We start from the raw sequence: 141,950 nt of genomic DNA, 5'->3' as shown, positions 1-141,950 counted from the left end.
GATTTTCATATTTGACCCTGGGGACAGGAGAGAGGACACAAACTAAGGGATTTTCATATTTGACCCTGGGGACAGGAGAGAGGACACAAACTAAGCCCAGGAAAGGAAACATGTCCCTCAGTGTTTTCTAAAGGCTCTAATAAAGCCTCTGTTTTTTTCTCAAAATCTATCTTTTCTAAATACTGTAAATTCAAAACACTGTTTCTTCCAGACACAACATTGTTAAAGCAGTCTAAGAGTGGTTAAGTGGAGTTATGTCTCCTTTTTGACATGCACTGCTACTAACGAGACTGATATACAGTCTACTGTATGACTTCCAAAGTTACAACAGATATTTTCTGTTTGTTTTTTGATTGTTTTGGATAACTTTCTATCCTATGTATGTCCTGTTTTCTGTCCTTTTAAGTAGATATCTAAAGTATTATCATTCAGGCACATGCACAGACTACTCCTGTGTGTTAGTGTCTCAAAGCTGGGTTTAATTATGCGAGACACAGCGGCTGCTATTGGTGGTTGTAATCATATAAAAACACCTCAGTGGGTGTTATAGGAACAGTAATGTCCTCAATCAATCACCTGTGAACACATTATATTACAAACACACAGGTTATGTTCATAAGCGAACTCAAATGTATGCACACACACACACACACACACACACACACACACACACACACACACACACACACACACACACACACACACACACACACACACGGATACACACACACACACACACATTGGTTTTACTATCAAAGTGGGGACCCAGAAAATGTACTTCCCTAACCCATAAATCAAACCCTTAACCTAACCTTAACCTTAACCCTAACCCCTAACCCTAAAACGAAACCTAACCCTAACTCTTAACCCTAACCCTAATCCTAACCCCTTACCTTAATTCTAACCCTAACCCTAATTGTAACTCTAACCCTAAACCTAACCCTTTAGCCTAAAATATAATGTTTCCTTTCGGAGACCGGCGAAATGTCCCCACTTGTCAAATGTTCCTTGTTTTACAATCCTTGTGAGGACTTTTGGAACCCAAAAGGATAGTAAATGTAGACCAATCACACACACACACAGAGTGGGACTTAATCATCACTGAAAGACATCTGTTATCTGCGACTAGGGACACAGACAGGAGCTTTTGTGTACAAATGTTGGGATAATTCTTGAAAATAAAGGAGACACATTCTAGGAGCTCAGATGCAAAAATGTAATATCCAACGTTTCGACAGCCATGCTGTCTTCATCAGGGTATATATTTCTTCCCCGAATTACGTTTCTGATGTCTTTGATAACGTTTTCAGACTATCTGAGCCATGGCAGACAGGTGGGGTTGGCTGGCCCCTGGGTAGGGTGTGTGTGGGTGTGCATGTGTGTGGGTGTGCGTGTGTGTGTGTGTATGTCCGTTGCGTGCGTGTCCGTTGGGACTGGCCCCTGTTCCCTGAAGGGTTGACTTGGGTTGGAGGGGATTGGGGGTGTTTGATCTGAACAATAAACAGAGGAGCAACTAATACTGTCTGGTATAGGGCTTACATCACTCAGGAAACCAGTCCAGTCTGTCTAATACTGTCTGGTATAGGGCTTACATCACTCAGGAAAACAGTCAGTCTGTCTAATTACTGCTGGTAAGGCGTTACATCACTCAGGAACCAGTCCAGTCTGTCTAATACTGCCTGGTATAGGCTCATCACTCAGGAAACCAGCAGTCTGTCTAATACTGCCTGGTAGAGGGCTTACATCACTCAGGAAACCAGTCCAGTCTGTCTAATACTGTCCTGGTTAGGCTGACATCACTCAAGAAACCAGTCCAGTCTGTCTAATACTGCCTGGTATAGGCTTACATCCATCAGGAAACCAGTCCAGTCTGTCTAATACTGTCTGGTATAGGCTTAGACATCAGTCAGGAAACCAGTCATGCTGTCTATACTTGTCTGGTATCAGGGTCTTTATACATATCTTCAGCTATCAGTTAGTTCTGCTAATACTGCTCTGTATAGGGCTTACATCACTCAGGAACAGTCCAGTCTGTCTAATACTGCTGTGGTATAGGGCTTACATCACTCAGGAAACCAGTCCAGTCTGTCTAATACTGTCTGGTATAGGGCTTAATCACTCAGGAAACCAGTCCAGTCTGTCTAATACTGTCTGGTATAGGGCTTACATCACTCAGGAAACCAGTCCAGTCTGTCTAATACTGTTGGTTATAGGGCTTACATCACTTCGGAACGAGTCCAGTCTGTCTAATACTGTCTGGTATAGGGCTTTACATCACTCAGAAACCAGTCCAGTCTGTCTAATACTGTCTGGTATAGGGCTTACATACTCAGGAACCAGTCCAGTCTGTCTAATACTGCTGGTATAGGGCTTACATCACTCAGGAAACCAGTCCAGTCTGTTAATACTGCTGGTATAGGGCTACATCACTCAGGAAACCAGTCCAGTCTGTCTAATACTGTCTGGTATAGGTTACATCACTCAGGAACCAGTCCAGTCTGTCTCGTAATACTGTCTCTGGTATAGGGTTACATCACTCAGGAAAACAGTCCAGTCTGTCTAATACTGCTGGTTATAGGGCTTACATCACTCAGGAACCAGTCCAGTCATGTCTAATATGATTGGTATAGGGCTTACATCACTCAGGAAACAGTCCAGTCTGTCTAATACTGCTGGTAAATAGGGCTTACATCACTCAGAAACCAGTCCAGTCTGTCTAATACTGCCTGAGTTATAGGCTTACAAGTCACTCAGGAACCAGTCCAGTTTGTCAATACTGTCTGGTATAGGGTTACATCACTCAGGAAACCAGTTCCAGTCTGTCTAATACTGCCTGGTATAGGGCTTACATCACTTCAGGAAACCAGTCCAGTCTGTCTAATACTGCTTCTGGTATAAGGGCTTACATCACTCAGGAAACCAGTCGTCTGTCTAAATACTGTGGTATAGGGCTTACATCACTCAGGAAACCAGTCCAGTCTGTCTAATACTGCCTGGTATAGGGCTTACATCACTCAGGAAACCAGTCCAGTCTGTCCAGTCTGTCTAATATAAACACAAAAGGATGTCTCTGTCTCTCAAACCAAGAATTCTAGGACAATCTGCTTTTTCCCCCCATCCCTCTTTTTCTTTCTTTTTTTGTCATTCTCTCTCCAGTCTCTGTCTTTTGCTCTTCTTTCTTTATCCCTCTCTTTCCCTCTTTCTTTTGACATCCTCCCTCTGTCTCTGTCGTTGTGCATCCAATGACTGCTGGCAGTCCAAGCGAGGGATGCCATTTGGAGAATAATGTGACCACATTCTTCAGCTTGCTCTGATACATTCGTTTCTAACAGCTAGGAGGCATCAGTCATTCCTTTCTTCCTAAGGCTACTGTCAAACTTTTTATTTGATTTCTGGGTTTTGGGAGACGACACTGAAGACAATACTCAGTCAGCCTGGCACATGACAGAGACATCAAAGATGTAAGGAGGTTACAGAAAAAGTGCAAATGTTGAACTATGGAGCTATAAGACAAAGCGTTGATGTTAAATTGTCTCCCACAGGAGTGATGAAGAGTTAGTAATGTCCTTTAACGATGATCTTTTGGCAATGATAGATAGAAGTCCTTGGATACACTTTAACAGCAAGAGCCTAGCCTGCAAGACACAAGACAACGAGTGTAACATCACATTCACACAATTATCATGGGATACGAGAATGTCATAGACGGGGTGAGGTGACAGAAACACAGGCGACAGAAACACAGCTACACCTCTCCTCTAGCTCTTCTGTCTCTGGGAAATTGACAGACGACCATGAAAAATATTTATGGCTTTTTAAAAGAAACCATGACACAATTTTATGAGAAATAAAATTCATCTTGGTTTTTTACAACATCATACATTTTTAGAGGCCTGTCTTTCTTTCTATCTCAATCCTATACACTGTTGTATAGGAAATATTTTCACTGGGTTTTATGAGAAGCCCATTTTGTCACAACCCCTCTGAAATATAAAACAGTGATTGAGAACAACAGTGTATAGGATTGAGATAGAAAGACAGGCCTCTATAAATGTATGATGTTGTAAAAAAATATATAAGATTCATTTTATTTCTCATAAAATTGTGACATAGTTTCCTTTAAAAGGCCATGAATATTTTTCAGACCCTCAATATTTATTGGAAAGGAGCATCAAGCTCATCATCTTCCACTTCCACCACCCTGTGAAGTTCATCATCATTTATTTAATCTGTAGCCTAATAAACTCTCATTCTTGCCAGAGTCGTACTGAGAGAACCACACAACATGTCACCATGTGACTACAAGTTTACTTCGATATGATGGATTTATATCAATTTTTCTTTCATCATTAATTTTACCGACACAAAAAGATCCCACCTTGTCTAGTGTATTTCGTTTTGTCGACATTTTGAACGATTACCAACAAATGTTCTGTTTCCATCATGCCTGTCATTACCTTTTTTTTATCCAACATGTATTTTACTTACATGAACAGGTTGGATGGAAACCTGGTTTGGTATAACAAACTGTTTTCATATGAGTTTCTCCTTTCTGTGAGTGAGGAAACCCAAACCAGATTGGGGGGATGGATGAAAGGTATGTCCTGGACTGAAGCTGTCACGTTCCTGACCTTATTTCCTTTGTTTTGTCTTTGTTTAGTTGGTCAGGACGTGAGCTGGGTGGGCATTCTATGTTATGTGTTTCTATGTTGGGTTCATTTTCAATTAGCCTGATATGGTTCTCAATCAGGGGCAGGTGTTTTACGTTTCCTCTGATTGAGAACCATATTAAGGTAGGCTGTTCTCACTGTTTGTTTGTGGGTGATTGTTCCTGTGTCAGTGTTTGTACCACACGGGACTGTTTCGTTTCGTTCGTTCGTTCGTGTGTTCCTTCCTGTTCGTGCGTTCAGGTGTTTTGTTCTCAAGTTCAGGTCTGTTCACGTCGTTTGTTATTTTGTAGTTTGTTCAAGTGTTTTTCGTCTTCGTTTAAATAAACGAGATTATGTCTTCACAATARGCTGCATTTTGGTCCGATCCTTGCTCCTCCTCAGAAGAGGAGGAAAACGACCGTTACAGAAGCAGATCAGGGGTGAACTCCACTCAGACACAGATGTGACCTCGATATTATCTGACACCCCTGGATTAGCAGACCTCTAGGGTGAAACTGCGTCCTATTCCCTATATAGTGCACAATTTCTGACTAGGTCAAACACGGCTCTGGTCAAAAGTAGTGCACTATATGGGGAATAGGGTGCCATTTCAAACATATCATCTGATACCCCTGGCTAAGCATCTGGGTCTGGATCAGGTCTGGCACCTTTTATAGTCAGAATGGGGGAAGAGGGATAATCTCCCATATGACAGACTGGATGCCATAGTTGCAGCGTAGGCTAACTGTAACAAGCTGTTAAAGCGTCAGAAGACCACCCCAATGAGCGGACATAACACCTTTTGCAGCTTTGATTCAGCCTACACACAACACACAACACAATGTATCTCTACCACCTTGCTTTGATAAAAAGAACACTGTCCCGACTAGCTAACTCGCATTCCAACCAAGGTGCATGAATAGCCGCGCCGTGCACAGCGCTTTGGGCACCCCCCCAAATCTCCTAAAAAAATTGGCTTTCATAATTCATAGCGTAGCCAAAATGTACAATACTGTATATAGGCTTATTTATTTTCTGCAACAACACAACTCATCACACATTGTAAGCAAGTAAGTGCCAGTGACTCCTAGTAACAATAGAAGACTAAATGATTAACATCGGGAAATGACAACATAGCGAATGATGATATAAAAAATAAAAAAAGCATCACATTGTCCTCTAGATGTTTACTGGTCTGACCTGACCTAGATCAGTCGCCCACAGACCATACATACATTTCTCTCTCTGTCACCCTCTCATTCACCTTCTCCATCTCTCTCTCTCCCCCCTCATTCTCTCTGTCTCTCTCTCCTACTGTCTCTCTCATTATTCATATTAATGATGCTGACACACACAGGCCAGGGGTCATCTATCAGACCCACAGAGAAAGAAAGAGAATGAGAGAGAAAGCTTTTCAAATGTTAATGCTCTGCTCACTACTCCCTCTCTGCTCCTATCAGGGCTCAGAGACACACAGTATGTTAATGTATTATTCAACACCTACAGAACTGAACAGAACCACACTGTCTGAGCACTGGACAAGTTCATTTCAGTCCGCAGGTATTTTCAAAAACCATACACTGGAAAATTCCCAAAGTGCTTTCTTTGTCTAAAATGGACTCAAAGTTTTGACCCTCAAGTAAGTTTTTCTTCGGGCAAAGAAAACACAGCAAATCTTCAGTGATTAGTTATTCAACTGCTACAAGCCTAAACCACTATACTGTACTGTGTTCACCTATATCCAGACCTTTCTGAACAACAAGGCCCGTCCATACCATATTTTAACCACGGGACACTGTTTATAAACGATAAGCATTATGCGTGAGTAAGAATGAGGCCCTTTTATATCACAACCTCCTTAACCCCCATCCCTTTAATATCACAGTCTTCACAACAACAACCCCTCCCTTTTATATCATAATATTCAAAACCTCTCTCATACCCCCTACATTTTAATATCACAGTATTCACAATCGATCTCTAACCCCCTCCCTTTAATAGCACAATATTCACAACCACACACCCCCTCCTTTTAATATCATAGTATTCAAAACCTCCCTCACACCCCTCCCATTAGTATTACAGTATTCCAACCTCCCTCACACCCCCTTCTTTAATATCACAGTATTCACAACCTCTCTCACACCCCCACCCTTTAATATCACAGTATTCACAACCTCTCTCACACCCCCACCCTTTAATATTACAGTATTCACAACCTCTCTCACACCACCTCCCTTTAATATCACAGTATTCACATCCTCTCTCACACCCCCAACCTTTAATAACACAGTATTCACATCCTCACCCTTTAATATCACAGTATTCACAACCTCTCTCACACCACCTCCCTTTAATATCACATTATTCACAACCTCCCGCACACCCCCAACCTTTGAACTTCTTCTCTCTCTGAGTACACATGTAAGGGGGTCCAGGCTCTAAATGGAACCAGGCTCCTTATCTCCCTTTTCTTTGACTGGGGTAACTGGTGGGGTAAGGCTGGGGGTCTATTTACCTTCACTACGCAGGCTGCTTCTAAAGAGGGGGGTCATGGTACATGTGGTACATGGTATCCTCCAGACTTACCACCCTGTGTAGGGCTGAAATCCTTCATCTCAGACCCCCCTGTGTTGGAGAGAAGTAGGGAGGTCTGGACACCCAGAGGACACCCAGCGGGGGACTAACGAGCAGATGACAGTGTGCCTCAGCGGGTGTCGTGTGGAGCGGATACACTTGGGTGAGGTACCTCTGGCCTCCACCAAGTAGTAGTAGAATCAGAGAAGATAGAAGGCATTCCTGTCTTGTCTGCTACTCAAGGCAAAGGAGAGGATATATTTCAACAAATCCTTTATCTCCTTCCTCACACCCTACAGATCCCACAGTTTTATGAATGACTCTACCAGGAGCTGAAGAAGCCGGGGCCTTGATTATACTGTATACAGCCTTATACAGCCTGTCAGTCTGTTGTGTCTGTTCTATAGGGATTAATCAGCAGACCATAGCCACACCTGGTTGAGTTAGTTTGGGTGCCTGACTGTAGACTGGACATCCCCATTGAGCCCCCAGGCCCTGTTTTCTAAACATGTAGCTGAGGTTACTCCAGAGACGGGGGACGGGTGGAGGTGGAAGGGGGAGGCGGAGGGGGAGGTTAGAATGGAGGGGGTGGATGGAGAGGTAGCGTTAGGATAGAAGAGGGTTCAAGAGAGGCTGCAGTAGCTTTAAAACCCCAGTCGGTCACATTTGAATGGAAGAGGAGGAGTGAAGATGGGTTGCAATTCAGTAGCATGACTCTCCCTGTGTCTGTCTGTGCTTTTGAGATGGAATGTTGTGGTTGGGATGATTAAGACAGAACAGGATGACTGTTCAGTCGTTTTCTCTCTGTCAACATAGCCCCTCCCCTTCTCTGACGGTCTGTCCCCCATATAACCATCACCTTTCTCTGTTCTATTCAGTTCACAATTGGGTTGTATCATACATTCTGGGACCAGAATTTGTTATTTTGGTTTCTGTTTTACATTCTGGGATGAGAGTTAGTTATTCCTCAGAAGAAGGCAAATCCTCCTGGTACCCAACAACCAGCATCGCCCTGGCCTCTCTATTTGTACTCTATCCCCCTCTAACGTTTGGGGATTTGAATAGTATGAGTCAGAGGAAGTTCAATTCACTGTGTCCGATTATTCCCCATCAGAGGAAGTGTGAGTTCTATTGTTAATGGTAATGAGTAAACAAAACTTTACTCATCCTTTTCTCAAAGGGCCAAGGAACAGACCTGAGGGAGGAGAAGAGTAGCATACCATCTTTCACACCCACGCACGGACGCATGCTAGCATACAAGCACACATGCACACGTGCACACACATAACCTACTGCTGTAGTTACTGAGTTTCCCAGACATTTTATTTTCCTGAGATATCACTGGTTCCGCTTCACTGAGCTGTGGTGGACAGAAAAGTAGTTTGAAACAGTAAAAAGCTTATTATAGTGAAAACATCCAGGAATAAACACGTGTAGGCCATCATTGTAAATAATAATTTGTTCTTAACTGACTTGCCTAGTTAAATAAAGGTTAAAACAAAAATAAAAAAAATGACCTACCAGAACAAATGAAAGCCACTCTCGTGCATCACAACGGAGAGTGATTAGAATGTTTGTGTGGAAATGGAACACAGGGGAATAAACTATCCCGTAAGAGTTCATCCCTTCAGTACACCAAACAGGGTTAATCTAACCCTCTCCTGGCTCCACTAGCAGTATCTAGAGGGTCATTTGCATCCTCGACAGTAGCCTTGAGGCCCTTTTAAAGTGGCATGTGTGTGTGTGTGTGTGTGTGTACCGTCCAGTGGTGTGTGTGTGTGTGTGGTGTGTGTGTGTGTGTGTGTGTGTGTGTGTGTGTGTGGTGTGTGTGTGTGTGTGTGTGTGTGTGTGTGTGTGTGTGTGTGTGTGTGTGTGTGTGTGTGTGTGTGTGTGTGTACCGCTCCAGTGTTTGTGTTGTGTGTACCGCTCCAGTGTGTGTGTGTGTACCGCTCCAGTGTGTGGTGTGTGTGTGTGGTGTGTGTGTGTGTGTGTGTGTACCGCTCCAGTGTGTGTGTGTGTGTGTGTGTGGTGTGGCGTGTTACGCTCCCAGTGTGTGTGTGTGTGTGTGTGTAGCCGCTCCAGTGTGTGTGTGTGCTGTGATTCTGGGTCAATTAACATTCCAGCCTAGTTTCTCAGGGGTTTAGCATGCGTGACCTGAGGCCCCAGGGCATCTTGGGATAGCCAAGGTCCGTGGTGGAGCAAGCCATCCTTCCACGCTACTGACCTTTGACCTTCAACTGAGCATGGCTCAGGAGTTAAACAGCTAAGTAAATGTTAGAGGAGGTTAGAGAAAATGGTTCTGTTGCAGGTATTTTTCTGTGTTGACTGAAGTGCGGAGGTCAAAAGCCTGGAGCATTGACATTGGAGATACACTACATGATCAAAAGTATGTGGACACCTGCTCTTCGAACATCTCATTCCAAAATCATGGGCGTTAATATGGAGTTAGTCCCCCTTTGCTGCTGCAACAGCCTCCACTCTTCTGGGAAGGCTTTCCCCTAGATGTTGGAACATTGCTACGGCAACTTGCTTCCATTGAGCCACAAGAGCATTAGTGAGGTCGGGCAATGACGTTGGGCGATTAGGCCTGGCTCGCAGTCGCCGTTCCAAATCATCCCAAAGCTGTTCGATAGGGTTGAGGTCAGGGCTCTTTGCAGGCCAGTCATGTTCTTCCGCATCAATCTCAACAAACCATTTCTGTGAGGATCTCGCTTTGTGCACAGGGGTATTGTCATGCTGAAACAGGAAAGGGCCTTCCCCAGACTGTTGCCACAAAGTTGGAAGCACATAATCGTCTAGAATGTCATTGTATGCTGTAGTGTTAAGATTTCCCTTCACTGGAACTAAGGGGCCTAGCCCAAACCATAAAAAACAGCCCCAGACCATTTTTCCTCCTCCACCAAACTTTACAGTTGGCACTATGCGTTGGGGCAGGTAGCGTTCTCCTGGCTTCCACCAAACCCAGATTCGTCCGTCATACTGCCAGATGATGAAGCGTGATTCATCACTCCAGAGAATGTGTTTCCACTGCTAGTTTCCAATGGCGGCGAACTTTACACCACTCCAGGCGATGCTTGGCGCATGGTGATCTTAGGCTTAGGCTCCATTTCATGAAGCTCCCAACAAACAATTATTGTGCTGAAGTTGCTTCCAGAAGCAGTTTGGAACTCAGTAGTGAGGGAAAGGGAAAGGGGGATACCTAGTCAGTTGTACAACTGACTGTATTCAACTGAAATGTGTTTTCCGCATTTAACCCCTCTGAATCAGAGAGGTGCGGGGGCTGCCTTAATCGGCATACACGTCATCGGCGCCAGGGGAACAGTTGGTTAACTTCCTTGCTCAGGGGCAGAACGACACATTTTTACATTGTCAGCTCAGGGATTCGATTCAACAACCTTTTGTTTACTGGCCCAACACTCCTACCCGCAAGGCTACCTGCCGCCCCAGTGCTGCAACCAAGGACAGACGATTTTTACGCGCTACACGCTTCAGCACTCAGCGGTCCAATTCTGTGAGCTTGTGTGGCCTACCACTTCGCGGCTGAACTGTTGTTGCTCCTAGACGTTTCCACTTCACAATAACAACACTTACAGTTGACCTGGGCAGCTCTAGCAGGACAGAAATTTGATGAACTGACTTGTTGAAAAGGTAGCATCCTATGACGGTGCCACATTGAAAGTTGCTGAGCACCTCATGAAGGCCATTCTACTGCCAGTGTTTGTCTACGGAGATTGCATGCTGTGTGCTGGATTTTAGACACCTGTCAGAAATGGGTGGCTGAAATAGCCAAATCCACTAATTTGAAGGGGTTTCCACATACTTTTGTATATATAGTGTGTTTTCCTTCTTCTGAGCAATATATACTGAACAAAAATATAAATGCGACATGTAAAGTGTTGGTCCCAATCTTCATGAGCTGAAATAAAAGATCCCCGAAATATTCCGTCCGCACAAAAAGCTTATTTCGCTCAAATTTTGGTCACCCAGTGACTGGCTGGCACTGTTAGTGAGCATTTCTCCTTTGGCAAGATGATCCATCCACCTGACAGGTGTGGCATATCAATAAACTGATTTAACAGCGTGATCTTTATACAGTTGCACCTTGTGCTGGGGACAGTAAAAGGCCACTCTAAACTCATTCTGATTGTCTGGGCCTGGCTCCCCAGTGGTTGGGCCTGGCTTTGAAGTGAGTGGGCCTGGCTACAAAGTGGGCCTATGCCCTCCCAGGCCCATCCATGGCTGTGCCCCTGCCTGGTCATGTGAAATCCATAGATTAGGGCCTAATGAATTTATTTCATTTGACTGATTTCCTTATATAAACTGTAACTCAGTAAAACCGTTGAAATTGTGGCATGTTGCGTTCATATTTCTGTACAGTATAAACAATCTCTTTCTTTCTCTCTCGCTTTTTTTCTCTCTCGCTCTCTCTCTTATTATATCTCTTTCTCACACACAAATACACACACAAATACTCAGGAAACCAACCACATGACCTGCCTGAGGCAAAAAGAAACGTGAATATTGAGCGGCAACCTTTAACTGACCTCAGAGATGCAGAGCTCTCTCCATCATGATTGGACTGAAGCCAAGCCAGGGTCGTCCCTACTGGGTCGAGGCCAAAGTGGGCTCATTCATGCTGGAGCAGAGCCAAAGTGATGACTCAGTCAGGAGGGCAGTGGAGGTGTTCTGAGTCCCACTAATGATGAGAGGAGAGGAGAGGAGAGGAGAGGAGAGGAGACATTGCTCTCTGAGTCAGAGCATGGGACTGAGATGCGTAAGAAGAGAAAGAGTGGGATTATGTGAGAGGGGAGGATAGGGATAGAGAAAAAGACAACAATAAGGACAGAGAAATACTTAGGGTTTTGTAGAGAACAAAACAGTAATTCAGTGCTTGGTTCAGACATGTTTTCATAAGAGTTAGCATTATGGAGTGGAATGGGGTAGACAGAGCACTGAATATACAGTATGCACTATACACAACTAATTACAATATTACTCACTATGGAGATGTATTTCATGCTACGTTAAAGATGCTCCAGGTCAGGAGATGTGTGAGTCAGATAGATCCAGTAGGAGTAGCGGAAAGGAACAGCCATGGCTTGTCTCTATCTGTGGGAGGGACTGCTTTGTGGATGGGAAAATGTCCTGGAAGATCAGTCATGAGGGAGGGCTGGAGGGAGAAGGTTGGAGGGAAGGACAGATGAGTTGTGTGTATTTTCCTGTGGTCTGATAGATGGAGAATGTCTGTGCACACAGAACAGAAGAGTCAGGGAGAGTTGAAAGTTGAAAACTGGGTCATGGTCTCTAAGGATGTTAACGTCTAGAGAGAGCCAAGGTTAGAGATAGTGATGCAGCAAGGGAGGAAAGTGAAAAAGAGATTTTTAGCTTCTCATACATTCCCCTAGAAAAAAGTCCTTAGGAAAAGGCTGAAAAATAATATAGAAACTGAATTATTGTCTATTACAGCAGTATTGAGGAATATTCTGAAAATAATGAATATGCAGTATTAGAGCGAGTAAGTTAGTTAAAACACTTAAAATGTATCAATGTAAGCAAGGGGAGTCAGTGGAAAATGGAAAATGCATTAATGAGAGAGGGGAAGGAAGGAATTGTAGATGAGGTGAGACTCGGCACATGAAGTGGGCCTGTTCAGAGGGAATGGATGATGGAGGTGCTGTAAGGATGTCATTTGGAGTTTAAAGGAGGTTATAGCTGTATGAAGGTTGAACGTCAAGGTAATAGAGAGTACAGTAGCCTAAGCCTGAGGTGTACTGTAGTTGTACACTGAACAAAGAGAGGGTTCCTCCTTCCCTCCACAGCTGTAATGGTTTGCCAGCTGGACCATTTCCAATCATCTTTAAATATTAAACAAAATCACAAAATGTCATTGAATTGGGAAACACAAAGAAACAGAAAGGAAGGAGAAACTTAAAGGGAGCAAGGCAGGGAGGGAGAGAGGGGGAGGGGGGGGGGGGGGGGGGGGGGGGCGGGAGGGAGGGAGGGAGAAAAGTGAAGGCTATAGATACAGCAGAATGACGAGATAAAGGGACATTCCCATTTCCCTCCTGAAGATTCTCCTCCTCTCCAAACTGCTCCCTCCCGGCCTGCCTCTAACCCCACTGCTTCCTGCCTGCCTCTTCTACCCCACTGCCTGACTCTCCTCCCTGCCTGCCTCTAACCCCATTGCATCCTGCTTGCCTCTCCTCCCTCCCTGCTTGCCTGCCTCTTCTCACTGCTTCCTGCCTGCCTCTCCTCCTTGCCTTCCCATGTTTCATACAGCACTATTTTCACCCTGCACATAAAGTCCTTGTTTTTCACCCAGACCCAGTCCATACGCTGTCACGGGAATCAACAGAAATAATAGTATCTGTAATAGTCTCTGTGACTGGAAGGGCAAAGTCATTTTCCACCATAATTGGAATGCTTCGTCATTTCATTCTATTTATCATGTCTGAGCTGGTGGAGGAAGAGAGTGAAGGAGGAAGAGAGAGCGAGAGAATGAGTGAGAGAAAGAGAGCGAGCAAGAGAAAGAGAGAGAGTTGAATTGAAAGTGAAAATGAATTGAAATTGAATTGAATTGAATTGAGATATTTTCTCTCTCACACACACTTCTATAGACAGACACTAGCTCAAAGTCATACACAACATAACACACAAGACACACACTAACAATCACACATACACACACAAATACACACACACACACACACACACACACACACACACACACACACACACACCCAGTGACTTGCTGGCTAGCCCTCCACCCTTCTACCCAGTGACTTTCTGACTAGTCCTCCACCCTTCCACCCAGTGACTTGCTGGCTAGCCTCCACCCTCCACCCAGTGACTTGCTGGCTAGCCCTCCAACTTCTACCCAGTGACTTGCTGGCTAGCCCTCCACCCTTCTACCCAGTGACTGGCTGGCTAGCCCTCCAACTTCTACCCAGTGACTGGCTGGCTAGCCTCCAACTTCTACCCAGTGACTGGCTGGCTAGCCCTCCAACTTCTACCCAGTGACTGGCTGGCTAGCCTCCAACTTTACCAGTGACTGGCTGGCTAGCCCTCCCCCTTCCACTCCAGTGACTTGCTGGCTAGCCCTCCACCCTTCTACCCAGTGACTTGCTGGCTAGCCTCCACCTTCCACCCAGTGACTGCTGGCTAGCCCTCCACCCTTCCACCCAGTGACTTGCTGGCTAGCCCTCCACCCTTCCACCCAGTGACTTGCTGGCTAGCCCTCCACCCTTCCACCCAGTGACTGCTGGCAGCCCTCCACCCTTCCACCCATGACTTGCTAGCTAGCCCTCCAACCTTCCACCCAGTGACTTGCTGGCTAGCCCTCCACCCTTCCACCCAGTGACTTGCTGGCTAGCCCTCCACCCTTCTACCCAGTGACTTGCGGCTAGCCCTCCAACTCTCTACCCAGTGACTTGATGGCTAGCCCTCCCCCTCCACCCAGTGACTTGCTGCTAGCCCTCCAACTTCCACCCAGTGACTTGCTGGCTAGCCTCCAACTTCCACCCAGTGACTCTGCTGCTAGCCCTCCACCCTTCTACCAGTGACTTGCTGGCTAGCCCTCCACCTTCTACCCAGTGACTGCTGGCTAGCCCTCCACCCCTTCCACCCAGTGACTTGCTGCTAGCCCCTCACCCCTTCACCCCAGTGACTTTGCTGGCTCGCCCTCCACCTTCTCACCCAGTGACTTGCTGGCTAGCCCTCCAACTTCTACCCAGTGACTTGCTGGCTAGCCCTCCACCTTCCACCCAGTGACTTGCTGGCTAGCCCTCCACCCTTCTACCCAGTGACTTGCCTAGCGCCTCCACCCTTCCACCCAGTGACTTGCTGGCTAGCCCTCCACCTTCACCAGTGACTTTTCTGACTAGTCCTCCACCCTTCCACCCAGTGACTTGCTGGCTAGCCCTCCACCCTTCCACCCAGTGACTTGCTGGCTAGCCCTCCAACTTCTACCAGTGACTGCTGGCTAGCCCTCCACCTTCCACCCAGTGACTGCTAGCTAGCCCTCCACCTTCACCCAGTGACTTGCTGGCTAGCCTCCACCCTCCACCCAGTGACTCTGGCTACCCTCCACCCTTCTACCCAGTGACTTGCTGGCTAGCCCTCCAACTTCTACCCAGTGACTTGTGGCTAGCCCTCCCCCTTCACCAGTGACTTGCTGGCTAGCCTCCACCCTTCTACCCAGTGACTTGCTGGCTAGCCCTCCACCACTTTTACCCAGTGATTGTGGCTAGCCCCCCCCTTCACAGTGACTTGCTGCTAGCGCCTCCACCCTTCTAACCAGTGACTTGGCGGCTAGCCCCTCCAACTTCCACCCAGTGACTTGCTGGCTAGCCCTCCACCCTTCCACCCAGTGACTTGCTGGCTAGCCGCTCCACCCTATCTTACCCAGTGACTGGCTGCGCTAGCCCTCCCCCTTCCACCCAGTGACTGGCTGGCTAGCCCTCACCCTTCCACCCAGTGACTGGCTGGCTAGCCCTCCACCCATTCTACCAGTGACTTGCTGGCTAGCCCTCCACCCTTCCACCCAGTGACTGGCTGGCTAGCCCTTACCCCTTCCACCCAGTGACTGGACTGCTAGCCCTCCCCCTTCCACCAGTGACGGCTGGCTAGCCCTCCACCTTCTACCCAGTGACTTGCTGGCTAGCCCTCCCCCTTCACCCACAGTGGACTGCTGGCTAGCCCTAAACCCCTCCACCCTGAATCATCCATCCCCTCCGTCCTTCCACCACCTCTACCTGAATTTAATCCCTCCATCCCTCGCCCTTTATCCTGTTAAAGGGGACTGACGCAAGCACAACTAGCAAGCACACACACACACGCACGCACGCACGCACGCCGCACGCACGCACGCACGCACGCACGCACGCACGCACGCAACGCGACGCACGCACGCACGCACGCACGCACACACACGTACAACACCACACACAACACGACACACACACACACACACACACACAAACTACACACACACACACACACACACACACACACACACACACACACGCTTGCCGGCCGATCTTTTCCAAAGGATTGACTAAATTGAGCCCCACTTCACAAACTAATTTTGCTGTTTAAATCACAAAAGGGGGAATCAGTGCAGATTAGGATGACAGGGTCTGAGGAGGGTAACAGGCCCGGCCAATTAGAATCACTGGTTGCGTTCCCAAATTTGACACCCTTTCCCTATTAGGCACTACTTTGGAAGAGCAAGGGCCCTATGGCCCTGATTAAAAGTAGTGAACTAAGTGTAGGGGAAGGTGTGTTATTTGGGATGCCGCCACTGCCTTTACAAGACACCAATAGGGCTATATCCAGCCAGCACGTGCTGCAGAGGCTGAACACTGGAATCTGTGATATATGGCCTGAATCGAAAAGTTACACCACACTACAGAACTCTTTGTTATGTAAAGCATGTTGTCACGAGGCCTGCGGGTGTTTATTTTCTTTCAAATACTTTAGCTGTGCTCAAATTAAGTTTGCCTGGCGCAATAGATCATGAGATTAACCCTAACACTAATTGCTACTAATCTTCATTGAATTTATAATCACTTGTAAGGAATTGTATTGCCCGTCCTCCTCTTATAATACAGTCTGTGGCCAAATGTTTTTTGAGAATGGACACAAATCTTAATTTCCACAAAGTTTGCTGCTTCAGTGTCTTTAGATATTTTTGTCAGAATGTTACTATGAACTGAAAGTATAATTTACGAAGCTGTTTCATAAGTGTCCAAAGCTTTTTCATGACAATTACATTAAGTGGATTGCAAAGAGTCCCAATATTTGCCAGTGTTACCCTTCTTTTTCAAGACCTCTGCAAATCCGCCCTGGCATGCTGTCAATTTAAGCATTTCTGGGCCCACATCTGACTGATGGAGCCCATTCTTTTCTATAATCAATGCTTGGAGTTTGTCAGAATTTCATTGATGCGTTTTTGTATTGTCCACATACGCTTCTTGAGGATTGACCACAGTGTCTACAATGGCGATTAAGCGTCTGGGGAGTTTTCCTGGCCATGCGACCCAAAATATCCTTGTTTGTTCCCCGAGCCACACTTAGTTATGCACTTTGTGCCTTATGGCAAGGGCTCCATATGTGACAAAAGGCATTGTTTTGTCACCAAAACTGTTCCTGGGATGGTATGGAGTGAAGTTGCTCCTCAGAGGATGTGTTGGTACCTTCTTTATTTCATGGCTGTGTTCTTAGGCAAAATTGTGAGCTAGAGCCGCACTCCCTTGGCTGAGAGCCAACCCCCCACATGAATGTGCTCAGATGGCTTTACTGTTGGCATATACACAGGACGTGATAGGTAGGTCACCGTTGTCTATCTTCCGGACAAGCTTTTTTCCGGGGGATGCCCCAAACAATCGGAAAGGGGAATTCAATCAGAAAAAATGACTTTACCCCAGTCCTCAGCAGTCCAATCCCTGTACCTATTTGCCGAATAGTAGTCTGTCCCTTGATGTTTTTCCTGGAGTAGAAGTGGACTGCTTTGCTGCGCTTGACAACCAGGCCACTCTCAAAAGGTCTTCGCCTCACTGTGATGCGTGCAGATGCCGATCACACCCTGCCTGCGTGCCATTTCCTGAGCAAAGCTCTTACTGGTGGTGCCCCATCCTGCAGCTGAATCAACTTTTAGGGAAGACGGTCCTGCGCGTTGCCTGACTTTCTATGGTCCCTGAAGCGCCAAGAATTCTTTCACAACAATTAACCGGCTCTCCTTTAAGTTCTTGATGATCCGATAAATGAGTTTATTTTAGGTCCAATCCTTACTGGCAGCAATATCCCTTGCCTGTGAAGTCCTTTTTGTGGCAAAAGCAATGATCAGGATGTGTTTTCCCTTGCAGGTACCGATGGCTGACAGAGGGAACGAACAATGGATTCCAAGCACCACCCTCCTTTTGAAGTTCCAGTCGCTGTTATTCGAACTCCAATCAACGATGAACCGAGTGATCTCCACATTGTCAACTCACAGCTGGTTAACGAGAGAATACTGAATTGATCATCAGCTGATCCTTTTGTGGCAGGGCTGAAAATGCGAGTGGAAACTGTTTCTTGGGCGATTCCAGTTCATTTTGCATGGCGAAGAGGGAACTTTGCAATTAATTGCAATTCATTGATCACTCGTCATACATTCTTGTGAGTATATGCAAATTTGCCAGTTTATACAAAGTGAGGCCAGCAGACTGTGATTTTTTTATTTGTGTCCATTCTAAAAACTTTTGGCCACTGACTATACATAACTATCATAATATAAATCTGAGTGTGGGAAGGGGGGGGGGGTACTGAGTGTGGGAAGGGGAGGTCAATGAGTGGGGGAAGGGGGGGCGCTAGTGAGAGGTGGGAACGGGGGTCAAAGAGTGGGTGTGGTTGGTGTGTGGGGGGGTTATGTGTGAATGGGGGTCGGTATGAGTGTGGCTAGGGGAGTCTATAAGTGTGTGTGTGGTGTGATGGAGGGTGTGAGCCAACATTCTAATTGTGTGGTTGTTTGGATGGTGTTCAGCACTGGTTGTGATTATGAGTGTTAGCCTGAGATGGAGGAAAAGAAGCAGGGCTCTCATCCACAGCAAGAGACATACAGACTCCGGCCCCATCCACAGCCACAGGGACATACCCAGGACATCCAGGCCCTGAGTCCACAGCAACAAGACTATCACAGGACAACCCAGGCCCCATCTCCACAGCAACAGAGACATACAGACATCCAGGGTCCAACCACGAGACATCAGACATCCAGCCCATCCCACAGAAGGAACATACAGACATCACGGCCCCATCCACAGCACAGAAGACATACAGACATCCAGGCCCCATCCACAGCACAGAGACATAACAGTACCTCCCGACGAAATAGCATCAGGGCCCCATCCACAGCACAGGGACAATACAGACCTCCAGGCCCAGGCTATTGTTGGGGTGTCTTATGTGGGTGTGTGTATGTGTGGGGTCTATGTGGGTGTCGTGTGGGTGTGTGTCGTGTGGTGTGGGTGTATGGTGGTGTGGTGTGGGTCTTGTGTAGGGTGTGTGGTGTGTGTGTGGTGTGTGTGTGTGTCGTCGTGTGGTGTGTGTGTGATGTGTGTGTGTGTGTGTGTGTGTGTGTGTGTGTGTGTGTGTGTGTGGATGTGTGTTGTGTGTGTGTGTGTGTGTGTGTGTGTGTGTGCTGTGTGTGTGTGTGTGTGGTGTGTGTGTGTGGGACGTCGCCGCCTGGTGTGTGTGTATGTAGGTGTTTGTGTCTGTGTGGGTGGTGTCTGTATGTAGGTTGGTGTCGTGTAGGGTGTGTCTGTGTGGGTGTGTGTCTGTGTGGGGTGATGTGTCTGTTTGTAGGTCTGTGTTCTATGTGGGTGTGATGTCTGTTGTGGGTCTGTGTTCTATGTGGGTCTTGTGCTATGTAAGGTCGTGGTCTGTCTGTGTTGGTCGTGTGTCTATGGTGGTGTGTGTTATGTGTAGGTGTGTGTTCTGTTGGGTCGTGTCTATGTAGGTGTGTTGGTCTAGTGTGGGTGTGTTGTCTGTGTGGTGTGTCTTATGTAGGTGTGTGCTAAGTTGGTGTGTGTTGTGTTGGGTCTGTGTCTATGATAGGTGTGTGTGTGTGGGTGTGTGTTGGTGGGTCGTGTTAGTAGTGTGTGTCTGGTGGTGGGTGTTTGTGTGGGTCTGTGTCTATGTGGGGTTCTGTGGGCCTATGTTAGGGTGTGTGTCTGTGGGTGTCTGTTCTATGTGGTGTGTGTTTGTGTAGGGTGTGTGTCGTGTGGGCTGTGTCTATGTTAGGTGTTGTGGTCTGTGTGGGTGTGTTGTGCTGTGTGGGTGTCTGGTGTCTAATGTAGGTGTGGTGGCTGTGTGGTGTGTGTCGTGTCGTGTGGTCTGTGCTAGTCCCTGTGTGCTATGTAGGAGGTGTGTTTTTGTGAGGTCTGTGTCTGTGTGGGTCGGTGTCTTATGAGGTGTGGTGTCTGTGGTGGGTCGTGTCTTATGTGGGTGTGTGTCTGTGGTAGGTTGTGTTCTGTGTGGTCTGTGGTCTATGTAGGTGATGTGTCTGTGTGGGTGGTGTCTGTGTTGGGTCTGGTGTCTATGTAGGTGTGTGTCTGTGTCCGTTGTGTGGGTGCTGTGTGTCTGTGTCTGTAGGTACCTGTGGTCGTATGTGTGTGTGTCTGTGTGGGTGTGGTGTCCTTTGTTTGGAGGTGTGTGTCTTATGGTGGGTGTCTTGTGGGTCCTGATAGTCGGTGTGGTGTGCTCTGTGTGGAGCTGTGTCTGTGTGGGTTGGAGTAGTGTGTGTCTTGTGTAGGGTGTGGTCTTTTAGGTGTGTGTCTGTGTAGGTGTGTGTCTTGTGTGGGTGTGGTGTCTGTGTGGGTGTGTGTGTCTGTGTGGGTGTGTGTCTGTCTGTCTCTGTGTGTGAGTGTGTTGTGTGCTGTGTGTGTTTGTTGTGTGTGTGTGTGTGTGTGCTGTGTGTGGTGTGTGTGTGTGTGTGGGGTGTGTTGGTTGTGTGTGTGTGTGTTGGTGTGTTGTGTGTGTGTGTGTGTAGGTGTGTAGGTGTGTGTCTGTGCCAAGTGCGGAGATCAAACATTCAAACATTATGGAAACCATGTGTGTGTGTCGTGTGTGTGCTGTGTGTGTGTTGTGGTGTGTGTGATGTGTGTGTGTGTGCGTGCGTGCAGTGCGTGCGTGCGTGCTTGCGTGCCGTGCGTGCGTTGCGTGCCGTGCGGCGTGTGTGTGTGTAGGTGTCTTTGTCTGTGTGGGTGTGTGTCTATGTAGGTGTGTGTCTATGTAGTGTGTTGGTCTGTGTGTGGGTGTGTGTCTGTGTGGGGTGTGTGTCTGTGTAGGTCTGTGGTCTATGTGGGTGTGTGGTCTGTGTGGGTCTGTGTCATATGGGTGGGTCGTGCCTATGTAGGTGTTGTGTCTGTGGTGGGTCTGTGTCTATGTGGGATGTGTGTTTGTGCTTAGGTGTCGTGTCTGTGTGGGTCTGTGTGTCTATGTAGGTGTGTGTCTGTGTGGGTGTGTGTCTGTGTTTGGTCTGTGTCTATGTAGGTGTGTGTCTGTGTGGGTGTGTGTGCTGTGTGGGTCTGTGTCTATGTAGGTGTATGTCTGTGTGGGTGTGTCTGTGTGGGTCTGTGTCTATGTAGGTGTGTGTCTGTGTGGCGTGTGTGGTCTGTGGGTCGGTGTCTATGGTTAGGTGTGTGTCTGTGTGGGTGTGTGTCTGTTGTGGGTGTGTGTCTTTGTGGGTCTGTGTCTATATGTGTGTGTGTCTGTGTGGGTCTGTGTCTGTGTGGGTCTGTGCCTATGTAGGGTTGCTGTGTCTGTGTGGTGTTGTGTCTTTGTAGGTGTGTTCTGTGTAGTGTTGTCTGTCGTGGGTGTGTGTCTGTGTGGGTGTGTGTCTGCTGTGGGTGTTGTGTCTGTGTGGGTGTGTGTCTGTCTGTCTGTCTGTTGTCGTGTGGTGTGTGTTGTGTGTGTTGTGTGTGTGTGGTGTGTGGTGGTGTGTGTGTGTGGTGTTGTTGTGGTGTGTGTGTGTGTTGTGTGTGTGTGTGTGTGGGTGTGTGTGTGTGTGTGTGTGTGTGATGTGTGTGTGTAGGTGTTGGTTAGGTGTGTGTCTGTGCCAAGGTGCGGAGATTCAAACATATCAAAACATATGGAAACCATGTGTGTGTGTGTGTGTGTGTGCGTGCTGTGTGCGTGTGGTGCGTGCGTGCGTGCCGTGCGAGCTATGCGTGTGGCGCCGTGGTGCATGTGGGTTTGTGTGTGTGGGGTGTGCGTGCAGTGCGGGCGTGGCCAGTGGCAGTGCGGTGCCGTGCGTGCCGCTGCTGTGCTGTGCGTGTGGGTGTGTGTGTGTGTGTGCGTGCGTGTGTGGCAGAGATACAGTTTAGAGAGTGAAGCTGCATGCCACCGGTCGGAGGTCAGTCCTAGTCGGAGGAGCGTGTCTCTCTGAGGCACAGTTAACAAGCTGCCTGTGGGGCAGAAGATAAAAACAGTCCAACTCCTTGCCAGCTGTTGGACGTCCTGCTTAACTCTGCTAATTACAAACTCACTGGGCTTCCTCTCTGTCCAGACTCCCCCTGCACACACACACACTGACACACACTCACACATGCATATGAACGGGCAGACACGTGAACACACACACAGGCACGCGCACACACATAAACACCCCACACACACCCTGTCCCATCCTGCCTGTCCCGTCCGACCCCCACCTCCGCTCCATCTGCTAGCGAGCTCTTTAATTAGGAGCAGCTCTTTAGTTGATGAAAGAGAGTGAAGGCTTGAAAACTTCAAACCAACGTCTGACTCCAAACCACGGCACGTCTGCGCTGTGCTGTACTCAACCCCACATACAACTGCCAATGAAATGGGCCTCCTCCCTCCTTCATTAACATTAGATAACAGTGGCTATGCTAGCTACCTCGTCATGTCAGACGTCATTCATTAATGGGGCGTCTGAGGTAAACCGAGTGTGCCTCCATAAATAAAGGCTTTACCTGAAGCTATGTTGTTCTTTGTTTGCTGGACTTGTTTTCTCTCTGTGGTTGTTTTGGTTTGTAGATTAAGGTCTTTGCTTGGGACTGTTGTTTGGACTAGCTAGCAGGCTGGCAGGAGCACTGATCTTGTCACTGACAGGTACCTTCATTGGGGGTTTGGTAGGGTGGTGTGTGTGTATATACAGTATATGTGTGTATGTGTGTGTGTGTGGGGGGGGGGGTCAGTTCTTTGCTGTGGAGGTAGAATAGTGGCCTTGTGGAATATTGATCGTTTTGATCCGTTGACAACATTCCCCATCATTTGATGTCTGCTGTTGTCTTGTCTGAGACAACACTCCAACTATTTCCCTCCTCACTCTTCATTCAGATGGATTGTCTGACTTTCATTCAGATGGAATATCTGATTTTCATTCAGATGGAGTGTCTGATTTTCATTCAGATGGAATATCTGATTTTCATTCAGATGGAGTGTCTTTGACCTTTCCATTCAGATGTTATCTGATTTCTTCATCTAGATGAATTATCTAGATCGTTCATTCAGATGACATTAATCTGATCTTCATTCAGATGATGATCTGAATTTTCCATTCAAAAATCAATGGCCTGACCTGAAAGCCCTTTCCTTCTGTGCCAAAGAAGCACCACTATTTCCCTTGAGTACTGCAATTACTTTTAATCAAGGGCCCAATAGGCCCTATGGGACTACTGGTTCAAAATAGACACTATGTCAGTGAGTAGTTGGCCAGTTTGGTTATGTGCCACGACTAGGCCTGCCGGTCAACGGAGTAGCAGAGTGTGCGGCTCATCTCACTCACACTGGGGCTAATACCTCCTTCTGTTGTTAGTTCGTTTGTTCGCGCCCTGGCGGTTTTTGCTCCGCTGAATCTGATTTACAGCCTGTTCTTTGTGATATTACGTTTCTACTAGCGTGCGTTCAGGGTTTCCCATCTTCACCATTATTCTCTCCGGAGGTCATTTACTACCTGCTTCTGGTTCCTCTGTTGTGTCGGTGTTTTGTCTAGTTTTTCTTGTTTTTTGTTGTGATGCAGAGATTTTTTATCTGCGGGTTCCAACTTGCTCTCTGCTCCTTTCGTCTAAAGTTCTGTTTTTTAGTTTTTCCCGCATTTCTTGACCTTTTCTCTCCTCGCCATGACCCTAATGCCTGCTTGCTGTTGATAGACGGTTCCGGCGTTCGACCCAAGTTAGTAAATGACGTGGTCTTCCTGCCGGCTCGCACGCTTTCAGCTGTTCCTTGGAAAATATTTGCCCCGTGGGTTGTGTTTGGTTCTATTGTGTAGTGTAATTGGTTCTTTCTTACGAGGTTTTTTCTGTTTGTATCGCTGTTGTTCTCTCTCGCAGGTAATTGCTTAGTGGTGGTTTTTCAGTTATGAGCAGTGGAGGTAACTACTGAGAGTAACGATTCAACGTTCAACTTGGTTCATCATTCGTTTTTCTTTTACCTTCGGAAATATTGTCACTATTATTCTCCTGAAACGTGATTCCAACCGTTGTGTTTGGCTTGCCAGCCCAATATCATTTGGTGGATCGCTATCCCCGGGAGCTCGTGTGCGCTCCATGTGCGACGCCGAAAACGGGGCAACGAGGCGCGGTCTCGTGTGTCAGGCTTCGAGACGGGCACATCGCGCTCTGACTAGAACTCCTCACAATCAAATGTCGACCGCATTATTACCAAGGGAATTCCCTTCAATCATAATCACAGCCGTATATATTCCCCCCCAAGCAGACACATCGATCGGCCCTGAACAAACTTTATCTTCTGCTTTAGTACTCTTTGTAATGGAAACACACACCCTTTGAGGCTGCCATTCCATCGTAGCTGGCGGATTTTAACAAGGCTAAATCTCAAAACAAAACTCCCTAAGCATATTTGATTGGTGCTACAGGGCTGGGAAAAACCCTAGATCGATGTTTATACTGTGTACTAATTGTCTCGTTCGACGCATATAAGGCCCTCGCCGCCCCCCCCTTTCCGGAAAAGCTGACCACGACTCCATTTTGTTGATTCCAAGCCTACAAACAGAACCAAAACAACAAGCTGCCCGCGCTCAGGTCTTTCAACGCTGGTCCGACCAATCTGAATCCACGCTTCAAAGACTGCTTCGATCACGCGGATTGGAATATGTTCCGCATCGCGTCCAACAACCAATCTGACGAATATGCCTGATTCGGTGAGCGAGTTCTATTTAGGAAAGTGCATTGACGATGTCGTACCACAGCAACGATAAAAATTCCCAACCAGAAACCGTGGATTGACGGCAGCATTCGCTGTGAAACGTGAAAGCGCGAACCACTGGTTTTAACCAGGCAAGGTGACGGAAGCATGACCGAATACAAACAGTGTAGCTATTTCTTCCGCAAGGAATCAAACAGGCTAAGTCCAGTACAGAGACAAAATCGAGTCGCAATTCAACAGCTCAGACACAAGAGGTATGTGGCAGGGTCTATCAGTCAACATCAGGATTACAAAAGAAAACCAGCCCCGGTTGCGGACCAGGATGTCTTGCTCCCAGACAGGCTAAACAACTTTTTTGCCCGCTTTGAGGACAATACAGTGCCACTGACACGCGCCCCTACCAAACCTGCGGGCTCTCCTCACTGCAGCCGAGGTGAGTAAAACATTTAAACGTGTTAACCCTCGCAAGGCTGCAGGCCCATGACGCATTCCCAGCGCGCGTCCTCAGAGCATGCGCGCAACCAGCACTGGCTGGTGTGTTTACGGACATATTCAATCAATCCTTACCCCAGTCGCTCGTTCCCACATCTGCTTCAGAGAGGGCCACCATTCGTTCTTGTCCCAAGAAAAGCTAAGGTAACTGAGCTAAATACGACACCGCCCGTAGCATCACTTCCGTCATCATGAAGTGCTTTGAGAGACTAGTCCAAGGACCATATCACCCTCACCTCTACGCCGTGACACCCTAGACCCATGCTCCAATTTGCTTACCGACCCAATAGGTCCACAGACGACGCAATCGCAACCACACTGCACACTGCCCTAACCCATCTGTGACAAGAGGAATACCCATGTGAGATGCGTGTTCATCATCGTACAGCTCAGCATTTAACACCATAGTACTCCAAACTCGTCATCAAGCTCGAGACCTCCGTGGTCTCGACCCCGCCTGTGTCACAGCACTGGGTCCTGGACTTCCTCGACGGGCGCCCCCTACAACCAGCGCTGTGGCTGGAAGGGTAGGTAACAACATTCCACCCGCTGATCCTCACTCATCTGGGCCCACAGGGTGCGCTTGAGCCCTCTCCTGACTCCCTGTTCACCCACGACTGCGTGGCCATGCACGCCTCAACTCAATCATCAAGTTTGCGATGACACTACAGTGGTAGGTCTGATTACCAACAACGACGAGACGGCCTACAGGGAGGAGGTGAGGGCCCTCGGAGTGTGGTGTCAGGAAAATAACCTCACACTCAACGTCAACAAAAAAGGAGATGATTGTGGACTTCAGGAAAACAGAGAGGGAGCACCCCCTATCCACATCGATGGGTCAGTAGTGGAGAAGGTGGAAAGTTTAAGTTCCTCGGTGTACACATCACGGACAAACCTGATTTTGGTCACCCCACAAGACAGCGTTGTGAAGAAGGGCGCAGCAGCGCCTCTTCAACCTCAGGAGGCTGAAGAAATTCGGCTTGTCACCAAAAGCACTCACAAACTTTCTACAGATGCACAATCGAGAGCATCCTGTCGGGCTGTATCACCGCCTGGTACGGCAACTGCTCCGCCACAACCGTAAGGTCTCCAGAGGGTAGTGAGGTCTGCAAGACGCATCACCAGGGGCAAACTACCGCCCTCCAGGAACACCTACACCACCCGATGTCACAGGAAGGCCATAAAGATCATCAAGGACAACAACACCCCAAGCCACTGCCTGTTCACCCGCTATCATCCAGAAGGCGAGGTCAGTACAGGTGCATCAAAGCAGGGACCAGAGAGACTGAAAAACAGCTTCTATCTCAAGGCCATCAGACTGTTAAACAGCCACCACTAACATTTAGCGGCCGCTGCCAACATACTGACTCAACTCCAGCCACTTTAAAAAATGGATTGATGGAAATTATGTAAAATAGTACCACTAGCCACTTTAACAATGCCACTTAATATAATGTTTACATACCCTACATTACCCATCTCATATGTATATGTACTTGTACTCTATATCATCTACTGCATTTGCCATCTTTATGTAATACATGTACCATAGCCACTTTAAACTATGCCCTTTATGTTTAACAACCCCTACAGTACTCTATCTCATATGTATATGTACCGTACTCTATATCCATCATACTGCATCTGCCATGCCGTTCTGTACCACCACTCATTCATATATCTTTATGTACATATTCTTTATCCCTTTACACTTGTGTGTGTGTGTAAGGTAGTAGTTGTGGAATTGTTAGGTTAGATTACTTGTTGGTTATTACTGCATTGTCGGAACTAGAAGCACAAGCATTTCGCTACCACTCGCGCATTAACATCTGCTAACCATGTGTAATGTGACTAATAAATTTGATTTGATTTGTGATTTGATTTGTTCTGTACCTTGTCCACTACCCTGGGATTACTGACTCTTCTGCTGCCCTTGACCTGTTGTATTGCTGCCTCTGTTCTGGTAAAAACGTTTGTTACTTCGACACTGTCTGCATCTTGGGTCTCTCCCTGAAACGTGATACTCCTGTGCTGGTTCCTTCATTCTAATTTCTATATTCACCTCCTCTGTGCTGGTTCCTCATTCTAATCTAATCACTCCTCTGTGCTGGTCCTCATTCTAATCTAATCACCTCCTCTGTGCTGGTTCCCATTCTAATCAACACTTCCGCTGTGCGGCTTCCTCATTCTAATCTAATCACCTCCTCTGTGCTGGATCCTCATTCTAATCACCTCCTCTGTGCTGGTTCCTCATTCTAATCAACTCCGCTTTGCTGGTTCCTCATTCTAATCAACTCCGCTGTGCTGGTTCCTCATTCTAATCAACTCCGCTGTGCTGGATCCTCATTCTAATCTAATCACCTCCTCTGTGTTGGATCCTCATTCTGATCTAATCACCTCTGTGTGTTTGAAAAGGGCAGCTGACAGGGAATCACTGGAGTCTGACAACATTGGAGACAGGCTCACTGAATGCGTCCCAAATCCCAACCTATTCCCTATATAGTGTACTACTTTTGACCAAGGCCCTTGACCAGGGCCCCTAAGGCTCTGGTTAAAAGTAGTGCACTAATAGGGAATAGGGTGCAATATGGGACACAAGCACTGTTCAACTGCCAGGCAACGGACTCATTACCAAATACCTAGCTGTAATTAGAAAGCTGATGATTGCGCACCTCGATAATGTTTAGCGTTTAACAGACTTCACCAAAACTATGCTACTTTGGAGTGAAAATAATACATAACCAACCGAGCTAATTCAACAACCCCTCCTCTCTCTCACCCTCTCCTTATCACATGTGCCATTTATCACAAACTCAACCTTAACCACACCCAAGCAAAAAACCTTAGAACAGTAGAAATTGCAGGGCGAACCAACGCATTTCCTTTGAGCTAGAGCCTGATTAAAAGACCAAACAGGACTATTTCAAAGTGAGAGAGAGAGGGGTGTAAACAATGTTATGAGGCTGCCAGCTACACCTTGCGCCCGCCTGCCTGCAGGGACTCAGACCTGTACCACACTGTTATTACACTATATCCCAAATGGCACCCTATTCCCTATAGGCCCTGGTCAAAAGTAAATCAAATGTTATTTGTCACATGCGCCGACCTTAATGTGAAATGCTTACTTTTTTACCCCTCATTTTTTATTTTATTTTATTTAACCTTCATTTAACTAGGCAAGTCAGTTCAGAAAAAAATCTTATTTACAATGACGGCCTACACCGGCCAAACCTGGACGACGTTGGGCCAATTGTGCGCTGCCCTATGGGACTCCCAATCATGGATGGTTGTAATACAGCCTGGATTACAAGCCCTTAACCAATAATGCAGTTCAAGAAATAGAGTTAAGAAAATATTTACTAAATAAACTAAAGTAAAAAATGAAATAAAAAGTTACACAATAAAATTACAATAAAGAGGCTATATACGGGGTACAGGTTAGTCAAGGTAATTTGTACATGTAGGTAGGGGTAAAGTGACTATGCATAGATAATTAACAGGGAGTAGCAGCAGTGTAAAAACAAAGGGGGGGGTCAATGTAAATAGTCCAGGTGGCCATTTGATTCATTGTTCAGCAGTCTTACGGCTTGGGGGTAGAAGCTGTTAAGGAGCCTTTTGGTTCTAGACTTGGCGCTCTCTGCTAGAAAAGTCTATGGCTTGGGTGACTGGAGTCTTTGACAATTTTTTGGTCCTTCCTCTGACACCGCCTAGTATATAGGTCCTGTATGGCAGGAAGCTTGGCTCCAGTGATGTACAGGGCCATCCGCATTACCCTCTGTAGCGCCTTACGATCAGATGCTGAGCAGTTGCCATACCAGGCGGTGATGCAACCGGTCAGGATGCTCTCTATTTTGCAGCTGTAGAACCTTTTGAGGATCTGAGGGCCCATGCCAAATCTTTTCAGTCTCCTGAGGGGGAAAAGGTATTGTTGTGCCCTCTTCACGACTGTCTTGGTGTGTTTGGACCATGATAGTTTATTGGTGATGTGGACACCAAAGAACTTGAAACTCTCGATCCACTCCACTTCAGCCCCGTTGATGTTAATGGGTGCCTATTCGGCACTCCTTTTCCTGTAGTCCACGATCAGCTCCTTTGTCTTGCTCACATTGAGGGAGAGGTTGTTGTCCTGGCACTACACTGTTAAGTCTCTGACCTCCTCCCTATAGGCTGTCTCGTCGTCCGTGATCAGGCCTACCACTGTTGTGTCGTCAGCAAACTTAATGATGGTGTTGGAGTTGTGTTTGGCCACGCAGTCGTGGGTGAACTGGGAGTACAGGAGGGGACTAAGCACACACCCCTGAGGGGCCCCAGTGTTAAGGGGGCGGCCCATCAGGGGGCGGCCCATCAGGAAGTACAGGATCCAGTTGCAGAGGGAGGTGTTTAGTCCCAGGGTCCTTAGCTTAGTGATGAGGAGGGTGTTGAATGCTGAGCTCTAGTCAATGAACAGTACTCTCACCTTTTGTCCAGGTGGGAAAGGGCAGCGTAGAGTGCGATTGAGATTGCGCCATCTGTGGATCTGTTGGGGCGGTATGCAAATTGGAGTGGGTCTAGGGTTTCTGGGATGATGGTGTTGATGTGAGTCATGACCAGCCTTTCAAAGCATTTCATGGCTACCGACGTGAGTACTATGGGTCGGTAGTCATTTAGGCAGGTTACCTTCGCTTTCTTGGGCACAGGGATTATCGTGGTCTGCTTGAAACATGTAGGTATTACAGACTCAGTCAGGAATAGGTTGAAAATGTCAGTGAAGTCACTTGCCATTTGGTCCGCGAATGCTCTGAGTACATGTCTTAGTAAAGTAGTGCACTATATAGGGAATAGGGTGCCATTTGGACACAGAGTGCATCCACCTTACGGTGTTTCATCTCTATCCCTGAGATACGCCTCTGAGTGCTGAGGTAAGCTAAGTGGCACTAAAAGCAATTCTTAAAACGTTAATAATTACGCTCTAATGACCCTAAACACATTTTATCTTATATGAAAGAGTCTGATAAAAAAACGTATCGCATATTCAACGGAGCGATGCGGTGGGGTGATTGGAATTTACAAGCACGAAGTATGAGGGAAGGAAGGCTTTTAAGTCTGCTGCTGTGAGAGAAATGAGAGCGGGCGGGGGGCCCGTTACAAGGCCAGGCTGCAACACAAAGGTATGGAGCCTCAGCCCCAGTGCTTCACAGAGAGAGAGCAGCAGTCAGTTTTCTTATCAGTATGGGATAGGGAGTTTCATACCTTCCCAAGGATAAAGCTTTGTAAAACCATTAGTCTCTAGGTGTGGAGCTGGAATATTTGCTGCACGGTGAGGTAGGTAGGTGTCAAAGTTGTTGGACAAAGCAGAGCTTATTGAGCTCTCATAAAACATTTCCAGCTGCCTGCTTCTGATGACCTTGCTATGAACAGCTATTTTCATACGCTTTCAAACGATGAACAGCACAAACCTTGTCTGGAGTATTGTTAACTCCTTTCCCACTATCCAAAGATGTAATCAGAAATATCTTATTTGTGGGATTTGGCAACGTTAGAAATATATTACTGGCTTTAACTGGGATTGGGCAACGCTGGTAACTTCTACCATGCAAGACCATAGTAGCCTAGGCTAACCACAGCCATCAGATGACTATGACCTTAGGCTGCTTCCCAAGAAAAGCCTTGAGAAACTGTTGCGATCCTCTGTCTTATTAGTCGGAGAAGGCTTGACACTCTCTCCATAAGCCAACATTTACTTTAGCCCCTTTCGTTAACGCTCACATCTGCGAGATACCATTGAGCGTCACGTCCCACTCCAAATTTTTTGTCGTGTCACGTCCAATCTGCATCTGTAAACCCATTGAGAGGTTTCTGGGCTGAGACAGGACCGGGTTAAGGAGCATCCTGGTGCTTTATCCCACAGATGAGGTGTGTCAACTCTGACACTGATAAGCCAAGAGAAGCGGAGCGGAGCCGCTGACTGAGACACCATGCTCTGTTTCCCCCTGTCCTTCTCCTGACACTCACCCATACTGAGTTCTAAATGGCACCATATTAGCTACAGCACTGGTCAGAAGTAGTGGACTATATAGCGAGTATGGTGCCATTTGGGACACACAACCAGTCAACTGTCTCTTTACACAAACAACAACTCCAAGAGCTTGTTTTCCTAAATAGTTTTATGTTTAAGCTTCTTAGAACAATCTTTGTAGAGGAGAGGAGATAGAGCAGACAGGCAGAGCAGACTATCGGAGAGCAGACAGGAGAGCAGACAGGACGGAGCAGACAGGTAGAGTAGACATCTTAGAGCAGACAGGTAGAGCAGACAGGCGGAGCAGACAGTAGAGTAGACATCTAGAGCAGACAGGTAGAGCAGACGAGGCGGAGCAGACAGAGTAGAGCATACTAGAGCAGACAGGCAGAGCAGACAGTCTAGAGCAGACAGGCAGAGCAGACATCTAGAGCAGACAGGTAGAGCAGACAGCAGAGGACAGGTAGAGCAGACAGTCTAGAGCAGACAGTAGAGCAGAAACACAGAGCAGACAGGCAGAGCAGACATCTAGAGCAGACAGGTAGAGCAGACGAAGAGCAGAACAGGCAGATCAAGCAGGTAGAGCAGACAGTTAGAGCAGACAGGCAGAGCAGACAGCAGAGCAGACATCTAGAGCAGACAGGTAGAGCAGACAGAAGAGGCAGACGAGCAGATCGACAGGTAGAGCAGACAGTTAGAGCAGACAGGCAGAGCAGACAGGCAGAGACAGGCAGGTAGAGCAGACAGTTAGAGCAGACAGACAGAGCAGACAGGCAGAGCAGACATCAGAGCAGACAGGTAGAGCAGACAGGAAGAGCAGACAGGCAGAGCAGGCAGGTAGAGCAGACAGCAGAGCAGACGAGGTAGAGCAGACAGGCAGAGCAGACATCTAGAGCAGACAGGTAGAGCAGACAGGCAGAGCAGACCGTTAGAGCAGGACCGTTAGAGCAGACGGCAGAGCAGACAGGCAAGATCAGTGGTTGTTTGTGCTCCCCAGTGTTCGATTAATTCTATCGCTTAAATCCCTCTCTTTCTCTCTCCCTCTCTCGAGAGAGAGGGGGGGGGGGGACTGTAAGAGGGTAGAGAGCAGAGGAGGCTGGTAAACTATAGGAGGATGAGCTCATTGTAATGGCTGGAATGGTATTGATGGAATGGAGTCAAACATGTGGTTTCCATATGTTTGATGTGTTTTACACCGTTCCAAAGATTCCATTCCATTCATTACAATGAGCCTGTCCTGCTATATCTCCTCCACCAGCCTCCTTTGGTAGAGAGAGGAGCTAATTGAATCATTTAATTTCCCTGTTCGTTCAATCATGCTGCAGGAGACAGAAGCAGATGTGTTGGACCTGGGAAGAACCAATGAACCGTCTCCCCTCTCTGACTCCATGGAAACATTGGGACATTTCTGATTCAAACAGAACACTTATGCTCTCATTTCTTTTCTCTGTATGTCTCTTATGGTGCAGCAATCGACAATCACTCTCTTTCAGCAAGGGAAGTGCAAACGCTGTGCAATCAGATTTAAAATCTCCAACCTAAGAGTTAAAGATACTCTTTCTTTTTATTTCTGAGTATAAACACAACGAGAACAGGACCTGACCTGGGTTTAGATAGTCTCTGTGTGGTCCAGACCTACAGTAGGCCTGCTGAGCCCCTCCTCTCCTATCTTTCTCTGCTGCAGTAAGTCCAGCTATGTTAGCTAGTTAACTTCTCTACCCTTTCTTCCATCATGTGTTACTCCTGTGTGTCTAACTGCCAGGTGATCCAGATCGCAGCGAGCAGTCAGCGAGAGAGCAGAGGGGTGCGAGCAAAGAGAGCAGAGAGCCAGAGGTCAGCAGAGAGCCAGAGATCAGCTGGAGGGCAAAGAGAGCAGAGAGCCAGAGGTCAGCAGAGAGCCAGAGATCAGCAGAGAGCCAGAGATCAGCAGAGCCAGAGGTCAGCAGAGAACCAGAGGTCAGCGAGAGCCAAGTCAGAGAGCCAGAGGTCAGCAGAGAGCCAGAGATCAGCAGAGAGCCAGAGATAGCAGCAGAGTCAGCAGAGAGCCAGATCACAGAGAGCCAGAGATCAGCCAGAGAGCAGAGGTCAGCAGAGAGCCAGAGCGTCAGCAGAGAGCCAGAGGTCAGCAGAGAGCCAGCAGTAGCAGAGAGCCAGAGTCACAAAGCAGAGAGCAAGACCACGAGGTCAGCAGAGAGCCAGAGGTCAGGCAGAGGAGCCAGAGAGTCAGGCAGAGAGCCAGAGGTCAGCAGAGAGCCAGAGGTCAGCAGAGAGGCCAGAGGTCAGCTGGAGGGCAAAGAGCAGCAGAGAGCAGAGGCAGCAAGAGCCAAATCAGCAGAGAGCCAGAGGTCAGCAGAGGCCAGAGGTCAGTCAGCGAGAGCCAGAGATCAGCAGAGAGCCAGAGACAAGCTGGAGGCAAGAGCGGCAGAGATCAGCAGCAGAGCCCAGAGATCAGCAGAGAGCAAAGAGGTCAGCAGAGAGCCAGAGGTCGCAGAGAGCAGAGTAAGAGAAGCCAGAGTCCAGCAGAGGCCAGGTAGCAGAGAGCCAGAGGTCAGCAGAGGCAGAGGTCAGCAGAGAGCCAGAGATCAGCAGAGGCAGAGATCAGCAGAAGCACAGAGGTCAGCGAGAGACCAGAGGTCGCACAGAGCCAGAGTAGCGACCAGATCAGCTGGAGGGCAAAGAGAGCAGAGACTGCTGCACACTTTCATTACTCTACCGAGTGAGGCTGTGTCTAAAATGACACCCTATCCATTTAGGTCTCTACTTGACCAGAGCCCATAGGCACAAAAAAGTGCACATATATAGAGATAAGCGTGCTGTTTCGGACACAGACAGGATCCTGGGCTAAAAACCAATACATCAAGCCAATGCTTGCTGTATGAGAGGCCTGTGTTACCTCATTGAGAGGCCTGTGTTACCTCATTGAAAAGCTTATGTTACCTCATTAGAGGTCTATGTTACCTCATTAGAAAGCTTTTGTTACCTCGTTGAGAGGCTTATGTTACCTCATTGAGAGCTTATGTTACCTCATTGAGATGCTTATAGTTACCTCCATTGATGAGGCCTGTGTTACCTCATTGAGAGGCTATGTTACCTTTTTCCCCATTTTGTGAAGACAGGGGGGGGGGAGCCTTTTTTTGGTTGTTTAAAAAACCCTTTTTCATTTTTGGGGGAGGAGGGGGGCTTATGTTACCTCATTGAGAGGCTTATGTTACCTCATTGAGAGGCCTATGTTACCTCATTGAGAGGCTTATGTTACCTCATTGAGAGGCCTATTTTACCTCATTGAAAGGCCTGTGTTACCTCATTGAGATGCTTATGTTACCTCATTGAGAGGTTTATGTTACCTCAATGAGAGGCTTATGTTACCTCTTATTAATAATTCATAAACTAAACATACAGTGTGCTCTTGATCATTCCCCACCTGTCTCACAGATCTGCAAACCTGCAGCACAACTGGAAATGAAAGGTGGCCCTAAATTCAACATAAAAATGACCCCACCATGAAGATAATATTTTACTTTGTCACTTAAAACCCCTCCGGGGGTACATGTCTTTTCTGCTGTGATATTTACTTGGCCTGAAGCTCCCTGGTCTCTCTCTGTCTATCTTATTGGTGATGTAAAGGGGGAGTAAGGGCTGGCACATCTCAAAAGACCTCTCTCTCTTTTCAACTCTACTTTGACAGGAGACTGTGTGTGTGTGCGTGTGTGTGTGTGTGTGTGTGTGTGTGTGTGTGTGTGTGTGTGTGTGTGTGTGTGTGTGTGTGAGAGAGAGAGAGAGAGAGAACTGGTAAGGCTGAATCAGAGAGCTGCCAAACGTGTTGCCAGGCAACGGTGACATGCAGGAACATTGTTTTTATCGCCTGTGGGCACGTAGTACATGCTGCCAGAGCGTAGGTGGCTGCCTGGGTGGGCAATCATTCTGTCCATGTTATATTTTAAAAGCAGTCTTTCTAAATCTGAATATGTTTCATCTTTCTCTCTCTCTCACGCTCTCTCCGTCTCTCTCTCTTGCGCTCTCTCTCTCTCTCTCTGTCTCTCTCTCTATTTCTTTCTCTGTCTCTCTCTCTCTCTCTGTCGCTCTCTCTGTCCCTCCCTCCATCTGCAGCACAAAGCAGGGATTTGAACTGAACTTGGTGAGGACAGACTTCCCAGTAATCACTGGAGGTCAACTTATCATTGGTAATGTTATGTTAAGGGAAACAGGAGCCATTTCCTGCTAGACAGGATATTCAATTTCCTTTGATTAATAAGGGACTGTTAACTCACATAGGGGCACTAGAGGAGCCTCCCAGTCCCTCACACACAGACCAAAACTTCAACTCAAGTGCTAATCACTGTATCTTTGTTATACAGCATTGCCGCTGGGGGAAAATAAACACTTACTCAGTTCTCTTTGTCCCGGGTGGGACATAAGGCAGCAACAATATTCTACCACTGGAGTCTGTCTTTGGCCAAATCTTGTGCCCTGTCCCATGAGGAGGAAAGTAAAGAGGGAAGAAAATTCATTCCATCTGACAGATACACCTCAAAAAAGCCTGGGCGTCGCAAGTGAAGCTGAATAATAGCACATGTCCAACCTATGAACTTGAAGAATGTCTCTTTTAGTCGCGTTCCCCATCTTTCTGTGAAAGGGTACGTGTGTTGTGTTTGTCTGTGGTGAGGGTCGGGACTGGAGCCAGTTAAACTCGTGTTTCAGAACCTGCTGTCACCAATCACCAATCACCAATCACACCAAGCAGAGCAGAAAGGAGAGGAGCTAGACTCCACAGTGCTAGAGGAATGCAGTGTTATGTTGAGTCCCAAATGGAACCCTAACTCCATAGGGCATTGGTCAAAAGTAGTGCACTAAATAGGGTCATTTGGGATGCTGTCTTATTAAGCAGCTGGGCTGTGCTGTGCTGTGCTGTGCTCTCTGCTTTGCAGTCTCCACACTAATGGGATATTAAACTTGTTAGAGAGACAAGGAAACGTTAAACACAGTGAGTCCACAGTTGGCAAGCAGATATGTACCGTATTCTCTGCACTGTCTCATGTGGAAAGAGCGAGTGGAGGGTGTAGGAAGTGAGATATGAGGGAAGGGAGGGAGAGAGTTCTCCTTTTTCCTTCCTCAGCCCCCACAGTTTTCAGCAGATAAAGGTCACCGTTGCCTAGGTGACATGGCAGAAAAAGGGAAAGTATCTGGGCAGTCTTTTTCGCCTTATTCCTTCCCAAGCTGCAGATAGAGAAAGAGAGAGCAGAACAGAGAGAGAGCCGTAGAGAGCAGAGCAGAGAGAGAGAGAACAGAGAGAGTCGAGAGAGAGCAGAGCAGAGAGAGAGCAGAGCAGAGCAGAGAGAGAGCAGAGAGAGGAGAGAGCAGAGCAGAGAGAGAGGAGAGAGAGAGCACAGAGAGGAACAGAGTGAGAAAGAGAACAGAGAGAGAACAGAGTGAGAGAGTACAGAAAGAGAGCAGAGAGTGCAGAGAGACAGAGAGAGAGGAGAGGAGCAGAGAGAGCAGAGAGAGAGAGAGAGAGAAGCACAGAGAGAGAACAGAGTGAGAAAGAGAACAGAGAGAGAACAGAGAGTGAAGAGAGAGTACAATAAGAGAGAACAAGAAGAGAAGAGAGTACAAGAGAGAACAGAGTGAGAGAGAGTACAAAGAGAAGAACAGAGTGAGAGAGAGTACAAAGAGAGAACAGAGTGAGAGAGTACAGAAAGAGAGACAGAGACAGAACAGAGAGAACAGTCAGAGAGAACATAGTGAGAGAACATAGTGAGAGAACAGAGAGAACATAGAGAACAGACAGAGAGAACAGAGTGAGAGAACAGAGTGTGAGAACAGACAGAGAGAACAGAGTGAGAGAAGAGAACAGACAGAGAACAGAGTGAGAGAACAGAGTGAGAGAACAGAGTGAGAGAACAGACAGAGAACAGTGAGAGTACAGACAAAGAGAACAGAGAACAGAGTGAGAGAACAGACAGAGAACAGTGAGAGAACAGACAGAGAGAACAGAGAACAGAGTGAGAGAACAGAGTGAGAGCAGAACAGAGTGAGAGCAGAACAGAGCGGAGATGGAAAGCCACAGGCATACAGTAGATAGGATTATTTTAGTCTCTCCTCTAACAGAACAAAAGGCTGTGTGGAGGGATAATACAGTGGGCTTTAATACTGTGGGACAATTAAAGTGAACTACATTCCCTCTAAAGCTGCCTAAATATGTGAAACATGCAATAATGAGCTTGCTAGGCCTCCGAAACCCAGGCTATGGTGCTACTGCTGGAATGAGTGGGTTGTATTTTTCCTCATTCCTACTACTCAAGAGCTATGTCAAAATATTTGCAGGAGATTTATAGGGAAAGTTGGTCTTAGGAATGATAGATAGCCTGTATGCAAAACCGTCACGTGCCTTCATGAGTTTAGCCTGGGAAAGACATTGGATGTTGGTTTAAGCATAGTGTTAAAATACATTTCTTTAGAGGTCATTGTGTGTGTACACCAAATAGTTACACAAATAGTTGCAATATATCAAAGCTCAATTGCAAATAAAGACAGGTAAGGCAAGTGATTACAGTAAAGAGGAAAAACTCATTTATTTTGCCATGAATTTCACACTGTGAAAAAAAATCTGTCACATGTACAAAACAATGTTATAAAAAAATTGAAACATGACAGAAAAAATGAAAGCAAATGCACATTGAAAGTGTTTATAAAGAATTTTACATCATTTTGGTGAATGCCTACAGCAAGCCAGTCAGGGAGAACACACTACACGTAAGCGGACGTAAGCGAGCTGAATCCCAATAAAGGAAGAGAGAGGGGGCAAAAAGAGAAATGAGAGAGGGAAGAAAATGACACTGAACAATCACTTGTAAATTGGAGGGGCACTCACTGCTTGACCGTTGCCAGGGTAACTTATGTTCTAAAAGGAACCCTCTTATCTGATTGGTGAGGAGAAACGTGCAGTGTTCTGTGGGCGGGTTGGTTAGGGGGTCGACATCAAGGAGCAAATGAGTTCTCCATAGAATTCCTTCATCAGTTTGGCTTTGTAGGCCTGGGAGGAGGGCTGGGAGGTGGGAGGAGGGCTGGGGTGGGAGGTGGCTGGGAGGTGGGAGGTGGGCTGGGAGCTGGGCTGGGAGCGTGGAGGTGGGCTGGGAGGTGGGAGCTGGGCTGGGAGGTGGGAGGTGGGCTGGAGGTGAGAGGTGGGCTGGGAGCTGGGCTGGGAGGTGGGAGGTGGGCTGGGAGGTGGGAAGTGGGCTGGGAGCTGGGAGGTGGGCTGGGAGCTGGGCTGGGAGGTGGAGGTGGTGCTGGGAGCTGGGAGGTGGGCTGGGAGCTGGGAGGTGGGCTGGGAGAGAGGGCTGGGAGGTGGGAGGTGGGCTGGGAGCTGGGAGGTGGGCTGGGAGGTGGGAGGTGGGCTGGAGCTGGGCTGGAGGTGGGCTGGGAGGTGGGAGCTGGGCTGGGGGGGAGGTGGGCTGGAGGTGAGAGGTGGCTGGGAGCTGGGCTGGGAGGTGGGAGGAGGGCTGGGAGGTGGGAGGTGGGCTGGGAGGTGGCCTGGGAGCTGGGAGGAGGGCTGGGAGGTGAGAGGTGGGCTGGGAGCTGGGCTGGGAGGTGGGAGGAGGGGGGAGGTGGGCTGGGAGCTGGGAGGTGGGCTGGGAGGTGGGCTGGGAGCTGGGAGGTGGGCTGGGAGCTAGGAGTTGGGCTGGGAGCTAGGCTGGGAGCTGGGCTGGGAGGTGGAAGTTGGGCTGGGAGGAGGACTGGGAGGTGGGTGGCTCAAATAATCAAACAGGAATGTGGAATACAAGGGATTGAGGCCATTCACCGAATCCATCCAGAACACATCCTGCCTGGGAAAATCTATACAGCTGTTAGCTTTTATGTTGACCTTGACAATGATTTCATCATGCTAAACTGTACATGTCAATATTCTGGCCACCCAGACAGACAAACAGACAAAAACATCAAGAAATCAACTACTGATACAACATTTTGGATGCAAGTATTTAAGACATTCTTTTTGTTGGTCTTTGGAACTCTCCCCTGTCACATTCCCTCCCATACATCAGTGCCCATATGGTGAAGAGCACTGCGGTGTCTGCCTGCCCTTTAAATGTACACGATTCAGTTAACTACACATCCTCTTCCTCCTCCTCATCTTCACACGCACACTATACTAAAATGGCAATATTCTGACTTGAGATCTACATGCTTAGCTTGTATTTTTCATGCAAGTCTCCCGTTGACATTGATAAATGATGTACACAGAAGTCTGAGCTACATACGCTCATCTCAAGTCATAATATTGAATATTTGAGTGTGGGACCTCATAGCAGAGTCAACATTTAAATGTGAGATGTTACTCTACCCAGAGTCCACCTCTAAAACAGACACATTCTCTAAGCAAGGCCCACCCACAGGCCACTTGCAATCTAGGTAATCTAAGTGTCCATCCCTACACTGATTCCTAACCCCAGACCCCAGACCTCTGACCTGTTCACCTAACTGACCATATGGTTGGAACAGGTTGCACTTTGGGAGAAACTGAACAGTGCAAAAAAAAGCAGACCAAAGGATAAATAATAAAATAGAGCATCTATAACAAGGGTCATGCATGATTTACCCTTAAAAAGATCTACATTAATTTACCTGGAAATTAATGCAGGGAGAGAAACAATAAAGAAAGTAAAGTCATTTTTGTATAAATTAAGACTTATGAAACATGATACACTGGAGCAAGATAAGACAAGAATGTATTAAGTTTCAGTTTTGGTTAGGAAGGTAACAAGATGCTCTTGACCAGAGAAGTTCATCATGCCAATCTTACTTGAGTCCCCATATCCATGGTACATGCTCTGAAGAGTTCAGAATAATCTTCTAGGCAAAGTAGAAAATCTATCCATCGGTGATCCATCAAAACAATACTGCTCATTGGAATGACTTCAGAACAAACAGTAAATAGTGTGCAAGAGCAAACCCTTCAGGGCTGGATGCAATCCGTATAGGAAGCTTAACATTTTAAAGGTCCTTTCCGATTGAGCCGACATGCAGCTATTACCGTGAATGCAGTCTCCGCGAACGTGGAAACATTGCCTTTCAATTTCAATCACGCTGTAATCCTGATATTCAGCACTACAGATTGAATCGAGCCCTTAGTGTCCAACTGTGCTTGGATTAGCATTTTCTTCAGTTCTGTGTTGCATTGTCCACTTCTCTTCTTGGATTATTGTTATTTTGGATCAGGAGAGTGTAGTGACCTACTGCAAGAATGGGGTTGGGGGAGGCAGGGCTAAAGGGGGTGGTAACTTTATATCGGTAGACATGACAGGACTTGACCCTCCTTCACCCTCTCCCAAACTCCGCTCTCAGACTCAGCTGGTGCTGGCACTTCAAGTCCTCACAACACGTAGTGACAGCTAGAGCCAGGTCTCACAGCAAACTGCCAAAGAGGAACTTCCAACACCCATTAAAACGTTTTAAACCCCAAACGCCTACTAGGTGGTGGGGACAGGAAGAGGAGGGGAGGAGGTTGTCAATCTCTGTCTCTCTCCTCTTGGCGAGGGCAGAACGACTGGAACTAGAAGAGTCTAAAGTCTCAGATACACCAGGGAGAGAAAACTGTTGATGGATCAGTTGGTTATAATCAAGCTGAAGAGGAGTCCGTCTCTGGTCACTTTCCTCTCTCCCCTCATATGTATCCTATGTCCAAACAGGTCCTCCTTCATGCTATTCAATTAAAGGCCCTGTGCAGAGGATGTTTCTTCTTCTTTTTTAACATTTCATATCACAGAATTATCAGAGTGAGAAGAGCAAAGACATAGTCTGTAGTACAAGTATTTCATGATTGAATGGAAAGAAATCCAGGCTGTGTGAGTGTGTAACTGACTGATATGTTGATGGATCTTTCATGGAAGGCTGAGAAGCACAGGCGCGGTATGCCGAAAGTACACTGGGATTAGGGGGTTGTTGGATTTTACAGTACAAGCAGCAGGTTGTTGGATCGTACAGTACAAGCAGCAGGTTGTTGGATCGTACAGTACAAGCAGCAGGTTGTTGGGTTTGTTTGCATGAATAACGTCCAAACCTCTCTCTCAGAAACGATATGACATCATTGACATCATTCTGTGTACAAGGTCCTCTCAGGAGCATTGATGGTTCTTTAAACGTCTGTAAACTCACAGTAGCATTAGGGTGGATCAAGGTGTGTTTTCACACTTATACAATGGTTCAGTTTTTTTTCATGAAGAAAATTAGAAAGTCTTTTTTTTATTGCACAGACAGGAAGTTAAAGAGTGTGATTCTATCTTCACAGCTGGAATCCAGTGGATGATGCAAAACAGAGAAATCTGAGGAAAAAGGAGAGAGAAAAAAATTACCCATTAGACAAACAGTGTTTAAGAGGTCATGGAAAATATCTCTGCTTTTGCGCCTCGAAAAAAGGCTCAAAAGTAGACAATTTAACATATTTGCTAAGATTCAAAAGTTCAGGGACAGAAAAATCCCTCAGATAGGGTCTGGAGTCTATCTTCACTCCATTACTGTCCCCCCTAACTCCTTCTCTTTCTCCCCTCAGTAAAAAAAAAAAAACTAAACAGACACTGCCTTGCCTGCCGTGGCATTTGCACCTGTTTCTCTAGAGACTTGTCAGAGATATCATGCATTAGGCTAGAAGGCTAATGGACTCCTTTGTGAAATTCATCCACTTTACTGCCATTCCCCCGACACAGTTAGGGTTCTTTTTATCGCTCCCCCAAATCTAAGTCCAGATAGATATTTCAAATCTGATGGCCTTTGACTTCTGCTCTGCATCTTATTCTGACTTTTCGGTTTTAAAAGCTTTATTTTTTTCAGCATTACACCACAGATGGTTTAAAGCCTTGAGAAGGCCCCATGTGTAACGCAAGTCTAATATCCATTTTAAATACATATCCTCCTCCCCCATCTCTCTCGCCTTCTTCCCATGTGGCCCTATCTTGAGGGGGAAGCCCAATCTTACAACTGGCTGTGGTAGCTAGAGGAAACGCACATACAGGCACACACATGCAAACACGCACGCACACGGTCGCACACGGTCGCACACACACACACACACACACACACACACACACACACACACACACACACACACACACACAGAGATGAGTGCATAACGGTCGATCCGCCAACTCTGCCTCCCAGAAGAGGCCTTTCTCAATTAGGCTTCCAGAAAAGATCCAGTTCTACTGGCCTAGTGATGGGGATATCTGCCTGGAGGTCATTGCATAGCGAAGGATGAATAACAATAAGCAAGCATCTCTATCCTCTCCAACGCATGAGTGGAATGAGCTAGCTGACTGATAATCAAATCCTCATTTCAGATTTTGGAGGATTCTATACCCTGGAGTTCCCCAGTCCTTACCAACCTTGGAAGTTACAAAATGGAATGATTGGAAAATTGGATTTGATCAGTATGGCACCCTTGCGAGACTAAAGCAGATCTCTGAACAAAAGCATAAATTGGCTTGACACCAGATACCTAGTGGGGCTGTAAACAGTACAAGCCAGCAGGACGGACTAGACCTAATAGAGGGAGAGAGAGGAAGGGAAAAGGGAGGGATGAAGAGAGAGGAGGGGGAAGTGTAGAGGGGAGTGTTGAGCAACCAAAAAAGTGTGAAAACAGACTGAAGAGGAGAGATCTGTTTTTCACCCTTCTCTCCTCCCCTCCCACTATTTAGTGGCCAGTAATACAACAGTGTCACTGGAGTCACCACTCCACACTATGACTGTTTACAGAAAAATGGGCACCTACGCAAAAGAGAGGATCAGGCCTCAGTGACTGAAATCTGAAATAATTGTACACCCAAAAGCAGTATGTTGCATTGGTTTAGTCTAGAGGGTTAAAGCTTTCACTGCAGTCTCTGTTTCAGAGATGAGTCATTGAAGAAAAATTTGCACTTAAGTCAGGGAGCATTTTATCAAAGGAGAGCAAAGAATAGTGGAGCGGAGAGGCGCATCAGTATCCCAGGCCGATCAATCTATTTATCTATCCTTCCCTCTCTGCCTCTCCCCTCTATTTGGCTCATGAGCTGAGGGCACACAGCCATTTCACCAAGGTCTGCGAAATGAGAAGGTCTGCCAATTGTGTGTCTGCATGCGTGTGTGTGTGTGCGCATCTGTCCGCGTGTGTGCATGTGTGTCTGCCTTTATACGATCGTGTGTGAGTGTGAAAGAGAGAGTCGGATTATGACACCAGGGTCTCCAGTGTTCAGAATGAGCAGGGTTGCCAATCGTCTGTGCTCTACATCTGTCTGGCCTGCTTATCGTCAAGGAGACAGAGAGTGGTTACTATAAGGCTTTGCAGATACACACAGACAGACACACAGACACAGGGAACAGGGGAGAGGTGGGGGAGACTGGGGCTGCTCAGAGAAACAGTAAACACTCACTTCCTGTCCAGGCACTGTTATTTGTCAGGGCCGGAGTGTGTGTGTACTGGCTGTGTTTTGCTTGTCTGCATGGCTGTGCAGCCGCGTTCTCTCTGAAAGACAGGCACCAAAGCCTTACTCCCTGTTACCACCCTCTGCCTTCTCCTCATCTCAGTAACTCCAGACTGCCTCTCTCTCACTCACCTCCCACCCAGAGCCCCATAAACCCATCAAAATGAGGCAATTGAGAGTGGATTAGCTTCACCAGGATGTTGTAGCTTGCCGGCATGTAACTTGTCTAATTGGCATCCCCCCTCTCAACCCCCTCAGATAGATTTCCCCCACAGGGACAATAAAAGTATTTTATTCTGTTTCAATTACCCCCTGTGTGCCTCCTCCTTCACTGCCTCGTGCAGGTTGAAGTTTATTGTCATGAGTCTTGTCCTGTAGGCAGAACTGAGTGATTTCCCCTTAGGCCAGCCGCAAAGTCAAAATTGTCTCACCACAAACCTGCGGTCTCATAACTCTCATGACCTACACATACAATCCTACCACTCACTCCCCTCTCTCCACACAGTGGTCTGGTGTATTTTGTTTCGCCCTGTATCTGTGGTTTTCACTGGTATCGACAGACCCAAATCAAATAGCGGCGGCTGCTTGGTTAGTATTCAAAGCATGCAGTTCAGCCCTGGCCAAAATCGCATGGCAATCTAATTACTCTATCAATAGTCCATTTGTGCTTGATTCAATCAGGATCTTTGTAGGGTGACGGAGGAAGAACAGGATTTTTATCTACTGGCTACTGAATGAAAACAGCTGTCTTTAACCTATGAGCTGGGAATTTTACTTATATCATCCCAGTATGTGACAATGAGAGCTCAAAACACAGCCCAATAGATATGTGACAATGAGAGCTCAAAACACAGCCCAATAGATATGTGACAATGAGAGCTCAAAACAACAAGCCTAGTAGAATATGTGACAATGAGAGCTCAAACACACAGCCCAGTAGATATGTGACAATGAGAGCTCAAAACACAGCCCATAGATATGTGACAATGAGAGCTCAAAACACAGCCAGTAGATATGTGACAATGAGAGCTCAAACACAGCCCAGTAGATATGTGACAATGAGAGCTCAAAACACAGGCCACAGTAGATATGTGACAATGAGAGCTCAAAACACAGCCCAGTAGATATGTGACAATGGATTGAGAGACTTCAAAAACACAGCCCAGTAGATATGTGACAATGAGAGCTCAAAACACAGCCTAGTAGATATGTGACAATGAGAGCTCAAAACACAGCCCAGTAGATATGCGACGAAGAGTGTTTATTAGAAAAACTGACAACAAGAAACTGTCTTATGCACTCAGCTCAGCTGAGAATACTTGAAATCGCTTGGACTCTCCAGTCTGGACTGCCCAGAGTATCACTAATACATTATGCATTCCATCTCATTCCCCTACTGACAGATAGTAACAAACAGACAACAACACAGAGAGAGAGAGAGAGAGAGAGAGAGACAGATCTCCATACCTCATGAGAGGGGGGTTGGGATGGAGGTGTGGGGCTATCCCAGAATGCCATGCAGGTCAGGCTGGGAGATGTTTCCAGGTGCTGACGAAGGCAGTGGGGATGAGGGAGTAGGGTACGGTAGTGATGCTGTTCCAAGCATCCAGCGTCGGGTCATAACAGTCCAGAGTCTTACACCGCTGTGTGCCAAAGTAGCCCCCCACCACATACAGTTTGTTTCCTGACGCTACGGCCTGGCAGCTCATCCTCTTAGCCGTCACGTCTCCCACTTTAGTCCACTGGTAGGTATCGCTGCTGAACTTATAGGCCGAGCACGCCGAGAACTCTGTGTCCCCGCCCATCACAAAGATCTGATTGCCGAGGACGGCGGCGGCAGTGTAGCGCCAGGGCTGCGGGCAGGAGGCGGGAACCATCCAGCAATTCTCCTGCGGATCGTAGCACTGCACCTTGGGAAGTTTGTCGTGGGTGACGCTGGTGCCGCCGAAGGCGAAGAGTTTCAGCTTGACGCTGACCACCGCCGCGTTGCTCACGCCTTCCCTCAGCGGCGCCACCATGGTCCACTTATTGGCCGCCGGGTCGAACTGCTCCACCTGTTTCAGGGACACCGAGGGCGAGGCGGGGAGGCAGCCGGTGCCGGCCGTGTGTCCTCCAACCACGTACAAGCAGTGTTTCAGCTCGGCTGAACCGTGGCCGAAGCGGGCGATGAGCATGGGCGCTGCCTTGGACCACTCCTCATGCACGGTGTCATAGACCCACACGTCTTTGGACACACCGTTCTCCGAGCCCCTCCCACCGGTCACGTAGACCTTACAGCCGATTGCACACGCGCTGAACTCCTTCCTGGGGCTGGGGATGTCCGCCTTGGGGATGATCTCCTTGGCCTTCTGGTCCACCAAGTACAGCTTGTCACACATGAAGGTCTGTCCTCCCAGGAGGAACAGGGCGTGGCTGGTCTTCCTGGGCCGGGCGCAGGGGCTGTTCACCACCCCGTCGTTCTGGAGGATCTTCAGTTTGCAGTGGATGGCCTCGTCCACCAGCTCCTTGCTCTTTAACTGGGCGTTGATCAGCTCCTCCGTGGACACGTTCTCCATGAGGAAGATGGCAGGGAGGAGTGCCAGGCGGACGGTCTGCAGCAGTTCCGGCAGGTGGCAGTGCCTCCTCTCCAGGTCGTAGTTGACCCAGTTGAGGGTGGCCTCATAGACCAGTCTCTCGTCCTCTGTCTCCAGCTCCTCGTGGGACAGGAGCTGCACCACCATGTCTTTGGGGAGCTGCAGGAAGTCCTCTGTCTTGCAGATGGCGGGGAAGTTGCTGAGGCACATGCCCCAGGAGAGCTCAGACAGCTTGGTGCACTGGTGGGCGTCGGACAGCAGCAGCATGCCCAGGCAGTTGGACGGGTGCAGGTTCCTCTCCAGGAACTCGGCGCAGGCGTCCCGGATGTCCTGGAACTCCAGCATGTCCCCGGCCTCCAGGAGAGACTCTGCATTCTCCTCGTTGATGACCACGCGAGAGGAGTAGGCGTAGTCTAATAACAGCTCCAGGACCTCAGGGTGGATGGAGTCCCTGAAGTCAACCTCGCTGGCCTGGCTTTCCCGGAGACCTCCAGAAAACATAGCCTGACAGACAAACAAGGGGGTGGGAAACCAAGAGTTAGCGCATTAGCATTTAGTCCAGCTAGTGTTAGCATGGCAGCTAAACGTGACTTGTTTTCCAATGGCAAACACTAACAGTACCCTGCCTTGGGTGACAGTGTCTTTACCTGGAAGTAGCGGCTGCAGGCGGCCAGCACGGCACGGTGGCAGGGGAAAGAGCGGCTCCCGGCGTGGAGGAGGACATCGGTGAAGAGACGTTGCTGCCGCAGTGTGTTCAGGTGCATCAGGACGCTGTCGGCGTACGACGACTTGTGGAACAGGTAGATGTTCATGGAGCCAGTGCTGGCACGCGACTTGCGGTTCTCATGGACGCACACAGACATTTTCATTGAATCCTGGATAAGGAGAACAAAATGATGAATTGTATTTGCATTTGCATTATTATACTGTATAATAATCAAGTAATAGACATAGCCAGTGGCATGAGTGATTCTAAAAAGAAAACCCATACAAACATATGGAAACCCATACAAACACATCATAGAAAAATGCATGATAATATATTTAAAGCATTGGGATGTAGCCTACTGTTCAAAGTAATTTTTCTAACCAGAAACCCTGAATATAAATGGAAGCTAGTCCAAGCCAAGCCAAGCCCTGTAAGAGTGTATTACTCATCTCTACACAGTCCTAAGGAAGGGTAGTGATTCTCCATCACATTCTCAGGATGCATCCCAATTGGCCCCCATTCCCTATAGAGCCCTATGGGCGCTGGTCAAAGTAGTGCACTATATAGAGAATATGGTGCCATTTGGAATGCAACCTCTCAGTCTCATTTTGATTTCAGGCAGGGTGTGTGATATGATCAATATCAGCAGGGTCGCTCCCTGGGCTGGGATCAAGAAAGCAATGCCTGTCTGCCAGAGATGTTGATATGACTGGGACAGGCAGACAGATAGCTGCTGTGCTGGATGATGTCATGACACATACACACACACACAGACCCTGTCTGATCTGATGTCTAGGGCTGGCTGGAATCTGTCAAATCATTGCCAGGTGTTCAAAGTGGACCAGGGATACAGAGAGAAGAGGTGGGGGGGCTAGGCAGGGAGAAAACTTGCAAAAGTAAACAGCAAGGCATGTGTATCCTATAACTGTCCAATCCCTGCAGGAAAAATAAACCCTATCACTGGGCAAAATGCCAATTTAACCCGTCACTGTAAACAGCCGTCATCTGCGAGTGTATATTCAAATCCAATCAGTCCTAATTGTATTGTAACCAATACAATGCCGGCGGTCCCCGACTGGCTGTCATCGTCTCTGCGCGAGAGGTTAATTGTGTTGTTAAATCCAACGCTCCACGGGACTAAAATTGTGTTCCTTGCCGAATTTAACCGAATAAGGAACATTAATGACACATCAGCAGCTATGTTGGCACTATATCACACCTGATGCCCTCCGTTAATCTCGTTACACCGGGAGCAGCTGTGAAGGGCACCCAGGGAGACCATTCTGAATAGACCGGGTTTAATCAATGAGAAGACAACACAATATAAGGGTTACAATTGCAAGGGATGATTTATTTATTTTTTAATAAATATCGCCTCAGTGTTTCTAGATGAGATTGGCTTGAATATATTTATAAAAGACGTACACATGCTAAAAGTCCTCTTCATGCCCTAAAAATAACACATTTTAGGCTATATGATCTCAATCTTTGCTTTGTCTTGCTTCTCTCGTTAAAGTATACTAGAATATATGCAGTCAATTAACATGATGATGCAAAAACACAACGTTCCCTCTGAATATTGTCCTCTAAATTATTCTAATATGGTATCTCCTAGACAGATGTTTGAGGAATTCCTTTAATAAGTGGCATGCTGCAAAATCCATTACAGGATGGTGTCTTTAGGCTATGTTCTTAAATTAGGCGTTTCCCACAAAAAGACACAATAAAGGTAGATGTGATCCTCTCAAATGCCCCATCAGAGCTCCTCCATGCATGGAGCCTATATCACAACATCAACAATAATGGCAATAACAATTCTCAAATGTGAAAAATACAAATAGACTATGTGCAATTCCTACCTCTTTGGGTGAAAGTAGGAGTTCAATTTTGTCTGCTTTATCCCTCGAACATGCCACTGCTGGAAGAGTAGCCACGATGCTGGTTCAAGCAAGCCACTTGTGCTTGGGAGAATGCGCGTCTTGGGTTCCTCAAAAAGGAATAGCCTTATTTGGAAAGGATCTGGACAATATTTCTATCCCTATATAGATGTCAATGGACTCGACTCATCTAAATGTGTCGTTCAGTGATGAGATCTCCAGTTCAACATTCGTCGTTCCGTCCAGTTTGAAGGAATACAGATACGGGTTTGCGCTCGCGGACTGACTCCAGACTTGCTTCTGATCCTATAGGAGTTCTATGTCGATAGTGCATACGGTGCGCTCGGTTGAGTCGGGTCTTCCCTCGGTAAAATCAATGGGTGTGTTTATAGTGAGAAAGGGGGAGGAACGTCCTCGTGTCGAGGAAGCGGAGTGGGAGAGGTAAGCTATGCAAAGTAGCCTAGTGTGATGGGAACGGAGCAGCAGCAGCAGAGGCGGTAGGATAACAACGGAAGGGAGAAGTAATAAAACAGTAAAATAGTCAGTGAGAGAGAGTCTGCCGTCTCAAATCTAAGAGTAGTACAATTTACTCACCTGCAGAACTGTGCCCTTTATTACAAACAGACGCTCAACAGACAAAGTGTATCCTGATCCGTCAGAAGGCCTATATAGCCTACCTACACTCTGTAATGTAGATGTGAGTTCAGATTTTTTTGCACACCATACGAGGGCTACTGGATGATAAAATGCACAAAATATGATTTATATTAGGCTACATTTGATTTCCATGAAGTCAACTTCCTTAATGGGAAACGTCACCATTTTCCAACTTCATAGTCATCATCTCCAGCACCATCCCAACATCAACATGTGAAATTGGTGCATTTCTACATTTTGTACTAAAACATAGAGGAAGATAAGCGTTTCCAATGACATCATAGGTGTGCATCATGTGATTTTGATCAATTGTGAGTAGGTATTGCCTACTAATTGTCTACTAATTGGTTGATGATGTCATTGGAATCACATATTTCTCTATCATATATCTCTATTCTGGATTTTAAAAAAGAAACCGAATGGGGCTAAACACAGACAAAATCCTAGAGGAAAACCTGGTTCAGTCTGCTTCCCACCAGACACTGGGAGATTAATTCACCTTTCAGCAGGACAATAACGTAAAACACAAGGCCAAATCTACACTGGAGTTGCTTACCAAAAAGACTGACTCACAGTTAAAATCTATGGCAAGACTTAAAAATGGTTGTCTAGCAATGATCAACTACCAATTTGACAGAGCTTGAAGAATTTTGAAAATAATAATTGACAAATATTGTACAATCCAGGTGTGCAAAGCACTTCGAGACTTACCCAGAAAGACTCACAGCTGTAATTGCTGCCAAAGGTGATTCTAACATGTACTGACTCAGAGATATGAATATTTCAGGGAGACATTTCTCTATTTCATTTTCAATAAATGTGCAACATTTCAAAAAATGTTTTCACTTTGTCATTATGGGGTATTGTGTGTAGAGGGGTGAAATGTGTTTTGTTGCTTTAATCCATGATGAATTCAGGTTGTAACACAATCAAATGTGGAATAAGACGAGGGGTATGAATACTTTCTGGACGCACGGTACGTGTGTCAATATACACGTGACCAGAGGCCTGGCCATGACCCAACATAGTCTAGTGTACAAATTACGTGGAATATACATTTTGCCTGCCAGGGTCTTTACACCTAAATGTGTTCATATTTGTAAAATATAATGGACCGACAGACACGGGACAGTACGTTTAGATGGATATAGGTCATTTTGGCATGCAACATTGGCAAAATTCCAAAAGTTTTACTGCCGAAACATATTGTCACAAATAATGAATCCACTTAAAAATTGTGAAATGGTGAGATATTGTTGAGATTGATGTGATACTGAATGAAAACTTCATTAGAGTCTGAAACAACTTTGTGAAACATGACTGTTTTTGTGACAACATCGCCACTTGCTGGAGAAAATTAAAGCTTGAGAAAAGGTTGATTCTAGAACGTTCAAAGAGCAAGGAGTCATATTATCAAGTCTTCTTACTCACTCACTGAACATCGAACATTCGTTTGGTCAATGTTCAGGCAGCCGGTGTGATATGTGACCATAGGTACTGGCTAGATTACCCCTCAACCTGCTTATGTATTTTGTCCATATGCTTTTTTTAACCATGATCTATTTATGTGGCAATAAGACTTTAATCCATCCGGTGGGGATGAGAGCAAATGAACATAATCATGTTGTAATGTGTTTGTGGAGATATTCTAGACATTCATACTTGTAGTAGGTATTTACAATAAATAGCCTAGCTATCTTGAGGACATCTAACTCATAAATAATGTATTTATATTTCCTTTACATTATTTATGAGTTGAAAGTCCTCAGATAGCTAGATTGAAAGGTCATCTAGCCAGTCCCTATGGTCACATATTACACTGGCTGCTTGACCATTAACCAAACAAATGCTCGATTTTCAGTGATGTACTGTCTCATGGCTCAATATATAAATAAAGACATGTCTTATATGATTTGCTAGATTAGATTTCGTCCTATTTCCACATTGATTCAAGCCCCACCCGCTCGAGGCTAATGCAGTCTTGCCAGTTGTCAGCTGACTGGCAACACCATTGCACATCATGTTTGCGACGCTGAAGTTTGCAGCGTTGTTGCTCGCGGTTGTTGTCTGCTGGGCAACGCAAGATTATGACTATGATGACGCTGAAATAGACGAGGAGCCTACTCTGGGTGATTCTCCATATGGATCTCTTTGGCCGTTGCCTCAGAAAGTCCAAATATCCACGGTAGTATTCAAACTCAGCGGTGCTAGCTTCCATATATTCGACGCTAAAGAATCGTCTTCTGGTGCGAGCTGCAGACTTCTTCAAAATGCATATCGAAGGTAAGACGACTGAGTCATGTAAATAACAGGCATCAGCATGCTTTCATGATTTGTTTGTTTTGCGTTAGCTCCTTTTAAAGTGGCAATATGCGGTTGCTACATCAGTTGTTTTACTTTTAAATGAATGTACCCATTGACTCTTGAAGAATATAAATGAATTGCCTCATGAGTTTATGAATGAGGCGTTACATTTCTCCAGCCCCAACCCTAAACTGTTTACCCCAAAAGGTGTCGCTTATTATTGTTTAAACTGCAGATGTACCATTTGAATAACGTTTGCTTTAAATGCCTGTAGTCAATTTTAATTTAATTAGGCTTACAGATGTATCAATCTGAACGTTTTTCAAAAGTACGAGATAAATGAATGTATAAATACAAATGGCTTGCTGCTGAAGTGTATTATGGATAGACATTCTACTTACATTCCTTCTCTTCCTGGGGTTCTAGACCAACTGTCACACAAACATGACACACTGGTTTTGTTCCTCCTTCCTTCAGGTATGATGAGTACATCTTTACCAGTTCCAGAAAACAAGGGAAAAACAAGAGCAAAAAGGCATTGTCCTCTGACATGTCTGAATTACAGGTGTGGATCACATCAGCTGACTCCGAGTGTGACAGCTACCCCAGTGTGACATCTGATGAGTCATGTGAGTGCACAGGCATGGGGTTTGTCTTACATTTCCATTTTAGTCATTTAGCAGACTCTCTTATCCAGAGCCACTTACAATTTAGTGCATTTGTAACTGATGTGAAATGGCTAGTTAGTTAGAGGGGTGTGCGCTAACCGCGTTTTAATCTGTGACATCACTCACTCTGAGACCTTGAAGTAGTTGTTCCCCTTGCTCAGCAAGGGCTGCGGCTTTTGTGGAGCGATGGGTAACGATGCTTCGTGGGAGGCAGTTGTCGACGTGTGCAGTGGGTCCCTGGTTCGAGCGCAGGTAGGGGCGAGGAGATGGACGGAAGCTATACTGTTACACATTCATCTTAAGGTAGCTAGGAGAGATAATTACATATCTCAGTCATAATATGTACATTTTACCACAATAAAACCGCTGTCAGCAAAGTCAGTGCTAGTAAGAAAAGACGGGTGCTGGTGTTGTAAAACAGGGTCCGTATGCACAAAGACTTTCAGAGTGTGCTAACACAGGATCTGATTTCTAAAGCATATGGTCAGGGGGGACCTAATCCCAGATCAGCCCTCCTGAGACTCTGTGACTATGGGCACATGTTTTCAAGTTTGGGACTGGAGCAGGATATATGCAAATGGAAGAGACTTCAGTCGTATAGTGGAGGGGCCTCCCCAGAGGGATCGGGGTCTCATCGTCCCACACCAGTGCTTAGGGGAGTATTATCCTCTGGTGCGGTTTACGTCTGCCAGTATATTTTACGTCGGTAGTAGACCAATAGGGAGACCCATTGGATGAGATGGTCAGAAGGGCGGGACCTCTGACCTTCTCATCCAATGGGTTTTGAGATGGAGTCGAGAAGAGCAGACGCAAGGAATCAAGAATCAATTGAGATTATCCCACAGAGGGATTACCTAGCTTGTCTTGGAGATAATGGATTTATTCTACGGTCAGATCTTTGTTGTGAAGGCCCTTAGCTACTGTTTCATGAATGCACATCAGTAGTACACATGCAAGTTTGGTCGTGGACGAGTTTCAAGGCCACAAACTAATAGAGAAATGAACGTATTTACTTACACATCAAAGAGAAATGAACGTATTTACTTACACATCAAAGAAGAAACATTCACTTACCTAGATGGGTAACCATGACAAATGCATGTCTTTGAATCAATATGCATTATTGGATGTTAACACATTTTAAAACAAAACATAGGACTGACTGTGTTCTCTCTGCCTTTCCACAGACAAACTGTCAGTGGACTCTCCTGTTGCTGTGCTGAAAGCACCTAAGGTGTGGGGAGCTCTGAGAGGTAGGGGTCATGGCTTTTATTCTACACACTGTTTATATTCTGATGAAGAGGTTTGTTCCGTCACGACATCCTCTATTTTCATACTATAATACCCCTTTATTGTTCTGCATGCTTATAACATTTCACTTGTTTTCATAACCCATGTGCAACTTTTGTGGTTGCCTTTAGAGTTTCTTGTGTCTAGACCTTGAGAGCTACAGAAAGTACTAACTCCATAACCTGATCTTTGAGACTTATACTTTCTATAGTACTGTTGTCCTGAGAGGAAAGCTTGCAAGTAAGCATTTCATTGTACTGTTTACAACACTACACTGTATCCTGTGCATATGGCTAACTTTGATTTGAGACATATCCAGGTTTGCAGCAGTGTGTTGTAAATGGGGATGTAACAATTCACGATACCCATTGGTCACAGATTAAAATGTTTAAGATACAAGTGCATGCCTCCCGGGTGGCGCAGTGGTCTAGGGCACTGCATCGCTGCGCCACCAGAGACTCTGGGTTCGCGCCCAGGCTCTGTCGCAGCCGGCCGTGACCGGGAGGTCCGTGGGGCGACGCACAATTGGCCTAGCGTCGTCCGGGTTAGGGAGGGTTTGGCCGGTAGAGATATCCTTGTCTCATCGCGCACCAGCGACTCCTGTGGCGGGCCGGGCGCAGTGCGCGCTAACCAAGGGAGCCGGGTGCACGGTGTTTCCTCCGACACATTGGTGCGGCTGGCTTCCGTTGGAGGCGCGCTGTGTTAAGATGCAGTGCGGCTTGGTTGGGTTGTGTTTCGGAGGACGCATGGCTTTCGCCTTTCGTATCTCCCGAGCCAGTACGGGAGTTGTAGCGATGAGACAAGATAGTAATTACTAGCAATTGGATACCACGAGAAAAGGGGGTAAAAGAAAGAAAAGAAAAAAAAAGAAAAAAAGAATATACAAGTGCATTGGTCCGCGGACCCCAAACTGACCGAAATGTAGCATGCATTGGTCAGAAAATCTATTCAAACGTTCTGAATCAGCAGTTCAATTTGTTGTTGTTGCTCATATTACGTTCTTCATACCTTCCGAAAAGACCATCTATTGTGACAACTGAAGTCCTATCCTTCAGTGTCAAACTGCATGTAACTATTTTGTTGTTGCTCTACCAGTCATTTTGAATGCAGAACAACTCAAGGCGATATCAGAAGCCTAGTCAAACTGCGCACTGTGCGGCAGGTAGCCTAGCGGTTAAGAGGTTGGGCCAGTAACCGAAAGCTTACTGGTTCGATTCCCAGAGATGATTAGGTGACATCTGTTGATGTGCCCTTGAGCAAGGCACTTAACCATAATTGCTCCTGTAAGTCGCTCTGGATAAGAGCGTCTACAATAGTGTTGGTAGTTTTGCTTTAAACAATCAGACTATTTGGTCGTTTTTTGATATACAGGGTAAAGTTCATAACGAGGACAGCAATCACTTTTGCGAGGAGAACTGTGTGGCAGAAGCGAGAGAAGAGAAGATCACTCTGTTAACTTCCAAACGATCAAACCCATTTGATTTTGACATATGTGGTGGGGTGAAATCCAAAGTTGTGCTATGTATTGGCTTTGTCATAGCTAATTTCTAAACGATAAATATTGATACTAGCTCAAACATTTCATCTGCAAAAATGACAAGTGTGTGTGATTGTGGTTTCATAACCAAAGTGGGGGGACCAAAAACAGGCTACAGTGCACCCCCCTAATTTGATAGTGGTAATGAGATGGTAGATGCCTAGTCTCCCTTATGGCTCAACTCAGGAGCCTACATAGTACATGCACTATAGACATACATCATTTACACACACACACCACATATCAAACCGACTTTCACGAATCGTTTCAAACTGAACTAAAACGTATCTGTCCTATATGGTATCGGAGCCCAAACATCTAGGTACGTATCGAATCCTCTTGAAATGGTAAGGTGCACATCCCTAGTTGTAAAGCATGTCTTTGCAATCGTTGCGATTGTGACTCTGTTGATTAACCATTGTCTGTGTCTCGTTTCCTAATTGCTAGGTCTGGAGACTTTTAGCCAGTTGGTGTATAAGGATGAATATGGAGCAGTAAGTTTGCGTTAGTGCCATGTGAATAGTTTGCTACATTCAACCAGGAGGCCTCACCCATGTCTGAACACCAGTCGTATGATTGCGGAAGTAAACTAACTCACCGGTTTTTATTTGTTATTATTCTAAGTGTTTTGTATTGCATCAACACATTTGGACATTCAGTTGCCCTCAATTTAGCAAGCTATTTTCAATCCAACATTGTGGTTTTGGCCTCAGTGACTCAGTATTCATTATATGTAAATAGTTTAAATTGTACCAATATTTCAATAATACTTTCATTTTCAAATTGTTTTATTTTCACAGAAAAGCATCAATAGGACAGACATTCACGACTTCCCACGGTTTGCACATCGAGGCCTCTTATTGGACACCTCTCGTCACTTCCTGCCCATCAAAGTCATTTTAGCCAATCTGGTGAGAGGACGATACATGGATCCTGATTTCAGTTCACTTCGTTATGGTTAAATGTTTGCGTTGGCCGTATGATCAAATCATTTTCAATTTCTAATAATGGCATAACATAACGTCATACTCATAACAAACATCATGTTCTCCCCCAATCCATACACAGGAAGCCATGGCGTGGAACAAATTCAATGTGTTCCACTGGCACATAGTAGATGACCCCTCTTTCCCTTACCTGAGCCGTACCTTCCCCCAGCTGAGTCAACATGTGAGTGGATGGGCGTTGTTATTGATATCCTGGTCCCATTTCAGCTGCTATGCTTTCAGTTTTCACACACCTGAAAGGACTAGATGGGTGAAGGGGATATGGCGAAAGTGAATTGTGAAAAGAATATGGTCGGTGCTTCACAAGGCCTATTGGAGGGCTAGGTAGAGCCGTCATATTGCTAACACATCTGTAATCATAGATGTAGGGATATATAACCAGTCTAAACTTCATTGTGATCATGAAGTACAGGACGTGCATAAATGATGCATGTTTCATATAAATGTAAAATGTGTGTTGATAACTTTTTCTATCCTGTGACTGCAGGGAGCATACCACCCGTACACACATGTGTACACGCCTTCTGATGTGAAGATGATCATCGAGTTTGCTCGCCTAAGGGGCATTCGGGTTGTCCCCGAGTTTGACACCCCTGGGCACACTCAGTCATGGGGCAAAGGTGAATGTGGGGTCATTCAGATGAACATTTTCTGGCTGTATCGAGGGGTTCATTTCTAGGGGGTCAGGGTTGTCTTTTGTCCTTTAGACATGCACATTTTCATAATCTTTTTGTAAGAATTTAACTGAAATATGCAGCTACCTGAAATTGCATTGGTTTTATCTGCACCAAATAACTCCTCTTTCCTCTCGAATGCACCCTTCTCACTCATGCTTCCCTCCCCCTCATGCTCACCCCTTCCAGGGCAGAAGGACCTGCTGACCCCCTGTTACTCTGGAGCCAGCCCATCTGGTTCATTCGGACCGGTCAACCCCATGCTCAACACCACCTATGACTTTATGAGAATGTTCTTCAAGGAAGTCAGCACAGTGTTCCCTGATGCCTACGTCCATCTGGGAGGAGACGAGGTCGACTTCAGCTGCTGGTGAGACAGGGACATTTTAACATGCATTTTCCAATGGGAGTTAGTTAACATATTCAGCACCCACTTAACCACAGACTCCTCATCCACTACAAATTTATGACCACACTAATTGTCAATAGCCAACAGCCATGTGACACTGGCTTGTTTGACACTCAATGGAAATGAAATCACAGAAACCGTACTGTAGGCCGTGTCTTGGCCAACATCAAGCACATCAATAAAAACACTTCTACTTTCTGCCTCTGTGATCCACAGGAAGTCCAACCCTGACATCCAGAAGTTCATGGAGCAGCAAGGCTTTGGGACGGACTACAGCAAGCTGGAGTCTTTCTACATCCAGAGGTGTGGCTTCATTCAGACCTCTGGATGGCCTTAAAGTGAAACAAATTACGTTGATCAGTCATTCGTCCAACCTGAGAAACCGTAACTTATCCATATATTCTCAATGATTTCCTCTCCTTGATTTCCACTCTTTTCTGAAGCTTAATTATTCACATTATCATGTGGTTATTTTCTGTCACATGATAGGCTCTTGGATATCGTCACCACTACCAACAAGGGCTACATGATCTGGCAGGAGGTCTTTGACAACGGTGTTAAGGTAGCAGAACAACAGCAGTTATCAGCACTGGCAGAGTGAAAAGCAGCCACTCTAATGTCTAGAATTCAAAGGGTCCTTTTTTGAATTCAAATTCGGATATTTCTTTAATCAAAATATCTTCAGTTACCCTACTCACTTCTTGCCTGGTGTTTACATAGTAGTACATTTAGCTTCTATAGTTTCCCCCTGTTAGTATTAGCTTTTCCTTTCCAACTCTATCTGATAACCAACAGGACTTGGTTCACACACATAAGTCTATCTGTGTCTGTTTGAGCTTGCCTGGATTAATAGACCAATAGAAATGTCCCAAAACTGAAAATACCACCCATCTGGCCCTCCCGGCAGAGAGGGGATTCGAGGAAGCTTAATCAAATTCCCATCAGACTCAAGCAAACGCTCAATGTATTTGAATCGATCGGCCATTTGAAACCCAAGTCTGACGACCACATCTACAAATAATACACAGACAAACATGTTTTCTGAGTCTAACAAATCAGTGTAATACTTGCAGTTGAAGTCGGACACGGTAGTGCATGTGTGGATGGGGAACAAGGTGGAGGAGGAGCTTCAGAAGGTGACGGAGGCAGGCTTCACCACCATCCTCTCCGCCCCCTGGTACCTAGACTACATTAGCTATGGACAGGACTGGCAGAAGTACTACAGAGCCGAGCCGCTCAGCTTCAAGGGTCAGTTGGCTTCATCAGATGATGTTTTTATACTCTCAACGTGTGTAAAATATATGGAAATTGCCCTGTGTTTTGGCCTAACACGCCAAGGCTGAAAATGCCAAAATAGTGATTCAAAACTAAAAGACCTCACTCAACAGGTTTGCGCTTTAATATTGCACAGCTGTATCGAAATCTCTGCTCTCTGGAAGAAAGTTGTGTTGTAGGGAGATGGTGACTGTTGGAAGGCGGGTTTGGCTCTATGTTGTGCCATTAGCTCTTGCTGGTTTTGAGAGCAGCCTATTCAGTTAAAAAAGTGTCTATTACAAATGTTTCTCCATCCTGGTCTTGGGGTCCCGAAGGGGTATTTTGGTTTTTGCCTTACCACTAAAAACCTTATTCATATCATCAAAGCTCGTTGTTTTTCAGCTGTACAATGCTTCTCTTAAATCAGCGTTACATTCAAGACCAGTAACACTGTAACATGTTAAACATTATGAGCAAGAAGTTGACATGCAATGCATTCAGAAAGTATTCAGAACCCTTCCCTTTTTCCACATTGTATTACGTTACAGCCTTATTCTAAAATTGATTAAATAAATAAAAAATCCTCATCAATCTACATACAATACCCCATACTGACAAAGCGAAAACAGGTTTTTAGACATTTTTGTAAATGTATAAAAATATATATCTCGAAATTGGGCTCTGGTGCATCCTGTTTCCATTGATCATCCTTGATGTTTCTACCAGTTGATTGGACATGATTTGGAAAGGCACACATCTTTCTATATAAGGTCCCACCAAGCCATAAGGTCAAATTAATTGTCCGTAGATTTCTGAGATAGGATTGTGTTGAGGCACAGATCTGGGGAAGGGTGGCAAAACAATTCTGCAGCATTGAAGGTCGCGAAGAACACCGTGGCCTCCATTTTTAAATGGTAGAAGTTTGGAACCACCAATACTCTTCCTAGAGCTGGCCCCTTGGCCAAACTAAGCAATCAGGGGAGAAGAGCCTTTGTCAGGGAGGTGACCAAGAACCCAATGGCCATTCTGACAGAGCTCCATTGTTCATCTATGGAGATGGGAGAACCTTCCAGAAGGACAACCATCTCTGCAGCACTCGACCAATTAGACCATCATGGTAGAGTGGCCAGACGGAAGGCACTCCTCAGTAAAAGGCACATGACAGCCCGCTTGGAGTTTGCCGAAAGGCACCTAAAGTTTCTCATGGTCTGAGAGTCCAAGATTCTCTGCTCTGATGAAACCAAGATTGAACTCTTTAGGCCTGAATGCCAAGCGTCACATCTGGAAGAAACCTGACACCATCACTACGGTGAAGCATGGTGGTGGCAGCATCAAGCTTTGGGGATGTTTTTCAGCGGCAGGGAATTGGAGACTCAGGCTCGAGGGAAAGATGAACGAAACAAAGTACAGAGATCCTTGATGAAAACCTGGTCCAGAGCGCTCAGAACCTCTGGGTCGAAGGTTCAATTTCCAACAGGACAACGACCCTAAGCACACAGCCAAAACAACACAGGAGTGGTTACGGGACAAGTCTCTGAATGTCCTTGAGTGGCCCAGCCAGAGCCCAGACTTTAACCCGATCAAACATCTCTGGAGAGACCTGAAAATATCTGTACAGCAACGCTCCCGATCCAACCTGACAGAGCTTGAGAGGAATCTGCAGAGAAGAATGGAAAACTCCCCAAATACAGGTGTGCCAAGCTTGTAGCGTCATACCCAAGAAGTCTCGGTTGTAATCGCTGCCAAAGGTGCATCAACAAAGTACTGGGTAAAGAGTCTGAATACTTATGTTAATTAATGCAAAAATTGCTAAAAACCTGCTTTTGCTTTGCATTATGTGGTATTGTGTGTAGTTTGAGGGGGGGCTATTTGATCTATTTTAGAATAAGGCTGTAACAAAATTTGGGGGAAATCAAAGCGTCTGAATACTTTCCGAATGCACTGTAAAACCTTGCAAATGCAGGCAGCTTTGGACTTTGCTCCATCTGTATTGTGATGTCTACCCCCGAAGAGAGACGAATGCCAATGCACTGATGAAAACCACCCCACCGGAAGCATCTGACAAGAGGACCGCTCCTTCTATTGGTCACTGCTCTGTTGTTTTGCATCTTGAATGTACCCTGATGTAAGCTTATCCACGAGAGCGCTGCTGTGGCATTTTGTTTTTCTATTTCATGTTTTTCTCCAAAAAATACTACTCTACCCTAATTAGTACTAATAATTCCCCTAATTGCTAAGGCTATTTCTCAATCACATGTTGCATGTGTAGCTGTGTGTGTCTACTGTATGTAGCTGAAGGCAGACTCACTAATCCACATGTGGAAAGGCAACCAGCAGCAGTACAAGGCTGAGATGACGAGGGTCACAGCATCAGGCTACCAGACCCTGCTCTCCACACCCTGGTACCTCAACCGCATCTCCTACGGCCAAGACTGGCAGGCCACTTACAAGGCCGACCCACAGAACTTCAATGGTGTGTGTCCTATATGGCTGTGTTTACACAGGCAGATAAATTCTGATATTGTTCTCCACTAATAAAAAATAAAAAAAAAGGAATAAACAGGAAAAAACAATCAGAATTAGGCTGTGTTTACACAGGCAGCCCATCTAGATGCTTTGGACAGAGGCTTTATTTCTTGGAAAGTACTATTCCTCGGCTCTTACTTGTCTTTGCTGTGTTGGTACAATGTCCAACTTATTTGGTGCTTGTTCATTTTAAGGTTTCTTAGTTTGTCGTTTTGCACACTGGCCACAACACTCATCACAAACCCAGTGGTGTAAAGTACTTAAGTAAAAATACTTTAAAGTACTTCTTAAGTCTCTTTTTTTTGTTTGTATCTGTACTTAAATATAAATAGTATTACCAACTTTTACTCAACTACATCCCTAAAGAAGAATAATGTACATTTTACTCCATACATTTTCCCTGACACCCAAAAGTACTTGTTACATTTTGAATGCTTAGCAGGACAGAAAAAGGGTCCAATTCACGCACTTATCTAGAGAACATCCCTGGTCATCGCTACTGTCTCTGATCTGGTCGGACTCACTAAACACGTGTCGTTTGTAAATTATGTGTTAGCCAGGGGCACACTATCGGTAAATGAAAAAACAAGAAAATCGTGCTGCCTAGTTAGCTTAATATAATGAATTTGAAATTATTTATACTTCTACTTTTGATACATTTGATCAATTCCATGTACTTTTGATACTTAAGTATATTTAAAACCAAATAGTTTTAGACTTTTACTCAAGTCGTATTTTACTGGATGACTTTCACTTTTACTTGAGACATTTTCTATTAAGGTATCTTTACTTCTCAAATATGACAATTGGGTACTTTTTCCACCACTGACAATACCTCACTCAATATTAACAGTAGGGCAGCAAAGACCAATACAGTGATTGACTTGCTTTATGGTTTGTGATAAAGAAAGACGTTGCCTGGCCCTGCTGTTCTAGAGTGCTAGTGGATTCATGTGACACAGTTCTGAGGTCACCCACTTTCTGAGTCTGAATAGGGAAAACCCCCTCCGTGCCAAAAGCCATCTGCTTTTTTTCTAATGAGCCGATGGTCACACGGTTTGGATTTCTGTGCAACTAAGTGCAAACCTGTTGACTGAAGTAGCAGAAAAATGTCCCTCCAAAAACTGTGTTCACATGGTAAGATTAAATACAGAAATTGGCATACATAAATGTTTACATATATGATGTTTATGTGAATGTGATTACCCCCTGACCACTAAATTACCCTTTGAACCCAGGCACAGATGCCCAGAAAAAGCTGGTGATTGGAGGAGAGGCATGTCTGTGGGGAGAATATGTGGATGCTACCAACCTGACCCCTAGACTCTGGTACACCAGGCAACGCCACATTAATAATAATGAAACATCCTTTCTCTCATCTATCTCACACATATGTTCAGCAATGTTATAGCCTACAGATTATTACTAAGAAGTCTGTTGGTCCCATAATGTGTTTCCTATGCTCAGGCCCCGTGCCAGTGCTGTGGGGGAGCGGTTGTGGAGTGACGGGGATGTGAGGGACCTAAATGATGCCTACAGTCGTCTAGCCAAGCACCGCTGCCGCATGGTCCAGTAAGTCGTGCCCATAGAGATACATAAACTCAGCAAAAAAATAAACGTCCTCACTGTCAACTGCGTTTATGTTCAGCAAACTTAACGTGTAAATATTTGTATGAACATAACAAGATTCAACAACTGAGACATAAACTGAACAAGTTCCACAGAGATGTGACTAACAGAAATGGAATAATGTGTCCCTGAACAAAGGGGGGATCAAAAGTAAGTCAGTATCTGGTGTGGCCACCAGCTGCATTAAGTACAGCAGTGCATCTCCTCATGGACTGCACCAGATTTGCCACCTCTTGCTGTGAGATGTTACCCCACTCTTCCACCAAGGCACCTGCAAGTTCCCAGACATTTCTGGGGGGAATGGCCCTAGCCCTAGATCCATCAGGTCCCAGACGTGCTCAATGGGATTGAGATCCGGGCTCTTCGCTGGCCATGGCAAAACACTGACAGCCCTCAGTTCCAGCCTCTCTCAGCCTATTGCCGACAGTAGGAGCACTGATGGAGGAATTGTGCGTTAATGGTGTAACTCGGGCAGTTGTTGTTGCAATCCTGTACCTGTCCCGCAGGTGTGATGTTTCGGATGTACCGATCCTGTGCAGGTGTCGTTACACGTGGTTTGCCACTGCGAGGACAATCAGCTGTCCATCCAGTCTCCCTGTAGCGCCCTGTTAGACGTCTCACAGTACGGACATTGCAATTTATTGCCCTGGCCACGTCTGCAGTCCTCATGCCTCCTTGCAGCATGCCTAAGGCACGTTCACACAGATGAGCAGGGACCCTCAGCATCTTTCTTTTGGTGTTTTTCAGAGTCAGTAGAAAGGCCTCTTTAGTGTCCTAAGTTTTCATAGCTGTTACCTTAATTGCCTACCGTCTGTAAGCTGTTAGTGTCTTAACGACCATTCCACAGGTGCATGTTCATGAATTGTCTATTGAACAAGCATGGGAAACAGTGTTTTAAACTCTTTACAATGAAGATCTGTGAAGTTAATTCGTAAAAATCCAAATATATTTGAAAGACAGGGTCCTGAGAAAGGGACGTTTCTTTTTTTGCTGAGTTTACATCTCTGTATTACTGTTCTATTTAATTCCATGGTGACCCCCCAGTTGTAGTAAAAAGAATGATCAACTCTTGACGGTAGTATACAATGTGGTAACTGTCTCTTCCTGTCCTCTCTCTTGACTGGTAACTCTCTCCCCCTCCCCAGACGTGGTATCCCAGCTGAGCCTCTCTTTACAGGTTACTGTGCACATGAGTACAAAGAGGTATGAAATGTGAAGACCACTGTGATCGACTTCATTGATGCACTGATACGAGCCAAAATTCATTTTTTTAAACAATGTTTTCCAGAACAATCCTCATTCCATGTAATGTCACATTGATCTTGTTTTTAGAAAACCATTTATTTTTATATGAATGTATGATTCAAATTATTAATAATTACATTTTAGTCAATTAGCAGATGCTCTTACAGTGACTTGCAGTAGTTAGTGCATACATTTTTATTTTATTTTTTATACTGGTCCCCCGTGGGATTCAAACTCTGAAATTGCAAGCTCCATGCTCTACCAACTGAGCCACATGGGACTTAATCATAATAATAAACCTTTGCAAGGTCAGTTGTCTGTGTACAGTGCTGTGGACACCTGAAGTGTGATAGTTTTATATACTCATGAAAATGACACATTTCATCACAAGATCATCTTTCATACAATGTCTATACATTTTACTACAATATGTTCAGCAGCACTACTATATGCCCTCATACACGGACTACCATGTTCTTGATTAATCTGTTTGCACAGCAAACACCCTTACAAGAGTATTGACAGTGGCTTTCCTGGCTTACATTTACATTCAAACATCATGTATATTCCACAGAAACATACTATAACAACTGAATTGTGCTCTTGTTCGGTACAAGAGTCCATTAGTCCAATCCTAGTCTCTTGTGACATGCCCATGCCACATGCTTGAACTGGATGCTGAGATTTGTCAAACCATAACTGTTCAGTTTCGAAGTGCAACAATCTCAAATCCTCCAGCCATTTCTTGTAGTTTAGGAACAGGAGGTGACGTCATCAGGCGAGGCCAGCCATCTTGTTGAGCAGGGTGTTCTGGTGCTGGAGGTTCATGGCCTCGTAGCTGTCCAGCTGGAAGGAGAAGGTGGCGTTGTCAGAGTTCGCAGGGCGGTAGAGTAGCCCTGAAACCGAGGAGGAGGAAAGATTCGATTCATTACGACCTGGGACATATTTATTAGCGCACACTGTAGAAAAAAGTGAATATGACCCTGGTAAAAGGTGCTAAACATGGACTTAGACATCGCGTCATTGTATCTGTCCCATTCTGGCGTCTGTGAGAACATGGGCAGCGCCATGGAGACCGTCTCCATTTTGTAGTCCAAATTCTGTGAGTTGGCAAACAAACTGAAAGGGTGCACACTGCCACCTAGTTTGTTTGAACGGGTATAAGGTCAAGGTTGGCGATTTACTGCTACTTGCAGTTATGGAATGTTTACTCACGGGTATACATTATTGGCTGATCCCTCCTGGTGATCTGGATGGAATTATGTGATCCTTCCTTAACCCATAGGAAGTCCCACCCAGTTGACTACTTCAAAATAGTGAAATTCCTCAATGGCGCTGCCCATGCTATAACAGGCTTTTGGGCACTAGAATCCTATCTTTCTCTATGGTGCTAACTGATGAGTCTACTATTTGTCTCTGATACAGTTATATTATGATCTGCATTTAGAATAGTGATGAAAGGGATTTGTCATTCGTTGGCAACAAGACCCACTGGAGATGAGCAAGACAAACAGCAAAACGAATAGTACAATTCACAATGCCCTTAAGTGTCTCCAATAATGACATGATTCATTTCAGAAATTGCTATTTACTTTCATTGTGGATTGGTATAAGTAGAAGATGGTCTGTCACTATGTGAGGTTTCATTTACATTTTAGTCATTTAGCAGACGCTCTAATCCAGAGCGATTTACAGGAGAAGTTAGTGTTAAATGCCTTGCTCAAGGGCACATCTACTGATTTTTCACCTAGTCAGCTCAGGGATTCAAACCAGCGACCTTTCGGTTACTGGCCCAACACGCTTAACCACTAGGCTACCTGCCGCCCCGGCGATATTAAAGTACCTCTTCTCAGCCTGGGTGTTGTCATGGCAACTCTGGATGTCCCGGCTAGCCCCTCGTTTCTGAGCCAGGTCACCCAGCATCATCCCCCCCCCCCCCCCCCCCCCCCCCCCCCCCCCCCCCAGAGCCTACAGAGAGAGACAAACAACACTTACTACTGTAGTATTACTAATGGGGACACTGTTACTACTGTAGTATTGCAATTAGGGTCACTTTTACTACCGTAGTACTACTATCACCAACGAACCCACTACTGTATTGCTAATAATGTCTTCTTCTATGAACACTCTATTTCTGTGGACACTCACAAATCCATGACGAGACTACGGTACAGTACATAGGCAGAGATCTCATTGTGTACACAGCACTATCAAACGGTGTCCCTATGCAGTTTCTGAAGATAAGCACAAATTCATAACATTGTACAAATTGGATTCGTAACATATATGAAACCATCACTCTTCCTCTCCCCCTTCGTGTCAGACCTGTGAAGAACAATTTAAATACCAACTGTAGAATCTCTGGGTGGTTCAGCTTATAGCTTTTACACAGCTTTGTGCTGTACTCAGAAGAGGGCTGGCACCCCTCAGTCTGGTTCCTCTCTAGGTTTCTTCCTAGGTTCTGGCCTTTCTAGGAAGTGTTTCCTAGCCACCGTGCTTCTGCATTGCTTGCTGTTTGGGGTTTTAGGCTGGGTTTCTGTACAGCACTTTGTGACATCAGCTGATGTAAGAAGGGCTTTATAAATACATTTGATTGATACTCTTATTTGTAAAGTGATGTTAGCTATCAGTAGGCGTATCTTCCTACATCCACACTAGATCAGGGGTTCCCAAACATTTTGCTTAGTGATCTACCAATTGAGGTTTCGTTGAGTTGGGATGATGATGTCATTTCCATTACCTGTTCTATCAGAGCTTCCCTGGCCTCCTGTAGAAGTTCCTGGTCATCTAATTGGCTGAGGGGGTTGATTTCAAACAAATGGCCATCCTCTGCTCTGGTTGGTAATCAAGTCGACCAATCCTGTGAAGCTCTTCCCGCTGCCAATTGGAATATGTGCAACAGGTAGTTTCTCATTTATAAAACAGCTTCTGCAGCATTTACTTTGCTATAAATATGATCATACTTCACTATTTTTATTCTCTAATGTGAGTGAAATGCTCACACTGTCGAGCCTTGACCACCCGCCAACGTGGCTGGGGAAATGGACATTTTACCCGCCAGTGCCAAAATCAACCCGCATTTGGCAGGTGGTGTTAATTTTAGGCCCTGCATGATTCTTAGTCATTTAGGCCTACAGTTCTCATTGTCAGATTGAACATGTGTTTTGCAGAACTCACAACCTATGCACACTTGTGAGAAACAAAAAAAAAAATTCATTCAATTTGAGTTTTGTCAATTTGTATATCTTTTGTTCGAAACGCTCCTGTCAATGTTGAGTAAGGACCCGCACCTGATTATACTTATAGAAGTAGGAATAGTCCACATGGTCTGGCAATTTCGCCCCTGCTCAACTCTAAACTTAGCACCTACTGTTGGCCTTGAACTGGCTGTAAAATAGGCTAAACACATTCTTTAAATGCCCGGAAATCATTTTTCATGATAACAATAATCAAAAACAGTAATGTATTCATATCTCAATGATGCAACTATAAGAAATCTATCCACATTTTCCTCATTTTCCTCACACTTTCCTCATGAAAGCAACCTTCAAAATACATTCGCATCAGAATTTCACTTCCGGTTTTACATTTTAAAAAGATAAGTGTAATGAGTATTAAAACTGGCCTGATTTTTATTATTTTGTATTATTAATTTATAGGTAACTCGTCAATTTAGTACAGTTTATAGTGTGCAACGGGACAGTTCCTGAACCCTCGCACCAGGTTTCATTCCGGAATTTGTTTGAGGACACTCCAATTACGTACTTCCTCTAAAATTCTGGCTTCGGGGAAAATAAACACCAACGACCCGAGCCTTAAGTCAAAACAACGAAAGATAAACATATTTGAAACAACCAGTTCAATCAAATAAGTATTGTACCTGAACACGTAACATTCAAGACACAAAATGGTAAGATATTCACGTTTCACGTTCTATATAACATATTTGATAGGAAAACGTGTTAGCATGCAAAGTTAGTTAGCTGCCTAGCTAACATGTGGCAGACGCCTGACGACAGTGTCTCATGTGTTTTGTTGGTCGAACTGCTCTAGATATAAAACCACGGCTTGTTTCAGATACATATTTGCAAATCCGATGCACAATAGTTAATATCATTTGAAATTACTATAAAACATACTTTAGGAATACGCCCGCTGAACTGAATTGTTTTGATCTTGCCTTACCTCAAGTAACTAACGCTAATCAATCAACAATTAGCTAACCAAGTTACTTTAATGGTCATCATTCCAAACATATTTTGAGGATGCTTGAGCCAAGTAAGCCGACCTTTATATATTCAGAAATCATAAATGATTTGTGATGTTTGTTTACTTAGCACACATTCAGAAAGCCCCAACCCTTTAAAAAAGAAGTCGAACTGTAATCCTTTTTTGCCTCTTACCCCAGCCCCAGAACGAACACATTGAGTTACATCGCAAGCGCCATGGCCAGCGCCTGGACCATCAGGAGAGGAAGAGGAAGAAGGAGAGCCGTGAGGCCCATGAGCGCTCACACAAAGCCAGGAAGATGATTGGTCTGAAGGCCAAACTCTACCACAAACAGAGGCACTCTGAGAAGATCCAGATGAAGAAGACGTGAGTATATATGTCGTACACTACCATGCTGCAACACCCTCTGAAAAATCAGAATAACATATATTTTTTTATTATAATGAAAGTAGTGTACTGGGCCTTTACTAGTCCTGTATTAACAGACCAATATAGCTGTCTGTAGCGCGGGCAAACAAATGTTTCCTTTGATTTGCCATTGCCGCTGTTTGTTGACAGCTATGTACCACAACCTGTCTCACCACAGCCTCAAAATGCACGAACAGAGGAAGACCAAGCAGAAGAACGACGACAAGGCGCCTGAGGGAGCAGTACCAGCCTACTTGCTGGACAGAGAGGGACAGTCACGCGCCAAGATCCTCTCCAACATGATCAAACAGAAGAGGAAGGAGAAGGCTGTGAGTATTCGATGCCTTTCTTTTACTTGTTTGTGTTTTCGTCATGTCTCACCGAAGACAGTGTATGTCTGGACAGATTATCTTGTATAAAAGGGAACAATACCTAGCTGACTAATTGTTTCAAATGTCAACATAAAACTGTATGGGTTGGTTTCCAACAATCCCATATTAAGCCTAGTCCTTAACTTAAATGCACGTTCAATGAAATTGGACCTACGTGTGCAAAGCCCAAGCCAGTTTAGTTGAAAACAGGTTCTTAAAGGTGTCCTGAAATGGTCTCTGATCGGATATTCTGTTTCTCCCTGTAGGGTAAATGGGAGGTGCCCCTGCCCAAGGTTCGGGCCCAGGGGGAGACAGAGGTGCTCAAAGTAATCCGTACAGGCAAGAGGCAGAAGAAGGCCTGGAAGAGGATGGTGACCAAAGTGTGCTTCGTAGGTGACAACTTCACCCGCAAGCCTCCCAAATATGAACGCTTCATCAGACCCATGGTAAGAAGGATGGTGCCATTACTCACTAGCATACTGTGTGTGTGTGTATAATATATATATATTTATTGTGTGTGTATATATTAGAGGTCGACCGATTTATGATTTTTCAAACGCCGATACCGATTAATCAGCCATTTAAAAAAAGTTTTTTTAATATTTTTTTTTTATATATATATTTGTAATAATGACAATTCCAACAATACTGAATGAACAATGAACACTTTTATTTTAACTTAATATAATACATCAATAAAATCAATTTAGTCTCAAATAAATAATGAAACATGTTCAATTTGGTTTAAATAATGTAAAAACACAGTGTTGGAGAAGAAAGTAAAAGTGCAATATGTGCCATGTTAAAAAGCTAATGTTTAAGTTTCTTGCTCAGAACATGAGAACATATGAAAGCTGGTGGTTCCTTTTAACATGAGTCTTCAATATTCCCAGGTAAGAAGTTTTAGGTTGTAGTTATTATAGGACTATTTCTCTCTATACCATTTGTATTTTATATACCTTTGACTATTGGATGTTCTAATAGGTACTTTAGTATTGCCAGCCTAATCTCGGGAGCTGATAGGCTTGAAGTCATAAACAGCGCAATGCTTGAAGCACAGCGAAGAGCTGCTGGCAAATGCAGGAAAGTGCTGTTTGAATGAATGCTTACGAGCATTCTGCTGCTTACCACCGCTCAGTCAGACTGCTCTATCAAATATCAAATCATAGACTTAATTATAATATAATAACACACAGAAATACGAGCCTTAGGTCATTAATATGGTCAAATCCGGAAACTATAATTTCGAAAACAAAACGTTTATTCTTTCAGTGAAATACGGAACCGTTCGGTATTTTATCTAACGGGTGGCATCCATAAGTCTAAATATTGCTGTTACATTGCACAACCTTTAATTATGTCATAATTATGTAAAATTCTGGCAAATTAGTTCGCAACGAGCCAGGCAGCCCAAACTGTTGCACATACCCTGACTCTGCGTGCAATGAACGCAATTTCCCTAGTTAATATTGCCTGCTAACATGAATTTCTTTTAACTAAATATGCAGGTTAAAAAAAACATATACTTCGGTGTATTGACTTTAAGAAAGGCATTGATGTTTATGGTTAGGTACATTCGTGCAACGATTGTGCTTTTTCGCAAATACGCTTTTGTTAAATCATCCCCCGTTTGGCGAAGTTAACTGTCTTTGTTCGGAAGAAATGGTCTTCACACAGTTCGCAACGAGCCAGGTGGCCCAAACTGCCTCTCATACCCTGACTCTGTTGCACAGAACGCAAGAGAAGTGACACAATTTCCCTCGTTAAAAGAAATTAATGTTAGCAGGCAATATTATCTAAATATGCAGGTTTAAAAATATATACTTGTGTATTGATTTTAAGAAAGGAGTTGATGTTTATGGTTAGGTACACATTGGTGCAACAACAGTGCTTTTTTCACGAATGCGCTTGTTAAATCACCCGTTTGGCGAAGTAAGCTGTGATTCAATGATAAATTAACAGGCACCGCATCGATTATATGCAACACAGGACATGCTAGATAAACTAGTAATATCATCAACCATGTGTAGTTAACTAGTGATTATGTTAAGATTGATAGTTTTTTATAAGATAAGTTTAATGCTAGCTAGCACCTTACCGTGGCTCCTTGCTGCACTCGCATAACAGGTAGTTCGCCTGCCACGCAGTCTCCTCGTGGAGTGCAATGTAATCGGCCATAATCGGTGTCCAAAAATGCCCGATTACCGATTGTTATGAAAACTTGAAATTGGCCCTAATTAATCGGCCATTCCGATTAATCGGTCGACCTCTAGTGTATATGTATGTGTGTGTGTGTGTGTGTGTGTGTGTGTGTGTGTGTATGTAAACATATACGTGTATGTATGTGTGTGTGTGTGTAAACATGTATGTGTGTGTGTGTATATATGCGTGTGTGTGTATGTAAGCATATACGTGTGTGTGTGTGTGTATACATACAATTATAGGCAATGATACCAAATACTAATTGTGTATACATACACACACACACACACGTATGTATATATACATACATACAGTTGAAGTCAGATTTTGAGAATGAAATGTCAGAATAATAGTAGAGAGAATTATTTCTTTCATCTTTTATTTCTTTCATCACATTCCCAGTGGGTCCGAAGTTTACATGCACTCAATTAGTATTTGGTATCGTTGCCTATAATTGTTTAACTTGGGTCAAACGTTTTGGGTAGCGTTCCACAAGCTTCCCAGAATAAGTTGGGTGAATTTTGGCCCATTCCTCCTGACAGAGCTGGTGTAACTGAGTCAGGTTTGTAGGCCTTGCTCGCGCACACTTTTTCAGTTCTGCCCACACATTTTCTATAGGATTGAGGTCAGGGCTTTGTGATGGCCACTCCAATACCTTGACTTTGTTGTCTTTAAGACATTTTGCCACAACTTTGGAAGTATGCTTGGGGTCATTGTCCATTTGGAAGACCCATTTGCGACCAAGCTTTAACTTCCTGACTGATGTCTTGAGATGTTGCTTTAATATATCCACATCATTTTCCTACCTCATGATGCCATCTATTTTGTGAAGTGCACCAGTCCCTCCTGCAGTGACCAAAAAGTTATTTTGTTTGCATTTACGTGTCCCCATTACCAGTAAAACGTAATCAAAACATATTTTTTGCTGTTTCGTTGTTGTTAAGTCATTTCATTCTCAACCAGGATTTCATCATCCATGTCAAGCAGTGAAGTTTCAGCTTTGTCTGTCCGTGGCCTCTATTCCTCGGTGTGCACTGTCACTGTGTCCGTTTCCATCTTGTCCAGCTGTGTATGTAACATTTCACGTAAACCCTGTTTCTTGTCTGCATCGAAGTAACGGTCCTTGTACCTAGCATCGAGCATGGGGGCAACACAGTAAAGAGGCTCAGAGAGAGAATGCCGCCAAATCGTTTGTTCTCAGCCTTGAGTACTTTTGTAAGTTTTAACCCCTCGGTCTGTGTCGGCAGTTTTGTTGAGCAGGCGTTTCAATGCCATGACAGAGGGTATCACGTCTGCTGACGCAGTTGATTAGCTTATTTCTTGATTCAGTTGTTCGAATGGAGCAAGGAGTGTGTTCATGTTTCAAACATGTTCTCAAATGCCATTGAAATGGCAGCAGCGGTATGAGAACCAGCACATTCTTGATCATGCAATACGGCTTTCTTCAGTACGAAATCCTTATCGACCCACTGTGCTGTCAGACTCTGCATGCTCATGGGGCTGACATCGTTGGTCCAAATGTCAGTCGTGAAGCTAATACCAGTGGTGCCCATAGCAAGTAGCTCATGGATGTGTTTCAACAATACTGTAACTCCGGTAGGGCAACATCTGAAAAATAGCGCCTACTTGGTAGTGTGTACCGGTGCTCGAAGAGTCGGGGAAAGCCAACATCATCCACAACAGAGAAAGGTTGATTGTCAAGGGCAATGAATTCCATTATCTTGGCGTTTTAATGGATTTTGCCTTTTGAGTTGTCTCGCTGAAATGTTCTTACTCTTTCAAATGACTGCTCGACTTGAACTTGTTTAGTTGTTGGACGTGTGCGCTTAGTATTTTTCTGCTTTGGTTCTGTGTAGCGCTGTATTTTTCATGGCATAGGTAGATGACGTAGTGACGTTATAGGTATGCACATCAGCTTCGACATCGGTTTTGCACATCGGTGTTAAACTAGACATCGGACCGATGTTGGCGTTTTTTGCTAATATCGCTCAATTCCGATATGCTCACTTTTTATATTGTGCATCCCTAATATTTATATTGCAAGTTCGGCCAACTTTGATCTAGGTATAATTTCACAAGCTCTGAATTCAGCTAACAAGGCAAAACAGTTGAATATTTATAAACACACCCTGCTGTCCGTCTCCACCTGTTTGAACAGCATGCTAGCCTGTCCACTTTGTTCACATGTTGAAATCAAGTGGCCTACCTTATTTCTCAGAATGGGAACGAGTTGCCAATTCCATATAATTGTTTAATGCTTATTGCACATTTTATAAAACCGACTAAACGGCCTGTATAGCAATCTTTATTTGACTAAAATGCTGCAGTAATGCGTGTGAAACTGAGCATTAATTTTCCACAATGAAAATTGGTACATCTGTTTTTAGTAGTGTATGCTCTGCTCAAGATTTGAGTTGAAACATCAACAGGGTATGGTTCGAAAGGTTAATTTATCCTCCTACAGTAAAATGTCTCCATGTGTTTCGAATGTCCATATGACCGATTTCTGTTGGACCAAACCTCAAATGCAAGTTGAAACTGTTTGAGTGGTAGGGGGAGGAGCTTGGGAGAAAGAGCCGAATCAGAGCTTTCACTCTCGCCAAAATCTGTACAAATTAAGCCCAATACGTTTCTATGGGCTTATTTTTATCCTAAGCTTGTCACCTGCCTTCCCGCCTTTGGGACAACGACTCCCATTGTTAGTGCGGAGACATGAGCATCTCGTCATTATATACAGATCTCTGGTGTGAATGGAAAGGTGCACAGATGGAGCGAACGAGACAAGACCAAAAAGACATGAGAACAAGTGGATATAAACACACAAATACAAAACTAAATTATGCGATACAGGCATTTTGGAATATCACGCAAAAAGATAATTAATTTGAATGTATCCCCCAGCCCTAATGTGTATGTTCTCTAATATACAGTATTTGGCATGTTGACACTTTTCTCAGTTAGTTGCAGTGTTTGAAACTTTGACGTGTAAACACCCTCATCACTGTGTGAGCAACTACATTTTACAAATGTATCAGTCTAGATCAACTTAGTTACAACCAGTGCATTCAACTAAATGACGTAAAACAACTTAAATTGACTTGACTTAAACCTTTTTGCTCTTTGGGGACCATTGGCAAACTTCCTCCAGTGGGCTCAGTGTTGAACAGAGTTTTCCACTTCTTTCAATGATGTTCCTAGTGAAGAGGGAAAAAAAACTGAAATAAATGTCCTACCTGCCTCTGCCCTTTCCTCTCTTCAGGGTCTACGCTTCAAAAAGGCCCATGTGACCCACCCGGAGCTGAAGGCCACATTCTGTCTTCCCATCCTGGGTGTGAAGAAGAACCCCTCGTCACCCCTCTACACCACCCTGGGGGTCATCACCAAGGGAACCGTAGTAGAGGTCAACGTCAGCGAGCTGGGCCTGGTAACGCAGGGGGGAAAGGTCATCTGGGGTGAGTCAGCTCCTGTCCTCTCACATGGATATTTATCTGGATCAGTATGGGCCGGTTTCCCGGACACCAATTTAAGCCTAGCTCTAGACTAAAAAGCACTTTCCATGGAGATTCTCCATTAAACATGCTTAGTCCACGACTAAGCTTAAACTGTCTGGGAACCCGGCCCTATATATGTTATTTATTTAATCAGAGGGCTGCAGAATTTTGGGGGTTGGTGTAGTCCGGCATTGCTACAGGAGAATGTATACTTTTATTAAACGGTGCAGAAATGTCTGATTATAAGACGGGTGTGGCCAAAGTAAAAAATAGTGAGTGATGGCAATGTATTAGATTGATCTCACTCCTGACAACACTATATAAAACTGCATACAATCTCAGTGTAATTCAATTTCTGAAATGTAGGGATTAAAATGTCTCTTCTTCCTCAGGTAAATACGCCCAGGTGACAAATAACCCAGAGAACGACGGCTGCATTAATGCTGTACTGCTGGTGTAAAATGAAGAACTCTATGGGCCGTTTTCCCGGACACAGATTAAGCCTAGTACTGGACTAAAGCATTTATGGAGATTGACCTTGTTTAATAGTCTAGGACTAGGCTTAATCTGTGTCCGGGAAACCGCTCCTCTATACAGACTGTGCCTGTAAGATGCAGCCAGAGTTGGGACTGGCATGGAATAACAGACATCTGTGGTTAAACCGTGTGTTGGAGATGGAGAAAACATCAGATGGCATATTTTGCAACAAGGTGTCGTAACTAAATTCTGGACTGTGAATAAAAATGTTTGTCAAATACAGTTGTCATTTATTTTTCTGATTTTCTTGGTTGCATATTGCCTCACAACAAGATTCATATGTGACTGCGCTCTGAGAAGGGGGTGTCCTTCAAAACTGATTAAGATCAATGCTTGTGAAAAAGGATGGTGTGAGAAAGGGAGAAAGTCAGCCTATACAAGTGTCCTGCACTCCTCAGAAAGGTCTGACAGCAGGCAAGCCCGTTGATGTCCGGATACCTGAGGGTCATCCACTTTCTGTCACTGACTGGCGGAGATGTTCTCATTAAGAAAGTCCCCACAGTAGAGTAGGCGGTAGATGTTCCCTTTTTCTTTGCCGTCGGGAACTGCAGACCAATTTATCAGACCTACAAAATCACCTTTCATCATAAATTAGTACTCATTATGATTCGTAGATCGTTCATTCCGCAACTGCAATGCTGTGTAGTGGGCCAGCTTGCTGATGGTCTTGCAGCCCTTTACGGAGAAGAGCTCTGTTTTGGGGAAGTAAATCATTTCTCTGGCAGACTGGTTAGCAACTTCCTGGTTGGGCTTCAGGCCCGTGGCAGCCATCTCAACCATGCCACACATCAGAACGTGTTTGTACTCCAGAGGCAGGAAGGGGACGAAGAAGTCCACCAGGCTCATCAGACTAGTGTGCCAGAACCCACCTTTACAGAGAAGGTGAGAACGAGACAGTAATAAGATGGGTTAGGGAGAAGAAACAAGGATGGACAGAATAAAACAGGAATTTTGTATTTGAGGTCTAAAACGCCTTGTTTTCTAATTCCAGGATTATAAACAAAAGGGATGAATCTTAACAGACAGACGTGTGATTTGATCTTTCAATGCATGATTTGTTAAATACGAGAATGAGTTACAACAGTGCATCTAAAGAGTGATAGTGAACAGCTGGCGTACTCTGCTTGTTGTTGAACACGGACAAGGAGAGCGGTGTTTCCAAATCCTTCAGCTCTGTCTCGCCCTGCTCTCCAGAAGTCCAGGGCCACCTGAACTATTTTATCTCCTCCAGCGTTGCTATGGAGATGAGCAACACACAGTAAATATTAAGGGATCAGAAATAACTTTAATTTTGTATGATTAAATGTCTTATTGACAGCTGACTTTCAGCTAAGTAAAATACTAGTCACTACAGGTCACTTAGTTGTGGGAAAGATAGGATAATGGATGCCTGTACAGTTGTGGCCAAAATTTGAGAATGACACAAATATTAACTTTCACAAAGTCTGCTGCCTCAGTTTGTGTGAGGGCAATTTGCATATACTCCAGAATGTTATGAAGAGTGATCAGATGAATTGCAATTAATTGCTAAGTCCCTCTTGGCCATGCAAATGAACTGAATCCCCAAAAACATTTCCACTGCATTTCAGCCCTGCCACAAAAGGACCAGCTGACATGTCAGTGATTTTCTCGTGAACACCGGTGTGAGTGTTTACAAGGACAAGGCTGGAGATCACTCTGTCATGCTGATTGAGTTCGAATAACAGACTGGAAGCTTGGAATCATTGTTCTTCCTCGCCAACCATGGTTACCTGCAAGGAAACACATGCCGTCATCATTGCTTTGCACAAAAAGGGCTTCACAGGCAAGGATATTGCTGCCAGTAAGATTGCACCTAAATAAACAATTTATCGGATCATCAAAAACTTAAAGGAGAGCGGTTCAATTGTTGTGAAGAATGCTTCAGGGTGCCCAAGAAAGTCCAGCAAGCGCCAGGAACGTCTCCTAAAGTTGATTCAGCTGCGGGATCGGGGCACCACCAGTACAGAGCTTGATCAGGAATGGCAGCAGGCAGGTGTGAGTGCATCTGCACACACAGTGAGGTGACGGCTTTTGGAGGATGGCCTGGTGTCAAGAAGGGCAGCAAAAAAGCTACTTCTCTCCAGGAAAAGCATCAGGGACACACTGATATTCTGCAAAAGGTACAGGGATTGGACTGCTGAGGACTTGGGTAAAGTCATTTTCTCTGATGAATCCCCTTTCTGATTGTTTGGGGCATCCGGAAAAAAGCTTGTCTGGAGAAGACAAGGTGAGCGCTACCATCAGTTCTGTGTCATGTCAACAGTAAATCATCCTGAGACCATTCATGTGTGGGGTTGCTTCTCAGCCAAGGGAGTGGGCTCACTCACAATTTTGCCTAAGAACACAGCCATGAATAAAGAATGGTACCAACACATCCTCCGAGAGCAACTTCTCCCAACCATCCAGGAACAGTTTGGTGACCAACAATGCTTTTTCCAGCATGATGGAGCACCTTGCCATAAGGCAAAAGMGATAACTAAGTGGCTCGGGGAACAAAACAAGGATATTTTGGGTCCATGGCCAGGAAACTCCCCAGACCTTAATCCCATTGAGAACTTGTGGTCAATCCTCAAGAAGKGTGTGGACAAACAAAAACCCATAAATTCTGACAAACTCCAAGCATTGATTATGAAAGAATGGGCTGCCATCAGTCAGGATGTGGCCCAGAAGCTAATTGACAGCATGCCAGGGCGGATTGCAGAGGTCTTGAAAAGAAGGGTCAATACTGCAAATATTGACTCTTTGCATCAACCTCATGTAATTGTCAATAAAAGCCGTTGACACTTATGAAACGCTTGTAATTATACTTCAGTATTCCATAGTAACATCTGACAAAAATTTCTAAAGACACTGAAGCAGCAAACGTTGTGGAAATTAATATTTATGTCATTCTCAAAACTTTTGGCCACAACCGTAGATCTAGTTGAAGAAAATACTAAAGTTATTTCTTAAACACACACTGCTGGTCTGTCTCCCCTACTTGAGGAAGATGAAGATGGCTTGGCAGTAGGAGTCCCCGTCCAGTTTTTGGTAGTAGTCCAGGTAGGGCTTTATACAGTCGATCAGATCAGCGTCCATCTTGTCCATGTCATCAAAGATGAACATGGAGCGTGGGCAGTTGGTGACATTGCCTTTGATCCACTGCTGCAGCTCTGACTGGATAATGGGGATAAACACAACAGTATTAAACACAGACTAGAGCTGTGAAGAATAACTTACAGCATAGCCACAAAATACATTTACGTCCTATATCTTACTTTGTAGTTCTCAATCTCTGATGGGGGGAAGTGAACTGTAGATGCAAACTGGTGGATGAAACGGCTGGCCATGCCCTCCTTATAGATGTTTTCAGCTATCAGCTGGCTGACAAAGTTCTTCCCTGTGCCAGTCCAGCCATGTAGAGAAAGCACCAGGGTCTCTTTAGGGGTTTTATTGTTCATGATATGATATGTGTAATGGAAACGGCAGATATGAGACATTTTCTAATGCAAAGCATTTTTATTTGTCCAACGGGTGGATTTTTTTTCTGTCTAACTTTCTTATTTCGACAATGATGGTAACTGTGTTTTTCGAATAAATAATGATTGCCGAATCATTTTGAAGGTAGGACTATGCGGGGCACGTGATGTTACCGCGTAACTATAAAGTTCCACTTAATAATTGTGTCTTCACGCCTTATAAAATACTTTTTTTCAATATGACTTTCATGAATGCTTGAATTGCTTCGCCTTGCTTTTCTGTTTGGCTGGCAAGTTTCACCATCCATTTTCTTAACTAGGCAAGTCAGTTAACAAATTCGTATTTACAATGACGGTCTACCAGAAGGCAAAAGTCCTCCTGCGGGGACGGGGGCTGGGATTAAAAATAAAATACAAATATAGGACAAAACACACATGACAAAAGAGACACCATAACACTACATAAAGAGAGACCTAAGTCAGTTAAGAACAAATTCTTATTTACGATGACGGCAAAAGGCCTCCTACGGGGACGGGAGCTGGGATAAGAAATATATACAGTACACACATACATACACATATATAGGACAAAAACACACCACGACAAGAGAGACCTAAGACAACAACATAGCAAGGCAGTAACACATGACAACACAGCATGTCGCTCCTAGTGGCCCGGGGACTTTAAAACCTGTTTGGGATAGGGGGCAGCATTTTCACTTTTGGATGAATTGGTGCCCAAATTGAACGGCCTCCTACTCTGTTCCAGATGATAACATATGCATATTATTATTACTATTTGATAGAAAACTCTCTGAAGTTTCTAAAACCGTTTGAATTATGTCTGTGAGTATAACAGAACTCATTTGGCAGGCAAACTTCCAAACAGGATGTGGAAAATCTGAAAAGGGTCGATGTGAAAGTCATCGCCTATTCAAATCTCTGTAATTTATGGATCTGTTTGCACTTCATACGCCTTCCACTAGATGTCAACAGTCAGTAGAACGTGGAATGAAGCCTCTAGTGTGATGTGGGGCTGGATGGGAGCTATTTGAGTGACTGGTCTGGCAGATTTCCAGTTCCTGGCCACGCACGCTAGCCATGCGATGTCCATGTGTGCCATGAGTTATACAGACATGAAGAAATGCTCCGGTTGGGACGTTATTGGATATATATGATAACAACATCCTAAAGACTGATTCTCTACTAATTTTGACCAGTTTATTCGACTTGTAATATAACTTTTTGAAGTTTTCATCCGACGTTTGCCTTCAATGCGCCGGTGTTTGGACACGTGTACTACACATGCTAGATAAAGTTGCTAATATGACATAAGTAATGGACATTGTCGAACAAAAAAACGATTTATTGTGGAAATAGGATTCCTGGCATTGCATTCTGATGAAGATATTCAAAGGTAAGGGAATATTTATGATGTAATTTCGTATTTCTGTTGACTCCAACATGGCGGAGAAATGTTATTTATATTTGAGCGCCGTCTCAGATTATTGCATGGTGTGCTTTTTACTAAATATTTTTTTTTTAAAATCTGACACAGCGGTTGCATTAAGAACCAGTGTATCTTTAATTATATGTAAAACATGTATCTTTCATCAAAGTTTATGATGAGTATTTATGTTAGATGACGTGGCTCTCTAAAATTTCTCCGGATATTTTGGAGTCATTTCTGAACATGGCACCAATGTAAACCAAGATTTGTGGCTATAAATATGCACATTATCGAACGAAATGTAAATGTATTGTGTAACATGATGTCATATGAGTGTCATCTGATGAAGATGTTCAAAGGTTAGTGATTAATTTTATCTCTATTTCTGGGTTTTGTGAAAGCTATCTTTGCTGGGAAAAATGGCTGTGTGTTTTTTGGATTTGGTGGTGAGCTAACATAAATATATGTTGTGTTTTCGCTGTAAAACATGTAAAAAATCGGACATGTTGGCTGGATTCACAAGATGTTTATCTTTCATTTGCTGTATTGGACTTGTTAATGTGTGAAAGTTAAATATTTCTAAAACATATTTTTGAATTTTGTGCACTGCCTTTTCAGTGGAATGTTGGGGGGGGGGGGGACCCCTGGGCTAGAAAGGTTAATGCAAGGAAACTCAAATCAGTTTTACCTCATCTCTACCAGCATTTTAAATGTGCAACCAGAGGGGGAAGAAAATTCTAGACCACCTTTACTCCACACTCAGAGACGCGTACAACGCTCTTCCTCGCCCTCCATTTCGCAAATCTGACCATAATTCTATCCTCCTGATTCCCTCTTAAAGCAGGAATCGCCAGTGACTCGGTCAATAAGAAAGTGGTCATATGAAGCAGATGCTAAGCTACAGGACTGGAATATGTTCCGGGATTCTTCCGATGGCATCGAGGAGTACACCACATCAGTCACTGGCTTCATCAATAAGTGCATCGATGACGTTGTCCCCATGGTGACCGTACTTACCTCGACTAACCCGTGCCCATTCACATGGACTCTGTACCAGTACCCCCTGTATAGCCTCGCTATTGTTATTTTACTGCTGCTCTTAAATTATTTGTTACTTTTATTTCTTGTTTTTTAGGTATTTTTCTTAACTGCATTGTTGGTTAAGAGCTTGTAAGTAAGCATTTCACTGTAAGGTCTAAACCTGTTCTATTCGGCGCATGTGACATATACAATTTGATTTGTACAGCACAAAGGTAGCGACAACAATAAATCACGCAAAGCAGCCACAACTGTCAGTAAAGTGTCCATGATTGAGTCTTTAAATTAAGAGAAATCATTAGAATCACAGCAAATAGTAATTATGTATTTGTGTAATGTATTATTTCCATGCTGGCTTCCCGCTACCTAAAACATGAAACATTTAAGTGGAAGGGCATACAGGCTGTCGCCAATTTATTAATGCGCAAATTCGTATATTTTCTATGCAAACTTTCTAAATGTCGATTAAAAAAAGTTTTTTTTTAAATCACTGGACAAAGATGCACTATGCAGAAACTACTCCACTATTTTCTGGATAATAAAATTCTAATAGCGTGCCTAATTTCAGTTTGTGACAAAACAAGCATGTATAGTGTAGAGCAGGGTTTCCTTAAATCGGTCCTGGTTTTTGCCCTAGCACTGCACAGCTGATTCAAATAAAGCTTGATGATTAGTTGGTTATTTGAATCAGCTGTGTAGTGTTCGGGCAAAAACCAAAACGAGCACGCTGGGGCAGGCCCAGGCCTGAGGTTGGGAAACCTTGGCGTAAACAATCATTGTACCATCTAAACCGCTGTGAAATATTGTATTTTCTGCTGTTTGAAACTGATGTACAGAACCGAAAATTAAGAAATTGTGCACATAGTCTAAGAAGAGGTAGCTCTGTTCTAACTTTCAATGAGAATGACATATCTTTAACGTATTTCTATGAATTTGGTCGGGTCGCTCAAAAAGTTACATATTGCTGCGTTAACCTCTCTAGGGTGTGGGACGGTAGCGTCTCACCTTGTCAACAGCCAGTGAAAGTGCAGGGCGCCAAATTCAAAACAACAGAAATCCCATAATTATAATTCCTCAAGCATACAAGTATTTCACACCATTTTAAAGATACACTTCTTGTTAATCCCACACAGTGTCCGATTTCAAAAAGGCTTTACAGCGAAAGCATCACAAACGATTATGTTAGGTCCCCGCAAAATCACAGAAAAACACAGCCATTTTTCCAGCCAAAGAGAGGAGTCACAAAAAACATAAATATAGATAAAATTAATCACTAACTTTTGATGATCTTCATCAGATGACACTCATAGGACTACATGTTACACAATACATGTGTTTTGTTCGATAAAGTTCATATTTATATCCAAAAATCTTAGTTTACATTGGCGCGTTACATTCAGTAATGATTTGCTTCCAAAACATCCAGTGATTTTGCAGAGAGCCACATCAATTTACAGAAATACTCATTATAAATGTTGATGAAAATACATGTGTTATGCATGGAACTTTAGATAAACTTCTCCTTAATGCAACCGCTGTGTCAGATTTCAAAAAAGCTTTACCGAAAAAGCACACCATGCAATAATCTGAGTATAGCGCTCAGAGCCCAAACAAGCCAAAGAGATCCGCCATGTTGTGGAGTCAACATAGTTAGAAATAGCATTATAAATATTCACTTACCTTTGATGATCTTCATCAGAATGCACTCCCAGGAATCCCAGTTCCACAATAAATGTTTGATTTGTTCGATAAAGTCCATCATTTATGTCCAAATAACTCCTTTTGTTCGCACGTTTAGTACACAATCCAAACTGACGACGCGCTGGCAGTTCCAGGCGAAAGTTCAGACGAAAAGTCATATTACAGTCTGTAGAAACATTTCAAACTAAGTATAGAATCAATCTTTAGGATGTTTTTATCATAAATCTTCAATAATGTTCCAACCGGAGAATTCCTTTGTCTTCAGAAATGCAAGCTACCATGTGAATGCGCGTGGCCAACTCGTGGCACTCTGCCAGACCTCTGACTCAATCCCCTCTCATTCCCCCCTCCTTTATAGTAGAAGCATCAAACAAGGTTCTAATTACTGTTGACATTTAGTGGAAGCATTAGGAAGTGCAACATGACCCCATTTCCACTGTATCTTGGATAGGCAAAGAGTTGAAACACTACAAACCTCAGATTTCCCACTTCCTGGTTGGATTTTTTCTCAGGTTTTTGCCTGCCATATGAGTTATGTTATACTCACAGACAATATTCAAACAGTTTTAGAAACTGCAGAGTGTTTTCTATCCAAATCTACCAATTATATGCATATTCTAGCTTTTAGGACAGAGTAGCAGGCAGTTTACTCTGGGCACCTTTTTATCCAAGCTACTCAATACTGCCCCCCTGTCCCAAATAAGTTAATTAATCCTACATCAGCGGGACCCTGAGACCACACATACTGGGGTATCCCTTTTAAATCTGTCTCCTGTTCTTCTGTCAACAGGTACTCTGCTTCTTAGAAGTCCCCCCCACAATCACTAATGTGCACTGTTGGGGCACTGTTAGCTCTCCAGTTTAATTTGCGTCTGTATCTGTCTGTGGATGGGCTATGTTGTACACCCCCCTCCCCCGTGACCCAGTCTGCTAGTCGTTTCCCCTTTGTTTCCCAATATCCCATATCCTTCCACTTCTCGGAAGGCTCTTTAGCAAGGGACACATGTGGGCTCCATTTTCCTCTGAAAAACTGCTGGATAGGAGCAGGTAATTCCACTTCCACGGCCGCATGAGTGGAATCATAGTGAAACCATTTTAGACCTATTGTGCATTCAGTGGTGTTTAGAAGTGCCTTCTCATATACAGAGTCGGGTCCAGGTTGCCTGTTATACCACAGAGTACAGTGTAAGTCATCTGGGGACATTTTTGTGGGTCTTGATATTACATAATCTGTTAGTTCCATTAATGCTTTGGGTATGTCGATCAAACCTCCCCTCATTAAGTCCTGACTATACCAGTAACACGGATCCCCTTCCCCACAGATTACCATGTTATTCTTGACAACCTGGGCTTTCATACCTTTGTCTGTAGGTGTTACTGCTATATTCAAGAGTTTCATCACATCCCTCCCCAATAGATTAACAGGGCACAGCTTTGATATACTGGTATACTGAGTACTGGTACTGTCGCCTTCCCCTCAGTCATTTCATGTATGAGGCTTATGGGTGTCGAGAGTCTCAACACAATGATGGCCAGACGCGGAACGAACAAAACATTTTCCCCAGAAGATTGAATCCCTTTCGGTGCATCCTCGCTAACATATAGCTGTCCTACATGTCTATTTTATCATCACTATGGTCACTGTCATGTTTACTGTACCAGTCTTCTAAATCCTCCCTGACTATTTTGGCTGTTTTAGTTTCTACTCAGGATTCATCGTCTTCATCCTCTGAGTCAGGTTTTGGGCGCCTCTCTCTCTTTTCCTTTTTATCCCCCTTTCCCTTTGGTTTCTGTTTGCAATCGTGGTGATTATGTCCCTTCCTATCACAATGTTCACATGGGGCCTCGCAATCTCTAGCAAAATGTCCCTTTTTCTGACAATTGTAAACTTTTAGCCCCCCCTTCCTCCCCTCCCCTGACGTTCCCTTTCTGTCTGACCTAGTCCTGTCCTCTCTGTCTTTTCCTCCTGTGGCCCTGTCTTCTAGAACTGCCATTAGAAACTCATCTTTCCTGTTTTCTTTCTTCTTTCTGTCTACACATGCTGTTCATGGTGGACAGCATATCTTTTTACCTCGGCCAGGGTAGCCAATCCCCATCCTACTAAGTTCTTTTTTACCTCCTTGCTAACTTCAGTGCGCATTCCTCTCACAAAGGCTATCTTTAATTGCTGGTGATAAGGGGTGTTTTGGTCTCCCCCGAGAGGAGGTTCTGGCGTGCCGCTGTTGGCGTTAAATACATATTTTAAACGTTCTAGGTACTGACTGACTGTCTCGCTATCTCCCTGTCTGCATTCAGTTACCTTGGAGAAATCGGCATGTCGGTGATAATGTTCAGTCAGGTTAGCGCATAATTCTGTAATTTTAGCTCTGAAGGGATCCCCTAGCCCCTCTGTCCACTGAATGACATTCCCGTCCTGCCCCGTTGGCACCCAAGCCAGGCGCACAGCGAACCAATCCTTCCCTACAATAGTTCTGACTGCTCTCTCTATTTTCCCTGTGTTTATTCTGAAACTGGACGCTAGCCCGCTCAAATCTCTCTCAAATCCAGCCATTCCTGTCTTTGGGTGGGGATCCCTACTACTGCTTTCTCTATATCCCTCTTGTGTCCAGGGCCTGTAGACCCGAACTGTAGGTTCGTTATCTGACCAATTATCCGCCACCTCCCTCATGGCCTGGGAAAATAGACTGACTCTCGATATGTAAATTGGCAGAAAAGGGCGGGGTATGTAGAATGATTGGGGTTCATTGCTGTATGTTTATTTTTTAAATAACACAGCTCCAGACGGATCAGTGACCAAGGCTCTGGCAGAGAACTATGGGGGTGGATAATTCTCTGACAAATTGGTTTGACAGTATGTTTGGGAAATGGAAAATTGTCATAATCACTGTGTTGTGGGCTACCTTCACCTGTGTGACTGTGTTAGTTTTGTGCGGCTGTTGCTTTATTCCGTGCGTGAGAGGTCTCATTTCTAGGACTCTGGAGAAATCGATGACACAACAGATGGTGAGATACGGACCGATCCCAAGCTCTGACCAGTGGAATGATGAATACATGCCCCCAGACCTAGCGGATGGATCCGGCTCCTTCACATACGAGGAGCCTATGCTGGACGAGACCATTTTTAATGTTTAGGAGTTTTCCTTGTTTAGCAATTTAGACTGTTTCTTTGATGAAGATCATAACGAAAATCCTGATAAGAAGAATTATGATTCTGATGTAGGCCTAGAACAGTCAGTGTAAATGCATATATTGGTATAATTAGGTTGATTTTGGATAACCATAGATATTTCCAATAAAAATAGATGTGTGGTTTTTAATATTTAGTCAAAGTGTGGATTGTTATCTAATAAAAATAGATGTGTGTTCGTATGTATAATATTTAGTCAAAGTCTGGATTGTTATGGGAATTTTATGAATAATGACTAAAGGATTTATACATTTAACGTAGAATTATAACTAACAGAATGATATCCTGTCTGATGAAGAATGTTTGTCCATAAGAAAGAGGGACTGTTGGTAGGTAAGGAACTGTGGCAGACAACTTGTGACCACTGTGATACTGATAACAGGGAAGGAAGTCTCCCCACCCAGGGAGGGGAGAGACCTTGGCCTTGTAGTAGATTGTATAACAGGTGGCGGACAATGTATGTGAAGAAGACTTGTGAACTATGTTGCCATTGTATCTGAGAGGAGGAGGGACGTTTATGACGAAATGTGAGGTATATAGACCAATGTACCGGAAATGATAAACAGAGCGCTCGAGAATAAACGCTATTGATTAATTTGGAGACTGGTCTTTGTCTATTTTATGCAAATAAGAACCTTACAAATTCTTAGAAACGGACAGAGTGTTTGCTTTGTTATAATTGAATTGGTTAACGAACTCATAGGAATTAAATTCCTCTAACAGGATCCCTTCTACTGCTTTCTCTATATCCCTCTTGTGTCCAGGGCCTGTAGACTCGAACTGTAAGTTCGTTATCCCCCACCCCAGCTTGGGGATTGTGTAGTTCTATCAGGGGATACTGCTCTTCTCTCTCCTCACTGTCTTCTTCCCCACTATAATACTGAAACTCTCTCCTTGGTTTTAGTCTATTTCTTTCTCCTGTGTCTGATGTTCTCCTGAGTAGTCCTGATCGATTCTTGGAGAATGTGCCTGATATTTTCCCCTCAACGACCTGTCTCTATCCTTTACTGTTTGAGCCTCGGCCCATGCTCTTTCAACTCCACTTTCCTCAATGCTGCAACAATCAGCTCCTGCTCCCTCTCCCTCTCTATTTCTCTCTCTCTCTCTAGCTCTACACCACCCGCACCCTGATCATAAGCTGGGGGAGGCTCTGCCTGGGGCGGCAACTGCACCCTTCTCCGAACCACCACCATCTCATCGTCGGGATTTCCCCTCCACGCTTGGTCTACCATAGATGGATATAGTTTTTGACCCCACGGCTTACTTTTCCGGCTGGAGGAGCAGAGGGTGGTGTTTCTTGACTCTCTGTGACTTTCTTTTCCTGACTTTCTTCTCTCCTTCCTCCCTCTTTCTTGCTTCTGAAAGCCAGACCCTAGCTGTGTTTAAACCTTGTTCTCTCTGCTTATTCTCATCCTTTCCACATTCCTAATGCATTTGTGTAATCATAGACTCCAATTTCCCCACGTCCAGGCAACCTTCAAACCCATATTTCTTTCTCCATTTTAGGCCATAATCTACATTTCGTTTATCTTTTAACCCCATACATCGTTCATCACCCGTGAGTTCTCCACATCCCTTAGAACCTTTACTTCCCATTTTAACTTGGTTTTGTTATGTTATGACTATTTTAATTCAAATCAATTAATTTGGATCTATGATTAATTTACCTCGTTTCGTTTAATTCAAATCAATTTGGATCTATGATTAATTTACCTTGTTTCGTTTAATTCAAATCTCTCGCCTCTCCTTTTTGGACTTTATTTCAGTATTGTCTTTTGAATCGGATCTATGGTTAATTCACTCTTGTTAATTGACCATTTAAGTTCTCACAAACCCTATTTTATATCCTCGCCTCTCCTCAATTTAGAACTTTTATTTAGGTATGGCTTTTGATTCGGATCTATGGTTAATTTATAATGTTAATTAACCATTTAAGTTATCCTATTTGCACAAAATCTCCGTCCTATCTCACAGCACCTATTTTATATCCCTTCTTAATAACCTCTCGGCCTTTTCTCACAGACCTTAATTATTAAGCTAGTTTTATTTATGGTAGTGCACATGTACCTCAGGTCTTCGCGGACCTGTTCCCTTATCGATTTCGTTAATACCTAAGTTCCTATCCTTGATTAATTCTAGGTGTTTAAAATATCAAGTCCAAGATGTCTTAAAATATTCCCCCAAATTTGTGAATAAAGATTTACTGACCTTATCTTGTAGGCTGGGAAAAGCAATGTCGGTTGGATTCCGTCACTGTCTCTGTCGACCTTAGATATATACCGGCCTGTTATGGAACCCCAATGTCAGGGGACAGCCGTATTTTAAATTACGGGTCAACAACCCGCCGTGACACGGTTTAAGGCGTGTTTACCTTCGGACGACAGGGACAGGTATTGGAATCCGGCTCGAAGGACCAAATTGTTACGAGAATTTTGTTCTCAGTGTTTCTTAAACTGAACTTCAATTAAACTACTCAGTCTGCAACCAGAGTTTGTAAGATTCTGGTTGAATGAAACAGACAAGAGTCACAGCCTACAATAGTCAGAATGTTTATTCACGAGGAGCGCTCCAAAATAAAAAATAGCAAACAGTCTTTAATACACACAAACAAGTTCAAATCTTAAGCTACGCCTTGCTCAAACAGTCTGTGTTTTTCCACTACAACAGATACATTGTTTAATCTGCAACATGTTTCATAATTTTCTGCAAGCCTAACAGTTTCTCCCCTCCACGGGTGGAGACAGAATGTACTGTAAGGAACACAGTAGTACAATTTGTCTGTCGATAGCTCTCTCTTATCATTTGTTTCCACTTGCACCATGCTCACATACTAAAAAGGAACAAAAGGTCCTGTTTCTAATTCTGACTAAAACTACACACATCATCAGATTATAGTTTTATGATTCTAATACATTTCATACAATTATATGGTTTCAGGGTGGAATATTTTTTAGTCATTATCTTATAATTACCTTAACATAATAAATAATTTAGTCATTATTTTAACATTACCTTAAACATATAAATCATATGAATTTCTATTAAATCAAAGTCACCCAAAGAAATTATATTTGAGTAAAAGTCTGTTAATAACCTGTTATGGCTGCAGGGGCGTATTGGAAAAACTGGAAAATATGTGCCAATTTTCAACGGCCTTTAATCAATTTTTGCTCTTACAATATGCTATATTAATATTAATATTGGATAGAAACAATCTCTTTTCTAAAACCGTTCTAATTTTTTCTCTGAGTGGTAACAGAAGTCATTTGGCAGCACTTTCCTGACCAAGAAGTAGAATGTCAGAAATCTATGCTCGCTTCAAACGTTATGCCCTATACATGGTCATATATACGTAAGACCCTACGTACACTCCGTACGCCTTGCTCTGGGTTCAGAGGGTATGAGAGAAGAAATTTAGTGAATATCTTGTTCAGAGGTTGAATAAGAGCTATTTCTTTGAACGTGACCGACCACTTCCGGAAGTCTGAAGCGCGCGACTTGGGAGTGATATTGCGTATCTGTTTTGCTGCTGTCTTTGGAGAAATCTTGGTGTTATTGATAAATGTATTTGACGAACTATCATCGTAAGTGTTGTTTTTGTGCAATGATAGTTTTAATCAGATTATTTTGAATTTTTTTCGGGAGTTTTGCGTGTTCCGTTCTCTGACTTTTTTTACGTTGGACAAATTCCTGCCGTGTCTGACAACTAGTGCAGATGCCACTAATGAGAAGGAAAGTCCATCCTGACTCCAACAAACGACTCATCTGGACAAAGGACACCCTGATCAACATTCTGAGAGAAAGATCAGCCAAAGTAAGACCCAATTTATAATGTTATTTCATATATCTGTCGCTGCATGTCAACTGGTCCGCGGGCGCCCAAGTGTGTCTGGCTATTGTGGCTATGCTAACATAGCACTACATTTTGTTTTCGCTGTAAAACATTTAATAAATCGGAAATATTGTCTGAATCACAAGAATCCTGTCTTTTAATTGCTGCACAGTATGTATTTCTCAGATATGTTTTATGATGAGTAATTAGTTATTTGACGTTGGTGTCTGTAATGTTATGGCTGCTTGCGTGCAATTTCTGATTGTAGCTGAAATGTAATTATTGATTTATCCATAATATGCACATTTTTCAAAAAAAACATGCTATACAATAAAAATGTTATCAGACTGTCATCTTATGAAGTTGTTCTTGGTTAGTGGCTATATATATCTTTATTTGGTCGAATTAGTGATAGCTAGTGACGGAGTAAAAAACTGATGGAGTTAGAAAAGTGCTCTCTTTTTGCTGACGTGGTTAGCTAAATAGATTTACATAATTTTGTCTTCCCTGTAAACATTTTAAAAATCGGACATGTTGGCTTGATTCACAAGATGTCTACCTTTCATATGCTGTATTGGACTTGTAATGTGTGAAAGTTAAATATTTTAAAAATAGATTTTGAATTTCGCGCCCTGCACTTGAGCTGGATGTTGTCATAAGTGTACCTGTGTCGGGATTGCAGCCCAAACAAGTTTTAAGTGAACTATGATATTATTTGTTCATGACCCATGAAATAAGTCATTATTATGCAGTGCTTTCGGAAAGTAAGACCCCTTGACTTTCTCCACATTTTGTTAGTTACAGCCTTGTTCTAAAATTCATTCACAAAAAAAATTGCTCATCAATCTATACACAATACCCTATATGACAAAGTGAAAATAAGTTTTTAGAAATGTTTGCAAATGTATTAAAAATAAAAACAGACCCATCACATTTACATAAGTATTCAGACCCTTTGCTATGAGACTCAAAATTGAGCTCAGGTGCATCCTGTTTCCATTGATCCTCCTTGAGATGTTTCTACAACTTGATTGGAGTCCACCTGTGGTAAATTCAATTGATTGGACATGATTTGGAAAGGCACACACCTGTCTATATAAGGTCCCCCAGTTGACAGTGTATGTCAGAACAAAAACCAAGCCATGAGGTGGAAGGAATTGTCTGTAGAGCTCGGAGACAGGATTGTGTCAAGACACAGATCTGGGGAAGAGTAACAAAAAAATGTCTGCAGTAATGAAGGTTCCCAAGAACACAGTGGCCTCCATCATTCTTAAATGGAAGAAGTTTGGAAACATCAAGACTCTTCCTAGAGCTAGCCGCCCGGCCAAACTGAGCAATCGGGGGAGAATGGCCTTGGTCAGGGAGGTGACCAAGAACCCAATGGTCACTCTGACAGAGCTCCAGAGTTCCTCTGGGGAGATGGGAGAACCTTCCAGAAGGACAACCATCTGCAGCACTCCACCAATCAGGCCTTCATGGTAGAGTGGCCAAACGGAAGCTACTCCTCAGTAAAAGGCACATGACAGCCCGCAGGGAGTTTGCCAAAAGGCACCTAAAGAACTCTCCGACCATGAGAAACAAGATTCTCTGGTCTAATGAAACCAAGATTGAGCTATTTGGCCTGAATGTCAAGCGTCACGTCTGGAAGAAACCTGGCACCATCCCTACGGTGAAGCATGGTGGTGGCAGCATCATGCTGTGGGGATGTTTTTCAGCAACAGGGACTGGGAGACTAGTCAGGATCGAGGGAAAGATGAACGGAGCAAAGTACAGAGAGATCCTTGATGAAAACCTGCTCCAGGACCTCAGACTGGGGCAAAAGTTCACCTTCCAACAGGACAACGACCCTAAGCACACAGCCAAGACAACACAGGAGTGGTTACGGGGCAAGTCTCTGAATGTCCTTGAGTGGCCCAGCCAGAGTCCGGACTTGAACCCAATTGAACATCTCTGGAGAGACCTGAAAATAGCTGTGCAGCGATGCTCCACGTCCAACCTGACAGAGCTTGAGAGGATCTGCAGAGAAGAATGGGAGACACTGCCCAAATACAGGTTTGCCATTCTTGTAGCGTCATACCCAAGAAGACTCAAGGCTGTAATCACTGCCAAAGGTGCTTCAACAAAGTACTGATGTAAATGTCATATTTCAGTTTTATTTTTAATATATTTGCAAAAATGTCAAATTGTTTTGCTTTGTCATTATGGGGTATTGTGTGTAGATTGAGGGGGGGAAACAATTTAATCCATTTTAGAATAAGGCTGCAATGTAATTGTTTTTTTGAAAAAGTCAAGGGTTCTGAATATTTTCTGAATGCACTGTATGTTACACAAAACCAGGTATTAATGAATCTTGGGGACGTAAATCTATCTGTTCTATATATGCCTCTATACAAAGTATATATGCACGTGTACTGTGTGTGTGTGTGTGTGTGTGTGTGTGTGTGTACATCTATGTGACACATCTCATCAGTGCCACTGCTGTTGACCCCCTCCTGTCTCAGCCTCCAGTATCTATGCTGCAATAGTCTGTGCCGGGGGGCTATCTGGTGTAATTTCCCTGTCTTATCTGGTGTCTTGTGTGAATTTAAGTATGCTCCCTCTAATTATTTCTCCCTCCCCTCCCGGAGGACCTGAGCCCTAGGACCATGCCTCAGGACTACCTGGTCTGATGACTCCTGACCAGTTCACAGGATGCGCTACCTTGTCCTGGACCTGCTGTTTTCGCCTCTCTTTCTCTCTCTCTCTACCTCTGAATGCTCGGCTATGAAAAGCTAACTGACATTACGCCTGAGGTACTGACCTGTTGCACCCTCTACAACCACTGTAATTATTATTTGACCCTGCTGGTCATCTATGAACGTTTGAACATTTTGAAGAACAATATGGCCTTAATGGCCATGTACTTATATTCTCCACCCGGCACAGCGATAAGAGGACTGGCCACCCCTCAGATGTTCCTCTCTCAGTTGCTTCCTAGGTTCCTGCCTTCCTAGGGAGTTTTTCCTAGCCACTGTGCTTCTACATCTGCATTGCTTGCTGTTTGGGATTTTAGGCTGGGTTTCTGTATAGCACTTTGTGACATCTGCTGATATAAAAAGGGCTTTATAAATACATTTGATTGTTTGACGTTCTGACTCCCCACTTTGAGATCTTAGGGTTTATCTTCCTGTTCATGTTTTGGAGACAGTTGGAGTCACATTTCCGTTTTGTTACTTTAATATTAAAAGGTCATGTTTTTATTTTTTTGTAGCAATAATGTTGTATGATCAGAACATTCAGTAAAGAAGCTAAATTGTGACAAGTTACAAAGCAGGTCTGGTATCTCAGTTGAATGAGAGCCCTGGGACTCCCTGACTGACTGGCTGCTATGGAAGGTGACCTGGCTGTTTATTACATAATCTGGCTCTTCTGAGATCAGTGGGCTCTTTTAATCAGCTGCTGTGTGACAGGTAAACAATAGAGCCCGTAGAGATCAATCGGGTGATGTGGCCCCCTTCGGCAGCCCTGGGACTCCCTGACTTCCACCTGCCTCTCTCCTGCCGCCTCACTTTTTTAATTTTAAATTTTATTTAAATGTAACCTTTATTTAACTTAGCAAGTCAGTTAAGAACAAATTCTTATTTACTGTGACGGCCAAACCCAGACGATGCTGGGCCAATTGTGCGCCGCCCTATGGAACTCTCAATCACGGTCGGATGTGATACAGCCTGGAATCGAACCAGGGACTGTAGTGACGCCTCTTGCACTGAGATGCAGTGCCTTAGACCGCTGCACCACTCGGGAACAACTTTACACTTCCTGGTCACTGGCCTGGCTGTAAATCTGCCAACACAGGGCCTCTGCTTCATGAAGGAAGAAGCCAAACAAAGGGCCTGGTGTTTTGTCTTCCTCTCTGTGGGTATGTGTAAAGCTGTTTTTCCTAACGCAGAGGGACCAAGTGGTGGTCATTATGTTCCAGGATCAGTGCACTTCCTCGAGGGCCGCGGTGGTGGTGGGGGGGGTTAATGATGAAACACAGGCCTTCTTGCAGGCAGAGATAAGACGAAAGAGGAAGCCTGAAAGCTGAGCGGGCACATCCCAACAAGCACTCCTCTCCCCCTCCCGGACCCATCTACTCTTGGCAGCGTCTGCCTCTGTTATCAAAAGGGATCTGCACAAACACTCCAGACAGATTGGAAAAATAAACAGCCACATTTCCTTTATCTCTCTTTCATTGAGCAACAGATTTTCAGGAGGAAAATAAAGTGGAACGATTTTCAGTAACTCAGGTTCAGTGTTGAACACCACAACATGTTTACATTACATATGCCCTTTCACGATCTTCCTATATACTTTAATCCTAGTTCTTACTCTAATTTCCGCTTCCATTTCAGGTTTAGTTCATTTCAGGTTGTGTTATTGGCAATGGAGAAATCTATTTGCATCACCAAAACGTGCCAAAACAACAGCAAATGAAATAAGTTGAACAAAATAGATACAGTGCATTTAGAAAGTATTCAGACCCTTTCACTTTTTCCACATTGTTACGTTACATCCTTATTTTAAAATGAATGAAATATTTTTTTCCCTCATCAATCTATACACAATACCCCATAATGAGAAAGCGATAACAGGTTTTTAGAAATTTTTGCACATTTATTACAAGTAAAAAAGATGAATACCTTATTTATATAAGTATTCAGACCCTTTGCTATGAGACTCAAAATTGAGCTCAGGTGCATTCTGTTTCCATTGACAATCCTAATTTGTTGTTTCTACAACTTGATGTTTCTACAATTTGATTGGAGTCCACCTGGGGTAAATTAAATTGATTGGACATGATTTGGAAAGACACACACCTGTCTATATAAGGTCCCACAGTTGAAAGTGCATGTCAGCGCAAAAACCAAGCCATGAGGTCGAAGGAATTGTCTGTAGAGCTCCGAGACAGGATTGTGTCGAGGCACAGATCTGGGGAAGGCTACCAAAATATTTCTGCAGCAGTGAAGGTCCCCACGAACACAGTGGCCTCCATCATTTTTAAATGGAAGACGTTTGGAAACACCAAGACTCTTCCTAGAGCTAGCCGCCCGGGCAAACTGAGCAATCGGGGGAGAAGGGCCTTAGTCAGGGAGGTGACCAATAACTCAATGGTCACTCTGCCAGAGCTCCAGAGTTCCTCTGTATAGATGGGAGAATCTTCCAGAAGGACAACCATCTCTGCAGCACTCCACCAATCAGGCTTTTACGGTAGAGTAGCCAAATGGAAGCCACTTTTCAGTAAAAGGCTTGGAGTTTGCCAAAAGGCACCTAAAGGACTCAGACCAATGAGAAACAAGATTCTCTGGTCTGATGAAACCAAGATGGAACTCTTTGGCCTGAATGCCAAGCGTCACGTCTGGAGGAAACTTGGCACCATCCCTACGGTGAAGCATGGTGGACTGTGACTGGGAGACTAGTCAGGATCGAGGGAAAGATGAATGGAGCAAAGTGCAGAGATCCTTGATGAAAACCTGCTCCAGAGCGCTCAGGACCTCAGACTGGGGCGAAGGTTCACTTTCCAACAGGACAACGACCCTAAGCACACAGCCAAGACAACACAGGAGTAGCTTCGGGACAAGTCTCTGAATGTCCTTGAGTGGCCCAGCCAGAGCCCCGACTTGAACACGATCGAACATCTCTGGAGAGACCTGAAAATAGCTGTGCAGCAACACTCCCCATCCAACCTGACAGAGCTTGAGAGGATCTGCAGAGAAGAATGGGAGAAACTCCCCAAATACATGTGTGCCAAACTTGTAGCATCATACCCAAGAAGACTTGAGGTTGTAATCGCTGTCAAAGGTGCTTCAACAAAGTACTGCGTAAAGGGTCTGAAAATGTATGTAAATGTGATATTTCCGTTTTTTAAATTTTATAAATGTGCAAACATTTTTTTTAAACTGTTTTTGCTTTGTCAATAAGCGGTATTGTGTGAAGATTGATAGGGCAAAAAAACAATTTGATCAATTTTAGAATAAGGCTGTAACGTAACAAAATGTGGAAAAAGTATTTCCGAATGCACTGTATGTCTGGATTTGATTAGAGCTGTGATTGAAAATTCAAGCTTGATGCTACCTGACCCTGATGAGCCATACATTAAATACATTTTATGAGCCCAAGACCAAAAAAGCCCAAATGATTGTGCTGTTATCCAATACATATATGATATATGCTACTGCTGTCACGCCCTGACCATAGTTTGCTTTGTATGTTTCTATGTTTTGTTTGGTCAGGGTGTGATCTGAGTGGGCATTCTATGTTGTATGTCTAGTTTGTCTGTTTCTGTGTTTGGCCTGATATGGTTCTCAATCAGAGGCAGGTGTTAGTCGTTGTCTCTGATTGGGAACCATATTTAGGTAGCCTGTTTTGTCATTGTGGGTTGTGGGTGATTGTCTATGTGTAGTGTTTAGTGTCAGCACTATTTGTTATTTAGCTTCACGGTCGTCGTTTATTGTTTTTGTATTAGTTTCGTTAAGTGTTCTCTGTCTATTAAAATCAAGATGAACACATACCACGCTGCGTATTGGTCCTCCGATCCTTCTCAATTCTCCTCGTCAGATGAGGAGGACGAAGACAGCCGTGACAACTGCACATTACACATGACAGAAAAACATAAAAGCCCATAGATGTAGTTAGCTATATGCTCTTTTGGGTAAATAAATTCAACTAGATCCAGTAGGCTTATTTATTTGAGTGTGGACTGTATTTTTTTAATTTCACCTTTATTTAACCAGGTAGGCAAGTTGAGAACAAGGTCTCATTTACAACTGCGACCTGGCCAAGATAAAGCAAAGCAGTTCGACACATGTAACAACACAGAGTTCAAATGGAGTAAAACAAACATACAGTCAATAATACAGTATAAAAATAAGTCTATATACAATTAATTAATTATTATTAATGATTAATTAATGATTAATGTACTGTATTATATGTCTGGAATTACACACATCATTCAAACCATGATAATACAGGGAGAGAACATGCTATTCTGGTGCAGCACATGCGGACTACAAAGTTACAAGTATAGGCTAGCAAATTTGATTGTAATTTTGAAATATAACATTTGTATAATTAGTAGGCTAATGCATATATACCTTTCATAATATTTCCGCTAATGTTATTAGCCTACTTCCTCTTTCTCTCTGTATTGTTGCTTCATTCCTTCCTCGCTTTCAACAGTTAAATTAAATACGTTTCGTGGTCATTATCTTCATCATTCTAATGACATCCTTGAATACTATAGAACTAGAATTAGATGCAGAAGGCTTTCACTTCACCATCACATGTTCACTCTTCTTTCAAACTACCCGTGAGTTCTATTGGCTGCTGTATTTAACATTCCACAAACAAGAGCTTCCGTCCGTCTTCGAATAGTCTATTGGTATAAGAAATGCACAAAAAGATAATGTCCAGCAAGTTATTCTAGTCTAGCTTTTGCTGCATGGGACTCCAAGAGCTAAGGAGCCTTTTTTAAGGAGAGAGGCCAGCGGAGCACAGGTGTGTGTGTATTGCGCAAGAGACAGAGGCTGTAAGTTAGAAGCTTATTATGCATAACCCATCATTAATTAGCTAAATATAAGGCTAATACTGCATTGAATGTAATACCTAGGCTAGGACAGCTCCAGTGTATATATAGGACTATATATACATCTAGAACAGGATGATTTATTTTGGATGTAATTTGAATGGAGTTGATGCTCGTGCGTGCTCTGATTTAAAGCAACGGTATTCGAGTGATAGGCTTCTTCTTTTTTTAAACTGTGCAGCTGCAATTTAAAAAAAAATATCTTTACAATAAAAATAAGGTGACCCCCAAAAGCCAGATGGAGATGGATAAATTAGATGTGCATTCGGACTTTATAATACTGTAGCATAGGCTATGCTGCAGCAAATGTATGCCTACCTGTCACAATAAATAAAGTTACCACGATGAGGTCTACATGCGTTGTGAACTGCGTTCCATACTGAGATGGGCTGTCTGTCCCCAGGCTAAACGTTGATGATTCATCACACAGAGGATGTAGAGAAGCCAGATTTAGACATTGCATATCATTTAACAGTTCCATTTCACACCATGCTGTTCATATAAATAATTTATTAAAATTGACTCGTTTTTCACAGTTATTTATCCCAGGAAAAGGGAGTGGTTATGGGCTGTAAATCTCATTCAACCCTATTTCTCACTCATCATTGTTCACGATTCTTTCAGGACTATCTTTAATCATGGTAGCATCCACATGAATGTATACTGAACAAAAATATAAACGCAACATGCAACAATTTCAAAGATTTTACTGAGTTACAGTTCATATCAATTTAAATGAATTAATTAGGCCCTAATCTATGAATTTCACATGACTGGGCAGGGGTGCAGCCATGGGTGGGCCTTGGAGGGCACAGGCCCACCCACTTGGCAGCCAGGCACAGCCAATCAGAATAATTTTTACCCACAAAAATGCTTTATTACAGACAGAAATACTCCTTTTATTTCAGCTCATAAAACATGGGACCAAGATTTTACATGTTGCATTTGTATTTTTGTTCAGTGTAGAAGTGTTTAGAAATGTACAGAGCCAAAAGAAGAAAAAATGCTCACTGTCCCAGTAATTAAGGAGGTCACTGTATGTCTGGCAAGTGGCGAGCCTCAACTCTGGGGGGTTGAACCATAGATGGTGGATATGTACGTGCAAGCACGGTTTAACTTTTCTATTATTTGTCTTTAAGCATTTCACTGTTAGTTCACACCTGTTGTTTTACGAAGCATGTGACAAATAAAATGTGTCTGTATGTCTGTCTCTGATGTCACAGTCTAAAGTGCAAGGTTGGACAATTTATTAAATGTCATTCTTCATAGCGGAAAATAAACATAAACGTTTGTAAATAGATATTATTGACAACATTTGTTAAGAACATTGGTCATCCAAGACACAAACTAATAGGTTGAAGATGAGTGCAACATAGGCCTAAGAGGTGAAATGAAAGTTCATTTTTGACAAGGTTGCATGATTTTTGACAAGGTTGCATAAATGTCATTACAGTAAACTCAGTAATCAAGATTTAAAGGGACCAATACAGTATATCTGAATGTTTTTATCACAAATAATATGCCACTCCTATCCTGTCCTATTTAGAATGAATTGACAAGCCTACCAGAAGAGGGCATTATTGTGTTGCAGTAAATGTCTTGCTTTACCTTAATAGAAATCTACCTTCTCAATGGAATTATCCTGCCGAATAACAGGCACCTTGTAAAGCCTACAAATCCCCTTCAGCATCTTCTCCCCACGCGTTTCCATGGCGTTTCCATTGTTTTGGTTCCAGTGACATCTTTACCGCATCTATCAAAATATTTTTTGAGAATTTGAACAGTCAAAACTGAGAATGGAGAATTGTTTTTATATATTTGACCAAATACACCATTAATAGTCCATCCACATGCCCATAGAACACACATTTGTTGAATTCTGAATGATATAATAAAATATATGGTGTGTCATTTCTTTTCTTCTTGAAAGAGAGTTATTTTCTAACATGGTCTCATTAGCTGTGCTATAAGCCAGAGGATTTGGGCAACACAGCCAGGGTCAGAGATAGAGCAAGCCAGATGGTTCTGCTGGAATGAGTATACTCTACTTTCCTATACTGTGTACTTGTGAGGAATTTTAATGTTGTTGGCTGATGATCAGATGCAGTGTTGCAACACTATGCTGGTACTGTTCTAGTACAGGCCCAGGTCTGTTTTCTTAGTCAAGTGGGAAATTAGATTCTATATTAAAACAATGTGACTTCCTGGTTTAAATAACGGTTGAATAAATATATGTTATAAATCATTTTAAATCATAGATCACTCTAGAACTCTGGATAACATGTTAGTCCCCCCACACAATGCCAGATCTGGCTAATGAAATTTGGTAGAGAGAGAGAGAGAGATCAGAATGTTTAGCTTAAAATGTTGATAAACTATTATTTCTTGACATTTTAAGCGCAGCAATGTGCAAATGGCGGTAGGCCTATGAGCAAATGTACAGTTGACAGCCTCATTTATCTGTTTCAATAGTTGCCCTACTATTAGCCTACCTGACAGTACGGCTTGGGTTGGCCTGACTGTGAACGACCAATATGGGATTTATCATTTTAGGTCATTCAGAGTGTGTATGTCACGGTTTGTCATAGAGTGTTTCACACCTTTCCTTCGCCGGATGGAACGTGTAGGAATTCTTTGGCAAAATTTGAGTATATCCACTTCTCCAGGCACCAGTACACCACTGACGACAGTTGACTTCATACACTGTACATTGTTGTAAAGACATGCCAGATCATGAAGAGAGAGGGACAGACAGACAGAGATAGAGTGTCTGTACTTGAGACCCATTCAAGACCTACCTGATCCCATGATGACTGAGGACACATTAATAAAGACACGTATCATTGAACCGGACATAACATGACTATTTGGGGCAAGGGGAATCATGTTGTTTAACGTTCTGACTCCCCACTTTGAGATCTTAGGGTTTATCTTCCTGTTTATGTTTTGGAGGCAGTTGGGGTCACATTTCTGTTTTGTTACTTTAATATTAAAAGGTCATGTTCATATTTTGTTTTATTTTGTACCAATAACATTGCCCCGCTTATGACCTGTTAATCTTTGACTTAATTTCCCTTTCTGGCCCTTCAGATCAAACCTTTCTATTTTATTAATGGGGAGAGAGATAATGGTTTGGTTTATAGAAGCTACATGTTCTATCCCCTCTCCACCCTCTCTGTCTAGCCTCCCCAACCCCAACCCCACCGGGAGCTTGGCCCACTCTAGCTAGGGCTGAGGTGACACTTACAAGTTTATATTAAAGAATGTGAGTTGGAATGTAAATGTACAGACATAACAATATAAGTTTAATTGTGGAACAGAGACCAAAAAGGGAGAGTGGGGAGGAAAACAGATGAAAAACTAAATAGGTTTCCTGCAAAACTGGTAGGAAATATTGCTTTGCCTATGGCTTTATAGAGGCAAGATGGCTGATGATACTAATGATACTGGACTGATATTCCAATACATCTTACAGTATGATTAGAACATTCAGCAAAGCAGCAAAAGTGTGACAATAAGGTACAAAACAGATCTAGTATTTTAGTTGAATGAGAGGCCTGGGGCTCCCTGACTGACTGGCTGTTATGGAAGGTGACCTGGCTGTTTGTTATATAATCTGGCTGTTCTGAGATCAGTGCACTCTTTCATCAGCTTCTGTATGACAGGTGAACCACAGAGCCACAGAAATGAATCAGGATCAGTCAGGTGATGTAGACCCCCTGACTCCCACCTGCCTCTCTCCTGCCTTCCTGGCAGTCTCTCTGGTCTCTGGCCTGGCTGTAAATCTGCAAAAACAGGCCCTCTGCCTCGTGAGGGAAGAAGCCAAACAAAGGACCGCGTGTTTTCTGCTGTTTCAGGTGTTTTCTCTTCCTCCAGCCTGTCTGTGTGTGTGTCTGTATGTCTGTCTGTCTCTGTGTGTTTTTGTATTTGTATGTGTGTGTGTGTGTTCGTGTGTGTGTGTGTGTGTAAGGCTATTTTTCGTGATGCGGTGGGACAGTCAGATGTAATGAGGGCCATGGCCCCTGACGAAACACAGGCCTTCTTGCAGACAAAGATAAGGCAGGAGAGAAATTGAGGGATTTGGGATTCCTTTGATAGAGCGAGAAGCTGTGAGACACAGAAAGTCTGAAAGCTGAGAGGGCTCATCCCAGCACACGCTCCTTTCCCCGTCCCGGACCAATCTACTCTTGGCAGCGTCTGCCTCTGTTATCCAAAGGGATCTGCACAAACACTCCAGCCAGATTGGAAAAATAAACAGCCGCATTTCTTTTCTCTCTCTTTCTCTCTCAAGATCATTGAGTGACAGATTTTCAACAGAAGGAAAATAAAGTGGAACGATATTTGCCATCATCAGGGGAATGTTTATTTTGTGTTTTCAGTGTTTTTCTTTTATCCCCTTGACAGGGCAGACCAAGATGTTGTATTGCAAGTGGTGGAAAATGTACCCAATTGTCATACTTGAGTAAAAGTAAAGATTAATAGAAAATGACTCAAGTAAAAGTCACCCAGTAAAACACTACTTGAGTAAAAGTCAAAAAGTATTTGGGTTTAAATATACTTAAGTATTAAAAGTAAATGTAATTGCTAAAATATACTTGTATCAATTCCTTATATTAAAACAAAACAGATGGCAAGAATATATATATATATATTTTTTAATTTACGGATTTACAGATTCAGACATAGTTTACAAACAAAGCATTTGTGTTTTGTGATTTCACAAGATCAAAGCAAGTAAGGATGACCAGGGATGTTCTCTTGGTGAGTGCGTGAATGGGACCATTTTCTTGTCCTGCTAAGCATTCAAAATGTAACACGTACTTTTGGATGTCAGGGAAAATGTATGGAGTAAAAAGTACATTATTTTCTTTAGGAATGTATTGAAGTAAAAGTTGGCAAAAATATAAATAGTAAAGTACAGATACCCCCAAAAACGACTTAAGTAGTACTTTAAAGTATTTCTACTTAAGTACTTTACACCACTGTGTATTTCTCTTTTATAATAGCCATAATAATCATGACAAAAGGCATTTGGCAAGTTGATTTTCAGTAACTCAGATTCAGTGTTTTGACTTGGTCTGAACACCACAACATGCTTTACATTACATATGCCCTTTCACAATCTTATACTTTAATCCTAGTTCTTGCTCTCATTTCCACTTCCATTTCAGTCTTAGCTCATTTCAGGTTGTATTATTGGCATTGGAGAAATTCATTTGTGTCACCAAAGCATGTGCCAAAACAACAGAAAATAAAATAAGTTTGTAACAAAATAAATATCAACAAAGTCTGGGAGTCATTACATGAGCGTGATAGTGAATTGCCTCAGTCCAATGACAACCCCCTGGACCGCAGTAAAACCCAGTCATCTTAATCGAGCTATACTTTTCTAGTCTCCCTCTCTTCCTCTCAGTGTTTCCACCTGTCTGTACCCCTGGGACCTCATAAATCTCATTTGACTCTTCTCCCCTTCACGGTCCTCAGCTCTCCCTTTTGATAAATGTGTGTCTGTGCGTGGTTGTGTGTGTGTGCGTGTGTTAGGATAGTCATGGCAGTAGTGCCCTCTGCTCAATCAGCTCATTTTCAGATGTTTGGTAATCTGACACTACACAGTCATTACACAGGGTCAGATGTTAGTCTATATTTTTTATTTACATTTTTTTATTTAAGATTTATTTAACTAGGCAAGTCAGTTAAGAACAAATTCTTATTTACAATGACGGCCTACCCCGGCTAAACCCGGATGATGCTGGGCCAAATTGTGCTCCGCCCTATGGGACTCCCAATAACGGCCGCGTGTCATACAGCCTGGATTCGAACCAGGGACTGTAGGATTAGGAACGTCTGAGATAATACACAATAAAGACTATCTGATGAGAATGTATCTCTGTATGATTCTTTCCTTGGAGTAGGACATCAACAACCACCTCCATTTCTAATTAAATGTACAGTAATGATAAAATTGTTTCACTCAGTATCAGATATACTGTACTGTATATACATGCCAGCAAAGCCACTACACAGCACAACACTAAACAATATATTAATTGCACTATAACGGTGACAAACGGTGCCCACAAACTGTTAGGGCCTACATAAAGCTGTCTCAACAGCAGAGCTTTCTTTCAGAACCATGGAGTGAATCCTTACCATCACTACACCTGGCTATCAGAGGAGCCTTGTCAGTGAAACAGTTCATTCAGCCTCATTTACTGCCTTTTTAAAAAACATAGCTGATATGGCTGATTTGCTTAAACAAATGCGGTTTCTACTGACAATTGAGATGAACAAACTATGGCATGAGGGGACGATGAGCAGATGAGATGCAATACGTAATTTCGATTAAGACATTAATGAGCAAGCTAGGACGGAAGTAGTCAATATAACTATTTGTTCAGCACTTTTGAAATGTACAGCGACAGAATTCAGAACATGGGCCATTCTTACAGTATTCTCCCTGTACACCAAGTCAGAACCGTAGGATAAATAAAAGGGGCATATAAGCAGACAATGAACGCTCTTACAATATTCAATGATGACATTTCTTAAAACAGGTTATAGGCTACATGTACACCACCAAGCCAGAACAGTAGGCTGTTATGAAGGGGAGAGGTACCAAATTATTAGGGTGAGGCACATGAGCTCCTAATAGCTTACTACACAACATACACTTAGTATTACTTTCTTAGCTACAGTATACATATCTCCCTGGCATATTACATAATTTATGCAGCTGCATACAATACATTTTTGGACTCACCTTGTTGTGCAGTGCTCACGTGAACAGGAAGGTGGCGCGGTTTGGAATACACACCCTCTCCACTGAATAGCAGGCTAGTGATTGCTTTGCAACGCTTGCAGTTAGCCACTGATTCCTTCCAAACGATTCATTGTTGAATTTGTCATTTCCAACTTCTTGTTTAATGATAATGTCCAATGGCCGATGATCACCGATACGTTTTATCTATAATTTCTCTTCATATGACAAGGATTGAAAAGGATTTGCCAGTAGATTGTCGACTTGACTCATGAAGATGACTGCTAGCTAGCTAAGATTTTGAAAGTATGATGTTGACATGGGCATCAGTCCAATCAAAGCTACTGTAGATATGTGATTTGATGTAATTTTATCTGTGGCTGATGACCTTGAGCCTTCTTGGATGGGCACTTCTAATGTAAATCTATGGCAGCACCCAAGGGGCTTGAATTGTTTAGCTCTACCTATAGATTTTGCGGTGACGTAGTGTCCTCATGAATGGCAGAATACCGAGCCAATCACGGCGCAACTAGAGAACATTAACAACCCCTACACTCTGTATTTTCTGCTGGCTCCCCCAGAGAAAGCACTGAGCTAGGCTGAAACCTGCAATTTGGAGCTGCCTTACTCAAGAAAGCAAAAAATTGATTTTGTTATGCGTCTTTATTAACTCAATTATTTATTTTTTACACTGTTTGCAAACTGATATGTGACACGTATTAATGTCAAAATAACATGCAAAAAAGGCCCACCTGTCCTGAATGACGAGTTCCCACACTGTATACACTGCTGTACAGTAAGCCTGTAATCGGTGAAGTATGTGTTTAGTTTTTCGCAAGAGGATTCTCTCTCTGGCTGGGCTGCAGAGTATAGTAACAAAATCCCCTAGTCTGACAAGTCTGGGCATCCTCTCAATGGTCTTCTAAATAGGAAACACAAACTAGGAAAGCAAAGTAACAATGGCTATCCACTGTGGACCTTGGAGTAGATTTTGATGTCTTTGGCAGATTGGAAATATTATGTCTATGGCAGTGTTTAATTAAATCTTGTGTTACCAGACACATTTTCGTATCGTAGTAATAGGTCTACTATTGACAGACTGAGTTTTGATAATAAATACTATAACGGTGGACAAGCAGCATATCTAGTATGAACAGGTATGAACGTGTACAAAAACTGACTGAACAGTTGGAAAAGAGATCTAAGTCACTTTAATGGATGAGATGCTTGTGGTGGGTCCCAAGGCAAAAGGTTTGAGAATAAGTGTTCTGGAGAACATTGGATGAGTTCTGAACAGTGGTGGTAAGGGCTGTGAAATGGAACAGGGCACCTCTGAGGGCTTCATGTTCATAGGACAGAGGACAGGTCAGCAACTAATCTCAGTTTAAACAGAGGCCCCTGCCACTACAAAAGCCCACCTTCTCTCCCGGCTGACCCCAACTCCCCCTCTCTTCTCATGGGTTAACCAAGCCTCCCACTCCCCACCACCCCCACCCTGGCAGCCCGGGTCCTTGGAGAATGCACACAGTGCCAAAGCACATTCCTGTGAAGTCAAGAACGAGGGAATCTGCTAAAAGAAGATGGAGTGAGAGTGAAGAGGAGTAAATCAACGTAGAATAAATAGGTGTTTTACTCCTTCAATCACTATCAATTGTTGTTCTTGTAGATCCTCTCCCCCTCCCCATTCATATACAGTACTGCCTACCCTCTTGGTTGAATGTAAACATGTTTCAGAGGGGTTGGTGTTTGGCTGTGAATCTGGTTCTTAACAGGACTTGAATATCTCAGTATTTCCTTATTTAACTGTAATGACAACTCCCAGAAGGGGTTTCTCTATAAGTTGTGGGAGTACTGGGGCTGTGGACTAGCCTTCTTCCCCACTTCTGCTCTCCATAACTCTCTCTCTCTTAAACAGTATGTCAGAGAGTACTTAATCATCATGCCATGTTACAAAGGCCACCGGCTGTGCTGCTCTGAACAGTGAAACCCAAACTGTCACCAACAGTATGACAAGCAGGAGCCCACACATTATCAGCAGCACCACACGTACAGGTGTCTTAGAAACGTGATCCACCGCTAAAGACTCAGACTCAGGCCTGTACTGAGAACATACCTCAGCTGGTGAACTGTGGATCAATGGATCAAAAGAGAAAGGAGGAGCGGGGACAACAGGTGATACTAAGTCCAACACTTAGCTACAGCCTCCACCAGGATTCTCATCCTACCCCTACAATGCAGTTTAAGCCCGTTTATCAAAGTGCTCTGGAATTGCAAAGTAGGCACCATATAATGAGTTTACTGTGGTAATAGTTTACAGTAGGTAGACAGTGCCATTTCTCAAGTCCTTACCCTTCAACACCAGCAGAGGGAGTTCAGTGCTTTTCACAATCATGTCCATAGATGAAATACGCCACAAAATATGCTTCTGTACACACACACAAACACACATTCCATATCATCGTCCAGAGCTATGAGATCAGAGCCATCTAATTGGCTCAGAGCCTAAATAATTAATTTAATCAAATTCTCTGTCTTTCAGGCTTGTTCTCCCTCTTCCTCTCATGCCCTCTCTAGATTTCCCTGGAGAACATAGACACATAGACAGAAATGTTGGGGGAAAAACTAAAAAGGCCAAAAAGTCACCCAGCCTGGCTTAGTATCTCTGTCTCTCGTACCTCTCCCAGTCTTTCCCTTTGATCTCAAAAGACTGCTTTAGATCTCAAAAGGCCCATAACACATAGAGAATGCTGATTCACCCTACCTCACCCTGTCTGTACATCAGTCCATCCATCTGCATGCACAAGGGAAAAGATGCACTGAACTCAGCTCAATAATAATATCTATAGCCATTGTACAATACTGTAAAACATATGGGCCTACTAGACTGAACAAACATAAACGCAACATGCAACAATTTCAAATATTTTACTGAGTTACAGTTCATATAAGGAAATTATTCAATTGAAATGCCTTCATTAGGCCGTAATCTATGGATTTGACATGACTGGGAATACAGATATGTATCTGTTGATCACTGACACTATACCTTAAAGAAAAATGTAGGGATTTGGATCAGGAAACCAGTCAGTATCTGGTGTGACCACCATTTGCCTCATGCAGTGCAACAGATCTCCTTTGCATAGAGTTGATCAGGCTGTTGATTGTGGCCTGTGGAATGCTGTCCCACTCCTCTTCAATAGCTGTGCGACGCTGCTGGATATTGGCGGGAACAGGAACACGCCGTCTAGGGTTGAATGGCGAGAACCCGGTTACCGAGATTTACCACCCAAAACCACTCCCTTTTCCGGGGTGAATAAGGTACTTAGGGGTAACTAGTCCACTGGAGTAACTGCTCCCCACCGTAATTCCCATTAAGACCACAAGATGTCACCAAAATATTTCCCCCAACACTTCCCCTGGCTGCCACTGCTCTTGCCCAACAAAAAATGTCCTCTGTGTCATCACAACTTTTGGAGATATTTAAACAAAACGATTTTGTGGTAAATTTATCAAATTTTTTGAAATTTTGAAAAAGTTGTAGATATATTTCAATAAAGTTAGGTCTAAATATATATAGGGAGATTTTAAATATATAAGTAGGAAAGCCTTAAGATAAATAATCCACTTGTCTAGAGAGAAACATTTAGATCATTTTTGAGTAAAGTAGTAATATGTTGGATGAGTGTGTTGGGGGCAACTCACCCCCCCCCTACTAGGGGGTAACTGGCCCCTGTGGGATAGTTACCCCTTTGCGGTTAGGAATATGTTTCTACCTGTCATTTAGACAATGACTAGCCCATTTAGCACTAGTTTATTCTAACTTGCAAGCTAACAACTTCACTAGCAGTAAATGCTTGCCAGCTAGCTAGTTAGCATAAGCTGCTAGTAGTGCAAGCTAGCAACCTTCCTACGAGATCGTCTGAGGGAAAATACATTAAAAAAAGATAAAGTAACTTAATTGCAGTTGTAAATGTTTCCACTGGTGACTGATAGCTTTATAGTAATAGTTAATGTTACTTTTTTACTTTTAGTCAAAAGTTTGGACACACCGACTCATCCAAGGGTTTTTCTTTATTTTTACTATTTCCTACATTGTATAATAATAGTGAAGACACAACTATGAAATAACACACATGCAATCATGTAGTATCCAAAAAAAGTGTTAAACAGTTCCAAATATATTTTATATTTGAGATTCTTCAAAGTAGCCACCCTTTGCCTTGATGACAGCTTTGCACACTCTTGACATTCTCTCAACCAGCTTCACCTGGAATGCTTTTCCAACAGTCTTGAAGGAGTTCCCACATATGCTGAGAACTTGTTGGCTGCTTTTCCTTCAGTCTGCGGTCCAACGCATTCCAAACTATTTAAATTGGGTTACGGTTGGGTGATTGTGGAGGCCAGGTAATCTGATGCAGCACCATCACTCTCCTTCTTGTTCAAAAAGTCCTTACACAGCCTGGAGGTGTGTTGGAGAATGCCAAGAGTGTGCAAAGCTGTCATCAAGGCAAAGGGTGGCTACTTTGAAGAATCTCATATATAAAATATATTTTAATTTGTTTAATACTTTTATGGTTACTACATGATTCCATGTGTTATTTCATAGTTTTGATGTCTTCACTATTATTCTACAATATAGAAAATAGTAAAAATAAGAAAAACCCTGGAATGAGTAGGTGTGCCCAAACTTTTGACTGGTAATGTAGCTGTATTTGTGACCTATTTACAAATTAGAATCGTACAATAGCAGACCACAAGAGAGTTTCCACCTCAGTGTTACACTGAATTAATTTGTTAAATTATGAGTTATTGTTATTAAATGTTATATTCCAGTGTTATTTAATGTTATTAGTTATATTCCATTCAAATATTATAATCAAATGAATATTTTTTTTATTTAACTATTGAAAACCTTTTGCTCCCCAGTGTCATTTTATTTAATTTTCCCATTTTTTATATGTAACCTTTATTTAACTAGGCAAGTCAGTTAAGAACAAATTCTTATTTACAATGACGGCCTACACCGGCCTAACCCAGACGACGCTGGGCCAATTGTGAGCCGCCCTATGGGACTCCCAATCACGGGCCGGTTGTGACACAGTCGGGAATCGAACCAGTGTGTCTGTAGTGACACCTCAAGCACTGACATCATTATAGACGGCTAAGATTTAAAATCTTGCATTATTCAAATAATATTTAGTGCAATTGTGCGTAATGGATTGTATGGAAAAGGAACCACAAAGAAAGAACAAAGAAATTGTGCAAGTGAGGTAAATAGAGGGACTTTAAATTAAATCTCCTCATAGTGCGGATGTTAATGGTGACATGTGCAACACCACCCCCCCTCCCCTATTTTATTTAAATAATTAAAACAAGACAACTAGACTTAGCTTTTAAGTATTACTTACTAAATAATTTCGAAATAAAACCGATTAAGTGGATTTGAACACTTGTGTGAAACCCTATGGAATAATTTTCTACCGGGGTAACTGAGGGGGGGGGGGGGGGGGGCAATTACCCCAGTACTTTAAAAAAAACTGCCCTTTTCTAAAAACAACATTTCATGAAATACTTAAACTGTAACAATTTATTTCCCTTTATAGTTTATTTGCCTCAGCATGACCATTGTTCTTTGGGGGAGCTAGTCAACCCCTATTACCCCAACTATGAGAAACTGGTGAATTATAAATTATTTATATGAACAGCATGGCGTGAAATGGAACTGTTAAATGATATGCAATGTCTAAATCTGGCTTCTCTATGGCCTCTGCATGATGGTTCATCAACGCTGAGGCTGGGGACAGTATGGAGCACAGTTCACAATGCATTATATACCTATCATCTCATCATGGGAACTTTCTTTCTTGTTTGGTGCACCATAGCCTATGCTACAGTAATATAAAGACCGAATGTCTAATTACCGATCTCAATGTGGCTTCGGCGGTCACCTTATTTTTTAATTGTAAAGATTTTATATATTTTGAATTACATCTAGAGTTGTAAAACAGCATATCACTTGAATATCGTTGCTTTAAATCAGTGTACGCGCGAGCACTCCCTCGCAATCTTTCTCTCTCTCCATCAATTGCATTCAAATTGCATCCAAAATAGATACTCCTGTTCTAGATTGATATACAGTGGTGGAAAAAGTACCCAATTATCATACTTGAGTAAAAGTAAAGATACCTCAATAGAAAATGACTCAGGTTAAAGTGAAAGTCACCCAGTAAAATACTACTTGAGTAAAAGTCAAAGTATTTGGTTTTCAATATACTTAAGTATCAAAAGTAAACGGTAAAAGTATAAATCTTTTCAAATTCCTTATATTAAGCCAACCAGACGGAACCATTGTCTTAGATTTTATATTTACTGATAGCCAGGGGCATGCTCCAACACCAGGCATCATTTACAAACAAAGCATGTATTTAGTGAGCCCGCCAGATCAGAGGCAGTAGGGATGACCAGGGATGTTCTCTTGATAAGTGTGTTTAGTGAGCCCGCCAGATCAGGCAGTAGGGATGACCAGGGATGTTCTCTTGATAAGTGTGTTTAGTGAGCCCGCCAGATCAGAGGCNGATGACCAGGGATGTTCTCTTGATAAGTGTGTTTAGTGAGCCCGCCAGATCAGAGGCAGTAGGGATGACCAGGGATGTTCTCTTGATAAGTGTGTGAATTAGAAAACATTTCTGTCCTGCTAACCATTTAAAATGTAACGAGTACCTTTGAGTGTCAGGGAAAATGTATGGAGTAAAAAGTACATCATTTTCTTTAGGAAAGTAGTGAAGTAAAAGTTAAAGTAGTCAAAAATATAAATAGTAAAGTAAAGTACAGTTACCCCCAAAAACTACTTAAGTAGTACTTTCAAGTATTTTTTATTTCAGTACTTTACACCACTGTTGATATTTAGCCCTATATATAGATGTCCTAGACTACCTCTTTCATGTAATACATTCAATGCAATATTAACCTTATATTCAGCTAATTAATGATGGGTTATGCATAATAAGCTTCTAACTTCTAACCTGTCTCGTGCAATACGCACGCACCTGTGCTCCACTGGCCTCTCTCCTTAAAAAAGGCTCCTTAGCTCTTGGAGTCCCATGCAGGAAAAGCTAGACTAGAATAGCTTGCTGAATTTTTTTTTTGTTGCATTTTTTTATACCAATAGACTATTCGAAGAGGGACGCAAGCTCTTGTTTGCTGAATGTTAAATACAGCAGCCAATAGAACTCACGGGTAGTTTGAAAGATCAAATTTTTGTCCTATATTATTCAAGGATGTCATTAGAATGATGAACATGAGGACAACAAAACATATGTCATTTAACTGACGAGAGCGAGGAAGGAATGAAGCAACAAATGTATTTTTCCAGTTGGAGCTCTTTTTCTGTTGTTGTTGAGTTCCCAGTTTTGAATGCGGCATAAGTCATGCTGGATTGACAGCATCGCCAATGTTGAATGTTTATCATTTTAGGCTTGGAAAAGAGACCCTTAAACCCAGACTTGGACCACACATCCACTCCACTGAATAGCAGGCTAGTGATTGCTTTGCAATGCTTGCAGTTAGCCACTGATTCATTCCAAACCACTCACTGTTGAATTTGTGATTTCCAATTTGTTGTGTAATGTTTATGTCCAATGGCCGATGAGCACCGATACGTCTTATCTATAAGTTCTCTTCATAAATTCTCTTCATATGACAAGGATTGAAAAGGATTTGCCAGTAGATTGTCGACTTGATTCAACATCATGTCTGCTAGCTTGCTAGCTAAGATTTTGAAAGTATGATGTTGACATGATCAGTCCAATCAAAGCTACTGTAGATATAAAGTGACTTGATGTCATTTTGTCTGTGGCTAATGACCTTGACCCTTCTTGAATAGGCACTTATAATGTAACTCTATTGCAGCACCCAAGGGGCTTGAATTTTTGAGCTCTCCCCGTAAATGTTGCAGTGACGTAGTGTCCCCATGAGTGACTGAACACTGAGCCAATCACGGCGCAACTAGAGAACATTACCAACCCCGACGCTCCGTATTTTTCGCTGGCTGTCTCACCACCACAGAAAGCACTGAGCTAGGCTGAAAGCTAGGCTGAAACACCAGCATTTTGGAGCTGCCTTACTCAAGAAAGCATGTATGTATGTGGCTTTATTAACTCAAATGATTAGATTATATATATATATATATTTTTTTTTTACATTGTTTGCAAACTGATATGTGACGCGTATTAAATGCCAAAATAACATGCAAAAATATCAATATATTTTTTTAATGATAATGTATTTATTTTTGCTAAACAGGTGGGGCTCTGCCCACTGGTATTGATAATGACCTATTGTTATTTTTGCCTCTCTCCACAGGGGCTTTAGTCATTGCATTCCCAATCGGTCGCGTCCTCTCTCTCCACGCGGCTTACCGTGACACCCCATGTGGTCCGCTCACACACACAATGGGAACACAGACGTCCCAGCATTCAACAGGAAAGGGACAGAGTAGTGTGGGGGTGAGGACGTTGACAGAACCTTCAGGGGGAGGAACAGGAAACTACCTCAGACGAGAGAGTGTAGAGGGGTTAGAGAGGGGGGGAGAGAGAGAGAGAGAGAGGAAGAGGGAGTGAGAGAAAAGAAAGAGAGATGGATAGACAGACAGACAGACTAGACAATACATTACTATATTTAGGGTGATGAGACAGCATGTCACAATATGGAAACGTTCTCCAAGCTGTCCCATTGTATCATAATTATTTACTGTATGTTAAAATGGAAAAATCCACCAATACCCAAAGTGTATATTTACACCTCTAGTTAGAAAGTGACTTTATATATATATATACAGTGGGGAGAACAAGTATTTGATACACTGCCGATTTTGCAGGTTTTCCTACTTACAAAGCATGTAGAGGTCTGTAATTTTTATCATAGGTACACTTCAACTGTGAGAGACGGAATCTAAAACAAAAATCCAGAAAATCACATTGTATGATTTTTAAATAATTAATTTGCATTTTATTGCATGACATAAGTATTTGATCACCTACCAACCAGTAAGAATTCCAGCTCTCACAGACCTGTTAGTTTTTGTTTAAGAAGCCCTCCTGTTCTCCACTCATTACCTGTATTAACTGCACCTGTTTGAACTCGTTACCTGTATAAAATACACCTGTCCACACACTCAATCAAACAGATTCCAACCTCTCCACAATGGCCAAGACCAGAGAGCTGTGTAAGGACATCAGGGATACAATTGTAGACCTGCACAAGGCTGGGATGGGCTACAGGACAATAGGCAAGCAGCTTGGTGAGAAGGAAACAACTGTTGGCGCAATTATTAGAAAATGGAAGAAGTTCAAGATGACGGTCAATCACCCTCGGTCTGGGGCTCCATGCAAGATTTCACCTCGTGGGGCATCAATGATCATGAGGAAGGTGAGGGATCAGCCCAGAACTACACGGCAGGACCTGGTCAATGACCTGAAGAGAGCTGGGACCACAGTCTCAAAGAAAACCATTAGTAACACACTACGCCGTCATGGATTAAAATCCTGCAGCGCACGCAAGGTCCCCCTGCTTAAGCCCTGTCTCTTATACACATCTAGATGTGTATAAGAGACAGGGCTAACTCCACTCGCCGTGTTTGGAGGAAGAAGAAGTATGAGTACAACCCCAAGAACACCATCCCAACCGTGAAGCATGGAGGTGGAAACATCATTCTTTGGGGATGCTTTTCTGCAAAGGGGACAGGACGACTGCACCGTATTGAGGGGAGGATGGATGGGGCCATGTATCGCGAGATCTTGGCCAACAACCTCCTTCCCTCAGTAAGAGCATTGAAGATGGGTCGTGGCTGGGTCTTCCAGCATGACAACGACACGAAGCACACAGCCATGGCAACTAAGGAGTGGCTCCGTAAGAAGCATCTCAAGGTCCTGGAGTGGCCTAGCCAGTCTCCAGACCTGAACCCAATAGAAAATCTTTGGAGGGAGCTGAAACTCCGTATTGCCCAGCGACAGCCCCGAAACCTGAAGGATCTGGAGAAGATCTGTAGGGAGGAGTGGGCCAAAATCCCTGCTGCAGTGTGTGCAAACCTAGTCAAGAACTACAGGAAACGTATGATCTCTGTAATTGCAAACAAAGGTTTCTGTACCAAATATTAAGTTCTGCTTTTCTGATGTATCAAATACTTATGTCATGCAATAAAATGCAAATTAATTACTTAAAAATCATACAATGTGATTTTCTGGATTTTTGTTTTAGATTCCGTCTCTCATAGTTGAAGTGTACCTATGATAAAAATTACAGACCTCTACATGCTTTGTAAGTAGGAAAACCTGCAAAATCGGCAGTGTATCAAATACTTGTTCTCCCCACTGTATATCCAACATCCTCCTCTTCCTTTCTCCTCTTCCTCCCCAGTCATCCTCTCTCAGGGGGTGAGAGCTACCCATGAAGAGAATTAAGATCACGAACAGGGGGTCAAGAGAAAATGGGGGTACCATTCTATTTTTGGGGGGCTACCATACTTCATTTTTCAAATGGTAGGTCATGGCCGGTCCCTCTTGCGTCCTGGGTTGTGGTTAAAAACATGGTTTTATCTATTTGGCATTACAACTTTGAAATGCTTTAGGTTGGTCACAAAGAAAACAAGTTTTGAAACCACTACAATATTATTCTATAGCACTATACAGTTGTGGTTTGGGAGCCGCTACGAAAGCCTATATTTTAGCGCTCCAAAGAAAATGGATTCTGGCGATATCATTAAAAGGACTCTATTTTCCAGGAGAGCACCCCAGGGAGCAGAGAGAGTACAGTGTATAGTGAGAGGGATCTATATGGCTGGTCTGACTGCTATAAAGCTCCGTTAGGGAGCTATAATGTTCAGGTTGGGTGGCAGCCAATCTTTTTTTTAACATATCCCAGGTCTGGTTACAAGTTACAACCACTGGAAAGAGAGAGAAGAGAGAGAGAGAGACAAGGAGAGTGAGAGAGACAGAGAGAATGATAGAGTGAATGGGAAGGAGGCCAACACCAGACCAGTTTCAGGGTTCATTGGCTGGTATAGTTACTTTTATGAAAATAAATGTGTAAGAACACCCAGAAATGTTTCTGTTTTACTGTATTACAGTAATGGCCATAAAACCATGTTCATGTGTTTCTGGAAGACAATAAATCAATTTTCAATCATAGAGACCCGAAGTCAGCATTTATAAGCCAATATCAGTTAATCATTCTTGTCGTTAGTCAATCGGGCAGGATCTGAATAACGACTGTTATAAATGATCCTGCTAAAATGTGAGAAATTCATACTTAAACTTCTGGCTGTAGTGTAAAGCAAAGCAAAAGGCAATGGGAAGGCTGTAAAACGCATGGGATAAATCACTGGTTTTATGGCGGCATGGACATAATGGCGGTTTAAATGTGGTTGATTTCCCTCTCTGACTGTGGTCATACATTTTGACCTGAAAACGTCCCAGGGAACTAACGAGGAAGCACCATGTTGACTGTTGTCCATCTGAAGGTGACAGCTGAGACAAATAAAGGATGTTTTCTGTAGTTAAACACAGAGAGCACACACACAAACACATGTGCACGCACACACACACTCACCTGTTTGAACACTCACAAGGACATTTCCTTTTCAAAGAGTATGTGCAATTCACAGATAAAACAAACGTAACTAATGTGTGTACCAGCCAGGTACCTTAAATGTCCTATTCCTGCCAATGGCGTATTCTGGGACACAGAACGAAGTATACTGTGAAAACAGAGAAAGAAGATTGTACAGTACAGAAGCTTAAAGGATAATTTAACTGAAACAGCTAGTGTGAGACTATCTTTGTAGTGCTGAGCGATTAACCAATATTTATGTTATTTGAACCAATGTCGGTTTAATTATTTGAATTCGGATTAGGTTTGTTTCTGTAGAGATAAATCAGATCAAGCCCAAATGTGCGATGTAGTAGGGAGCTGTAGTTTCCAACAGGTCAATATTGTACATAGTTTAGCGCAGAAAATGTAGTAATATACTACAATGATCATAATCCATTGCCCGCCTACTTGTCCGGTTTCTTTTACACTTGCTACATAATAGAGACAGAAGAATGTATGATCGAGAGGCATTGAGCAATTGTTTCGCAAGGTATCTCAACCTGACAATACATTATCTAAGTGATTGATAGTTGGTTTTCAGCAGTCATAAAAGTATGCCTTATTTACTTTGAAGAACAAAATAGTGATTTTGTCAGACAGCATAGGCAGCAGCTTTATAGAGTAGATTATGACTTGGAATGAAATAATAACGCCATCAAATAAAACAAATGTAATATACACAACTGAAATATTTTCTTAAAGTAAATTAATGTGCATAAATTATAGTTAATAAGTCATAAAGAGTAATGGACAGTCACTAACATCATGGGACTTTTATTAATTGTTTTATTCTGTGTTGTTACAGCATTCAACCCAAAAAATGCATTTAATGTAAAGAAGAGAAAAATCAAAACCGATTTTTTATTTTATTAATCAAACCCAAATGACCTCAAAAAGCACTAATTTCTCAGCTACTACTATGTTGACAAGCATGACCGAATAAGATCCCCTGTGTTACCATGTAAGATGTGAGATCACATGTGAGATCACCTCTGAGTAGAGGGGGTCTGTTATGGAGTCCGTACCATCTGGGAACCCCCACTGTGACAGGGGTCTTGGGAACAACCTGCCTGGGTTGAGAGGAGGAAGGATGAGGAGAGGACACCCAAAATAAATGACTGAGCAGAAACAACAAGAGGAGAAGAGAAACAAACACAGGGCTAGACTTACAGCCACCTGCTCCACAGACCACTGACCCTACACCCTAAACCGTACTCAGCCCCAGTAAACCTATAGCTATTAGTTGTAACTGCCAACTAACCCTAATCACCAAACCAGATCTTAAACCATTACAATCCACCAGTGCATAAAATCCCCTTAGACATTCATTTAGAATCCTAAAAATGTAATTAGATCTACAAGGACATTTTATTGATCTGCCAGTATTTTCATTTAGAGATTCTGGTAAACTCTTTGATGTTTCCTACCAATTATTATTGGATTATTTACCATGGCAACCACTTGTTAATATAACAAAAACAAAACTTATTTCTCAGTTCGGTTGGCTTTTGTGGAGATCAGACCGTTTTCATTTTCAGGGATATTTGTGAGTTTTTAACCAAGTACTGGGCTTCTGTGTCTGTCATCGCTCTTTGACCAGAGTGCAGTCTGGCATCCATTTACTCCAAGTAGCCTATCCACACATTAGAGAGCACCAGACTCCGTTTTATGGTCCTTTGAGCCGGATGATGGACATCGAGACTGAGGACAACCAGATCTCCCATGGGTCCCATCCCAGAGGAGAAGACCATCCACTATGGCAGATACAGCAGCCTAAAAGAATGGAGGACTACATAGTCAACCACCCACGCACTCTAACAACTGCTCCAAGTGGGCATGCCCACCGAGGTGAGGGCATTCTAACCGGTGAGCCCTCCCCCACAGGTCAGCTTCAGCCAAGCCCCAGAAGAAGAAGACCTTGAGGAGGATTTTGATGAAGAAGATCATCATCAACCTCAACAAAGCGAACTGTTGAGCCCAGGCCAGCCAGAACAAAAGGCGTTAAAAGCCCAGTCTCTCCAAGGAAGGGGGACGCCAGCCCGCAGTCAACAAAGAAGTAATGGCGACAACCGTGATGACTCATATATTCAAGTTCATCTTAAGAAGATAGAACTTAAAGAACTGGAACACCAGTTAGCTAAAGAGAGAGAGGCAGCACGGTTCAATTCTGAAATAGAGAGACTCCAACTCACCATGGAGAGAAGATACCAGAAGATGCAGCTGGGGAGTAGAGAAAGATAATGGCAACAGCAGCAACGCCTTCACCAGGCCCAGAACGTGCTGAAGAAGGCGGAGCTGCGCCACTCCCTCCTAGAAATGGGTGAAGATTACGCCCCTCTATGCACCCCCAGCCGCATCTTGCACAGTCACCCGACAAAGCGTGGCACCAAGCAGGAGCCAAAAACTCAAGACGCGATCGACCACCAGGCAGGATCACATGAAGGGAACTCTGGCTGGCACCAGACCAGCCACCCACTCATACTAGAGCAACCTCCATTAACGTGCCATGTATCCTGACATGACACCAACCAAGGACTTTCCTCAAGTCCAGGTGTCCACAACCATGGTCAAATAAACCAGAGTGATGCCTCCTCCTTGCTGCTAGTCCCACACCATTGGACTGATCCACATCCATTGCTTAATCAGTCAAACCAGTTCTTAGCATCAACTGCTGGGCCACCTTTGAGCATGCCAGCACCACGCCTGCTCTTATCCTACAAAGGTCACTGGGCGGCACCACCACATAGGCCCAATCCACGTCGGCAGCCAACATCTGGGGTGCCTCTAGCACCTGTGACTTCAGGCCCAAACCTAATGGACCTAGTTGTAGCCTCCTGCTTTGGGATCCTAAAGCCAAAACTCCCACACTTCAGCAGCGGTCGTGAGAGTGACTTTGTCCTACTGAGGAAGGCCCTGGACAGCCTGCTTGGCCCGCATCCTCATCTGACAGCATTACAAGTACCAAGTTCTGCTAGAGCACCACAAGCTTCCAAGTGCTTACAAACTGACCCAGTCATGTGCGCATGATCCAAATCCCTATCCCACTGCCCTGAGCGCACTCCAAGACAAGTATGGACAGCCAAGGCAGTTGGTGCAGAGCGAGCTTGGAGCCATCCTGAATGCGGAACCTATCAAGATGGGAGATGCTGCAGTATTCAACGAGTTTGCTCTCGCAGTCCATTCTCTCGTGGGTGCGCTCCAGACACTAGAGGCTGCCAACGCATTCGAGCTGATGTGCGGCTCACACATGGATCGCCTACAGAGAATGTTTTGTGGAGTATTGCCTTACCAAAGGCATTCTACAAACAGGGGTTGATAGAACCTACACCCTACCTGACCTGACTGACTGTTTGGTTACAAGTCAAATCTCGGGCCAAGCGGATTTCCAGTCGGGCCGTCGAGTTCCACCAAAAAGAAGGAAAGGGAGCTAAAGAACAGTGCCTGCCTTCCCACAACAAGTCCATTTCGAATCCCACCGTACCTTCTCCCCTATGCAATCTGGTTTCTGAGCTGGTCATGGGTGCACCTCAGCCACGCTCAAGGTCCTAAACGATATCATAACCGCCATCGATAAAAGACAATACTGTGCAGCCGTATTCATCGACCTGGCCAAGGCTTTCGACTCTGTCAATCACCGCATTCTTATCGGCAGACTCAAAAGCCTTGGTTTCTCAAATGATTGCCTCGCCTGGTTCAGCAATTACTTCTCTGATAGAGTTCAGTGTGTCAAATCGGAGGGCCTGTTGTCCGGACCTCTGGCAGTCTCTATGGGGGTGCCACAGGGTTCAATTCTCGGGCCAACTCTTTTCTCTGTATACATCAATGATGTCGCTGTTGCTGCTGGTGATTCTCTGATCCACCACCTTCGCAGACGACACCATTCTGTATACTTCTGGCCCTTCTTTGGACACTGTGTTATCTAACCTCCAGGCGAGCTTCAATGCCATACATCTCTCCTTCTGTGGCCTTCAACTGCTCTTAAATGCAAGTAAAACTACATGCATGCTCTTCAACCGATCGCTGCCCGCACCTGCCTGACCATCTAGCATCACTACTCTGGACGGTTCTGATTTAGAATATGTGGACATCTACAAATACCTAGGAGTCTGGTTAGACTGTAAACTCTCCTTCCAGACTCACATTAATCATCTCCAATCCAAAATTAAATCTAGAATTGGCTTCCTATTTCGCAACAAAGGATCCTTCACTCATGCTGCCAAACATACCCTCGTAAAACTGATTATCCTACCAATCCTTAACTTCGGCGATGTCATTAACAAAATAGCCTCCAACACTCTACTCATCAAATTGGATGCAGTCTATCACAGTGCCATCTGTTTTGTCACCAAAGCCCCATATACTACCCACCACTGCGACCTGTTTGCTCTCGTTGGCTGGCCCGCGCTTCATATTTGTCACCAAACCCACTGGCTCCAGGTCATCTATAAGTCTTTGGTAGGTAAAGCCCCGCCTTATCTCAGCTCACTGGTCACCATAGCAGCACCCACCCATAGTACGCGCTCCAGCAGGTATATTTCACTGATCACCCCCAAAGCCAATTCCTCCTTTGGCCACCTTTCCTTCCAGTTCTCTGCTGCCAATGACTGGAACGATTTGCAAAAATCACTGAAGCTGGAGACACATATCTCCCTCACTAACTTTAAGCATCAGCTGTCAGAGCAGCTTACAGATCATTGCACCTGTACATAGCCCATCTGTAAATAGCCCACCGAACTACCTCATCCCCATATTGTAATTGTTTTAATTTTTTTGCTCCTTTGCACCCCAGTATCTCTACTTGCACAATCGTCTTCTGCACATCTATCACTCCAGTGTTTAATTGCTATACTGTAATTATTTCGCCACTATGGCCTATTTATTGCCTTACCTCCCTAATCTTACCTCATTTGCACACACTGTATATAGACTTTTCTATTGTGTTATTGACTGTATGTTTGTTTATTCCATGTGTTGTTGTTTGTTTCGCACTGCTTTGCTTTATCTTGGCCAGCTCGCAGTTGTAAATGAGAACTTGTTCTCAACTGGCCTACCTGGTTAAATAAAGGTGAAATAAAAATGTAATTTTTCAAAACAATACATATTTCATAAGGCCTTATTTTGAGGCCCTAGTTTTACCCTAATACGACAATGAGACAGCCTATTGAGGATGTCAGAGACCTGGCAGTGTGTTACCAGGACAACAACCTCTCTCCCGAAACGTGGGCAAGACAAAGGAGCTTATTGTGGACTACAGAAAACGGAGGCCCGAACACGCCCCCATTGACATTGATGGGTCCGTAGTGGAGCGGGTCGAGTGCTTCAAGTTCCTCGGTGTCCACATCACTAAAGACCTATCATGGTCCAAACACACCAACACAGTCGTGAAGAAGGCACGACAATGTCTCTTCCCCCTCAGGAGGCTGAAAAGATTTGGCATGGGCCCTCAGATCCTTAAAAAGTTCTACAGCTGCACCATTGAGAGCATCTTGACTTGCTCTATCACCGTTAGGTATGGTAATTGCTCGTTATCCGACCGCAAGGAGCTACAGAGGGTAGTGCGTACGGCCCAGTAAACATCACAGGGGCCGAACTCCCAGCCATCTAGGACCTCTATACCAGGCAATGTCAGACGAAGGCCAAAAACTCCAGCCACCCAAGTCAGACTGTTCTCTCTGCTACCACACGACAAGCGGTACCGGAGTGCCATGTCTGGGACCAAAAGGCACCTGAACAACGTCTACCCCCAAGCCACAAGACTGACAATTTACGTTAACCCTCTTTATTATTTATTTATCTTAATTGTATGTTATGTTATTTATATTTGAGTACCATAAGATGAATTCACCAATCAATCAATGCACATGCAAAAACATAGATATTGAAACAAACAACTTCAAAAATCAACCTGCAATAGAGCATGCTGGGAAATGATAATGATGGGCATGGCTTTGGTTCAACTCTGGTTATTAACACCAACACCATGGTTCTTTTACACCACTGAGTGATAATTTAACTATTTAATCAACACTATAAATGTTACACTGAAAAATCAACACTAGTAAACACTGGCCAATTTGCTGTGTGCTATGAAAGGGACACATCTGCAGGCTTCCATACATTTCAATAACCTTTTCAAATTCTGAATAATGGTAGATGCCCCGTCAATAACCCCCCACTTAACTCAAAGGTTCTTTATTGGGCAAGAGTTCTCCAAGGGAACTTAAGAGCTGAGAAACAACAATTTAAGAACCTGCATAAGTGCATTTAAACTCCATGGCAACATTGATTGTTATTCTTCTTGAAGCAGAGAAGACTGAAAAGAGTTATCACCTTCACGGCATTGAGCTTTCACATCACACTCAGTGAGACAGAAACTGAGATAAGATTGAACTACTAAAACTTGAATGAAGATGGACTGACACCATAAGTTATCAGGGCGCCACCCTGCTACAAAGAGCACATTAGGAGTCTCGTCTGAGTTTGCATTGGGACACACACACACACACTCATTCACCCACGTCATTGATTAGGCTGTTATCAGAACACTAGACTACAATGTGAGCAGGGATAACACAGACACACACACTGCATTGATTTAGCTGTAAAAGAGACCCAGTGCAGCTGTAACGGGCTTCCTCCTTCTCCTCATCCGAAGAGGAGTAGCAGGGATTTGACCAAAATGCAGCGGGTTGTGAATACATATTGATTTAATAGACAAAACGGAAAAACACGACAAACACTTGAATAATTACAAAACAAATAAACGAATGTAGACAGACCTGGACACGAACTTACATACAACGTGAAGAACGCATGAACCAGGAAAACAGACTACATAAAACTAACGAACTAACAAAAAAACGGAACAGTCCCGTGTGGCGTAACATACAGACACTGACACAGGAGACAATCACCCACAAACAAACAGTGAGAACAACCTACCTTAATATGACTCTCAATTAGAGGAAAACGCAAAACACCTGCCTCTAATTAAGAGCCATACCAGGCAACCCAAAACCAACATAGAAACAGCAAACATAGACTGCCCACCCAAAACTCACGCCCTGACCATCACACACATACAAAACAACAGAAAACAGGTCAGGAACGTGACAGCAGCACTATCTTCTTTGACAGTGTCAGCCCAGACACACTAATGTTAAACCCCCCCTTCCTCCAACCCCTCCCCTCTCTGAATAGTTACCATATGTTTACTACACCTGGACATCGTCGAGTTCCCACACGGTGGACTACACTAAAGAGGGGCAGAAAGGGAAAGACCTGACACAGACAGACAGCTGGAGAATGGCTCCTCGTTGGGCACATACGTATGTCAATTCAATGTCTATTCCACATTGGTTCAATGTAATTTAATTGAAATGACGTAGAAAAAAACATTGATTTAACCAGGGTGGACCCCGTTGCACTACTTACTGCGATGTGCCATGACAGCAGTAMGGGGGGGGGGGGGGGGGGGGGGGGGGCTGAGGTCGCTGACCTCCCACATCAGCAGTCTTTAAATCTTTACCCCCTCCATCAGTGAAGGAGTGGAACATACCTTTACATGGATTCTGCTGACTGGGGAGTCTGAGTCGGGCTCTGGGGAAACACACTGCTCCAGCGCACATGCTGTATGTGGAAAAAAAGAGGAAACAGAAAGAAAGAAATAGGGGGTCAGTACTTCAGGACTCTCGTTCACTATGTGAGATGTGTTTTGGCCGTATACATTACAGCCTCCCAAACACTACAGATGGCCCCAATGACAGACGAGGAGAGGAGGTGTGAGGGACAGGAGTGAGAGAGAGAGGCAGTGAGGGAGAGGAGTGAGAGAGAGGAGGAGTGAGGAAGAGGAGCAGTGAGGGAGGGGAGGAGTAGTGAGGGGGAGGAGGAGTTAGGCAAAAGAGGAGTGAAGGAGTGAGGGAGAGGAGGAGAGGTGACGAGAGTGGAGGAGCAGGTGGAGGCATGGTGGAGAGAGATAGAAACATTGCTGACAAACAACATGTAGCCTGCAGTGTGTGGCTGCATCTGTGGAGTTAAGAAAGGAAACCCAAATCAGCAGGCTTGTTTTGCACCCCAATCCAGGCCCAGGGTGGTCGAGAATGAGGAATGGCTTTTGATTTACTTAAGTCCTTCTAGAAAATAAATGGCCTTTGTACGGCTCCTGCAGTCTGTATAGTTTGTCCCCACTCTCTCTCTTTCTGTCTTGTTTCTCTCTCTCTTATCTCTCTATTCTTTTCCTCAGTGCTCTACAGTATGCTTGTAGAGCGTTTTCCCCCCTACAGAAACCTCAGAACAAACTGGACACTATAAGTATATTATTTTCCAACATAACATTGTCATACCAGCAAAAATAGTTGGCCATCCTGTTGTTCTCTCTCTCCTTGCCACCTTTCTTTCTATTCCACATCCCCAGTCTCAATCTACCCTTCATTCTCTCTCTCTCCATCTGTCCCTCTCTCTGCCTATCAGTGTTAGTGTGACTCATATATTATTGCAGTGTTAACGTAGGAAAGCACCCAAGCCATGGGCCGGAAGGTCTGCTTCTAGAGATTGAGTCACTGCAGGCTAAATAGCCTTTCCTGTCTCCCACCCTATATATCTCCTGCTCTAATATAGCCCTGTAATTCATGACATCAACACCAGAGGCTTATAGTGCAGTTCACAATATACAATATAACTCCCGCAAAAACAAGCCTCTGCATGTTGTTTGTGTCAACATTTCGGTTGGAGACCTTTATCAAGACAGATATAGTTTATAGTCCCTTAAATTACTAACTCATAAAGTGTAGATTAAAGCTCATTGGCAACATTTATATTAGCTATACCGATATACAGCTTTCCTGCCATTGAGCATCCACGCCTAATGAGGAATTGTAGCTTCCATGATGCTGAATGACAGCTCCTTCTGTCCAAGAACTTTCATTCTCAGGTGGTTGGGTGGAAGAAATTACACTAACTGTTCCACAAGAGAATGTCACTGATGTGCATATTTTATTGGGTTGTTTGCAGATGATTTTGAATATTCTTCACATTTAAGTGAGTGTGACAAATTCAACAGTCAAGTGGAACAGCAGGTCTTTTTTTTAACCTTTATTTAACTAGGCAAATCAGTTAAGAATCTGTTCTTATTCTCAATGACGGCCTAAGGAACAGTGGGTTAAGTGCCTTGTTCTGGGGCAGAACGACAGATTTTTACCTTGTAAAAAGTTCAGGGATTTGATCTTGCAACCTTTCGGTTACTAGTCCAACACTCTAACCACTAGGCTACCTGCCTTATTTAAGGGTTAGGTGAGTGTCTGGCTCTTGACTGGCAGGGGGTTGGGAGGGGGATGTAGGGGCATTTTAATGGGGTACAGAGCGTACAGGCGTTTGAGAGTGTGTGTGTGTGTGTGTGCCTGTGGGTGTGTGTTCGCTTTGGTTGCTGGGTGGGTGTGGTGGCCGGCTGCAGGGAGTCCAGTCTGCAGGGTCAAGATAAATGCAGAGAGGGGAGGGTGAGGAGGTGAGACAGGAAGTCCTCTAACATCACTTCCTGTCTTTGTTTCAACCACTCTATTTTCAAGGCTTGGAATGTAAATCCTGTTTAGAGGTGAAGGAATTCAAAACAAGTTTATTAACCCCTACGTCGGGGGTGGAACAGGCTTCTGACTGTCTCTGTGTGTGCATGTGCGTGTGCGTGTGAATGGCTTGGTACCACACCCTGTCTACATCCTGTACCAGCCATTCTGTCCTTGTATCTCAGGCCAGGGCACTGAGGAATGCCAAGCCCCACAGTCCCACAGCACGCTAGTAGAAACACTCACTGACCCTAAAAGGAAGTGTGTGTGAACATCAAACATAAACAGTGATTTACAAAGTGACCAACGCCAGCCCAGGGCTAACGGACAGACAAACACTGCCATACTCTTTATTACGTTATGGAAGCCTACAAAGACGGTGTTTTCCTAAGACAACAACCATATCTCACTTTTAAACTACAGTGTGCTTTAACCCGTCTTGCATTTTCATGGTGTTGGGCTGGTACTGCTGAGGAGAGAGGACCTCACACACACGAAGTCACACACACTCACTTCTATCCTACGTGGTTAGGGGGTTTTAAGTTGAAGGGTTTGTCTCCTATGGGACGTCAGGGAGATACATGTCTCAGGCTGAGGCTCAACGTCGACAGAGGACAGATTTAGGGTAATCCTCTGTTCCTTTCCAGAAAGACCTCAATCACCCTAATGAGTCTCGGAAACTGCTGTCTGTCAGCAGTACAGGGATTTGGGATTTGAGGCGGACAAACCTTTTCCAACTTCTGTTCACACTGTGGGAAAATGTGTTTTTGTGTGAATACAATGTGAATTTGTGCAAGTTGCAGTGAGGTTGTTCTATTTTTTAAGTGCATTGTACTATTTGAGCGTATTTGACAGCGCTTGGATGAATTATTTTCTATGTGCGTGTGTGTTTGAATGTGTGTGTTTGTGTTTGACTGATATACTAGGTGTTATGACCCATGATTTCTATAGGATTAATAGTCCCTTGGGTGAACGACCCCACATGGAAAACAGTGTGGATTTAACAATCGCTTGGCTGATGGGTTGTTGTTCTTACCTGTGGGGGTCAATCAGCCTTCCCTTGTTTTAACACCCTCCCACCCTCCTCCCCTCCGTTAACTACCATCTCTCCTTCCCTTGCTTACCAACAGTGGTGGAAAAAGTACACAATTGTCATACATTACCAGTGCCTGGTTGTTGAAGTGTGTTTGTTGACAGCATGTCACTCACACATTATGGGCGCATTAGGGCCAGGCTGCATGTCCTTGACATGTTTAAGAGAGCACCTCACCCCATAAATGAACTGAGGAGCACCAGGCTGGTCAGGGACACGGCCATTTGTCAGGCTTGTTTTTCAAATCTTTTTGCTACTGTGTACATCTACTTTAACAATCCTCCTCACTGACTGACTCAAGGTCTTTAGACTCTATGTGATACATATGTAGGATCTTAATTTGCAGCAAAATAATCCTGCATAAACAGGATTTTAACATTTAGTCCATAATGTTGCTTGATCTGTGGTTAGGCTATCAGCTGGCCAAAATTAGACTACATGAAAAGTGCAATACTGTTAATATAACCATGTGTAAGTGTGGGTTTTCAGTGAATTTATGTAAATCACAAAGCTCACCTGCATTTCCTGCAGAGAAGGAAAATTCTCAGCAACAAAAAAGTGATCACATTAAGATCCTACATTTGTACTGTGTCAGATGGGCCTTTTCTTCTCATCCAGGGAAAGAAGTCATAGAGTACGCCTGAAATGGCACCCAATTTACTATATAGTGCACTATGTTTGACCAGGGCCCGCACAGGGCTCTGGTCAAATGCAGTGCACTATGGACCTTGGTCAAAAGTAGTACACTATATAGGGAACATGGTGTCATGTAAGATGCAGACGTGATCTGCATCAGCATTAACCCTCTGTCTTTAGGATGATATTCATTGGGGAGAGGTGTTTCAATTTCTTATACAGTAAGACACATTTATGTAAATGGCTCCATATTTCAGAGATATCTGAGGTATCTGAGAGGCTCCTCGCATGTCGTCTGTCGAGGGTCAAAAACCAGGAGGACGAGAAAAAGAGAGGCTGGGAAAAGACAAGCGCTGACAGGACAACTGCTGGTAAGCTTGACAAACAAGACAAACTGGCACAGACAGACAGAAAACACAGGTATAAATACGCAGAGGATAAGTGTGGAAGTGTACAACTTTATTTTCAAGAAAACAATATCTTCTTAACTTTTTGCTTCAGGAGAAACATAAGAAATAGCGCAAGAAAATGTCCAAGAACCTTTTTGAGGAATATCAACAAGGCTCCATTATATACACTTTAGTTTAGGCTCTGGCTTCAACGCTAAACAAAGGTGCTATCTAGAACCTAAAAGGATTTGTCAGCTGTCCCCACAGGATAACCCTTTGAAAAACCCTGTTTGGTTCCAGGTAGAACCCTTTTGGGTTCCATGTAGAACCCTTTCCACAGAGGGTTCTAAAGGAATCCAAAAGGGTTCTATCTGGAAACAAAAAGGATTCTCCTATGGGGACAGCCAAATAACCCTTTTGGCACCCTTTTTTTCTAAGTGTGTAGCTGCTAACATTACAGTCTGAGTGAAGTGTAGAGTTCTTACTCTCTAGTGGTGGTAACTACTGGGTAACTACTGGACACCTCTATCTCCTTACATTAGTCCTGGTTTACATACTGCCCTGCCTCTCCACTTAGCTGCCACCAAACCTCTATCTATAAAACACAAACTGATCTTATCAACTACCTACTGTATGTGGATTTGATCTCTAGCCTATACAGATACAGAACCTTTCTTGGCACCACTTGCCATTGATTCACAGCAGCTTTCTCTATTCTTACTGCCCCAAATATTTGCGCAAAAACTGTACATTAAATCACAGTTGATCTGAACTACAAGAGATCCTTTAGGACTATTGTGGTGTGAATGTCCACAGTTCACACTCACCAGCCTCCTGAAACAACTCTAGGGAATGTTTTGGCTCAAATACAAGATGTTCCAAATGCTAGCCTCATGGAGAGAGAATTTGATTACTAGGGTAAATAAGCCAATTACTGTCACGTGTTTCTGAGGGAAAAGAGTTTGGGTGGAATGTGTATAAAATCCCCATCCCTCCCTGGCCGCCGTTGACAGTTTCTGACGAGGATTGTTGGCAACAGCAACAAGGGGAAGAAATCTGAGCGGGACGGGACGGTGGCCATAAAAAGGCATGTTTAAAAAATGTGCTCACATTGATATGCAGGACAAAATTAGTCAAGGCTATTCTCATGTATTTTTGTGATGTCTAAGCATTTTTACTGTAGGGGCCCAAGGCATGGATGGTAAAACCAATTGCGCAACATTGATACACTAGTGACAAACTTACCCATCCTACTACTCAACTAGATTACTAGTTTCCCTTACCCTCTCCTGAAGACCAGAGAGAGGAAGTGAGATTAATAAAGGTTGGTACCACTAAAAAGTTTATTCACACATCCAAAACTGGGAAGTATATCAAAGCATGACTTTGCTTAAAAAAAAAAAGTCAAATCCCCTAGGATTTGTTCTCATTTTGTTGCATTACAAAGTGGAATTTAAATAGATTTAATAGCGATTTTTTTGTAATTAATCTACAGAAAATACTCCATAATGTCAAAGTAAAACATTTGACACATTTTTACAAAATAAAACAATTTAAATAACATATATAATATAGTCATTGCATAATTATTCACCCACTTTGTTAAGGCTGGCCTAAATTAGTTTATGAGTCAAATTTGGCTTAACAAATCAAATAACAATTTACATGGACTCTATGTGAAATAATAGGGGATAACATGATTTTTGAATGACTACCCCTTCCTCTGTACCCCATATGAGTGGCAGGTAGCCTCAAGGTTAGAGCGTTGGGCAAGTAATCGAAAGGTCGTTTCTTCGAATACCGGAGTCGACAAGGTGAAAAATCTGTCGCTGTGCCCTTGAGCAAGGCACTTAACCCTAATTGCTCCAGGGGAGTTATACAATGGTGACCCTTGCCGTCACAAATATAAGCACCTACCCCCATACATACAACATCTGTAAGGTCCCTCATTAACATATTGAATTTCAAGCACAGATTCAACTACAAAGAATAGGGTGGTTTTCAAAAGCCTCTTAAAGAAGGGCAGTGATTGGTAGATGGGTAACAATAACACATCAGACATTGAATATCTCTTTAAGTTAATTATTATGCTGTGGATGCTGTATTAAATCACAGACACATAAAAGATAGTCAGGCTTCTAAACTGCAGGACAGGAAGGAAACTGCTCAGGGATGTTACCATGAGGCCATTGATGATTTTAATACAGCTATGGAGTTCAATGGCTGTGATGGGGAAAAACTGAGGATGGATCAACAACATTGCAGTGACTCCACAATAATGACCTAAATGACAGAGTGAAAAAACATGGCAAAGGAATACACTTTTTGGCCTAAATGCAAAGCCTTATGTTTGGGGAAAATCCAACACAACACATCACTGAGTAATTGCCTCCATATTGTCAAGCACAGTGGTGGCTGCATCATGTTATGGGTAATGTTGCCTTAGGCAGTGTGCGAATTTAGGTCTGCTGAGCGCAAACTTGTGAAAAGTTCAAGTGCGCATTTACTGTGAACACTGAGGCTGTACCCGCTTTAAGTTACAGCTTTAACAGTGGCTATGTAGGTTACTGTGGCTATTTGATCATAATTTAGCCCTACCAGAGTGGCCTACCATAAAAAACAATGGAGAAAATGCATCCTATAACATTAACAAGCACATCTACTCACGACCGCTCATGCTGTAAACATAGTCCAGTTCAAAGTAAATGGCACAGACCCATATATGGTAATTGTCCATTTGCATATAGACCTACAGCAGCTCTGATTGTTTATGTCGCACAGGTCTGCGTAGAGTACGGGCTGAGTAGTGCGTGCCAATGCAATGCGTTCTGCCTACAACAAAATCTCTTGCATAGTTCGTGTTGTTTCAGTATGTTGAATTGAATGTGGCTAATATTGCATTGATTTGATCAGTTGCCACAATAAAGGGAAACGTTGATGGGGGAAACTCTTGAACAGTGGTCACCAACCTTTTCTGATTCAAGATCACTTTAAGTCAAAATAAAAGCTGAGATCCATCGCTAATTTTTATTTTTTACATTACTTAAAAACCGTAAGCATATGCAACATTAACCAATTACAAACAGTACTGTAGAAATTAGGTTTGTGCATTAAGCTATAGGCCCAATACATTATGACCGCATATTGGTTTTGCTTGAATTGCCCTGCCTATGCATTGTTGTTCGGGCCATTTTTTTAAATGATATTTTAACATTTGAGGTAGGCTATATGATCACACTGGTAATAGAGCCGTTGTTGTATTACTTGTGAGGCACAGCGGAGTGAGCATACACTTAAATAATTTGTTGTTAATTTCTTTTTTTTACTGGGCTGCTGGTGCCTGCAGACTGAGGGTCTGCCTCTCAACATCCCTCCGCTCTCCCTTTCCTCCAGTGACACTGACCAAAAAAAGACACCGTCTTCCAGCTGATGGTGAAACTCGAGTCGCACAGCATTATTGCTGCCTCATGCACAAATTCATGTTGTTACTCCTATGAACAGCGAAAGTTAAATATTCCTCAATATTAAAAAAGATCCAAGCCACTAATAATAACAATGCAAGAATATAGATACATTTTCCTATTCATTCATTACTGCTGCATTGTTTGTTGTAGCGCTGAGTGGAAATAGGAAGAAAGAGGCATTTTATGGTTTATAAAAGTGTTGACAGGGCTGAGTAAGAACTTTAACTCACTCAAAAACTGCAGCTCTGCTGTATTCGTTGACAGTCTCTCTCTAGTCATGGTTTTAAACATTGTGAAATCTCACAGTATTAACTTTGCTATAAGCTTTATTTTATGCCTGCTACGTCACTTTAGACATGGTAATCTGAGACATCCGATTGGTCAGCAGTAGGCCTATAGTGCATTTGATTTGCTCTCTGGGCCTGCCGGGAAGGCAGAGTTTTTACCTTCAGACACATGAAATGGTTCAAAATGGCAACAGTTTGCCTACCCGGCACGCAGGGCAGCTGAATCGGGTGCCCCCACCACCAACAGCCCGAAACGAATACAAAAGAATTGGAACACAAGGCTTTATCTTGTTGTTTCTTTACAGAAATGTTTGGCGTTCGACATGGAATGCCTTGGTGACCACTACTCTAGAAAGTTGAGTGAAGTTCACATTTAACCTTTATTTAACTAGGCAAGTCAGTTCTTATTCTTATTTACAATGACGGCCTACCAAAAGGTAAAAGGCATCCTGCGGGGACAGGGGCTGGGATTAAAAATATTATAATAAAGGACAAAGCATCACATCACGACAAGAGAGACACCACAACACTACATAAAGAGAGACCTAAGACAACAACTTAGCATGGTAGCAACACAACATGACAACAATATGGTACCAACACAACATGGCAGCAGCACAACATGGTAGCAGCACAAAACATGGTACAAATATTATTGGGCACAGACAACAGCACAAAGAGCAAGAAGGTAAAGACAACAATATATCACGCGAAGCAGCTACAACTGTCAGTAAGAGTGTCCATGATTGAGTCCTTGAATGAAGAGATGGAGATAAAACTGTCCTGTTTGAGTGTTTGTTGCAGCTCGTTCCAGTCGCTAGCTTCAGCGAAATGAAAAGAGGAGCGACCCAGGGATGTGTGTGCTTTGGGGACCTTTAACAGAATGTGACAGGCAGAACAGGTGTTGTATGTGGAGGATGAGGGCTGCAGTAGATATATCAGATAGGGGGGAGTGAGGTCTAAGAGGGTTTTATAAATACGCATCAACCAGTGGGTCTTGCGACGGGTATACAGAGATGACCAGTTTACAGAGGAGTATAGAGTGCAGTGATGTGTCACATAAGGAGCATTGGTGGCAAATCTGATGGCCAAATGGTAAAGAACATCTAGCCGCTCGAGAGCACCCGTACCTGCCGATCTATAAATTAATAGATCCGTAATCTAGCATTGGTAGGATGGTCATCTGAATCAGGGTTAGTTTGTCAGCTGGGGTGAAAGAGAAACGATTACGATAGAGGAAACCAAGTCTAGATTTAACCTTAGTCTGCAGCTTTGATATGTGCTGAGAGAAGGACAGTGTATCATCTAGCCATATTCCCAAGTACTTGTATGAGGTGACTACCTCAAGCTCTAAACCCTCAGAGGTAGTAATCACACAGCTGGGGAGAGGGGCATTCTTCTTACCAAACCACGTTACCTTTGTTTTGGAGGTGTTCAGAACAAGGCTAAGGGCAGAGAAAGCTTGTTGGACACTAAGAAAGCTTTGTTGTAGAGCATTTAACACAGATTCCAGGGAGGGGCAAGCTGAGTATAAGACTGTATCATCTGAATATAAATGGATGAGAGCTTCCTACTGCCTGATCTATGTTGTTGATGTAAATTGAGCAGAGCGTGGGGCCTAGGACCGAGCCTTGGTGTACTCCCTTGGTGACAGGCAGTGGCTGAGACAGCAGATGTTCTGACTTTATACACTGCACTCTTTGAGAGAGGCAGTTAGCAAACCAGGCCAAAGACCCCTCAAACACCAATACACCTTAGCCTACCCACAAGAATGGAATGGTCTACCGTACCAAAAGCTTGGCCAAGTCAATAAAAATACCAGCACAACATTGGTTAGAATCAAGGGCAATGGTGACATCATTGAGGACCTTTAAGGTTGCAGTGACACATCCATAACCTGAGCGGAAACCAGATTGCATACCAGAGAGAATACTATAGACATTAAGAAAGCCAGTCAGTTGATTATTGACAAGTTTTTCCAACACTTTTGATAAATAGGGCAAAATAGAAATGGGCATATAACAGTTAAGATGGGCTTGTTCTCCCCCTTTAAATAAAGGACACACCGTGGCTGCCTCTCCCCAGAGAGTTTAGACAGGTTAAAAAGGTCAGAAATAGGCTTGGCGATGATAGGGGCAGAAACCTTAAAGAAGAAAGGGTCTAAACCCAGACAGTTTTTGGGGGTCAAGGAGCTCCTTTAGCACCTCGGACGACCGCCTGCAGGTAGAAACTTTGTAGCGGGACAGGGAAAAAAGATGGAGGAGCATCGGGGCTAGTCGCATTAGAAGGGGTGGGAAATGAGGAAATGTTGGATGGGCAAGGAGGCATGGCTGAGTCAAATAGGAATCCTGACTTAATGAAGTGGTGATTAAAGAGCTCAGCCATGTGCTCCATATCAGTAACAACCACATCATCAACATTAAGGAAATTGGGCAGCTGAGAGGAGGAGGGTTTATTCTCCAGGTCTTTAACCGTTTTCCAGAACTTCTTGGGGTTAGACCCACAGAGAGAGATCTGCTCCTTAAAGTAACTAACTTTGGCCTTCCGGATAGATCACGGTTGAACCAGGGGCTGAGCCTGTTTCTAATTCTCAGATCGGTGTGGAAGAACTTGACTGGCCTGCACAGAGCCCTGACCTCAACCCCATCGAGCCCCTTTGGGATGAATTGGAATGCTGACTGCGAGCCAGGCCTAATCACTGCCCGAACTCACTAACGCTCGTGGCTGAATGGAAGCAAGTCCCCATAGCAATGTTCCAACATCTAGTGGAAAGCCTTCCCAGAAGAGTGGAGGCTTTTATAGCAGTAAAGGGGCGACAAACTCCATATTAATGGCCATGATTTTGGAATGAGATGTTTGACAAGCAGGTGTCCACATACTTTTGGTCATGTAGTAGCTGAGGGTAGAGATTAAAACTGTTGTGTTGTGGTGAACAGTCGTGCTGATTGGATAGAAATGAGAAAAGATTGCACGAGACAAAGCAACCAGACGTAGTAGTGCCTGACTAATGTGATTCGCTTTGTGTATGACATGCTGACGCTAGGCCTATGATTTGAGCCCCACTAAGAAGTAACCAATTACCTGTCATGTAAATCTGATGAACTGCCGACTTTGAGCGTGAAAATCCCCCAAAAAGTACATGGATAGGAAGCATCCGTAGTAGTACCCGTACTAAGAGCCAACTGTCTAACCCATAATGAGATCAGAGATCAGGCGCTATTGCGACGTGACCATAGGACCAACCATGAAAAGGCACTTGAGTAAAAGTGTTATTAAGACTGAGCACTACACAAACCCTTGCAGGTGCCAGATGAACCTTGTACACTAGCAGTAAAGGAACCAGCGTGGATATGATGTAGCCTTCGAATCAGTGTTAAAGATGGCTGGATAGCCACCAGTGCTGGGTCGTTGGTCATAGGAGCCGAGAAAGGGGCCCAGGTGGAAGTGGTGGAGGAGCCGCGGTGGCTTCATGGGAGCGAAGGAAGCAGGAACAGCCTGGTCAGAGGAGTCCATAGCCTTGTATCTTGGAATTTCCCTTTCGCTGGTGAAGCCGAATCTAGAGCCTTTTCTTCCCTCTGGGGGAAAACCTCTTCTCCCGCAAAGGGGATACCATCGTCTAGGAGTTGCAGAGATAAGCCGAGTACATCCGTAGCCAGAAGAGAGGAGCTCGTGGCTACTAGATTAATTAAAAGTGACATGCCATTCAGACCAGCCTTCCTGATTGAACTTTTGTAAACTACATTTCTAACATGTATTGACTCAGGAGGTTGAATACCTAACTTATCAAGGGATATTAGTGCTTTTGTCACGCGGGACTAGGTTGGCGAAAGAACCAGACGCAGAGAGAGAGAGCCGCTTTGGAAAAAATATTCCTTATATTTTTTCTTAATCCAAACTGAATAAGCCCGAACATCCAGGGCGCAGAGAGAACACTTGCCAAAACCCAAACATACACACGTAAAAAAAAACAATCCGCACAAAACAAGGGCGGGTCAAACTCTATAGAGGGTAATCGAACAAAAAACAGGCCACTAATAAGAAAAAACAAACAGACAAACGAAAAGGGATCGGTGGCGGCTAGTAGGACGGTGACGACGACCGCCGAGCACGCGCCGAACAGGCAGGGGAGTCAACTTCGGCGGAAGTCGTGACAGTACCCCTCCTGACGCGCGGCTCCCGCAGCGGCGCGCCTCGCGAGGACGACCCGGAGGGCGAGGTGCCGGGCGATCCGGGTGGAGGCGGTGGAAGTCTCTCAGTAAAGTAGGATCTAAAATGTCCCCCACCGAACCCAGCATCTCTCCTCCGGACCGTACCCTCCCAGTCCACGAGGTACTGGTAGGCCCTCACCCGGCGTCTCGAGTCCAGAATGGCACGTACTGTGTACGCCGGGGACCCTCGATCTCCAGAGGGGGTGGAGGACCTCAGGCACCTCACCTTCTTGCAGGGGACCAGCCACCACCGGCCTGAGGAGAGACACATGAAACGAGGGGTTAATACGGTAATACCTAGGGAGTTGTAACCTATAACACACCTCGTTTATTCTCCTCAGGACTTTAAACGGCCCACACACTGCGGCCCCAGCTTCCGACAGGGCAGGCGGAGAGGCAGTTTTCGGGTCGAGCCAGACCCTGTCCCGGTGTGAACACGGGGGCGTCACTTGGCGGTACTGGTCAGCGCTCCTCTTCTGCCGTTGTCCTGCTAACTTTAGCGATTCCTGGACGGCTTTCCAGGTGTCCTTGGAGCGCTGTACCCCATTCCTCTACCGCAGGAGCCTCGGTCTGACTCTGGTGCCATGGGGCAGGACCGGCTGGTAACCTAACACACACTCAAACGGGGACATGTTCGTTGAGGAGTGGCGGAGGGAGTTCTGAGCGAGCTCAGCCAAGGAAACATACCTCGCCCACTCACCAGCCGGTCCGGCAATATGACCGCAGAAACCTGCCCACATCCTGGTTTACCGCGCTCCACCTGCCCATTACTCTCGGGGTGAAAACCCGAGGTCAAGCTGACCGAGACCCCAGTCTTTCCATAAACGCCCCTCCAGACTCTGGACGTGAATTGGGGCGCCCGATCAGAAACGATATCCTCAGGCCCCCATAGTGCCGGAAGACATGGGTGACAAGGCCTCCGCAGTCTGCAGGGCGTAGGAGACCGGGCAACGGGATGAGACGGCAGGACTTGGAAAACCGATCCACAACGACAAAATAGTAGTACTTCCTGGGAACGGGGGAAGATCGGTAAGAAAGTCCACCGATAAGTGTGTCCACGGCCGTTGTGGAACGGGGAGGGGGCTGTAACTTCCCTCTAGGCAAGTGCCGAGGAGCCTTGCTCTGAGCAACACCGAGCAGGAGGAGACATAAAATCTCACGTCCTTAGCCAACGTGGGCCACCAGTATCTCCCTCTAAGACTCCGCACTGTCCTCTCGACGCAGGATGACCCGAGGAGGGGAAGTATGAGCCCAACGAATTAGTTTATCCCGGACCCCTCCCGGCACGTATGAACCCTGCTGGACAGTTAGGAAGGGGTCTGCTCTAACCGTGAGGCTCTCTCTATCTCCGCGTCCACCTCCATACCACCGGTGCCAACGAGACATGAAGGTGGAATGATGGGAGTTGGCTCAACGGACCGCTCCTCGGTATCATAGAGACGGACAGCGCGTCGGCCTTGGTGTTTTGGGAGCCTGGTCGGTACGAGATGGTGAACTGAAAACCGGTGTGAAAAACATGGCCCCATCTAGCCTGACGCGATTTAGTTCCTCGTCCCCGGATGTACTCGAGATTACGATGGTCAGTCCAGATGAGAAAGGGTGTTTGCCCCCCTCAAGCCAATGTCTCCACACCTTCAAAGCCTTGACTACAGCTAAAACTCCGGTCCCCACATCATAGTTTCGCTCCGCGGACCGAGCTTCCTCGAAAAGAAGGCACAAGGGCGGAGCTTGGGTGGTTCGCCCGAGCGTGGGAAGCACGGCCCGACCCCCGCCTCGGACGCGTCACCTCCACTATGAACGCTAAAGAGGGGTCCGGATGCGCCAACACGGCGCATTGGTAAACAGTCCTTCAGACGACTGAAAGCTCTGTCCGCCTCTGCTGACCAACGCAAGCGCACCGGTCCTCCTTCAGCAGTGAGGTAATGGGAGCAGCCCACCTGACCAAAACCCGGATAAACTCCGGTAGTAATTGGCAAACCCTAAAAACCGCTGCACCTCTTTCACCGTGGTCGGAGTCGGCCAATTACGCACGGCTGTAACGCGGTCATCCTCCATCACCACCCGTAGGTGGAAATACGATAACCAGGAAGGAAACGGCCTGTTTGAAGAATCCACATTTCTCCGCCTTGCAATACAGGTCATGCTCCAGCAGTCGCCCAAGTACCTTACGCACCAGAGACACATGCGCCGCGCGGGTGGCAGAGGTAGATCAAGATGTCATCAATGTACACTACCACTCCCTGCCCGAGCAGGTCTCGAGAATCTCATCTACGAAGGATTGAAAGACAGCTGGAGCATTTTTCACCATATGGCATGACGCGGTACTCATAATGGCCAGATGTAGTACTAAATGCGGTTTTCCACTCATCTCCTCCCGGATACGCACCAGATTATACGCACTCCCTCAGGTCCAATTTTGTGAAGAAGCGTGCCCGTGAAATGATTCCACCGCCGTAGCGATGAGAGGTAGGGGGTAACTAAACCCACTGTGATGGAATTTAGACCTCGATAATCAATGCACGGGCGTAAACCGCCATCCTTCTTCTTCACAAAAAAGAAGCTCAGGGGACAGGTGATGCAGAGGGCCGAATGTATCCCTGTCCCAGTGATTCAGTAACATATGTCTCCACAGCCGCTGTCTCTCCTGAGACAAAGGATACACGTGACTCCTAGGAGTGCAAGCGTTCTCCAGGAGGTTTATCGCGCAGTCCCCTCGTCGATGGGGTGGTAATTGGGTCGCCTTCTTTTTACTGAAGGCGATAGCCAAATCGGCATATTCAGAGGGAATGCGCACGGTGGAAACCTGGTCTGGACTCTCCACCGTAGTCGCACCAACGGCACTCCTAGACACCTGCCTGAACACTCCTCTGACCAACCCCTTCAGAGCCCTCTGTTGCCAGAAATCACCGGGTTGTGCTGAGCTAGCCAGGGAATTCCCAACACCACTGGAAACGCAGGTGAGTCGATAAGGAACAGACTAATCTGCTCCTTATGACTACCCTGCGTTCCATGTCCAGTGGTACCGTGGCCTCCCTGACCATTCCTGACCCTAATGGTCGGCTATCTAAGGAGTGCACGGGGAAAGGTAGCTCTAACGACACAAGGGGAATCCCTAGCCTTAATGCGAGCCCCCGATCAATAAATTCCCAGCTGCGCCGAATCGACTAGCGCCTTATGCGTAGAGAGGGAGAAAACCGGGGAAATAGGTTAACACAAACATATGACTAACAGGAAGTCTGGGTAAGTCTGGTGCTGACTCACCTGGGGATGACAGTAGTGTTCCGGCCTGCCCTCCCGACTCCCAGAAGAGTTCTCCAGCACCGGTCGCGCGTGTGCCCCTCCGCCGACCACAACTGGTGCAGGAGGACACTCCTCCTCCGGTCCCCCTTGACGCTGCCCCCTAACTCCATAGGGATAGGAGCAGGAGGGCTGGGATGTGAAACGACAGGACCTGTTCGAACGTCCGCGGGCAGCCAGCAGGTTGCGAGACGGATGGCCATGTCAATAAGTTCGTCCAGCGTGAGTGTGGTGTCCCGACCGCTAGCTCCCTGCGGACGTCCTCCTAAGGCTACATCGGAAATGGTCTATTAAGGCTGTCGTTCCACCCTGCTCCTGCAGCCAAGGTCCTGAATTCCAGGGCAAAGTCCTGTACGCTCCTCGTCTCCTGACGCAGGTGGAAACAGCCCGTTCACCCCGCCGCACGACCCTCTGGTGGGTGGTCAAACACAGCTCGAATCGGCGGTGAACTAGGGTAATGATCCCTCGCCGAGTCTGGGCCATTCCACACTGCGTTGGCCATTCAAGAGCTCGTCCAGTCAAACAGGAGACGAGGCGCTCACGCTCTCTCCTCCGGAGGGAGTAGGACGAACGGTCGCCAGGTAAGCTCCAGCTGGAGAAGAAACCCCTGACACCGCCGCCGTTCATCATACTCCCGTGGGGAGCGCCAGCCGAAGAGCCCCGGAGCCGGATGCTGAAACAGGAACAGGGGTGTTGGAGGAGGGGGTGCTGGAGATGAGGTGGGAAGGCCACTCCTCTCCCATCGATCCATCCTCTCCATCATTTGGTCCATAGCCGACCCAATTCTGTGGAAGACAACTGGTGTGATGGAGGACCCTTTCTCCATCGATGGGAGAGGAGACGCGGCTGCTCCTGCTGGTTCCATTTTGTAGGTGCGGGATTCTGTCACGCGGGACTAGGTTGGCGAAAGAACCAGACGCAGAGAGAGAGAGCCGCTTTGGAAAAATATTCCTTATATTTTTTCTTAATCCAAACTGAATAAGCCCGAACATCCAGGGCGCAGAGAGAACACTTGCCAAAACCCAAACATACATACACACGTAACAAAAACAATCCCGCACAAAAACAAGGGCGGGTCAAACTCCTAATTATAGGGATGCTCATTACGAAACAAAAAACAGGTGCCACTAATAAGACAAAACAAACAGACAAACGAAAAGGGATCGGTGGCGGCTAGTAGGACGGTGACGACGACCGCCGAGCACCGCCCGAACAGGCAGGGGAGTCAACTTCGGCGGAAGTCGTGACAGCTTTCTTTTTCATTCATCTCCAAAATTTATATAATTGTTCTTCCACTTTAACATTACAGAGCTTTGTGTAGATCATTGACAAAAAATTATAAACACAATAAAAATGTGAAGAAATCCAATGGGGGTGAACACTTATGATACCCACTGCATGGTTCATAAAGCTTTCATCATTATTGCTTGTATGAAGTGAGATGGGTTGATGACTGTAAAATGAAGAAAAAAAGGGGTGTTGGTGAAAAGAGGGGTTTAAGGCCTTGGTGCAGGTTCCTGTTTGGCTTGAATGAATGGAAATCGTGTCATCACTGTGGTGGTAGTGGTGGGAGAGTCTAGAGCACAAGGGGGGGGGGGGGGGGGGGTGAAGAGTATGTGTGTGTATTGGGGGGGGGGGGGGGGGGGGGGGCTATATGAGGGTCCCAGAGACTTTTTCTTCTCTTCTTTACTCATCCTCTCCTCTGTCTTATCTAAGCAACACGCAGTGTCCATGACAAGGATTAGTATGCAGGATGTGTGGTTTTATAGCAGTGTGTATGCATCATTGTGTAGGTACAATAGGTGTGCATTTGCACATATCTGTACACACATACATATCTCAGTGTCTCCCTCACACATGCTCAGAAGCCTTACAGTACAAATCTCCACAGCATCCAGTCTCTTCATTCTAGTCTCCAGCATGTAGACAGACAGACAGAGACCAAGCAGCACATCATCATGTTGAAGTACTGTATCAAGTATCTGGAAGCGTCAGTAATGTTAAACTGTGCCCATTCTGCTGACTATGTTTGTGTCCTCAAATTCCTACATTACTGGTGAGGACAGCCCAACCGTCTTAGAGTTGGCCAGAGACTTTAAACACAGCACTGATCCACAACTAAGATAGAGAAGGGGAGGGGGAGAGAGCAAGAGGGGGTATTAATGCTCTGTTTATCCATTCATGTTTTAAAGAGCAGATAGATATCAGTTGTGGATCTAAGTGCCTGCAGCCACAGAAGAGACAGGAACAGACCAGGGCCAAACTCTGTAAACACACTGGTGATGTCATCAATACTCAGAGACAGGGAGGGAGGTGTTCACTAAAGTTCAGTAGCCAGGGAGAAATACCTGATGTCTCCCGTTGGAGAAAACACACACTGGTCACACACACACCGCCCGCCTGCACACACACCGCCCGCCTGCACACACACACTGGCACAACTGGCGCTTTCTACATAAACACACCCCAATCCTATTGTGAAGCCAGATAATAAACCAGAACCGGCAAGTGGTGGGAACACTCCAGACCTAATTGTTTGTCAGCAACTATAATATTTACTGTATTGTATGCCCTTCTTTACCCCACCACTCTCTCTCTCTCTCTCTCAGCCCTCATCAGGAAAGTTTGTTCATGTTTCTAACCCTCTTCAGACCATAGCATGGGTACAGTGACCCTTCTCTCTACTCTCTCTAGGGTCAGTGCTTTTAGCCAAATCTGTCAGGTCCCCTTTGACGCACGTCCGCTTCCTGTACAAGTGAGATTTTTATTGTTCCAAGGGACCCGACTCCAGAATCTCACTACCACAGCCATTTCCTGCTTCCTCTTCGGCAGGAAGTGCTGCTTCGCTTCAGTTTTTGGGGGGGGTCTCAGCAATCAGCATACAAAACTTTGCTTGCGT

At 44.3% G+C, this 141,950-nt stretch overlaps 3 protein-coding genes, 1 long non-coding RNA gene and 1 pseudogene across 6 annotated transcripts in view; 2 read left to right on the top strand and 3 right to left on the bottom strand.

The window, feature by feature from the left end:
- Positions 1–39,403: 39,403 nt before the first annotated feature.
- LOC111961815 (ectoderm-neural cortex protein 1) lies at positions 39,404–49,372 on the bottom strand. The gene is made up of 4 exons (XM_023984367.2): positions 48,971–49,372; positions 47,050–47,277; positions 45,297–46,906; positions 39,404–41,699 (listed from the first exon to the last, which is right to left on the bottom strand). The coding sequence occupies exons 2-3, from the start codon at positions 47,269–47,271 to the stop codon at positions 45,353–45,355; spliced, it is 1,776 nt and encodes a 591-aa protein (XP_023840135.1). The 5' UTR covers positions 47,272–47,277; positions 48,971–49,372; the 3' UTR covers positions 39,404–41,699; positions 45,297–45,352.
- A 2,245-nt stretch (positions 49,373–51,617) lies between these two features.
- On the top strand, positions 51,618–64,374 carry LOC111961814 (beta-hexosaminidase subunit beta-like). 3 transcript variants are annotated; one of them, XM_023984362.2, is made up of 14 exons: positions 51,621–51,928; positions 52,427–52,578; positions 53,805–53,870; positions 55,892–55,938; positions 56,245–56,355; positions 56,513–56,614; positions 56,939–57,071; positions 57,315–57,495; positions 57,751–57,837; positions 58,024–58,096; positions 58,608–58,782; positions 62,553–62,643; positions 62,782–62,886; positions 64,089–64,374. In XM_023984362.2, the coding sequence occupies exons 1-14, from the start codon at positions 51,666–51,668 to the stop codon at positions 64,150–64,152; spliced, it is 1,650 nt and encodes a 549-aa protein (XP_023840130.1). In that variant the 5' UTR covers positions 51,621–51,665; the 3' UTR covers positions 64,153–64,374. The 3 variants fall into 3 exon arrangements, with proteins under 3 accessions (XP_023840131.1, XP_023840130.1, XP_023840134.1); XM_023984366.2 differs by lacking the exons at positions 51,621–51,928; positions 52,427–52,578 and adding an exon at positions 52,757–52,869; XM_023984363.2 differs by lacking the exons at positions 62,553–62,643; positions 62,782–62,886; positions 64,089–64,374 and adding an exon at positions 61,081–61,228 and having other exon boundaries at positions 51,618–51,928.
- Positions 64,375–67,938: 3,564 nt separating this feature from the next.
- On the top strand, positions 67,939–75,645 carry LOC111961813 (ribosome biogenesis protein NSA2 homolog). Its single transcript, XM_023984361.2, has 6 exons — positions 67,939–68,098; positions 68,597–68,784; positions 69,005–69,155; positions 69,464–69,643; positions 74,659–74,851; positions 75,283–75,645. Exons 1-6 carry the CDS (start codon positions 68,096–68,098, stop codon positions 75,348–75,350), a joined length of 783 nt encoding a protein of 260 aa, XP_023840129.1. The 5' UTR covers positions 67,939–68,095; the 3' UTR covers positions 75,351–75,645.
- LOC111960894 (torsin-1A-like) lies at positions 75,463–78,888 on the bottom strand (annotated as a pseudogene).
- A 38,003-nt stretch (positions 78,889–116,891) lies between these two features.
- LOC139027519 (uncharacterized) overlaps positions 116,892–141,950 on the bottom strand; it is a 34,131-nt gene continuing 9,072 nt past the window's right edge. The window contains exons 4-5 of the long non-coding RNA XR_011479620.1: positions 123,682–123,752; positions 116,892–117,193 (exon numbers count right to left, since the gene is read on the bottom strand). This is a non-coding gene — a long non-coding RNA (uncharacterized lncRNA). The remainder of the gene's footprint in view (positions 117,194–123,681; positions 123,753–141,950) is intronic.

The sequence above is a fragment of the Salvelinus sp. IW2-2015 genome, linkage group LG4q.1:29, assembly GCF_002910315.2.
Source record: "Salvelinus sp. IW2-2015 linkage group LG4q.1:29, ASM291031v2, whole genome shotgun sequence".
Classification (NCBI taxonomy): Eukaryota; Metazoa; Chordata; class Actinopteri; order Salmoniformes; family Salmonidae; genus Salvelinus; species Salvelinus sp. IW2-2015.
The sequence above is the reverse complement of the archived record's forward strand: the minus strand, read 5'-3'. Positions and strand labels throughout refer to the sequence as shown.

Excerpts from the sequence above, each read along its gene's own strand:
- LOC111961813 (XM_023984361.2), top strand. Across the intron at positions 68,785-69,004 it reads AAGATCCAGATGAAGAAGAC|CCTCAAAATGCACGAACAGA; the intron begins GTGAGTATATAT and ends GTCTCACCACAG. Across the intron at positions 69,644-74,658 it reads AACGCTTCATCAGACCCATG|GGTCTACGCTTCAAAAAGGC; the intron begins GTAAGAAGGATG and ends TCCTCTCTTCAG.
- LOC111961815 (XM_023984367.2), bottom strand. The coding sequence starts at position 47,271 with ATGAAAATGTCTGTGTGCGTCCATGAGAACCGCAAGTCGCGTGCCAGC. Across the intron at positions 46,907-47,049 it reads CCTGCAGCCGCTACTTCCAG|GCTATGTTTTCTGGAGGTCT; the intron begins GTAAAGACACTG and ends TTTGTCTGTCAG.
- LOC111961814 (XM_023984362.2), top strand. The coding sequence starts at position 51,666 with ATGTTTGCGACGCTGAAGTTTGCAGCGTTGTTGCTCGCGGTTGTTGTC. Across the intron at positions 56,356-56,512 it reads AAGTCATTTTAGCCAATCTG|GAAGCCATGGCGTGGAACAA; the intron begins GTGAGAGGACGA and ends ATCCATACACAG. Across the intron at positions 57,072-57,314 it reads CACTCAGTCATGGGGCAAAG|GGCAGAAGGACCTGCTGACC; the intron begins GTGAATGTGGGG and ends CACCCCTTCCAG.